Here is a 144179-nt window from a genome sequence, read left to right on the forward strand (position 1 = left end):
AGAAACACATGGAGTGGTGAGGCCGGTACAACCTCCACCTCCTGGGTTTCAGTCGAAAGAAAGAAGGTATGAAATGGACGAAAGGACATTGCCATTCATTGCAAATAGCGGCTTATTCAGGTCAAAGCTTGCTTATCGCCAAGAGGAAATGCTAAAAGAATCTCCTCAACCAGAGACAGATTGTCACAAAAGTCGTGACAACCACTTGGTCAAACAATGTCCTCATGGAGATCACTGAAGTAAATTCCTATTGTCTTGAGTGTGGCATCACTCACTTGATCCCTGATTGCCCAAAAAAACCAAACCAAATCAGGAAAATCATGACAAATGTATCAGGGATTGTTCAGCTCCCTAATAGCTCAGAAAATGAAAATGTTGTACCCGTTCAAGTGGTTACGAGAGCACAAGCTCAAAAGAAAGCTGATAAGAATCCAGAGACAAAGAACATGGAAAGTGACACGAGTCCAAAGACAGATGATGGACCAAAGACAGACGCACCTAGTCAGAAAACCAAGAGCAAACGAAATAGTTGGAAAGCTAGAAAGACTAGGATGAAAGTACGCAGGGAACGAGAGAAAAAATCCCTGGCTGAGAAGCTTACCGAAGCTGAGGAGAAGATAAAACAACATGAGGAAAAGGAGGCACCTTCTCTTACAAAGATGGTTAAACCTCTAGAAGAACCATCCACGGATGAGAAACCGAGAAGTGCTAGTTCAGGAGGATCTGTGTTGGCAGAGAAGGTTAATGAGGCATTCGATGCCCTCTTGAAAGCCTATGACGCGAAGCTCAAAAACAACCAAACCCAAGAACAAAGGTGGATGGCATATCCCTATGCGGAACTAGAAAAGCAAAGGTTTGAAATGTGCCAAAAAATGATTCAAACAGCCCAAGCTTTACTAGAACCACCAGTTGCAAAACCTGAGGATGTGATCCGTGTCATGCCTACACAAGTAATCCCACCAAACCAGGAACTAAAAGAACCAGATTCTAGTCATGAGCACAGACCAAACCTCAAAGACCCAGCATTAGAACCAAGCATAGTACTGAATACCACGGATAACTCTTCTGAGGGATTTCACCAAGCTATACTTGAGGATTGTAAATAGATAGATGGTCTTGACGAATTGTGGAAACAAGTCAGAGAGGCCAATGAAGCCGATGACCTAAGAAGACGAGTAGACAAAACTAGTGATGAATGAGGAGTGTTTCTACCACCAATAGAGGAATTTGAGATTGGATCTCAAATGAATCTAGACGTGCAATTGTATTGGGGCGACAAAGGATTTGTACAATCTATGGATAGTCAATCCCATTCGCTAAGAACACTACCGTCTTACATGGGAGAGTACGAGACCAAGTCAGATGTGGTTGCAGTCCCATCATAGAGATTGTCTCCCAACAAGGCCATCGATTCAAAGGGGCTAGTAGATATTCTATCTACCCCAGTCACCTGTACAATAATGCTAGCCGAGTTGCTCAGAATAAGACCAAACATGTGGGCTAATGTGGGTAAATGTCTAGAGAAATTTGGTGTAAAAACCCCAATGACTCGAATCGAGGAAGGCATCAAAGAGCTTGAAATGCCTCAACTAAATACTAGGCCAGTGCCATTAATCAAGCTAGGCGAGTATTACGAGGGAGAAGATGGAAACACCACCCTTCCTATGGAATTCAATAATGTAAAAACCATGGCAATCCTTGACAGTGGAGCTGGTGTGGCCATTGCAACCAAAGAGGTTTGGAAAAAATGGGGACAACCTACCTTGATATCCACACGAATGACCCTGCAGCTTGCAGACTGACACAAGGAAAAGCCCCTAGGACTGCTAGAAAAAGTACTTGTTACTTCTTGTGGCATTGAATATGAACACACTTTTGCTGTTGTTGACTTTGGTAAGAAGAACAACTATGACATCATTCTAGGAAGACCATTCATGCGACAATTGAAAATGGTCCAAGATTGGGGTTATGACCATATATACCTGAGACATATGGAAACCATAACAAAGATAAACTTGAGTGACCATAGCTATAGGGATGTGATGAGAACACCGGTTGAGGAGTTTGATTCCGCCACAATAGCAGGATCGGAACTTCCAGCTTGGCTAGGTAAGCCTAAAGAACTGTGGATGTGTGGAGCTTCACAATGTGGTAGCTTGAAACGTGAGGAATATATCCTAGAGCGGGTTATAGAGGATAAGGACTATATCCCATAACCATTTCCTGAAGAAGAGTTAGAGCCTTTTGGATGGGAACACATCTTGGCTACTCTGGACGTGTGCGTCATGGAGGATGCTCCCACAACAAAGTTTTGTGATGAAAATGGCTATGATGTCGTTCCTTATTTTGCAGTGAGTGTAATCCAAGAAAACGAAGAGAACCAGACATCAACAAGCTCTCGACATAAGGAGCAAACAAAGAAATGTGGAGAATCAAAAGATGAAGAAGACAACGAGTTCTATGACTCTGTAGAACACTTCGAACTTCAAGAAGATCAACGACCCGGGAATCAATGTCATCGCTACACAAATAAAGTGCATCAAAAGTGGATTCCAAAGTCCTCGGTGAAGACACAGCCACCACAATCATCCTCATACATGGCTCCTAATAAGGATGCAAAGACTGAGCTAGGAGGAATACGACGAGAGCAACGAGCTAACAATGCTCTAATCAATGGGATAGAAAAGTCCTCCAAGAAACTATCACCCACGAGCAAACAGACAGTAACTTTCCACTACCAGCCAAAAAATCAAGGGAAAGTACAAGAAGTCAACCTTGCTGAGGATAGTAGCGATACTGATGAATCTTACGACATCCCCTATCATCAACTCAGGCCATCACTATCACCAACCCCTTCAGCAACAACCATGACAGGTCAAAATAACAGGACAACAAGTCAAAGCCAAAAAGCTCAACAAATCTGGATACCAAAAAGCCAGATCGGCCAAAAACAGATATGGATCAAGAAGACAAAGATCTCTAATGACAAATCACAAGATCCAACACCAAAACAAAAACAAGGAAAGCGTACACGAACGGGTAAGAATATCACAAAGTCGCAAGCTTTCACAACTCAGGTTTGGGCTCCAAAGAAGTTGATTCAAGCACAAAAAAGTCAGGAATTCATTTGGATTCCAAAACAACCACAGTATCAACTTTCAAAGCCTGAATCCCATCACCAACCAAGCATAAAAGGGCTGAAGCAAAGACCACTGTCAACTCACACAAGAAAAAGGTGGATCCCAAAGAAGTCTCTTCAAACACAAATGAAGCCTAGGCAAGTATGGGTTCCCAAACGAGCGTCAGCAACAAAACAGCCAATCATCGCAAAGAAATGGGTCCCAAAGAAGATCAACAAAACTGCTGTCAGTGCATCGCCGCTTGAATTCTTACAATTCTTCCTACGATTACAGTACAGTTAGAAGAGAGCAAGTCGCTTCAATCGAGCAACGATACAGGAGCTTCAAAGACCATTACATTGCTTAGAATAGGAAGTCTCGCCAACAAATGCCAATAAGCAAATTGCTTATACCAACATCTTGCACAACATAAATCTTTTCCATGCATTGACTGTGTATGCATAATAGGGCTACATTACAAGGCGTGCATAGGCACAACTTTTAATTGCCCAAGCACAACACATACCCTTTGCGATACCCTGTCGTAAAGGATGACTCCAAATAGGAAGGGGGGAGGCATTTTGAATGCAGACCTAACATTATGACTATTAGAGGGAAATGTTTTGTGAGATGCATTGAATTTTTGCGTTTTATTGTGATAATTTTTTGACGAAATTTAGAGTATATGCCCTCATAGTAGTGTTACAGAGGAGTATGGGGACAAAATCCATATATGAGCCCCTAGGGACATGTGTATAGTGTACATAGCATTTAGATTTCTATTTGAATGATTTTTCTTTTGTTAAGTTCGTTTTAAGATTTTCTTTGTTTATTATTAAGAAAAAAATAAAAAAATCCATAATCCACATGAAGAAAAGACTGACAAGAGGCCTGAGCACTACAAAGAGAAGAAGGTACAGGAAACGATGAAACTTCACGAAGTATGTCTCAGAAGCCACTACAATAGCCGAAGAACTTGTCACAAAGCAGTGTCAACAGGCAACTGACAAGTCATACAAGTCTGAGTCGAGTAGCTAAGCCACCAAATGAGTGAGGTGTTAGTCCCAAAGCTTCAAGTAATATTCTCTATGGTCTAAGCGTCTTAGCTATTCTAGGTACTGCTCAAGCTGGAAGAGTTGAGCATATTTACGTTGTGTCGCTCATGCTGGTATAGGTGAGCAAAAGAGTCGAAGTCTAAGTACTTACGTCTGGTGAAGTGAAGGAGAAGGTCCAAAAGACACTCACGTACTGAGCACAGTGAGATACGAGTGGAGAAACTTCTACATCGAAAACCCTTCTTGGAAAGGTGGAAGCTATTGAGACATCTTTTGATGTCACATGTGCTACATTTATTCCTCGAAACACCCATCATCTCCTTCTTTCACATTGCATGCTTTTGGTGACAAATTTCTCATATGCATATAGAGTGTCCCATAATTGGCACTTGCATCAGGCACTCTTTCCGTGTTTCACCCAAGCACTCACCTTTCATGAACATGTACTTCACGTTCAACTGCTCAATTCCAATAAGAGCGTATACCAAAGGCATTTTTTCCCACCGGGTTTTTTTCCCCTTTGGTCATCCAGGTTTTAGACCCTAATCTAAAGACACCTATCCCCATCCTCTTGTACATATTCCTTCTACATCAACAATAAGGAAATGCTACTCAAATCAATTGACAAATGAATTGGAGCACCAATTTCAGATCATAGCATACTTCTCCTCAATGGCGAGTCGAAGAATGGCCTACAATGACAAAGCTGGGTCAACAACACAACTTAACTCAAGAACAAAGAAGTCCTCAATGACAAAGAGCAGACATAAGGGTAATCAAAGGATCTCAAAAGCTTGTCCTTGATAATGCGCATCGAATGCTTGGCAGGGTTTTGAACCTCGAATTAGAATAATTAAGTCCTGGATTCGGCCTGACAGACAGACTTTGCATTGGAGTGCAACTCGGCCTGAAGAAGTTAAGGGTTGAGCCATACAATTTCTACAAAATCCTTACAAAGTTGTCATTGGCTCACAAGATCATAAAGCCAATCACTCAATTCTACAGATTGTAGAAGTTGTTTATGAGAATCACAAATACTCAGAATTCACAGATTTGCTGGAGCAAATGATGGATGGAGCTTTCTCTATCCATGATGATAAGAGTCAAGTTAAACCACATTGGGTTCTTTTTGAATTTAGATCTTGCAGTAGACCTATAATGACAGAAACAGATGCTGCAGCTCGGAGCGTGGAGGTGAAAGACATCAAGTTCGTCATCAATTATGATTTTCCTGAATCATGTGAAGACTATGTACATCGAATTGGATGAACAAGACAAGCTACTCCAAAGGCTATAGTCTCTACTTTCTTTACAACAACAAAACGACAGCAAAGACCACATCGCCATCGACAATAAGGTCATGTCGGGGACGACATGAACGCGGAAGGGGGGAATGTTGACCGCTGGGTCAACAACACAACATAACTCAAGTTTCGTACCAAAGTCTTATCTTTTGCGAGTTATGAAATGCTGCGGATTATGGCTATAAACGTCATTTGTAATGAGTAGTTATTCTAATTTCAGAAGTCGGGGTGCAATGGCACTTCCAGATTGTAAATACAAAGCCATTTGACCCTTTCAACCCCATTTTTGGTTAAACCTAAGGTAGCCTTAGTATATAAGGTACCTAGGTCATTTTGTAAAGGAAGACTTTAATCATAATCAAAACTTAGCGCTGCCGTCTACTGTGTGTGAGAGAGAAAGAGAGTGAGCGTGAGCTTCATCCTCTCGCTACGCCCGGCTCGCTCAACACATTGGAGATCCGACTACACCATTGTTGTAGGCTCGAGGAGAGCTACGCGACAATGCCAAGCATTCCACGCAAGATGAAGCGCACACGTCGACGCATCTACGAGCTATTTGTGGCCGTAAGTGTATCAAACGATGTTTGTTTTCTGTGTGCTAGTAGTCTATAGAATCGTGGCGACATAAGCTACGCATAGGTACTCATAAATTTCAATTTCGGGCACTTTCAAAATCCTGTTCTATCATCCTACGCGTTTTCTGCAGATGGGTTTAGAGTGAGGGTTTTGAGTGTAGAAGCTTAGGGACAGGTGTATCCTAGTGAGGGGATGGTGTTCCTTAAGTTTCGTACGAATATGGCATGATTAGGTGAGTTACCTTCCGCATGTGTGTATGTGGCTAGGTGGTGTAGTTGAGAGCAGTGAGGTTTTTGATTGTGGTTTAGTTGGCCTTCGAGAGTGTTGTATGTGTAGGATGGTCTTAGCCTGACAAGCTAAAGAGATTTCCTCCGTGTGCCTATCGTGTCATCTGTATCCTCGATTGACATTATGTTGATCTTGGTAGTGTTTGCATGCACTTCATGGGTGTGTGAGTCTCTCTCGTCCAACAGTTTCCTTCTTTGTATGCACCATAGCATATCTTTTTGATAAAGAGGCATCAAGAATGTAATGATGATGGCCCTCCATATCAAAGTGAGATGGTGTTTCAACAAGGGTGACTTCAAATCCAAACTGTATTAGTGCATTCAATGTTTGAAATTGTCTATGAGGTGGTAGTAGGCTTTGCAAGAAATATGCACTAAGGAGGAGCTTTCCATCTTTAAGTTGAACCTCTCGTTCAAGTTCTTTAAGTTGAACCTCTCGTTCAAGTTCTTGATCACCAATTGTCCAGGTGATGATGGATGCTCTGCCATCCATGCTAGCGAGGTGGAGAAGCCAGAGAGACAGGGGGTGTTAACCCTCACGGCACACGGACACCCTATGATCTATAAACGTTGTATTATTTAGAGTCAAGTACCGGGCTTGTCGGTCCAATAGGAAAAGGGTAGGAGTGATCGCCGATGAGAGGCGCACTTTAACTTGGACATTCAAGGGATTAGTTGGCTAAGCATGGGCGCCCAAGTGTGAATGGGGTGAGCTCCTATAAAAGCCAACTAAACCTAATTTTTACTCATTCTCTCATTTGTGCAATAGAAGAGTGCTCTTGCTCCATCTCCATCTTCTTCTTCTTCACCTCCTCGTGTGTGTGTGTGTGTGAGAGAGAGAGAGAGGGAGAGTGTGTGTGCGATCGAGCATTACGAAGGCACGACGGCGGCGAAGCAGTTGAGCGCGGCACGACTGCAGCTTCTTCTTCATCGCGGCGAGGAATCCACCACGAAGGCGAGCGTAGAGCGGTGAGTGACACACCCTTTGCTCTCTTGAGCTTGCTAGTTTAAGCTTGTTGTGTGCTTGGAGCCGTTTGTGGCTCGCACACGGTGTATTGGAAAGTCCCTTGCTTCGACAGTGTGGCAAGGAGCGCACATTTTTGGCGCCGCTGCCGGGGATATGCCCTACACTAAGCTCGGTTAGCACTTTACGCTTCCTTGTGGTGGATATTCTATCATAGGAAAGGCAGGGAAGGAGTGTGTGGAGATTTCTGTTTTTTGCGTTTTCTGCATTTGCTGTCAAGTTTCAATTTCTGCTATTTTCTGCGTTTTTTCAATTTCTGCAATTTCTGCATTTTCAAGTTCGGCGTTTTCAATTTCTGCAATTTTCTGCATTTCTGCGTTTTTTCAATTTTTTGCAATTTCTGCATTTTCAAGTTCGGCGTTTTCAATTTCTGCAATTTTCTGCATTTCTGTGTTTTTTCAATTTTCTGCATTTCTGCATTTTCAATTTCTGCGTTTTCAATTTCTGTATTTTCTGCGTTTTCAATTTCTGTATTTTTTGCGGCGCCAAAAATGTGCGCTCCTTGCCGCACTGTCGAAGCAAGGGACTTGCCAATACACCGTGTGCGAGCCACAAATGGCTCCAAGCACACAACAAGCATAAACTAGCAAGCTCAAGAGAGCAAAGGGTGTGTCACTCACCGCTCTATGCTCGCCTTCGTGGTGGATTCCTCGCCGCGATGAAGAAGAAGCTGCAGTCGTGCCGCGCTCAACCGCTTCGCCGCCGTTGTGCCTTCGTAATGCTCGATTGCACACACACTCTCCCTCTCTCTCTCTCTCACACACACACACACACACGAGGAGGTGAAGAAGAAGAAGATGGAGATGGAGCAAGAGCACTCTTCCATTGCACAAATGAGAGAATGAATAAAAATTAGGTTTAGTTGGCTTTTATAGGAGCTCACCCCATTCACACTTGGGCGCCCATGCTTAGCCAACTAATCCCTTGAATGTCCAAGTTAAAGTGCGCCTCTCATCGGCGATCACTCCTACCCTTTTTCTATTGGACCGACAAGTCCGATACTTGACTCTAAATAATACAACGTTTATAGATCATAGGGTGTCCGTGTGCCGTGAGGGTTAACAGGGGGTCAATATATGGCGGAGAATGTGGACAAATGGTTTTTAAGTAAATGAATATATACATTAGGATATGTATAGATGTATACCATTTAACTCTGAGTGTAAATATACAAATTTTTATGCAAGTGGCATAATTGTTCATCATTATCATCATTGTAAAAAAATTTTAAGATTACAAGGTATTTTTCCTCTTATAAGTGGGCATAAGAAGGCGATGGTTATAGAGTTTACCTACTTATGAGTGGTCAATAGAGAAATCACAATTTTCGATAATATTTGGCTCAAATCTCAAAATGTCTAGATAATGAGTTCACCTTCTTATGAGTGGGTATTTTAAGCGACTTAAATTGTAAAAATGAGTCTAGATAATGTTAAAAAGAGTGGGTATTATAAGCGACTTAAATTTTAAGATGTATAGATACTGAGTTCATTTTCTTAGATTTTGAGCTTTTATTTAAGACACAATTTTTAACCTGATTATAAACAAAAGCTTTGAATTTTGACCCAAAAACCAAGAGAATATCAAGTTTTCCCTTAATTGAAGTTTTTTTGACCTAGAGCGTGGAGCTCCTGCTTGTTCCATCTCTTGCGTGAAGCCTCTGTGAAGCAAGGTACCATCCATGTGTCTACTCTTCCTCCCCCGCACCCATGCTCCCACAGCTCGATAATCGTCAACCTGCGCGTTGACGATTCCCGAGCTGAGGGGGCATGGGTGCGGGGAGCAGGGAGAGGTTTTTTTTGCCTTTTTACCAAGTGTTCAATAGTGCGGGGGAGGAGGGAGAGCTCGTTTTTGTCTCGAGACTTAAACTAAGATAAATTTTGAGTTACCTATTGCAGCTTCCCAATCGTAAGCGTGCGTGCTGACAGTTGAGGAGCTCTACTTGCAGGTTTGTAACCATCACGGTAGAGCAATTCAAACCAGCAACAATAGGAGACTCTGCGTAGCTCTACATAGGAGACTCAGTCGCAGCTCTGTTTAGGCAGCAGATCTGGACTGAGCGCAGCTCTATTCCAGCAGCAGATATGGACGCAGCAGTTTAGGCAGTTCTGTTCAGCGGAGTTCAGGCAATTCTGTTCAGTGCAGTTCAGGCAGCGCAGCAGTTCAGCGCAGCTCTGTTCAGGAAGTTCAGCGGAGCAGCTCTGTTTAGGCAGTTCAATGCAGCTCTGTTCCGAGGCAGCAAAGTCGGAATCAGCGTAACAATTCAGGTTGCAACTCAACGCAAATTTAGACTGCAAATTTGGACACGACAACGCAAACCCGGACAGTAAATTTGGATTGGAAATCCATAGTTTAGGCACAAATCCAAACCGTAAATCGGCAAGTTCAGACCGCAAACCTCTAGAGCGCAAATCTGACAGCAACTCGGCAACAAATCAAGCAAATTCTTATACATTGTTGTTTGGCATGAAATGGGTACATGGATGTTTGCATGAAATGAGTTAAACTATGTATATGCGTGTTTGGCATGAAATGCAGCCGCATTAACAAGTGGTTAAGTGGCACATTGTCATGGGATAGCTTTGTTTTTAGCTGTAGATATTTCAACTCACTTTTTTGACGGCCATGTTAATCTTGTTGTGCTTTTTGTATGATGATGTAGAAATTCATGGCTCCCAAAAGACGAGGTTGCAAGTCAATCAAGAGAACATTTGATTCTCCATGCATGACCTTGAGATCTGGTCCTTCCAAGAGAAGGCATCCAATCGATCAAGAGGCATCTTCTCATGCAGTTGCTACTCATAGTCCTTATTTCAAACGAGGGGGAAAGAGACGTAGAAAATGCATCTTTGTTGATGACGAAGCTGTCGTGGAGGAAGGTTCTAGCCATCTGGAGAGCGAGGATGTTGTAAGAGGGGATGAGTCTCGAGAGTTGACAGTGGAGGTTGAAATAGGTGAGGATGCTGAAGATGAAGATTTAAGAGAGTCTGATGGGATTGGTGAAGAGGATGTGGCTCAACATTCCCGACACTTGGGGAAGAAAATCCCGTTGGGGATTATGAAGGATGTGTTAAGTCAATTTTACTTAAAACGAAGAAGCAACCCTCCACTTATACCTTTATGTTATTTAGTGGCTCATGAAGCTATACGAGTGGCTACAAATTTTGCATCTTGGTTGATTCCTAGTTTTGACAATGTTGCTTACTTAGATACAATGGGATCTCTTTTGGTATCGATGAAAGATTCTTTCGGCTCTTATATGCCTGTCACTCCTCTTGTGGAAGGTAGTTGGGATCCTATTTGGCAAGTAAAGAGTGCTGCATTTGATAATCAGCTCAATAAGGAGTTGCAAGAGCTTTGAGGGCGTCAGTTTTTGGTATGGGATGGAAACCATCGGCTTAAAACATGGATGCGACACATAAAAGAAGGTAAGAAGTAATCTCGATGCACTAATTGTTTGCTAGATTTAGCTGTATCTTCTTCTTTGGCTAATTTGGTGTTCTTTTGTGAAGTATGGCATGATAATGAGGAATATCATGTGAGTGTGAGATGCCAATTTTTGGAAGTAGAAAAAAAAGAGGCCGAACTATTGCTTGCTCTTGACACCACTAATGTGTAAGTTGTAAATTTGTGGTCTTTTTGTTTTTCTAAATTAATCTCGCTTTTGAATTATTATTTTTCATTTGCTTGTATATTTATTGTAGCATTTCACGATCAACAGTGAAACCAAATCTTGGGCATGAGATATACATGTTCCAAAAATTTGGTATTGCCAATAAAGAGAGCATTCTTGCATGTCTCACTCAAGAGGACAAAAAGTGGGCTGAAATAGAGATGGCAGTTGCGGAGTTCCTCCCTGGTATAATTCTCCTTGTGTGTTGATTTCTCAACTGGTTTGAAAGGTGAATTGTTGAATTAAGTATTAACTATATTTTTTTTCCAGATTGTGGTTATGTAGGATGATTTTAATGCATTTATTTCAAAGGAAACTGCAAAATTGAAATCTCTTGGATTGGATAATGTGGAGTTTGAAGGCGATTGCAAAAGGCAACTAGACAAGAAGAAGCTCGATTGAAGGATAGAGGTTATAAGTTTTTGACAATCGCCAATCCAGATCATGGCGATGAATTTTTTGAGTTGCTCTTTGATGTGAAGTGGGATGATCCATCCATGGTAAAAATCATACGAGATAAGTTAAAGGCTTTGTGCTCCTCAAAACTAACTTCTGAAAGGTATCAATACTTTTTATAGTGTTTTGTTTATGTTTTTAAATTCTAATGAAAATAGTGACATGAAAAGAGAGTTAAATTCTACTTGAGCATAGAATTTTTACACGAACGGTATATAAATATACTTATATAAGATGGTGTTTAAGTTTTTGATATATTTTTGGTTTATAATGAAGGAAAAAATATATATTGGAGATGATGAGTTTTACAAAGGCCAAAGATCCAGTCTTTCCTCACTTTGGTGATGTGAAGCACTTTAGGGCCTACATCAGAACAGAAGTTTATTGGGCTCACATGCATGATGAAGCTTTGTTGATAATAAGAAGGTTGGAGGTTGAAGAGTTCAAATTGCCAGATGGATTTGAAGCTTTTTTCAAGGTTGTTTTCTAAACTGGTCACTTTTCCCTAGTAAATGTAGATTTTGTTGCATTGTTTTATGATTTGAATAACTACCATAGGTGCAATTAAGAAATCATGGCTTCCAAGCTTTTCCTCAACTTATACGAGATGGTAAAAGTGCCGGGGACTCTTCCAAAATGCCAGAGCTACAAGAGTCTTGTAAAAGGATTTTGTACAGGTGAAATCACATGAACCAACAATGTCTTTGGCTCTTATTGAAATTATTTTGTTCAAGAGATTTAATGTTGTTATGGTGTAGATGGATGTGTGAATGTGTTTTAAACGGTACACTTGCTTCTATGCCTATGGTTACTGAAGATTGGTCAAAGCTAGAGGATGAAAATACCATGTATCCCAATTCTATGGTAGAGAAGGGTATTTCTATGTGGGAGTGCAGAATTTGCCCATGGTGGTTGGACTACCCTTTGGAGGTGATCCCAAAGCAAGAACTAGACTTGCATGCAAGTAAGTATAACACTTCTTTTTAAACATCAAGTTAATTCTAAGAAAAGTTGAGTTTGCTATTCTCATATTCAATTTCTTTATTCTCATATTATTATATTCTTCTATAATAATATACAATTTCTCTATTATCGTTCAAGTCCACTAGCTTTGAACTTGTTAGCATTTGATCTCTCTCTCTCTCTCTCTCTCTCTCTCTCTCTCTCTCATGATGAAAAAATGCACAAGAAAGTATGTTCTAGTTTTTTATAAATGACTCGAGTTTTTATAAAAGAAAAAGATAAAAACCAATCTGCTTCTTTAGAGCACTTAGAAGACATGGATCACAATCATGACTTGACTGTGGATGAGGGCTCACAAAGAACACAAGAAAGAAATCATTCACTACCTCCTCAAAGAGAGCATCAAAATCATGCGAGTGGGTCAAACATGGGTGACGACAACAAAAAAACCTATGCATTAGGAGAGCTAAAGATTGACATGCCTAAAGAAAGCAATGAAAAAAGCGTTTCAGTAGTGGTTGAGTCAGTCCTGGAGCGACCAACTTCATCAAGGCGACCAACCTCATGGAATACCGGTAAGTTTCTACTTGTTTTTTTTTTTTTTTTTGATAGTGCAAAACAATTCTATGTTGCTTGTAATTAAGATAAATTTTTAATGAAAATTTGTAGGTTTTCAATTTTTGACTGTGGTAGATGCTCTTCTAAAAAGAAAGGCTTTGTGGCTTGTGTTATCAACATCAATTGAATGTTCAAGGTGGATGGTGTACTAAGCAACAAACATTTTGTGTGTAGCATTAAATTTTTTTTGAGCACTGAAAGTGTTGGCTTGTATCACCATTGTGGAGCACCTTGTTGAGAGGTGTTTTGTCTTATCTTTGCAGATTTCCCTACTTCTTTGTTGGTGGATGGTTTAGGCCCAATTCGAGCAGGTTACTTAAAGTTTTTGTTTATGCTTTTTGTTTTGATCCATATTACTTGAAAAACTCATTCTAAACATCTTTTCATAGGTGGATTAAGCAAAAAAATTCCACTATGGAATATATTTTTGCCTTCTCTTGTGCAAGGTGTGATGGATGTAGCAGAACCTTTCTTGGTAGATGAAGGCTTTTTCGTGACTCTATGTCTTGCACAACATATTGAAGAGATTATTACCCATGCTATAAAGGCTGGGTTATGACTTCATCGCACATGGACTCTCATGTGTAATGGGGGATATAGACACCCTGATACGCTAGAGGAGGTGAATCAAAATACCATGTTGTTGTGAAAGATTGCACTATGAACTTGATTTTGATTTAAGTGTGTAAAATGTATGCTTATATGTAGGTAATTGACCTCACGGTGGGAGTTTTTTGTCGAGCGGATGTTGCTATTCCCACATACAATAGGGAGGCAGGGGATAAAGTCTCTCCTTGTATGTTTCCTGCATCACGAAGCTTTTTAATGGAGGAGCATCAAGAACACACCATTGTTCTTGATATACCTATCAGAGGTGGAGCAGAGAGGTCACCGGACTTCTACAGGTGAGAAGATAATCATTTTAATGTGAATTAAGCTTTAACTTATAATGAAAAAATGACTTACGTATTTTAAAATTTCATGTGTAGATGGCTCCTGGTAACCTTCACAGGTGACTCAGATTATGTGCTAGATGTGTTTTCAGGATGTGGAGGTCTTGGCAAGGCATGTGGTGAGGTTTATCGATATTGTTTGTGCTTGGAGGGGATGACATAGTCTATGAGGAGTGTCTCAAAAAGGTGGTTTGTGGTCCATATGTGGAAAAGAGAGTTTAGTGTCACATCCTTAGTTTTTTGAAACAATTATTGAACACACTCTCTATTTTTTGTTTCTAAAACGTTGACATAGGACATGTAGGGTTTTATTGTGCATGTTCTTGAAGTGATCTTAATTGCATTTCTTTTGTGAACTATCTACTCTCTCTAACATCCATATCAAACACTAATGCAGACACCTTATTAAGCTTTGTTTTGGATACGTATTTCTTTGAATGCTCTCTCTCTCTCTCTCTCTCTCTCTCTCTCTCTCTCTCCCCTTTGTATAGCCTAGCATATTAAAAGAGAGTAAGTTTGAATACGGATTTCTCTAAATGTTTTCTCTCTCTCTCTCTCTCTCTCTCTCTCTCTAGCCTAGCATATTAAAGAGAGTAAGTTTGAGGTGTTTAGTTATTCATTGTGAGATGATATTGTCCTATTGAATATTTCTTTGTGAATTGCAAGAATGTAAAAGATGTTGAAATAAAATTGAACACACTCTCTACTTTTCGTTTCAAGAATATATGTTGACATAGGACATCTAGGGTTTCATTGTGCATGTTCCTGAAGTGATCTTAATTGCATTGCTTTTGCAAACTATCTACTCTCTCTAAAATCCATATCAAACATTAATGCAGACACCTTATTAAGCTTTGTTTTGGATACGGATTTCTTTGAATGCTCTCTCTCTCTCTCTAGACTAGAATATTTAAAGAGAGTAAGTCTGAATAAGTATTTCTTTGAATGATCTCTCTCTCTCTCTCTCTCTCTCTATCCTAGCATATTAAAGAGAGTAAGTTTTAGGTGTTTAGTTATTCATTGTGAGATGATATTGTCCTATTGAATATTTCTTTGTGAATTGAAAGAATGTAAAAGATGTGAAAATTCTTGGGCTTCAACCAAAAGAGCACATGGTCATTCATTAGCCTGCACCAACTCCCACAGACCTTGCAATTGTATTAGGGCAAACCCGCAAGATAAATCATGCGGTGTAGTGAACCTAAACCTTAGAGAATGTTGTGTAGAGGTATGTTTTTCCTCACCTTTTTAAAGTTTTTTTAATACCTTTTAGTTATAGAAGCATGCTTTGTGGTATCTATCTAAACGATTGTACAAGCTCCAAACTAGGGCTTTTGGAAACTTGCCACATGTTTTTGGTGTGTATCCTATGAGTAATGTCTCTTTTTGTGAACATTTTTTGCGTCGTTAAAAGAGACTCTAAATCTAAAGCCAAGTTGTTGCAAGATGATAGATGTTTTCTGGTGTGTATCATATAATGATGTCTTTGTTTTGGATTAATTTTTTTGTGTCGTTAGAAAAGGTTCTAAAACTAAAATAAAAAATCTCGCAAAATTACTTTTGATTGCAAAAGCTCGCAAATAAAACACACTCGTAGAAAAGAGTGGTCTATACATATGCCTTGTGAGGAGGCCTAAAGATTTTTAGGGGGTTGTGACTCTCATTGTAAAATTAAACCCTATGTAATGTTATTTGATGATGGAAATTAATAATATTTTCAACAGTTGCCTCCCACTATTCCATTTTTGGGTGAACGCATGGAATGGTGGCTCAAATAGCTGTGTCCATGGACACCTACTATCAAAAACTTTGGCCTACAATTAGACATGAATTCACATAAAATTTCTATCATGATATATGTCAATGGATAGCTCTTAAAGAATAAAATGTAGAAGTGCAATCACTTATAAATTTTATTTAGTTTGTATTCTTTTTTCCACAAGATTGTTTTTGTGATATGCTATCTAATAGCTTAAATATCATTCCACCTATTCATGCTTTCACCCTTTTATGTGTTACAGAATTATGTCTTGGGTTTTTTGTTAGGTAGCACACACTATAAAGTAGCAAGTAAGTATACAGTTAACATATACTATTGTAGTTAGCATACACTATATGCTAGTTATCATAATATTGTATGCTAGTTAGTACACCATATAGTAGCTAGTTAGTATACAATTAGCATGTACTTTGCTAGTTATTATACATTATATGCTAGTTAGCATAATACTGTATGCTAGTTAGCCTACCATATAGCAGCTAGTTAGTATACAACTAGCATATATTGTGCTAGTTAGCATACACTATATGCTAGGTAGCATATACTATATACGCTAGTTAGCATATAATGCTCGCCAGTTAGCAAACAGTATGTAGAATCTTGTTAGCAAACAATTAGCATACACTATGATAATTAGCATACACTATGATAATTAGCATACACTATATGCTAGTTAGCATATACTATATGGTAGTGAGCATCCAATTAGCATATATTGTGCTATTTAGCATACACTATATGCTAGTTAGCATATATTGTATGCTAGTTACAATTGATACACTATAGATACTATACAATTAACATATATCGTGCGAGTTAGCATACAATATATGCGAGTTAGCATATATTGTATGCTAGTTCACTTTATGATAGCTAGCACACACTTTGTAGAAGCTTGTTAGTATACAATTATCATATATTGTGCTAGTTAGCATATACTGTATACACTAGTCAACATATACTGTTTGCTAGGTAGCACACACTATGTAGAAGCTTGTTAGCAAACAATTAGCATATACTATGATAGTTAGCATACACTATATGCTAGTTTGCATATGTTGTATGGTAGTGAGTACCCAGATAGCATACACTATATGCTAGTTAGCATATATTGTATGCTAGTTGCAATTGATACAGTTGATACACTATAGATAGTATATAGTTAACATATACTGTGCAAGTGAGCATACAATATATGCAGTTAGCATATATTGTATGCTAGTTTGCTTTATGCTAGCTAGCACACACTTTGTAGAAGCTTGTTAGTATACAATTAGCATATACTGTGGTAGTAATAAGCATACATAAGATACAAAATAGAATAGAAGACCATGATGCTCATGTCAAAAACCAAATGGCATGCTGTTATAGATTGCTTCATTATCTTCGGGGGTGATTGTGTACATTTTCATTTGCCTTTGCATGTGTTCCATGGGTATCTTGATACAACGCACAAGATTTGAAAGTATGTGAACAACAGGTTGATTGTAGTCTAGTTTGAAGGTGTATGCATCCACTTGCTTGTAATATAGTCCTTGCACGACATAAGAGCCTTTGTCAATTACATTGTTCCACTCATCAATGAAACCCTGTTTTGCCTTTTCTTTTACTGCAATGCACTTTACCAAGTAAAAGTCTACATTCTCATCATTGGTTGTAGCATTTGGATTCATTGCAAAAGTGTCACCAACACACAAAGCACTATGTAATGCATCATAGTGGCCTTCATACACGAATTTTTCATATCCAATGATCTATCCTTCAAGGGCATCATTAGTCGGAGTGTCTTCTTCATCCTCAACTTCATCCAACAATGGCATTAGAATGTGATAATCCCAAGGCTGCACATGAGATTTGTTAGTGCAATGATTCCAACTGTGGTTCATACATGCATCACAAAAGCATGTCGATGGTCTTGTGCAATGTTAGTTGCATCCTGCCAGTTGTGACCCCAAAAAACATGCAAGGTGCAAGACTTCTCAACCGTGGCACAATTCCATTTAACCTCCTATTTACATCACCTAGTTTTATATTGCAAAACACACGGGTACATTCTGTTTCTTTTAGAGGATATGATGCTCTTGCTCCCTTTGATAGGTTCGCTTGGCAATAGGCAACCACACCTGCAACACACTTTAAAGTGGTCCCATTGGACTTCAGTTGTTCATGTGTCAACGTTCTTTTAACAACTGCGCCTGTATAGTCATGATCTCCCTTACCATGTCCTGATCCAAAGAAGAACTAGCTCATATCCATTCCTGTCAGTCCAGCATACCTTGCAACAAAATAGAAAGGCCTAGCAGCCTTAAACTGTGAGGCAACACTATCTGATTTGACCTAGTGTCATTTTGGAGTGACACCTTCTCTCTGTAACCAGCCACAATGAAGCATAAAACAATGTTGGACAAACAATGTGTCATGCACTTTGTCATATGATATGAAGAAGTGGATTGTCTTGACTACTTCCCCTACCCTGCAGTAGTATGTTATGTGCACAAAAATGGTTACTTGACTTGAGTGCCAATGCATGGATTGAATCTCATTTTGCTCCTTGAATGCATAGTTTTCTACAAAGTCTACAACTGACACAACCACATTGTTGGGAAATCTAAGAATAAAATCCTTGAAAGTTTGTGCTTGCCATCAAGCGATATAGTTATGTTTGATAAAAACCTTCAGCTTGGTCTATAAGAATTGAAGAAAATCCTAGCACTGCATTTATTTAGTCACAAGATCTTTTCTCTTTTTTTTTTTGTCTGTGTGCTTATTTGTTGCCTCCACATATGCAAATGATTTTACCAAGATATTATTACCTGGGCTTTGTGTCTCTAAGCAGCATGTTTCCAGCTTTTTCACACCACATTTCTTACATTCGCACATCAAACACTCATTGTTGTGGTAACCAACATCTATGTGCTTTGGGCATAGAACTGACTCCCACATATGTGTGACACCTTTGAAAGTTTTACATAAAGCCATGCAACCCATGCTAGTTTCATCACCTCTGACGCAAATGCTGCATGTACATCTGCATTGTACATCTGCATTGGGCTCCACGCAGCCCGAATGATTGAGACCACCTATGGTTAAATGTGTCCTTTAAAAAGGACATCTGCACATGATATTCGCGGCAACATGTGTATCTATCTTTCAACCACCGTATAAAAAATGGTTTCATCATATCAAACATTCTCATACCTATTTTGCAATCAAGATGCTTTTCTTTGAACCTGTAGAAGAGCTCAATTATGAGAGTTAGAAGGCAGTTATTACGTTAGTTATGGCAATTAGTATACAAGCCATGCACGGAAGCATACCGTATGCAACTAGCCCTTACAGTATGCTAACTAGCACTTACAATATGCTTCCATGCATGTGTAGTATGCTAACTAACACATTCAATAGCTAAAAAATACTTTTAGTATACTAAGTAGCACATTCAGTAAGCTAATTGTTACATTCAGTGTGCTAATTAGCATATTCACTATGCTAACTAGCACAAACAGTATGCTAACAAGCACATTCATTATGGTAACTAGCACATTTAGTATGCTAAGTAGCACTTAAAGTATGCTAATTAGCACTCACAATATGCTAATAAGCACATACACAATGCTAAATAGCATTAATCATATCCTAATTATGACTTATAGTATGCTAAGATGCTCTTAAATTATGCTAACTAGAACCTTGAGTATGCTAACTAGCACTTAGAGTATGCTAACTAGCACTGACAGTATGCTAACTAACACATTCAATAGGGTAATTGGTACATTTAGTATGCTAAGTAGAAAATTTAGTTATCTAATTGGTACATTCAATGTGTTAATTAGCACATACAGTGCTAACTAGCACAAATTATGCTAACAAGCACATTCATTATGCTAACTAGTACATTCAGTATACTAAGTAGCACTTACAATATGCTCACCAGCACTAAAAGTATGATAATTAGCACTCATAGTATGCTAGTAAGCACATACAAAGTGCTAACTAGCATTACAATATGCTAAGATGCACTTACATTATGCTAACTAGCACCTTGTGTGCACTTATAGTATGCTAAGATGCACTTACATTATGCTAACTAGCACCTTGAGTACAAAGGAGATTGAAACTTAGAATATGCTAACTAGCACTTACAGTATGCTAAGATGCACTTACAAATGCTAGTAAGCACATATAGATTGCTAACTAGCATTACAATATGCTAAGATGCACTTACAGTATGCTAATCAACACCTACCATATGGTGACTAGCACTGATCGCATGCTAACTAGCATTTATAGTGTGCCTCCAGGTACGACTTGTATACTAATTAGCAATACTAATATGATAAATAACATACTCTATCAGGTGATCAACATATTGAAGATTTGAACTAGCATATACAATATAGCATGTTCTAGCTAGAATAAACCATAAACAACCACAGTGTAAATAACAATCAGTATGCTAACTGTAAAGTTTCACATGCTTTTTAGTGTACTTGAATAATGGTGCTTTGGTTAGAGAAATTACCTAAGGTTCATCAAGGAGGTGTACAGGGTTCTTTATCTAATTTTTTCTCCCCATCCTCTTTCGACAAACATCTTTTTTGTTGGGGGATACACGGGTCCCTTCTCTCTAAAATGTTTAAACCAACTCTTTCATTTCATATGTGATTGTGCTATGACAAGCATTTTTTTGATATGCAGACAATGAAACCATTCCACTGCCAGCATTCGATGTCACACACAATTTAGCCTTGTACAAGGATCGACGTGGAACTTTAACAAGTCTTGAGACTTTTGACATATGCATATTCTCTGAATTCAACATCATGGAAAATGATGTATGCTTCAAATACAACTCCTCATTATAGCTTGGCTGCTTCACAAGCGCCAAGATGTTACAAAAATTGCACATGATTGCACTTTGAATAGTAGACTCCTCTGGACACATTGCTTGCACGATAGGATGATGAGATACTAGATTCCAAATTTCTTGCTTGTATCCTGTACTAATTCCTTCAATCCTCCTCTTGAATAGTGCCACAATCTCATACAAAATTTTCTCTTATTTTCCTCCTCAAAGGCAAGCTCGCGAACTTGAACCTGCTTAAATTTTATCTTATCTCATTGTTTCCTCTCTCTTTGCCTCTCATAGTCCCTAATGACAGTAGAAGTTGGGTCCTTCAAGTTTGGATTCATTCTCTGTAAAGGATCCCATTTGCTACCTTCATCTGCTTCCGTTGAACACACAAGTAAACCTACCAAATCAGATTGCAAGGTATAGTTCTCCATAGCTGTATGAGATGGGGAGGAAGTGGGCTACACGGAGAGAATGTGAGGCAAAGGGAGAGGGTGAGACTGTTTGAGAGAGAGAGAGAGAGAGAGAGAGAGAGAGAGAGAGAGAGAGAGAGAGAGAGAGAGAGGTCATCCACTACACCATGACTTTAGTAACTGAAAAAGATACCACGCTTGAACTTGGCGTCGAGTAAATTTAACATTAATCTTGGCTTTCGAATGTATGCTAACAAGGACTACTTACTAGCATTGTCCAAGACAACATTTTTTGTGCACGTTAACATGCTTCTACCCTATATTAAAAAATAAGAAGGATCTCATTTGGATTGGAAGGGGTGATGGACTTCTGATCACAACTTAAACTATTTAAGATATATGTATTTTTTTCAAAAATATATATACGAGGTATCTCTAGAAAACACACCTTAATACTTTCCACTTGATTGAGAGGGATAATGGCCTTCTAACCCCAAAAATTGTTGTAACATCATACCATTTCTATTGAGTATTGATACTTGCTCCGATTCTCACATTGTATGGATTGTAGGTAGAAGTTGAAAAGTTTTTATGTAGAACATGGATAACAACTAATAGGGTATGTTGACACCTGTAAAACATATTCAAGGCTAACAAATCTGTTGTTTTGTTTATGTGGATGCAGGGATTCTATCTTTACTTAGTATCTTTTTGGCTTGATGGGCGTGAGTATGCATTGAAGGGGGGAGTCCCCTAGTATGTGGTGAGCTTGATCTTTGCACAGTTCCCTACATCCATGTTAGGTGACATTATTCACAATTACACAGCAAGTGAGTTTTTTCTATGTTATTTGAGAGGTTTCATGTTCATTATAGATTGCACATAGGTCATGATGCACCTTGTTCATTTTAACTTGAGTGTGCAGATAATGTAAAAGGTGATCCTTATGAAGCAACCAAGTAGTAAAGCATTTGAGAGAATCAATATTAAACCACGGTGTACACCTAAATGATACTTAAAGAAGTGTGAAAAGATGTACAAATTTATGAAATTTTGGCCAAACAGGACCATTGAGAAGGATCACAAATTGCTCAATCAATCTCATGGCATCATCTACTATAAAGATGTTAAAACGAGCATAATCTGGTTTGGCATAGCCTTCAAATATAATATAGGCAACCAAAATAAACAGCGAAACAACAATTTGGACCATATTTCAGATAGATTAATGTATGTTCATACTCAACCTAATTACTCTAATGCCACATTCCATAAACCCTTAGTGAATCAACATCATGACAACCAGTCATGGCAAAAACAAAGAATAGACATAGGTTAAATATATATTTTTATCATCAATAGTTTGGCACCAACCTAAGAGGTGGTGCTTTGTTTGACGAGATCCATAATGTAAAGCCTTAGGATAGGAAACTCAACAACACCCCACCCACACAAACTTGCAGTGAACTAGTGTAATTGGCAGACACACAAGCACTCTACTCACTTTCCTAGACACACACCAGTGCAAAGAAAAGCTAAGCGAGGGACAAGATCATCCCTCACCTGTAAGTAGAGGACCCTCGAGAAGAAGTCGGACAGAAACTCTCGCAAGATTAGCTTATAGAATCAGCATAGAGTCCAAGTATGCATACACCGTAGATACCATATCAAGCAAATATGAGTCATTAGTGATGGTGTCGGGGAGAGAGAGAGAGAGAAGGGAGACACAAGAACATCAGAGCTAAGCAATAGGCATGGAGAATGCTAGCAAATAACCTCACATCATGCTTGGGAGGAGAGATTCCATTCAAGAATGTGTACATAATTATGCCAGGGTATTAAACCCTTTAAAATTAATTTTTAGGGGAGTGTTTAAGAAAAAAAAAAAGAAACTCAACACAAGTGTGTTTAGGGGTGAGTAACATCCAACGAATTCCAACCATAGAGCTTTAAATACTTAAGTTGGGATAGTGCAAGAAGGGGTTTGGCCCCATAGGAGGAGAGATTCAAATTTTAATCATCAAGTGGAAGGCCCTTCAGTGGATAAGGCCAAGTCATAATTGGCATTGTAATTAAAAGTTTGAGAAAGGAGTTTCCAAGTATAGGATAGGCCACTAATAAGGCACATATAAAAGCGACGTGTGTGTGTGTGTGTGTGTGTGTGTGTGAGAGAGAGAGAGAGAGAGAGAGAGAGAGAGAGAGAGAGAGAGAGAGAGAGAGAGAGAGAGAGATCTCAACTTATGCGTGTCACCTCTGTATCATTCCAATTTTATCACATGCTTCAAGTATTTGAAATAATTTGTGAGTTTTCCTATGATGTTAGAATATTCTATAACTTCTTTATTGACATGAAAAGTTTCCTTCTGACCTCTCCATATGTAACCGTCCCCTTCTTCCCTACATTGCATCAACAAGAGAAGATGCTCACAACCCAGTGTATCAACAAATAGTGGTGACCCCATGTGTGTCTCCCTTGACTAACCATAACCATAACCAAATTCTCAAACCACAACCAAAATTGAACATACATGAATATATCTAGAACCATGGCTACCGTCTAAAAGTATATATGAACCAAAAAATAACGAGCTATACATCAAAATGTACAAATGGAAAAATATACATCAACCATATTGATCAAGGCAAGGCCTCCCAGTCGACGGCATCTCCCTCATCTTGAAGTGTAGAAGAAGAGTTGATAGTCCATGCTTGAATCCATATTTCTCCTCTCTATCCGTTGGGGAGGATGTTTCATGGCAAGCTCCTATAATATAAACACTTAACCATAAGATAAACATTAGAAAAACATATGTACATATGCTATTTATATATTGTATAAAATTAAAGACTCATGTTAAAAAGTCTCGTAGTCTCCACTCCCAAGATAAGAAGATCCTACAGACTCTAGGCATGCTATGGACGCACCTTGTTGTATCTGCTAAAACCTGTCCAGACGCTCATGTGACTCTCGCACAATCCTTGCCCACTCCTCTACATCCAGCCATGCTAGCTTTGGCTCATGACAAATTTCTCTTGTGTGTCCTCTCTGTACCTATTTGATCCAATTTGGGACATTGTTCCAAATACGCGTACTCATTTTAAAAGAGTACACAATCATTAGGACATATATGGATTTTATTATAATCCATCCCTAAGTACGTAAGCAGCGCAACAAGTTGGGTAGGAGAATGTGATTGCCTTCTAGCAAAAATTGCTCGTTGAGCAATTTGTCAAAACCATGTAAACAATTTAAACAAGAAATTAGCATTTTCAGATAAATTAGTATAAAATATATATATATTTACTTGAAAATATCTATAACACTCATGTCACACCACCCATAAATAGAAGATAAATAGATTCTAGGTTAAGCATTACCAAAGTTGTACAGAGAAATTTTTTTTTGTCACCGTTGTAAAGCGACATGTGGGCAAGCATTTTCATCATCTCTCCTTCTTCTTTGGAATTCTCATGCCGTCACTGTGGATGAGGTTATTTAGGTTGAGAGGTAGTGTTTCCTTGAATGCTAGCACTTTCTCTTGGATTTGAATGATGGGATCCATGTCAAAGAATACATCTTTGTTCCATCTCATCTTCTTGAAAAGTATCATCGAGTAGAGTCCACCAGTAGTGTTTCATTTGATATTATCCTCCTTTGTTGAGTCTGTGTTGAGATTGGAGCAATATTGATATCCAAGATTTTGACATATTCTCTCTTGACCATGAAATTGATAACGTAGATCTTATAGTTGCTCTATGGGAAAAAGGTCATTGTTGTGTATATGCTGATCAAAGATCTTTTGTTTTTGAAAGATTTGATGCTTACATAACATACAAGGGAATGTCATCCTATTGTCCATAATTAATCTAGAGATTGCAAAAAAATTTAATAAGTAATAGTGAGTACACATGGCTTGACTGTTATTAGAGCATATAACATGAGCTAACACATAAGTTTGAACAAACGGCTATAAAGCCCCAAGCAAACCAATGGCCAACCATAAAAATCTTTGCACATCTAACCATAATGGTCAAACCAAAATCCACTAGGCCTAATCGTCCAAACCGTAAGTGTCTTCACATAGCTAACCCTAATTGGCCAAACCACTAGTATCTTTGCATGACTAGCCCTAATTATCCAAAACAAAAATAGACAACAATGTAACTAAACTAGCTCAAATTCTCTAGACATGCTTGATCCCTGCACACCTTGGTATAGAGGTGCAAGGAGATTAGGACCATCGGGATACTTTCGTCTTTATTGGTCAATGACTATATTCATAGGTGGACCGTAAGTACACAGCCATGTCTACATGACAATGCATGTAGATTGAGCACAAATCCTAATATGTAACACTCCAAAAACGTCCATTTATTAGCAACCAAACCAAAATCCACTAACCCTAAGCGGCTAGCCCCAAGAAGATTAAAATGGTCAAATAGTACACTAGACAAACCAAAAGTTGCTAATCCTAAGCTGCTCACTCTTAGCGACTAGCCCTAAGCAGATTGAAAGGGCCAAACATTGTCCTAATCCAATTCAGAGTGGCAAACATAAGTGACTTTACATAGCCATATCCTAGCAAACAAATTATAAGCAACCAGCCCTAAGAAGACAGCTAGCCAAATGCTGCCCTAACATGATTTGGAGAGGCCAAACCTAAGCGGCTTTACACAACGTGAACACGGCTATATATTAGCGACCAAACCAAAAGTGGCTAACCCTAAGCAGCTAGCCCTAAGAAGATTTAAATGGCCAAATGCAACACTAATCCAATTTGGAGTGGCCAAACCTAAGAGGCCTTACATGGCCTACCCTAATGCTCTAAATACGGCCATCTATTAGCGATCAAACCAAAATTCGTTAAGCCTAAGCTGCTAAGTTTTAGCTACTATCCCTAACCAGATTGAAATGGCCAAATGCTATCCTAATTTGATTTAGAGCGGCCAAACATAAGAGACTTTAAACAACCACATCCTAGCAACCAAACCATAAAACACCATATTAGAGAGTTTGAGACTGTAGAGCCAATTTGGGAATCACTAATGTATTAAAGATTTTTCCATATGGACAAATCTAAAAGAAAAATCAAGACCAAAGACTTCCACAAGGTAGTAATTGAAAATGTCTTCCAAGCCATGCTCTCAAAACTTTGGATAAGATTTTTCCATGTGGTCAAATCTTAAGCTCATTTGGAAGTAAAATTTGGGAGATCCCCAAATTCATCAATATGGTATTAGAAGCAGCTACCTCTAAGCGGCTAGCCCTCAGTAGGCAACTAGTCAAACGCTTCCCTAACCGAATTTGGAGCGACCAAACCTAAGAGGATTTACACAGCCAACACATCTAAGCTACCTACTTAAAAGATAAAAAGAAAAAGAAAATAATAGAAAGGCAAAAGAAATATTCGAGAAAAATTCGGGTTCAATTTAAACAACAAAGTATACTCACAAGACACTTCCGGCTTATGCCATGGGAACATGAACATAACCAATGCATAGGAAATTAGCTTTTCATTTTGAGAAAATTAGCATAAAGGAAAAGATAAGATAAGGGAAAAGGAAAAATAAAAAGATAGAGGAGAAAAGGAGAAGATAAGAATAAGGTGAGTAAGTAACTTGTTAAGAAAGTTTTGATAAGTAAGATAAGTTATCAAGATAAGCAAATTTAACTATCAAGATAAGTGAAAACACTTATAAAAAATGTGTTTTTTTCTCATTTTTCACTTTTGTCCTTCATTTTCTCAAGGTGAAAACTTGATAGTAAGTTTAAGAAATCCATAGAAAAACCTCTTTCACACACAGACACACCTCCTACACACATACACACACACACACACACACACACACACACACACACACACATCTCTAAGAAAAGCCATGTCCAAAACCCTAATCAAATTTGTCAAAAACTTGATCTTCTTCTTCACACTACCCTCTCCCTCTCCTCTCTCCTAATTCTCAAGATTTCCATAGCTTGAATCCCCTTTGCCTCTTAGCATTCTGTCATTTCAAGTAGCCAAATTGGGGGCCTTCAAGCAAAGTGAAGAGACGACTACATCCAAAGCAAGGAGAAGATTAGATTATACACACACTAAGGTATTGTTTTTTTATTATTTTTATGCTCTTTCACTTGCTTGAAAGTGATTTACTTTCATGCTTACATAAATTTATGCTTAAGCTCTCATTTTTCCATAAGCAAGCCTTTTGCTTGGAAAGAAGAAATAACTACTTAATTTTGTTGTTTCCCTCTAATTATGGCTCATTACTAATCATAACTAGCAATGTTGCTAACAACTAACCTAGATATTATTTCAAGTTCCGTTGTTTCAACTTCTCTAGATTACCAAACTAATATGGCATAGAGAGAGTAAAAAACACTCTCTTTAACCATAGGTGACTAGAGATCATACTTATATTTCAAGTTCCATTCTCTAGATTACCAGACTAATATGGTATAGAGAGAGTAGAAAGTACTCTCTTTAACCATAGGTGACTGGAGATCATACATATATTTCAACTTCCGTTCTCTAGATTGTCAGACTAATCTGGCATAGAGAAAGTAGAAAGCACTCTCTTTAACCATAGATCACTGGAGATCATACTTATATTTCAAGTTTCATTCTCTAGATTACCACACTAACATGACATAGAGAAAGTAGAACGCACTCTCTTTAATCATAGATGACTGGAGATCATACTTATATTTCAAGTTTTGTTCTCTAGATTATCAAACTAATATGGCATACAGATAGTAGAAAGTACTCTCTTTAACCATAGGTGATTGGAGATCATACTAAAAAAGCATGCATGTTGGATGATCATTAATATCTATGCGTACCCTTAAACCCCGCGAAAAATATATTTTTTAACTTTTTAAAATGCACGAGGTAGTTGCCACACATAATCACAAAAAATTAAGTATTGGAATTAGCCATTCTATTGAAAGTGACATTATAATTTACTCTAAAAAGAAAGCTCTTATGAAAGGTTCACAAGTTTTTCTTTAAATTTAAGAAATATGATTTTTCTTCTTTCAAAGAGAAAAGAGCATGTGTGTAAGATTTGTTTAGTGATACCAATAAAGGTTAATACTAATTCACTCAAGGAGAGTTAAGTTTTGAAGCGTAGCCCTATCTTAATCAAAGAAGTTTTTCTTTGGAAGTGGAAATTTCCTTTAAGGTATCCCCCCCTCTTATCAATTGGAAAATCACAAAACCATAAGCCTCTTCTAGCTATATAATTAATCCTCTCCATGATAGCAAAGGCATGCCTAAATTCCTTCTTAAAGAAGAATTTGTTAATCATTCATACACTATTGCATGAACCATTTTTCACTATACTAGAATGTCCACTCTTAGGAACTTCGTATTCTTTTATGCTTACGCTACCATGCATGGAAGGGTTTCACTCTTGCATAAGCACTCAAAGGAAGTTCCATGATTATTTGTCTCAAGATTGCAAGTTGGTGCATTCCAAAGTTTTGTGTTTACCACGCATAGATCACACCAAAGAAAAAATTCATTGTAGAAAGCATATGCATTGTTCAATTCAAGTTTGTCTACTTTCAAGTTTTTTTTTGCAAATTTGAAGGGGGGAGTAAGGGGATAGCTTCACGGATGTTGTGAGCGTGTTGCGTGAACATGAAACTCCCATCACTTCCACGGAGATTCCCCATAGATGGAAAATGATGCAAAGGGACAAAAATGGGATTCGTGAAAGTCAGTATTAACTTGAAACTTACGTTGTCGAGAAATTTGCGGTCTTTCCAGGAAAGCACCGGGCTTATGGATGTGAGAGTTTGTGAGAGACCTCCAAAAAACTATATGAAGGAGTTAAACCATAGATGCCATGAAAAGTAGGGTTTGGAAAGAAGTGCAATCAAAGAAGTCCCACTTTTTCTCTCTTGCACTCACACACACAAAGAAAGAACACAAAAGAGAATATTAAACCAACACAAAGATGAAAACATCAAGGCTATGGTCATATCCTATCATGGATAATATGAAAGGGTTAATAGATGAGGTAATGGCATTCAATCTTGGCTGACCGAATAGGCTACAAATTGTTCTTTGGAATTGTAGTTTTGTGAGACCATAATATATATACTTTGTCTAGTGATTGGTATTAATTGTGTGTACAAATCCTCTTGGTTCATAGCAAGATAACTACGCTTATATCAAAAGAAAAGTTATAGTATATGAGAGGTAGTATGATGGGATCCGGTGATAAAAGTATTTCATTGAGCCTTTCTGGGCCAAAGAGAAACACTATACGTTGTTGAAAGTGTATTTACGGCTAATCCATACATTAATTCTAATAGATCGTATAGAGTGAAAGCGATAGAAATTATCATCATGTGGATTATTCATCTAGGATAACTCTAGTATGTGAAAAATGTTGATATGAGAGAAGAGAAGGGAAGAGAAGAGAAGAGAGTTTCCCTCCCAAGCCCTATTCTTGCCCGTAGGCAATAAGGATACTGCGGGGAGAGATGTACCTGTAGCAAGGAGAACCTAAAATTTGTAGAGAGGATGAATTACTAAGAGTGAGAGAGATAGGTTTTGTTAAGGAGATGAGATTATATATATATATATATATATATATATATATATATATATATATATATATATATATATATATATGTGTGTGTGTGTGTGTGTGTGTGTTGGATCAGAGATGAAAAAGAAGACAACAAGAAATCAAGAAAACATCAATGTCGAACACATCTTACTTGACAAACCCTTCGGCACCATTATTGATGGAGAGAGAAGAAGAGGGGAGAATTCAACGTTGATTGATACGCCAAGTCCAAGACCTTCTTTGATTAGATTTGATCTTCCAAGGATAGTGTGCAAGAATGGCTAGTCTTCCTCTAGGAGAAAGTATAGGTTTAGGCTTATGTTAATGGCTAAGTACAATTTGACATTACTACTCACTCCCTCATGAATTCCTCTCATCAATGTCTTGAATGCTTGAGTTGTTTTCAAGGAAGAAGAGGTCTCCTTTTATAGGTGAAGAGAACCCCCAAGGGTTAACACAAGAAGAGAAGAGCTAGTGTGAACAAAAACTGGAAAAGTTGGAAATGAGCTGTCCCTGCATGATGTGGGCAGACTGGGGTCCAGTATTTTGATCATATCTCCTCAACCGTAGCTCCAAATAAAAAAGAAAAAATATGGGCAAAAACTTCAGCTCATTACCTACGACATATTTTTATATGCATTTCCAATTCGGATTAGAACCTTGTGTAAAAAAATCATCAAAAAAGGGTCCATTTTTGGCAGCAAAAGTCTTCCTGTGGTCCCCTGAGCCTAGACTTTCATTTGATTCCAAAGGTCACCTCATGCCATATGAAAGCATGACATTGCTCCTTGACAAAGTTTTGTAATCATGCTTGCAATAATGCATTAAAATAAGTGTATCTTTGAAATCATGCCACCTAGTGTCCCACTAGGATTTGATTCCCTCCTAGTAGCTATTTAAAAAGAAATATAAGAAAAATACATAGAATATATATATATATATTGGAGTTACCCTAGATATAGGATCTAGATATGGTGTGAGATGATAATGAGATAGTAGAAATAAAGAATCAATTCCTTTTTGCCCCAAGTTAAAGAGGCGGAGCTAATGACGCTTTTCCCATAGTATTTTCTGATGGTAAAGTAAGAATAGGTTACCCTTGAGATAAATAATAGGATGAGATAGAAAGCTTATTGTTATAGCTACATATGCATATGTACATTATAGGAAATATAATTATGTATCTAAAAAGTTACAAGATAGATCTTGTAGTATGCGTTCCCACTATGTACGTGTCACAGCACGACATCCACCCCCTCTAGACCTGCACATCTTCTGGTATCGACATTGTCTCTTTGTAAGATTAGTCCTCTTGTACATCTTCCTTGCTTTCTTATTCACTGGATAATTCCAAAGCTTCATCTTCACTTTGATCGTCACCTGTGTTTTGCTCTTCTTCCTCATCGACATCTTATGGATCATTGTCTCTTCTTCTCTTAAACATTTTGATCCTTTTTCCTACAATGGGAATCTTTACTTCTGTACCATCTAGTTCAGACAAGCTGTAAGTAGCATTTTCATTCACATGCTTTGCAACAAATGGTCCAAACCATCTTTTTGAGAACTTACGCATGACTGTGTGATGGTTATCAAGGCTACTATTATACACTAAAGCCCATTCACCTTTGTCAATTGCTTTGCTCTTGAGTCGATGTTTCTTATCAAAGTTGTCCTTGTTTTTCAACCTTGCATTTTTGAGTCATTCTTTTGCAACCTCAATGTCTCCAGGTCTTCTCTCTAGTTGCCTTATGCACAATGCAAGGAGATATTCTCTGTTGAGCCCCTCTTTCCAAGGTAGTACATTCCATGTGGGAATTGTATCTTCAATCGGAATCACTGGCTTTTGACCATACATTAGCTCCGCAGGCATGTAGCCAGTTACTGAGCGATGTGTTGTATGATCAGCCCATAAAGCATATGGTAACAGTTTTGGCCACTCACCAACTCTTCCTTTACAAGCCTTGGCCAATGCTTTGATGATAGGAGGATGCCCTCTTTCACTCTTTCCATTGCCTTCAGGGTTGTAAGATGTAGTAAGAGAAAGCTTGATTCCTAATCTAAAAAAGAACTCCCTTGCTTCTTCGGCATCCAGTTCACCTCTGTCTGCAGTGATCTTTCCCACACAACCATAACGGAAAATCACCTCATCAAGAAGGAATTTTCACACAGCTTCTGTGGTTTTAGCTCTTAATGCTCTTCCTTCAACCTGATTAGTTAGGTCCTCTCATGCAAGAACCAAGTACCTCATCTGCCAAAGTCCTAAAGGCATTGTGACTAGATCCACAACCCATTTTTAGTGCATGGCTAGTGGATATGTAGGGTGCAATCCATCACGATGTCGGGCATTTGAATACATTTTACAAGTTATACATGACTCTAAAAATTGAGATACATCTTTATACATACCCTTCCACCAGTATTTTTCTTTCAACTTGGAGAAGGTTGCCCACACACCCCTGTGTCCAGCCCATAGACTCTCATGAAACTCTTGCATGAGCTTTACTTGAGTCTCTTTTTTTACATATAACCCTTTGTGGTGTAGCACCCTTTTGTTTAGGATGCTTCCACAAGTAACCATCCCTTAAAAAGTACCCATATGCTTTCCTGCGTATCCTCTTGAATTCTTGTTCAGACCAATCATCCTATTTTGTTAGAGTACTCAAGTAGCTTCCAATAGAAAGCCAATCAAATTCATAAAGATCTTTCAAGAACAATTCAAGCGAATTAGTCATGCAGACATTGTTACCTTTGATATGAGAGATAGAATAGAACTTTGTGCCTTCATCATCTCCGTCATCAATCATTTGTGACTCATCTTCATACCTTGCCCTTGATAGCATACCTGCCACTGTATTGTCTTTACCTGCAATGTGCTTAAACTCGGGATTTAAGGACTTAATGTAGGCAATCCATCGCAACATAGCAATGTCAGGCGTTGAGCAGCTTGTAATCATCCGAAGAAGTGGTAGACAATCTGTTTCTACAACCACACATGCACCAATTAGGTACTCTTTCCCACTTTTCAAGGTTGTAACCATACCCCATAACTCTCTCCTTATCTGTGGATAGTTTCTTTGGCAAGCACTTAGTACCTTTGCTCCAAATCTTACCACATACATGTGTCCTTCTTTGTCATCTTGCCCTATTGCCCATCCAATCCCTGTAGGCTGGTGTCTACTGTCACAATTACTGGCCTTTGACACTCATAGTCTACCTTTCTCAAAGTCGTTGTTGACTGGAGGAACTCCTTTAGCTTTTCCATGGATTTTACATGTGCTTCTGTCCATTTAAACTTTTGATTCTTTCTAAGAAGCTGATAAAGAGGATCAGCTACATGTGCATAATGTGGAATCCAAATAACATAGAAGACACATGCTCCCAGAAACCTTCTAACCTCAGTGATGCTAGTGCATGTTTCTTTCATTCTTTGGATGGCATCTACCTTTGCTGGACAAGGTTTCCTACCATATGGCCCACACATGTGCCCCACAATGAGCACTTCATTGACACCAAACATAGAATTTTTCCCTGACAAAGTAAGATTCCCTTCCTCCAACCTAGACAAAATTTTATCACAATCATTTATGTGATTTACCACAAACCTGCGACATCGCCTAAGATCCAAAGCTTCATCTTTGTCAGTTTCTTCACATCCTTTGATAGGCAAATCATCAATAAAAGGCATTGTGATTTGAGGAATAAAGTCACGTAAGACCTTATTCATCCCATTCATCATATGTGCAACCGAGTTGATTGCTCCCGCTCCCTGTGGCAAGGTACACATCCTTACCAAAAAACCCAAAGGTGTCATCATGGTTGTCAAGTCTCTGCTTTCGATTGCAAGCTGAAATTGATCATACCCTAAGTAGAGATCCCCCATTGAGTAGATTGCCCTCCCTGCAAATGCCTCTGCAAACTCATCGACAATTGGACATGTACCTACGTTTCTAATTGTCACCTTGTTCACTGGTTTCATATCTTGGATGAAGCGTAGAGAACCATTCTTCTTTGGAACCATGAACCACCTGTTTGAGTATGGAGCACAAGAAGGCTTCAAAATTCCCATTTTGATCTTCTCATTCAGTAGCTCTACTAACTTTGGCAAATGAGCCTTTGGAACTGGAATAGGCCGGAGATTCCCAGGCACATGAGGTATTGTGAAAATTACTATAGGAGCTACAATAGAAGGATCAACACATCCTATCTCATGTGGCTCAAATGCAAAAGCCTTACCATGCTTTGAAAGCATTTCTTTGAATCACTTTGTCTCCTCCTATGTTAGAAACTCCTCGCAACCAATCTGCAACTCTTGAAAAGACTCCTTTGTGAAGGTATGCCCGATCTTTTTAGGATTCCTTAAACCTGGTTGCAAAGAAGCTTGCTCAATCTTTTCCCTGTTGTTGGGTGGTAAGGGTAAAGCTATTGGTTTTACCTTCTTTGATACACTCTTGTATTTAGTTTCAACATGGACTTCTGAGCCAACTATTTGTTTTTCTTTAAAGGCTTCTATTACTTCATACATTTCCATAGAGCATACTTCCACAATTTCATTTTCAAGATGCAAACTAGACTCCATTATAGCATCAAGCTCACCCATAGTATCTACAAAAGAAACTTGATCACACAAACCCAAAACATTTTCAGTAGGCTTTAGCAACCCACTCTTTTTCATGCCTATTTGTACATTATGCACATATTGCCTCTCACATCTCTTCAAATCTTCAAGTTTTCTAAAACATACTGTTCCATTCCTTGTTACCAAGGAGCTCGTTGAGAAAGTTTCACCTATTTTTGTATCATGCGAGACCCTTTTTCTTTCTGTATCACTGCAATCCCGCTTTACAATGGTACTTGGCCAAAACCATCATTTCTCTATGATCATGAAACTCTTTGCTCACCTTTGGTAGAGGATGTTCTCTGAGGTTGTCACGGTTTCTTTCATGGTTTACACAAACTGTGAGAAATTGGACAGCTTGTTTACTATCTTTGCTAGGTATCCTAGCATATGCTGAACCATCATCCATTACCTTTGTTTCCATTCAAACTCCCACAATGGAGGGCTGTCCAAGGATGAGATGATATGAAGATGTATCCTGTAAAAAGAAGTTTTGGTCAATCTTTACATCACCTATTGTCACCTTCACACCTGGACATGTTGCATACAATTCACCGGATGAATTGTTTGCCACTTTTACCATCCAGCCATGATCTGTGTCCATCGGCCATTTTCACTTGTTGTAGAGACTCTTTGACATTATGTTTATTTATGAACCATGGTCAATCAAGGCAACAAATGGCTCTTCAAGATCACCTACCTTGACCAAAGTTTTTGTAGTAGCCCTTGTCCAATGACTTCGTGAATAGTAACTCCTAGGAATATCTTCAAATTCTTCATCATCATCTGAGAAATGCACTTGCTTCACTCTCCCACTAGATTGGTAGCATCCTACCACAACTCCATCATTCTCGTTATTTTGCAGTTGCATCCCTTGTGTCTTCGAGGTTTCCCATTCAACCTGTGGACGAGAAACTTCAGCAAGGGTTTGCCTCTTCCTCTTGATGATGCCAATGATCTTCTCATGGAATTCACGCTTTGCAATGCCAAGAACTTCTCCCAGAGTAAACTCAATCTTGCTATTCAAGATCCTTTCCTCCAAGAATTTCTTCAAATCTGTAGGAACCTCAATATCAGATTGTAGTTTATAAGTTGGGCCTTTTGTCTTACCTTTTGTTGGCTCTTTCTTCTTTCCTGTCGTGGACTCCTCCATGAGTACTTCAGGTGGAGATGCTCCTTGTGTTGAGGGTGTTTGAGAAGGCATTGAGTCGCTTCTTCCCCCACTTCTAGAAGATCTTTTTGATGGTCCTTCATTAGCATTATCACGTCTGCGCTTCTCTTCTACAATTGCCTCATTTGGCATTTTGTAATGTAGGCATGCACTGACAATGAGTCCACTGGATCATCCACTCCTGTTTCTAGACGTATGCAATCACCTGCTTCATGTAGAATCTCTTTTGTAGGATTTATCTTTTTAGCTAATTGCATGACATTTGGCTAAATTTAACCATGATGGTCACTCACCTCTGCATCACAAAAATGATCAATTTTTACTCCATAAGTAGCTGCCTCAACTGAAGAGCTGGCACGATTAGTTGCCATATCTTCAACTAAGGTTTGCATTCCCCCCTTCCCAAAGTTAGTTCTCAAGGGTAGACCTGTCTCTCTTAAGTGGATTTTACCATCCTTAAAAAAGAAAACATCTTTTGAAAAAGCATCACTAAAATCATCACAATTCCTTCTTACATGGTTTGTACTATCACACCAAATACATCTATTAACAAACCCTTCTTTGGGCTGTTGTCTTTGCCTATGAAGTGGCCCTGATGGTTGGCCTTTTTCTTCAAGCTTTGCAAGCTTCACCTTCAAGTCACGCATTCCCTTCACAAGCTCATCAAACTTAGGAGCGATAAAAGTAGGCTTTACCATTTTGTCAGAAGTTGAGGTGGAAGGACTTGTAGTGTTTACTACCATCTTGTCCCTTATTCTTTCTCATTTGGCAAGCAGTGAGACAGCACCTTCAACTCATTCCGGTCGGTCTTTAGTCCTTGCTCAGCGTCTTTATCTTCAAGAAGAAGCTCCAAATTTTCTTGAAACTCTTTACCTGCAGCTTGTAAGAAAAGATCTGTCTTCTCTGCATCTAGTGTGGCCCTTTCTTTCCTTGTGAGTTGTGCATAGCGCCGCTCAAATTCCATAAGTAGCTTTGTTATTGATAGTCCTTGCTTTGACTTGACTACCCATTCTAAGAATGTCCTTTTGGTCACTCTCTCAGAGTCCTCCATGAAATATTCCTCCTTTAAAGCTACTTTGAGTTCTTCCCAATTTCTCCCATGCCCATCTTTAATTCCCCTAACATGTTCTCTAATTTTTGGAGCAACAACTAGCTCAAAGCTTTGAATCATCTCACCTTCTGACACGCGATGCAGCTCCATCTCCTTCACATACTCGCGTAAGTACTTGGTTACATCTTTTCCATTGAACTGATTCATTCTATTGACGACCGCTTGTATGGCCTTTGTTGCTGAAATCTCCCTTCTTTCAGTAGCATGTTGTTGTTGCATGAACATTGCAAATGCTTGAAACATTTGCATTGTTGCTGGGCCGAAATGCATACCCTGTTGCTCAACATGATCACCGATGGTTACCCACAAACTCTCACCCTGGCAGTTACGCGTCGGGTTCACCTAAAAATATATCGAGAAATTTGCGATCTTGCCAGGAAAGCACCGGGATTATGGCCGTGAGAGTTTGTGAGAGAACTCCAAAAAACTATAACCATAGATGTCATGAAGACTAGGATTTGGAAGAAAGTGCAATCAAAGAAGTCCCACTTTTTCTCTCTTGCACTCACACACACAAAGAAAGGACACAAAAGAGAATATCAAAACAACACAAAGATGAAAACATCAAGCCTATGGTCATATCGTATCATGGGTAATATGAAAGGGTTAATAGATGAGGTGATGGCATTCAATCTTGGCTGGCCGAATAGGCTACGAATTGTTCTTTGGAATTGTAGTTTTGTGCTTACCATAATATATATACTTTGTATAGTGATTGGGATTAATTGTGTGTACAAATCCTCTTGGTTCATAGCAAGATAACTACGCTTACATCAAAAGAAAAGTTATAGTATATGAGAGGTAGTATGATGGGATCCAGTGATAGAAGTATTTCATTGAGCCTTTCTAGGCCAAAGAGAAACACTATACGTTGTTGAAAGTGTATTTTACGGCTAATCCATACGTTAATTCTAATATATCGTACAAAGTGAAAGCGATAGAAATTATCATCATGTGGATTATTCATCTAGGATAACTCTAGTATGTGAAAAATGTTGATATGAGAGAAGAGAAGGGAAGAGAAGAGAAGAGAGTTTCCCTCCCAAGCCCTATTCTTGCCCGTAGGCAATAAGGATACTGGAGGGAGAGATGTACCTATAGCAAGGAGAACCTAAAATTTGTAGAAAGGATGAATTACTAAGAGTGAGAGAGATATGTTTGATTAAGGAGATGAGATTAGATATATATATATATATATATGTTGGATTAGAGATGAAAAAGAAAACAACAAGAAATCAAGAAAACATCAATGTCGAACACATCTTACTTGACAAACCCTTCGGCACCATTATTGATGGAGAGAGAAGAAGAGGGGAGAATTCAACGTTGATTGATATGCCAAGTCCAAGACCTTCTTTGATTAGATTTGATCTTCCAAGGATAGTGTGCAAGAATGGCTAGTGTTCCTCTAGGAGAAAGTATAGGTTTAGGCTTATGTTAATGGCTTAAGTACAATTTGACATTACTACTCACTCCCTCATGAATTCCTCTCATCAATGGCTTGAATGCTTGAGTTGTTTTCAAGGAAGAAGAGGTCCCCTTTTATAGGTGAAGAGAACCCCCAAGGGTTAACACAAGAAGAGAAGAGCCAGTGTGAACAAAAATTGGAAAAGTTGGAAATGAGCTGTCCTTGCATGATGTGGGCAGACAGGGGTCCAATATTTTGATCATATCTCCTTAACCGTGGCTCCAAATAATAATAATAAAAAATGAACAGAAACTTCAGCTCATTACCTACGACTTCCTTTTTATATGCATTTTCCAATTCAGATTGGAACCTTGTGTAACAAAATCATCAAAATAGGGTCCATTTCTGGCAGCAAAGTCTTCCTGTGGTTCCCTTAGCGTAGACTTTCATTTGATTCCAAAGGACACCTCATGCCATATGAAAGCATGGCATTGCTCCTTGAGAAAGTTTTGTAATCATGCTTGCAATAATGCATTAAAATAAGTGTATCTTTGAAATCATGCCACCTAGTGTCCCACTAGGATTTGATTCCCTCCTAGTAGCTATTTAAAAAGAAATATAAGAAAAATATGAAAAATACATAGAATATATATATATTCGAGTTTACCCTAGATATAGGATCTAGCTATGGTGTGAGATGATAATAAGATAGTAGAAATAAAGAATCAATGCTTTTGTGCCGCAAGTTAAAGAGGTGGAGCTATTGACGCTTTTCCGATAGTATTTTTTGATGGTAAAGTAAGAATAGGTTACCCTTGAGATAAATAATAGGATGAGATAGAAAGCTTATTGTTATACTTACATATGCATATGTACATTATAGGAAATATAATTATGTATCTAAAAAGTTACAAGATAGATCTTGTAGCATGCGTTCCCACTATGTACGTGTCACAGAACGACAACGTTGAGACAAAAATTTAAACTTTCAAGAAACTCATTGTATTTCTTAAGGTCTTGTTTGATTAAAGATTGAAATGAACTAGGAAATAAGAGATTATAACTCAAAGAACTCAATCTAAATTTAAACTAAGATGAAAACTTTATCGAGAAGATTTGACATGGATAGCCCTAGCATAACATAGAAGATTTAAGTGTGAACTTTGACTTGCATGCTTGGAAAAGGCCGGTGTAGATGTTTACCTGTGGGATACAACGAGGGATGTTCCTTTTTGGCTAGGACTGATAACCGTTGGTCTATGTTTTGAGCTTGGGTTCATTCATTGCCCTGGAAATGGGATTGAATGGGAGTGTGTGCCGACCGACTGATAGTAGTTAGAGACCCGCGGATGCATCTGAAAATTGGCCTAGTCGGGGTAGAGCTAATGCCGAAGGAAAATGGATCCATGAAGGGATCAGGATAAGGGAGGAGATCTGATTTAATTAAGAAACTCTTCTAATTGTTTGGTAAAAAGGAACCTTGGAAAGGCTTTGAACCTAAGTGGGCTATTCTGCAATTGTCCTCATCAATCGGCCCTTTGCTCTACTTCTCAGGTTATTGATTTAAAAGGAATCTAGAGTATGTTATTTTTATAAGCCTTTCCCACATAAGATAAAGAAAATAAAAATTGGAAATTGTGTCAAGGTGCCACCTCTACATGTGGCGAAGGAGACACGATAACCAAGTCCTAGGACAAGGATAGGAATATGCCTGGAGGAGTATATGTGATTGCTTGAAAGATAACTAATTTTTTTTACTAATATTAAAGAAAAAAAGAAGTAAAATGTTATAAAAAGGAAAAAGGTGGGATCGACCTGATAAATGCACACTTGCAAGGATATGCAGCAGTTTGCATGCTGCTTTTTAATGCTTGAAATGTATTTTTGGTTTGACATGATTGGAATAATGCTTTCTAGTATCATAGTACTACCTTGGGAAGGTGCATTTATCAAAAGGTTCGATGGGTGGGTGGATTTTGGAGGCTTAATTTGTTGGCCAAAAAGTTGAGCCCAATATTATGTTGTCCATTAAGTTAAGATCTGGGGAAAAGGATCCCGATCTATGGAGCCGGAATAAAACTTGGGAATGAGGGCTTTGTGTATCTATTACATACACTCATCTTAGGGAACAATTTGACGGTTGGGCTCGGTCAGAGCCGGGGAAAAAGTGTCAGTAACCTTGAACCACGGATGAAGTAGAGGACTCCCACCAGTTGACCCTGGAAGGTTTTCACATTTAGTATGATGACTTTGACTGAAAATTTCAAATAAGTAAGGAAATATATTTTGAGCTTAAGGGTTTTGTATAGAAAAAGTGAATGTTATCACCCCCTTTAGTTGGCATCAAAGAGCGGGAGGAGTCCTGTCTTGGTGTCGGCCTCAAGCGGGAGGGATGCCAGGAATTGTGGTGTATCCATTAGGAGATGGTGCAATCGACGGTCCCAGGCATGGCCCTCACAAGTGGTATCAGAGTGTAGTTTCTATCCTTGGCTAGACAAAGATTTTTAGTATGACTTTTGTAGGAAGAGAGTGGGGTATTGACAAAAATGACATGGGAATATTAAGAAGAGAAAGATCTTCACTTGTGTAAGAATAAATGGAGATAGCAACTATAGAAAAGAAACAAGAAAAGAAATAGGACATAGAAAAAAAAAGTTAAAGAAGAGCTTCCCTTGACCGTTAATTATTTCCCAAATGTAAATTTTGGATAAGATAGAGAGAATCCACCTTTTGAAATGTCTGAGTTTTAATAAACCTACCCCTTGAGTATTTGTGAATCTATCACTAAGAAAAAGTAGTTCTGTTCGCCACAGCTATAAAATATGCCACCTAAACTCCTAAGAGATAGAGCTGCTTGGGACTCGCCTCTAGCTAACACTTCAAATTTGGCTCTTCTTGATACACAAGCATCACAAGCACCCCAAGTTGTCCCTGTACCAAATCAGATGTCGCTTGTTACAACACTTGTAGAAGATTTTGGGTGTGACAAGGATCTGAAGTCCTGCTCAAATATAGGCAACCACGTTCATTTTTAGGGACGGGTGATGATGTGCCTACTCAACTAGAAGAATGGATAATTCAGATGGATGGCTACTTTTCTCTTGCTAGCTACAATGCAGTTGCTCAGGGAATAATGGAGAGAGCTAAGCTAGAAGGACCAACAAAAACATGGTGGAAGCTCAACTACCAATCTCGCCAAGTATCAGAGGTGACTTGCATAGACTATTCCAGCACTAAGATGAATGAGTTTCTTTCTTGCAAGTTTTGGAATAGATCTATTGAAACTTACTATGATGAGTTTGTCTGAATAGTAAGTTTCAATAGATCTATTGAAACTTACTATGATGAGTTTGTCTGACTTTCACAATATGCTCCTTTCATGAGAGAGGAACAAAAGCTAAGTCGCTTCATCCTTGGGCTTGGAGAATATTTGGCTCCCGAAGTAGAGTCCCTTCGACCTACCTCATTGGCGAATGCTCTAATTTGGGCCAAGTCAAAACCCAAGAGTACTTTTAAGGGAGGTACTACAACAAGTAGGAAGCATGATCTCTCTTCCTATCCCAATCAGCCCTCTTGAGCACCCAAAGTGCCATTTATACCAAAGCCAGTTGCCCAACCCCAATCATCACCTCACTTTGTTCATGTGAATGCCCTTCCTGTCACTTAGAGTGGAAAGAAAATTCAGTGTTATGAATGCCTAGAATTCGGTCATAAGGAGGCCCAGTGTCCTAAAGAAAATGACCCTAGTAATTCAAGCCTTCATGTTAATTTTCAAAATCCACCCAATCTAGGGAGACAATTCAAAAACCTTGGAGCAGGAGGAAGAAATTCAACCCAAGTAATAACCCCCCCTACCACTCATTTTCATTCTCAAAGGCCAACCGTCAATCCACCTAGATCAGCAAAACAATAAATTTTGTCTCAGTAAAGGATGAGATAGATGAACAAGCCAATGTCTATACTTCCTTGAATGATAATGACCCGAATCAGCAATCTCCCATTCTCGAGGCTAAGGAAGAGTATGAGGAAGGAGCTAGGGAAGATTTTAGATAGGAAGGAGCCAAAGATGCTATATAGAGCATGGTTTAGGAGGTTTTTGGTACACTAGGAGGACTATTTCACTGAAGATACTTACTTGGAGGACTAGGAATTCCTTATTTCTTAGTTTTCTCATCTTCTTTTATGAGACTTTCCTCTATTTGTGCTCAAATTGGACCCTCCTAGCCCATGTAATTACCACAACAAGCTCTATCTTACTAAACGTTTGTGTCACCCAAGCAATGTAACCTAACTATCTTGCTACATAATAACAAGATTAGTGTGAGGTCCCCAACCCCGAGAAGATTGGGGCTACTTGATAGATGGCCTTCCTTTATTCTCATTTTCTGTGACGACACCCTACTCTGTTTCCACAAAGTCGAGATACGAGCAATAGAAGAGAGGAAGTCCTCTATCCATTATTTACGTGGTTATAAGGGTCATAAGGTTGATAAATCTAGGATTCTAATGAAAGCTGTTCCTAGCGTAAAGACAAAATCCCATTGACATATTTAGAATATATAAACAACACCTTTTTCTCCACGTTTAAGAGGCACGGCTGCCATCCATAAACCATAAATATGATATGAGATTTAGTCTAAACTAACTAGTAATCTTGTGAAAAGTACCTGACTAAATGGGTCCATAGCTTTCAGGGACACATAGATTTGGGACATCTCAACTCTTGACGCAATGAGTCTCTAATTTCACTTCTCTTAATAAGAGGGAGTGGAGAGTTTCTCGACTAATCAAGACCACCCATCCTTGACTGGCAACCTGAGCCCGCCCCCACTTTCCACCCCACACTCACACTTTTCTTCTTGTTTACTAATTACTACAACACTGTTTCACATACACAATCAATATTCTTTCTTAATTCCAGGCACAAGTTCTTTCATCCAGCCCTTCAAACATAACCAAGACATTTCTTTCTCAAACATGGTCTAATGAAGATAGTCCTATAATTAAACAAAAATGAATCTTTCAATTATTCTTAAGAGTTTTTCGCTACCCGTGGAATTTCTCTGTCTAACCAACACAGCCTTTGCAAATGATTTACTTATTGGCTAATTGCGAAATGTGCATACTTTCCCAGTATCTAAACGCAAGGGAACATCTTGCTAACCGCAAGGCATCCTGTTGACGGCAAGGTATCTTGCTAATCGCAAGAGACAAAAAGAGAGCTGATAACCTCAGCTTAATGTTCGCTAACCGCGGAATCACCTCGCTAACCGCGAGTTCCATCTGGAAACAAGATATTGTTTTAGCAATTGTTTTATTTATGTGACTTCTCAAACAAGATTAACTAACTTTTATTATCAAACAGAGACAGATTATCAAACAGTAATCATAAATCAAACAATTACTTCTCTACTCTATGAAATTACATGCTTGTTTCTTGTGATATAATGACGTTTTTTGGACAGTTTAAGGGAATTCTTAGGCTTGACTTACCGTTCATCACGTATAAAAATGCAGAATTATAAATTCATCTTACGGATTAGCAACACATTCGACTATCTCTCGTGGTTGAGGCTGGATGGCTTCGACTTCTTCCGCAACCAATACCTCCACTTGAGCATTATTTGGAGTGGTTGATGCCTTCCTCTGCATCTTTCTCGGAGGTGGAGTGACATGAGCATCCTTTGAGCTTGGAGTCACTCGCTTTGGGGCCATCGTATCGCGAAAGAGAAGAGAGAAGGTGAGAAAGAGAACTCAATAATTTGAGGGACAACACAATGATGGTAGAGAAAGAAGTTGGAGATGGAGATGGCATGAGGGTAAGAGGTTGAGGGAGAGAAGGTAACTCCAATGTCAAGGCAAGAGAGCTTCCGCTTCTGAGAGTGTGTGTCTCCAAAGTGAAGGGAGAGGGGTCTTTATATAGGCTCTCAAGGCCAGCTAGGAATAGAGGGAAGCAAGGAGAGATAAGCTCGCGCACGTTCGTGGTTGTTTTTGTTTTGTTTTGCGGACAAGGATTTTTTTATGCGATTTGGAACCTCTTAGATGAAACTTGGCTTCCAAGAAAAGAGCTCTAACTAAGATCCTCCTCTTTTTCTTTCCTAAAAGTACTCCTCCTACTCCTTCTCCTCTAAAATTACTCCTCCTTTCCTAAAATTGCTCTCCCTTCTCTAAAATTACTCTCTCTTTTCAAAAGAGTCAACTCTTATCTTTAGATACAATCTTGAGGCTTAAGTTTCCCATCAACCTTATTGTTTTCAAGTGAATAAGGGTCATAATTAATAGTTCTAAAGTCCGATTTTTGATCTGATTGTTCCATTAGAATGATCTTTGACTTAATAAAATGCAAACCTCAAATATTTGCAAAGTAAATGAAATACTTTTAGTGAAAAATGCTAGGTACATTAAAATATCCCCAGCTTAGGGATTCAAGATGCCCTCATCTCGAGAAAAAGTGAGGATAGTCCTTCTTTAGGGTGGCTTCATCTTCCCATGTTGCATCTTCTTCAGTATAGTCTTGCTACTGAACAAGTTGTTCTCTGAGAACTCTATTTTGAAGGATCTTCTCTTGAGACTCTAAAATTCTAGAAGGTTGGAGTTCCAAGATGTTTTGAGAAGGCATGAAAATTTGTTCATCATTGAGGAGTTGATCATCTCTAGGAATATAGGGTTTTAATAAGCTTACAGGAAATACATCATGGACTTTGATGTGAGTCGCAACTTCAACTTGTAAGCTTGGGTTCGTATACACTTGATCACTTCATAAGGGCCACAATAACATGGACTAAGCTTGTTGTACTTTACAACTGATAAGGTACTTCTCCTTGGATGAATCTAAAGAAAAACCTTGTCACCTTCTTTAAATCTTCTTTCGGATCTCTTACTATCCGCATATCGCTTTTGACGATCCTGAGCTGCCTGAATATCCTTTCAGATGGCTTTTGTTTGATTTTCCATTTCTTCCAGCATCTCCTTAGACACTTCAACTCTGATGGTAGGGTCAAAAAAATTGAGTGAAGAGACACATTCTTGACCATAGAAGGCACAAAATGGGGTCATACCAATGCTTTGATGATGAGAAGCATTGTAAGCATACTCCACTAGAGGTAAAAATTGAATCCATAGCTTAGGTTCTCTACTACAATAATCTCTAAGAATATCTTCGATGACTTGGTTAACTCGTTCTATTTGACCATCTGATTGAGGATGGTATGCGGTACTAAAGTTTAACTCTGTTCCAATTTTCTTGAAGAGTGAGGTCCAAAAGTTTGAAGTAAACTTCACATCTTGATTTCTTACAATTTGTTTGGGCAATCCATGCAATCCAAAAATCTCTTTAACAAACAGTCGTGCAATATCAGAGGCGGTAAAGGTTGTTTTGATCGGTATGAGATGCGCAACCTTCGTGAGTAATTCAACAACTACTATAAGTGAATTATATCCTCCTTGTACCGTAGATAATCCAATGACAAAGTCCATGCCTATACACTCCCACTCCATTTGGGGAATGTCCAATGGTTGAAGTTACTAGGATGTTTAACTCTCTCAGCTTTAATCCTTTGGCATGTCAAGCATTGACAAACATAGCGTAGAACATCTGCCTTTTTCCCAGTCCAATAGAAACTTTTTTCGTACGGCATTGAGAGTCTTTGCATATCCTGGGTGTCCTAAAGTAGGGCTATCATGGGCCTCAAATAAGATAGCCTTCTTTAAGTTAGGGTCCTTTGGTACACATAGCCTATCTCTATAGTAGAGACAAGGTCCATCATGTGAGAAGTTTAACATTGAAGGTATATTCTTTGAATAACCCAGATCGAACAAGGTTAAGCTGCCTTTGATAATCTTGAACAGATGATGCAACTTCCTTAATTTTTTCAATGAGTGGGTTGTTGGGTATAGATATGAGGCTCAAAAAAGGTTTTTGACTGAGTAAATCTGCAACCGTGTTTTCTTTTCCGAGACAATAGATAATGTCAAAGTCAAATTCTTGAAAAAGTTCTACCCATCATCTTTGTCACATATTCAAGGTTGCTTGGGTGGAAATCCTTTTTAAGCTCTTATGGTTGGTTATAAGTCGAAACTTCCATCCCAATAAGTAGTGTCTCCACAACTTTAGAGCGTGAATGACTGCCAATAGTTCAAGGTCATGGGTGGGGTAGTTCCTTTCATGAACCTTAAGCTTACGTGAGGTGAAAGCTATTGGTCTGTCTTCTTGAACTAATACTCCTCCAACTGCTATTCCACTAGCATCTTCAAAGGCCTGATTGAAATCTGGTAGCTTTAGGCACGGTGCCGTAGTCACATACTGCTTAAGTTGGTCAAATCTTTCTTGTTGTAGTGGTCCCCAGCTTATCTTCACTCCTTTCTTCAAAAGATCGGTCAAGGGTGAAGCAATCACTGCATAATCCTTTATAAATATTCTATACCATCCTATGATTCCTAAGAATCCTTTAAGCTCCCTTGCATTTGATGGCTGAGGCCATTCAACAATGTCTTGAACTTTAGCAGGGTCCACTGAGATTCCTTCATGCGAAACAATAAATCCCAAATACTCAATCCTTGGAGTAAAAAATGAACACTTGCTCATCTTTGCATATAGATTGTGTTCTCAAAGAATATCCAACACCTTTCTCGGGTGGTCTTCATGTTCTTCTTCATCCTTTGAGTAGATAGAATATCATCAAAGAAGACAAGAACAAAGTCATCTAGGTACGGCATGAAAATATCCTGCATCAATCTATTGAATGTAGCTGGAGCATTAGTAAGACCAAATGGCATTACTATAAACTCAAAATGTCCATATCGGGTGTTGAAAGCTGTCTTTGGAATATCAGATTCCTTTATTTTGATTTGATAATAACCAGATCTTAGATCTATCTTTGAGAAGACCTTGGAACCATGTGGTCTGTCCAGCAATTCATTGATTCATGGGATATGATAGTTGTTTTTAACTGTTTTCTAGTTTAGTCCTCTGTAATCAATGCAGAGTCATAAAGTCCCATCTTTCTTCTTTTGAAAAAGTACTGGTGCTCCCCAACATGACTTACTCGGTCTAATAAATCCTTGTTCTATAAGTTGACGAAGTTGCTCGTTCAATTCAATGGCCTCTGGTAGTGCCATTTTATAAGGTCTCTTTGACACTGGCTCACTTCCTAGAAGAATCTCTATCTCATGATCAATCTCTTGATTTGGAGGAAGAGATGTGAGATCTTCAGGGAAGGCATCTAAATATTTATGAAGCCAAGAAGATTTCGTAATGCTTGATTTTGAATCCATCTTGCTCAACTTGACCACAAATATTTGTTGTCCGGTCCTCATACCTCTGAGTAGATGGTTGGCTTTAACTAATTGAATCTTTGGAATCCCATTCTTTCCCTGAACTTCGACTTGATTTGCTTGACTATCTCTAAAGCTCATACTACCTAGGCCATAGTGAATGCTAGAGTGATTCTTAGATAACCACTCCATCCCAAGAATTCCATCATACATTCCAACTGGTAAGGTTCTAAAGAAGTCTAAAGTAGCATGTCCTCCTAGTTCAAAGTCAAGGGTTCCCACAGAATATCGTGATACCACGGTTTTTCCATTAGCCAATTCTATTGTCATGGGTATAGCTTGTTTTTTATTCAGATTCAACTCTTGTAAGCATTTTGGGGATAGAAAAGAATGAGTACTGCCACAATCGATGAGGAGGTTAAAAGGTTTACCTTGATGGGTTGCTGGTGTTTGAATAACAACAAATTGTCTTGGGCTCCAAGGTTGTCAATAGCTATATAAATTCTTGCTCTCTCTTCTTCTTCACCAAGGGTAGGCTCTCCTAAGACTGCATGTACATGGACATTCCTACCTTGACCTCTTCCAAAGGATCTTTTTGCTCTTCCTCGTCCTCTACCTCGTCCACCACCTCGTCCATTGTTATGTCCAAAAGGGGTGGTGTCTTTGATCTACTTCACTTGTTGCTGCTACTCTATTTTTTAGACGTGGACATCTGTTCTGATAATGTCCCAACTCTTCACATTCAAAGCATCAAACATTCGAGCGTGAAGGGTTTTGAGCATTAGCAGTATAATCTCTTTGTGGTTGTCCATTATTATTGGGAAGCCTTATTGGTTGTCTCGCTCCATTGAAACTTTGATCTTGTTCAACTCTCCTTCTAGTCCTTGCTCCTTCATTAAGGGCTTCACTCCTAGTAAAGAATCTTGCAGAGTAGTAGCGTTCATGGCTTCTAATCCTGAGCTGATTGGTTCTCTTAAACCTTGACAGAAACGGGCTACCTGCTGCTCTATGGTCATTGGCAGATCATAACACCTAAGACTTACAAACTTTGAGTAGTACTCTTCCAAGGTTAAACTGTATTGATTCAAGCTAAAGAACTCATTCATCTTCAACGCTTCATGTGCAAGAGGTAAGTATCTTTCCTTCACTGCTTGTTTAATTTCCCTCCAACTCTAGGAGTTCTCCAATACTCCCATGTCACGACAATGTTGTTTCCACCATAATTTTGCTTCACCAAAGAGGCAAAACATCCTTAGCATCGCTTGATTTGCAGGTGCAGTCTTTGCATCCAAGAAGTAGTCATCCATAGTTTCAATCCATACTTGTGCATCCTTCTCAATATCAACACCCTTTGCTTTAAAAGAAGGTGGTTGCATTTGTTTCTAACAATAACTTCTTCTCCTAAATCTCCGTATAGATAGCATCGTTTTGAGGGTTTTCCATTATAGGAGTGATTTGAGGGTTCTACTGACTATACACATATATTAACGTTAATATTCATAACAACCGAAAGCATTAGGGTATTTTCTAGACTTAGACTTATCCAGTCTACTAAAGGTTCAACCACATAACTTAACAAATTTTGACTTACCTAGTGTATTAAAACTTAACCATATGACAACCAATTCTGACTTATTTAGTCCATCCAAAACTCAGTCACATGACTTAACCAGTCATAACTTACCCAACCCATCAGAACTTGGTCACATGACTTAACGAGTCATGACTTACCCAGCCCATCAGTACTTGGTCACATGACTTAACCAATCATGACTCTTGTCAATCACACAACTTAACCAGTCAACTCAGTCAAATGACTTAACTAGTCAACAATCTTTTGGAGCAAAACATTACTATTCATAAACTCATCAAAAAGCCATAGAGGGGTCTACAAGAGATCTCTCTATGAGAATATACAATAGAGGTTTCAACTATAGTTGTAATACACATTAGCTGACATGTCGTAAAAGATTGGTGGTTGGTGATGTGTATGTAAGAAGCAAAACACAAGAGGAAGCTCGGGGTAGCCAATCAAATATTTTTCCTTGAAGGTTGGTCAAGTGTGATTGTCAATAAAATCTCAATTGGCAGGGATAACTGATGTCACTTTGTCATAAACCCATCGATTACGAATTGTGACTCCATCCGGGGCCATGACAGTTAGTGGTGCTTCGTAAAATTGAAAGTATGAAATCAACTTCAATTCTTCAGTCCACTTGATTCGGTGTAGGTCAATCTTCAAGTATTCAATGTGACATGCTCAGATAACAAAGGTTGTTCCACAAACCCAATGACTTGTATATAACCATGTATTCGGTGGGTTGAAATTGATGTGAGGTGCAAAAACCTTGTCAAGGATGCGGAATACATTCTCACGAAATTCAAATATTGGTGATTGGCAAGCAGTGTGGTATATTGTCTTTAAGATAGTTAAATAGTCGGTGTCCATAAAATCGTGCTAAAAAACAGATAGGGTAACAGTGTCACAATAAGCAAGTATTCATGCAATCAAGCCTAAGAATAGTACAGACAGTTAAGAAACCAAACTTAAAACCTTAGGCTCTGATACCAATTGTGAGGCTCCCAACCCCGAGAAGATTGGGGCGACTTGATAGATGGCCTTCCTTTATTCTCATTTTCCATTGACGACACCCTACTCTATTTCCACAAAGTAGAGAGACAAGAAACAGAAGAGAGGATGTCCTCTATCCATTGTTTACGTTGTTATAAGGGTCATACACTACAAGCCAGGTCGATGAATTTAGGATTCTAATGAAAGTTGTTTCTAACGTAAAGAAGAATTCAATTGACATATTTAGAATCTATAAACAACGCCTTTTTTCCCAATTTAAGAGACACGGTGTCGAGAAATTTGCGGTCTTGCCAGGAAAGCACCGGGCTTATGGCTGTGAGAGTTTGTGAGAGAACTCAACAAAAACTATATGAAGGAGTTAAACCATAGATGCCATGAAGACTAGGGTTTGGAAAGAAGTTCAACCAAAGAAGACTCACTCTTTCTCTCTTGCATTCACACACACAAAGGAAGAACGCAAAAGAGAATGTCAAAACAATACGAAGATGAAAACATCAAGCCTATGGTCATAGCGTATCATGGGTAATATGAAAGGGTTAATGGATGAGTTAATGGCATTCAATCTTGGCTGACCAAATAGGCTACGAATTGTTCTTTGGAATTGTAGTTTTGTGCGTACCATAATATATATATTTTGTCTAGTGATTGGGATTAATTGTGTGTACAAATCCTCTTGGTTCATAGCAAGATAACTACGCTTACGTCAAAAGAAAAGTTATAGTCTATGAGAGGTAGTATGATGGGATCCGGTGATAGAAGTATTTTATTGAGCCTTTCTGGGCCAAAGAGAAACACTATACGTTGTTGAAAGTGTATTTTACGGCTAATCCATACGTTAATTCTAATAGATCGTACAGAGTGAAAGCGATAGAAATTATCATCATGTGGGTTATTCATATAGGATAGTATGTGAGAAATGTAGATATGAGAGAAGTGAAGAGATGAGAAGTTTCCCTCCCAAGCCCTATTCTTGCCCGTAAGCAATGAGGATACTGCGGGGAGAGATGTACATGTAGCAAAGAGAACCTAGAGAGGATGAATTACTAAGAATGAGAGAGATAGGTTTGGTTAAGGAGATGAGATTAGATACATATATATATGTTGGATTAGAGATGAAAATGAAAACAACAAGAAATCAAGAAAACATCAATGTAGAACACATCTTACTTGAAACCCTTCGGCACCATTATTGATGGGAGAGAGAAGAAGAGTGGATAATTCCACTTTGATTGATACACCAAGTGCAAGACCTTCTTTGATTAGAGTTGATCTTCCAAGGTTAGCTTGTTGCAAGAATGGCTAGTCTCCCTCTAGGAGAAAGTGTAGGCTTGGGCTTATGTTAATGGCTAAGTACAATTAGGCATTACTACTCACTCCCTCGAGAATTCCTCTCATCAATGGCTTGAATGCTTAAGTTCCTTCCAAGGAAGAAGAGGTCCCCCTTTTATAGGTGAAGGGAACCCACAAGGGTTTACACAAGAAGAGAGGAGCCAGTGTGAACAGGAATTGGAAAAGTTGGAAATGAGCTGTCCCTGCATGATGTGGGCAGACTGGGGTCCAGTATTTTGATCATATCTCCTCAACCGTAGCTCCAAATAAAAAAATAAAAATTTGGGCAGAAACTTCAGCTCATTAGCTACGATTTTCATTTTAAAATCATTCTCCAATTCGGATTGGAACCTTGTGTAAAAAATTCATCAAAATAGGGTCCATTTATGGCAGCAAAAGTCTTCATGTGGTCTCCTTAGCCTTGACTTTCATTTAATTCCCAAGGACACCTCATGCCATATGAAAGCATGACATTTCTCCTTGACAAAGTTTTGTAACCATGCTTGCAATAATGCATTAAAATAAGTGTATCTTTGAAATCATGCCACCTAGTGTCCCACTAGGATTTGATTCTCTCCTAGTAGCTATTTAAAAAGAAATATAAGAAAAGTATAAAAAATACATAGAATATATATATATTGGAGTTTACCCTAGATATAGGATTTAGCTAGGGTGTGAGATGATAATGAAATAGTAGAAATAAAGAATCAATGCTTTTTGCCCCAAGTTAAAGAGGCGGAGCTATTGACACTTTTCCCATAGTATTTTTTGATGGTAAAGTAAGAATACATTACCCTTGAGATAAATAATAAGATGAGATAGAAAGCTTATTTTTATACTTACATATGCATATGTACATTATAGGAAATATAATTATGTATCTAAAAAGTTACAAGATATCTCTTGTAGCATGTGTTCCCACTATGTCCATGTCACAGCACGACAACGGATGCCATCCATAAACCATAAATATGATATGAGATTTAGTCTAAACTAACTAGTAATCTTGTGAAAAGTACCTGACTAATTGGGTCCATAGCTTTCAGGGACACGTAGATTTGGGACATCTCAACTCTTGACGCAATGAGTCTCTAATTTCACTTCTCTTAATAAGAGGGAGTGGAGAGTTTCTTGACTAATCAAGAACACCCATCCTTGACTGGCAACCTGCGCCAGCCCTCACTTTCCACCCCACTTCACACTTTTTTGCTTGTTTACTAATTACTACCACACCGTTTCACATACACAAACAATATTCTTTCTTAATTCTAGGCACATGTTCTTTCATCCAGCCCTTCAAACATCACCAAGACATTTCTTTTTCAAACATGGTCTAATGAAGATAGTCCTATAATTCAACAAAAATAATTCTTTTAATTATTTTTAAGAGTTTGTCGCTACCCGCGAACTTTCTCTATCTAACCAACAGAGCCTTTGCAAAGAATTTACTTATTCGCTAACCACAAAATACGCATACTTTTCCAGTCACTATAACCACAAGGGAACATCTCGCTAGCCGCAAGGCATCCTGTTGACCACAAGGTATCTTGGTAGACGCAAGAGACAAAAAGAGAGCTGATAACCTCAGCTTAATCTCTGTTAGCCACGGAATCACCTCGCTAACCGCGAGTTCCATCTGGAAACAAGATATTCTTTCAGCAATTGTTTTCTTTATGTGATTTCTCAAACAAGATTAACTAACTTCTAATATCAAACAGAGACAAATTATCAAACAATAATCATAAATCAAACAATTCCTTCTCTACTCTATGAATTCATATGCTTGTTTCTTGTGATATAATCACGTTTTTTGGATAGTTTAAGAGAATTCTTAGGCTTGACTTACCGATCATCATCTATAATGATGCAAAATTTTCAACTCATTTTATTGGATTAGCAACACGTTCGACTACCTCTCCTGGTTGAGGCTGGATGGCTTCGACTTCTTTTGCAACCAATACCTTCGCTTGAGCAATGTTTGGAGTGGTTGATGCCTTCCTCTGCATCTTTCTTGGAGGTGGAGCGACATGAGCGTCCTTCGAGCTTCAAGTCACTCGCTTTGGGGCCATCGTATTGCGAAAGACAAGAGAGAAGGTGGGAAAGATAACTCAAGGATTTGAGGGACATCACAATGATGGTAGAGAAAGAAGTTGGAGATGGATATGGCTTGAGGGTAAGAGATTGAGGGAGAGAGGTTGAGGGAGAGAAGGTAACTCCAACGTCAAGGCAAGAGAGCTTCCGCTTCTGAGAGTGTGTGTCCCCAAAGTGAAGGGAGAGGGTTCTTTATATAGGCTCTCAAGGCCAGCTAAGAATAGAGGGAAGCAAGGAGAGATAAGCTCATGCACGTTCGCCGCTATTTTTTTTTTCCGCGACACAATTTTTGATGTGCAATTTCTAACCTCTTAGATGAAACTTGGCTTCCAAGAAAAGAGCTCTAAACTAAGCTCCTCCTCTCTTGCTTTCCTAAAAGTACTCCTACGTCTTCTCCTCTAAAATTACCCCTCCTTTTCTAAACTTGCTCTCCCTTTTCTAAAATTACTCTCTCTTTCCAAAAGAGTCAACTCTTATCTTTAGATACAAACTTGAAGCTTAAGTTTCCCATCAACCTTATTGTTTTCAAGTGAATAAGGGTCATAATTAATAGTTTTAAAGTTTGATTTTTGATCCGTTCGTTCCATTAGAATGCTCTTTGACTTAATAAAATGCAAACCTCAAATATTTGCAAAGAAAATGAGATAATTTTATTGAAAAATGTTGGGTACATTACAATTAGTGTTATCCTTTTTGTAACTGATCTAGCTACATTTGTATTTCTCCCTACAAAATACTAGACATAGAAGCCAAAAACAAATTTAATTGCATTTGTAAAGAGAAATTAGAGAAAGAAGGAGTTAAGACAAGAACCAAGATCTTACTAAACGACAAACTTGTTAAGAGATACAACGAACATGGATTTTTACAAGTCAATAAGCCCATCCATCACATGGTCACAAAAGCAATTATCACAAGCGGGACACATATTAGGCCTTTCAGCCACCCATAGGAAGAAGTTGTAATGAAATTGTTTTACGGATCTCTCGAGTATGAGGTGAGAAGTTAAAGGGCCCTCTAAGAGGTAAACCAAAGTGAGGATAAAGAAACTGTGCAAGCAAAAAGACTCTCTCACAGAACCCACAATACATCGACCTCATCACACAGTAGTATCAAGGACCCAAACCCAATGCTTCAATTACCATAGCCAAGCAAACATTGTTGCAAAAGTGATCCCAGAACATTTTTTTTGAGCTACTGAATTTCCCAAGTGAGGGAAAAGCAAACATTCATACCGCTTCACAAAATCCCTCATGGTTGATTCACTTGTTTGTTGCAGATGAGGAATGGCCACATATAAGATTAGCTCTTGCCACACTGATCCATAAAGCAAGGTAATAAGCAAAGAGACAGCGGAAAGGGTAAAAAGAGACAATCCTAAGAAGTTTTTGACAAGGAGATGGAAAGAAAAGAGAAAGAGGAAGGTAAGAACACTGTAAGAGATAATGATAGATTGTGCCTTATAGATGAACCAGCTAGAGAAGAACGAATTAGCGCCATCTAGAAGTTAAAGGTATAACTTGAGGTTGAAGATTTACCACCTTTCTTTATTGTTCTAAGCTAAGGACAACTCTTTCTTTTTGTTGGGGAGTTTGTAAGGGCCTTCTCCTAGCCCTTACGCAAGGTCAACACATCTAAGCTACCGATTTAAAAGATGAAAAAGGAAAAGAAAATAATAGAAAGAAAATAAAATATTCGAGAAAAAATTGGGTTCAATTTAAGCACCAAAGTATACTCATGAGACACTTCCGGCTTATGCCATGGAAACATGGACATAACCAATACATAGGAAATTAGCTTTTCGTTTTGAGAAAAATAGTATAAAGGAAAAGATAAGATAAGGAAAAAGGAAAAAGAAAAAGATAGAGGAGAAAAGGAGAAGATAAGGATAAGGTGAGTAAGTAACTTGTTGAGAAAGTTTTGATAAGTAAGATAAGTTATCAAAACAAGGAAGATAAGCTATCAAGATAAGTGAAAGCACTTATGAAAAATGTGCATAAAAAGAGGGCTTCTCTTTTGATTTTTCAATTCTCTCCTTCATTTTCTCAAGGGGCAAACTTGAGAGTAAGCTTGAGAAAGCCATAGCCAATCTCTTTCACATACATACCTCCTACACACACACACACACACACACACACACACACACACACACACAAACACTCACATCTCTCCAAGAGAAGCCATGGCCACGATCCTAATCAAGTTTGTCAAAAACATGATCTCCTTCTTCATACTACCCTCTCCCTATCCTCTCTCCTAATTCTCAATATTTCCATAGCTTGAATCCCCTTTGCCTCTTACAATTTTGTCATTCAAAGTAGCCAAATTGGGGGTCTTCAAGCAAAGTGAAAAGCCGACTACATCTAAAATACTAGACCATACACACACTAAGGTAACGTTTTTCTGTTCTTTTTATGCTATTGCACTTTCTTGAATGAAATTTACTTTCATGCTTACGTAAATTTATGCTTAAGCTCTCATTTTTCCATAAGCAAGCCTTTTGCTTGGGAAGAAGAAATAACTACTTAATTTTGTTGTTTCCCTCTAATTATGGCTCATTACTAATCATAACTAACCATGTTGCTAACAACTAACCCTGATGTTATTTCAAGTTCCGTTGTTTCAAGTTCTCTAAATTACCAGACTAATATGGCATAGAGAGAGAGTAGAAAGCACTCTCTTTAACCATAGGTCACTGGAGATCATACTTATATTTCAAGTTCCATTCTCTAGATTACCAGACTAATATGGTATAGGGAGAGTAGAAAGCACTCTCTTTAACCATGGGTGACTGGAGATCATACTTATATTTGAGCTTCCATTCTCTAATTCACCAGACTAATATGGCATAGAAAGAGTAGAAAGCACTCTCTTTAACCAGAGGTGACTGGAGATCATAGTTATATTTCAAGTTTCGCTCTCTAGATTACCACACTAACTGGTAACCGTTGGTCTATGTTTTGAGCTTGGGTTTATTCACTGCCCTAGAAATTGGATTGAATGGGAGTCTGTCCCGGTCGGGTGATAGGGACCCACGGGTGCATCTGGAAATTGGCTTAGTCCAAGTAGACTTGATGTTGACAGGAAAAGGAGGAAGGAAAATGGATCCACGAAGCGATTGGGATAAGGGAGGAGGATATGATTTAACTAAGGAACTCTTCTAATTGTTTGGTAAAAACGAACCTTGGAAAGGTTAGGAACCTAAGTGGGCTATTCCGCAATTGTCCTCATATGTCAGACCTTTGCTCTGCTTCTCGGATTATCAATTAAAAAAGAATCTAGAGTATATTATTTCTTTAAGCCTTCCCCACATAAGATAAATAAAAATAAAAATTTAAAATTGTGTCAAGGCTCCGCCTCTCCACGTGGCGGAGGAGACAGGATACCCAAGTCTTGGGATGATGATAGGGATATACTTGGAGGAGTATATGTGATTTCTTGAAAGATAATTAGATAATTTTACTTATACTAAAGAAAAAAACAAATAAAATATTCTAAAAAGAAAAAAGGTGGGACTCATAAATGCACACTTGCAAGGTATGCAACAGTTTGCATGCTGCTTTCAAATGCTTGAAATGTATTCTTGGTTTGACATGATTGGAATACTTCTCATAGTACTACCTTGGGAAGGTGCATTTATCAAACAGTTTGGTGCGGGGTGGATTCCGAAGGATTAATTTGTTGGTCGGAAAGTTGAACCCAATTTTATGTTGTCCCATTAAGTTGAGATCTGGGGAAAAGGATCACAATCTATGGAGCAGGAAGCAAACTTGGGAACGAGGGCTTTGTGTAGCTATTAAATACACTCATCTTACTGAACGCTCTAATGGTTGTGCTCGGTCATAGCCAGGGAAAAAGCGTCAATGGCCTTGAACCACGGATGAATTAGAGGACTCCCACCAGTGGACTCTAGAAGGTTGAGTTCACATTTAGTATGATGACTTCGATTGGAAATTTCAAAGCAATAAGGAAAGATATTTCAAGGTTAAGGGTTTTGTAAGGGAAAAGTAAATGTTATCATCCCCTTGAGTTGGAATCAAAGAGCGGGAGAAGTCTTGTCTTGGTGTCGGCCTCAAGCAGGAGGGATGTCCGGAATCATGGTGTATCCATTTGGAGATGGTGCACTCGACGGTCCCTGGCATGGCCCTCACACAAATAGCCTAACGATGTCCTAACCCAACTTGGATGGGCTAAACCTAAGTGGTTGTATACGTGTGTGTGTGGGTGTGTTGGGGGGGGCATTTCTTTGAATCCACAATTCGTCTTCAAAGGTGATGGAGGAGTGTAGATGGCTGGATAATCACCATGCGGGAACGTGTTCTTAGAAGATGGGCAACGAATTACTTAGTAATTACTAGAGCAATTAATACAGTAAAACCGAAGTGTATAAATAGGGCCCATTACATTATTATCGGGTTGGCAATTGTTATCACTTGTATTAGCGCTTTGAGCTACAATTGTACTTGAGCATCAGTGGTAGTATTGTCGGCTATACTTTCTCTCTATAATCATATTCACTAAAATCTCAATCATGGTATATATTTCAGTGATACTTACTTCTTGACCAGTCTTCTGAAGCTGAATCTGAATCTTATTCCAGTCTATAAGTTTGATTCTTATTTCAGTATCCACATGTCCGTTTAGTCTTTGATTTCTGTCTAGTCTGCTGTCTGAAATCTTCCCACACTAGTAGTTGAAATCCTTAAACACTGGAATTAGCTATCTCAAGAGATCAGCTCCAATTCCATTTTGGCGATCACGGTGGCTAGAGCTGAAGCTCGTTGACTAAAAGACTCTTCTCCCAGTTGAAGTTTTCCGCAATGGCACCAAAGTCCAATCGTGGCCTGAAATCTACCAATCATGTGGAACCCATTCCTGAGGAGTCAGGAAGAGAGTCTGACCCCAAGCAAGAGAAAATGACTGACACTGAGGCTGAGGAGGAGCATAGTCAGGCTGAGGAGGCGCAGGACTCACAATAGTCCAGTCATTCTAGACGCAGACGGGCAGAACGGGAAGCACGAAAGGCAAAGAGTTCCAAGAGTTCTCAGTCTCGCCAAAGAGATGAGCATATCAACGATAGAAAGGGAAGTCACCGTACTTCTAGCAGACAAAATAGAGAAGATACTGATACTGAGACTGAGACAGAGATTGATTGGGATGCTGACACTGACAATTGAAAGAAGGCTCCCAGGCGGCATTCTGAAGCCAAGAACCGAAGTGGTGGGATTAGCAGTAATCGAAATGATTTCCTAAAGATTTCCTTTCCCATATTCAAAGGAGGGAAAAAGGATGATCCAGATGTTCACATACAAGCTTTCGAGCAGTATGTTGAACTAAAGAACATGATTGGGGGGAATATTTTCCACAAACCTTGAAAGAAGTAGCGAGGAAGTGGTATTACCATTACCCTGCATGCCAGCTGAGATCATATAACAAATTACTTAAGGCCTTCAGGTTGGAATATTCCGACAATCGAGGGGACGAGGATATTCTATGTGAATTGGATCAGATCAAACAGAGGAATTTGTCAGTCTGCAGCTATGTTGAAAAGATAAAAGAATTGACCAGGCAGCTGCAAGAACTGTCGTCTGAGAAAAGATTGAGGGCATGGTTTCTGAATGGGTTCAGAAGCAAAAAGCTTAGAGAACAAGAAGTACCAGGCCCTACAAAGAAATTCAATGATCTAGTCCAGCGAGCATTAAAACTAAAACAGCAGGCTAAGAAAGAAAAGAGCCACAAGAAGCGAAGGACCAGTAGCAGTAGTTCGACTACTGAAGCTTCTGATTCAAGTATAACATCCAGCAGCTCTGAGAGTAGCTCCAATGAACGGACAAAGGAGAAATCAAAGAATGGATCATGGACCAAGAAAATTGAAGAAATGGCCAGGCAGATTGCAGAAATGAGCCACACAAGACATCCGGTCCGGAAGATGGAGACTTGGTGTTCCAGATGAAAATCCAAGGACCACATCTCCACTGAATGTGCACAATGTATCTACTGCAAGGCCTTTGGTCACCTATGGAATAATTGTGGCATCAGAATTCACCATTTCAAGAAAGGAAAGGATCTATTAGTGGTTGCCTACACTGAACCAGTGAAGGCAGAACCAATCAAAGTAGCTCAAGAAGAGAGACCAGGTACTAGTGGTACTGGTCAAGGACGTGGCATATACCAACCAGGAATGAGTAGAGGAAGAGGAAGAGGCAAATTCCAGACCAGGAGCATGAATTGCTATACCTGTGGGAAGTATGGTCATTTTGCAGCCCAATATCCAGATGCATCGGTAACGACTGCTACTGAGGCTAAGGCACAAGAGCCAGTCCCAATGTAGTTACCAGGAGCAAGGGAGTGATCATTGAAGAAATCCCAGATATTTCAGAAGTACCAGTCAATTCTAACAGCAGTAAGTGGGCCCAACAAAGGGAAGTTTGGAAGGCCAAAGGTAAAGAAAAGGTGGTAGATGAGTGGAACGAGCAGCGGGAACTAGCAGCTAAAATCACAGAGGATTTAGCTAAGAAGCTGCCAGAGAATCCAGAAAGTTTCGAAGCTAGAGTCATTCAGAGGATACTAGCCCAATCGACTGATAAAGATCATTCAGTACCGGCCATGACAGAGACCATGCTGGCTGTAGTACATGGACTAGCTGATGAAATGGGAGTGGAAGGAAAGAGTAGAAGTACTGTTGAAGAAGAATGGTAGTGTGAAGACACTAGTTCTTCAGGCTCTGACAATCAGTCTGACCAGGAGCGAGAGGAAATTCAGGTGAAAATTTGTGATAGAATCCAGAAGCTGACTGTAGAGCTCGAGGATATAAGAAAGACCTTACCTGAGGTGGCCAACTTTATCAGACAATGTAGGAAGACTGAGGCAGAGGCTAGAACAGTGGACCTGACGGCTATCCGGGATGATGAAGTTCCACTTATTCAGGTAGACTACAAGGTCAGGAAGCAGTGGGAACCTCTCTCAAGCGTCATACTCGATGGAGGAGCAGGAGTCAACATAATGGGAGCCCATATTCAGCAAAGAATGGGTATCACTGACATGAAACCAACACCATTCAAAGTAAGAATGGAAGATCATTGAGTCGTACAAGCGACGGGTATGATTGAAAACATGCAGATAAGAGTTGGGAAGGAGAAATTCAAAACCAGTTTCCTAGTCTTGGATGTGCAGGGAGCATATGGAATGCTACTAGGCCTCGCATGGTTAAGAACAACACATGTTGTTCATGACTACGCAAACCAGACTTTAACCATAGAAGGGGCCAGTGGCAAAATCAAAATCCAGACCAACAACACCAGGAGCTGGAAAAAGGAACTCAGGCCGAAGGAGTTGTGTCAGAAATATCGAGCTAAGAAAATTGAGAGAATGCTAGCAGCTATGAACATATTTCCTTTGGCAGAAATTTATTTGAATGCAGTCCTGCTGAACAAAGAGCAAGCTGACAAGCAGAAGAGACAATTCCCTGATCAGTTTACTGAAGTCAATACATGGGAAAGAACAATTCAGCTAACTGGAAGAATGGAGGAACCAACTGATACTGGTATAATGGAAGAACCAATATGTTCTAAAGAGTACCCACGGGAGAAGCATAATGATTAAGAAATGAATGGAACTTCTTGGGATTACGCTGAAGAATCGACCAAACGAAAAGGAGGCGGACCAAACTGGTTGCTTCCAGATGATCAGGAAGTGGAGGAGTGGAACTTGGGATCAGAGGAGAATCCAAGAATGATCAAAGTTAACAAACACCTGAAACTGGCAATGAAGAAAAAAGCACGGAAAATGTTCCGGAATTATAAAGATGTATTTGCCTGGTAACATATAGATTTGAAGGGAGTAGATCCTGAAGTCTGTCAGCACCGAATACCACTGAAACTGGATGCTAGGCCAGTCAGATTGCAAAGATACCGGATGAACCCCAACTATGCAAAGAAGGTCAAGGAGGAGATTGATAATCTTCTCAAGGCTGGGTTCATTACGAAAGTATCAAGCAGTGATTGGTTATTTCCCATAGTCGTCGTTCCTAAGAAGAATGGGAAATTAAGAGTGTGTGTTGACTATAGGAAACTAAATGCCCAGACCATTAAGGATCCATTTCCCTTACCTTTTACTGATATGTTGCTTGATGAGATCGCACGATATTAGATGTATAACTTCATGGATGGTTATAGCGGCTATAACCAGTTACAGATTGCTCCTGAAGATAGGGCTAAGACCACTTTCATCACTGAGTGGGGAGCATTCATGTATCTGGTGATGCCTTTTGGCCTGTGCAATGCACCAGCTACTTTTCAGCGGTGTATGATGGAGATGTTTAATGAATTTCTTCATCGGTTCCTCGCCATTTTCATGGATGAATTCACTGTCTATTCAGATGAGGAACAACACCTTCTATTCCTAGAGATGGTTTTTAAACGCTGTCAGGAGAAAAGGATTTGTTTGAATCCATTCAAATCTGTATTTGTGGTTTGGAAGGGACAGCTATTGGGACATGTGGTTTCCCGCAATGGAATAGAAATGGCCAATGACAAAATACAGTGTGTCCAGCAAGCTAAAGCACCCAGAACTGCTTCTGAGTTGAGTTCTTTCTTGGGGTATGTGAATTTCTATAGAAGATTTATACACAAGTTTTCTTCTCAAGCAGTACCACTATATGAGCTTACAAAGAAGACTAGTAAGTTTAATTGGATTGCTGAGTGTGAGGGGAGTTTTGAGAATTTGAAAAAATCCATTACCAGTAAACCAGTCCTCAAGCAGCCGAATTGGGATATTATTTTCCATGTACATGTAGATGCTTCAAGATTGGCAATGGGGGCAATATTAGCTCAGCCAGATGGCAGAACAGACTATCCGGTCTATTTTGCTAGTCGCAGATTCAGTCAGGCTGAACAATGCTATACGACTACTGAAAGAGAGGCCCTCGGAATGGTTTTTAGTGCTACAAAGTTCAGGCAGTACCTATTGGGGAAGTTATTCCATTTTTATGTGGATCATCAAGCTCTTCTGTTTCTGATTAACAAAGTTATTATTCAAGGCAGGCTAATAAGATGGATGATGTTCCTTATGGAATTTGAATTCAGAATTTTCCATAAGCCTGGCCGAAACCACTGTGGAGCTGACTTTCTCTCCAGAAGTACAGAAGGATATTCAGAATCACCTCTGAGAGATGAGCCAGTGGATATTGATTTATTTCAGTTAGAAGCAGAAGAATCAGTGGATCCTTAATGGTATGATATTTATCAATTCCTTGCCCAAGGTGCCTTTCTAGAGGATTGGAAATAGAATCAGAAGAAAGCTCTGATCATAAAAAGACTAAAATTTACCATCATCTGAGGAGTACTTTATCGATTAGGTGTGGATGGTATACTTCGGAGGTGTGTCCCTATGGAAGGAAGAATGCAGGTTATTTCAGCAGCGCATAATGGCGAGTCTGGTGGACACTTCTCCAACGAAGTGACCTACAAGAAAATTCTGCAAACAGGCCTGTGGTGGCAAACAATGATTGCTGATGTCAGAAGCTTTTGTAAAACCTGTGACATATGCCAAAGAATGGGCCGACCAACAGCTGCAGACATGACTCCCTTAATGCCGATACAACCATTGAAAGTATTCATGAAATGGGGACTGGATTTTATGGGACCTTTTAAGAAGGTGACTTTCAAGAAGAACAAGTACATTGTGATGGATACTTGTTATGTTACCAAGTGGGTTGAAGCTAAGGCTCTTCCTGACAACACAGCCAAGTCAACTGCAAGGTTTCTGTTTGAGAATATTGTTTGCCGATATGGATGTCCAATAGAAGTTGTGACCGATCAAGGGACACATTTTATCAACGATACTATGGAAATCCTATTGGATATGCTTTTAGTCAAGCATCGGAAATCTACTCCTTACTATCCCAGATGCAATGGACAGGCTGAAAGTTGCAATAAGACAATTAAGACTATTCTTACAAAGGTGGTGCAAAAGAAACCAGACCAGTGGGATTTGAAGCTTCATACTGCTCTATGGGCTTATAGGAGAGCTTATAAGGTGACTACTGGAATGACACCATTCAGAATGGTGTATAGTACTGAAGCTGTGGTTCCTATGGAGTTCATAATTCCCACTCTAAGAATGGCTGTGAAGTATGGATTAGACTTCAACCATAATCTTAAGAAAAGAGTGAATGAACTAATGCAGTTAGATGAACTCAGGCAAAGAGCTATATTGGAACAGGAGATTATTCAACAAAGAAGGAAGCACTGGCATGATCGCCGAATTAAAGTCCGAGAATTCCAGAAAGGAGACTTAGTGCTTCTATATCAGTCTAAATTGGGTCCAAAGAAGCCAATTGAGGTCGATTGGGTCTTCTCCAATGGCACAGTCAGATTGAAAGATTTATCTGGAGTGATGTTGCCGGGAGTATATAATGGAGCAAAGATCAAACTTTATTATTCAGAGACCAGAGAAACTAGGTTGGAACAAGGTACTAAGGAACTGGAGGTTGTTGATCAAGAGATACCGGAATAAGAAATTTTTGGTCTTTTCCATGTGCAACCAGTTCCAGCTTCAGAACCAGTACCAGAAGAACCAGATCAGGCTGACCTGAGAACCAGTACCAGTATGGTCCAGCCAGAGTGGGAATCAGTTCAGAACCAGTATGGACACACTTTCCAAATTTTAAGTGGCCAACGGTCAAGTGATATGCCAGTGGTAATTATTACAAGGATGGGTTGCAGTCTTGTCCAATGCATGTTTGCCACGACAGCAACGGTGCACACAAGTCTAGGAGCGGCGAGTGGTAGAGCTTTTATGGCGCGAACACATATAACAGTAAGGAGAGTTAGCATTTTTCCTCATAAATCTCTTGTGCAACGCTTTCCTCCTGTCAACCATTCGCCATCGCCGAGCTCCGAGGTTTCTTCACTACAGCCTCAAACTTCGACTTCTGACGAGACAGCTGACGGTCAGACAACCTTACCAGCGACACCAGGGAACGGCTTTGACACAAGTAAGTCATATTCACCTTCGCCTGTTTCATCATCGTCGACCTCACAGTGTATGGGTAGAAGGAAACGCTCAGAGAAGATGCAGGAAACTCTTGAAGAAACCCAGGCTCTAGTTGCTGAGGAAAAGGTAAGCGTTCCTGTTCTTCCATACAGTAAAATCCAATGCTATGTCTTTACTGATCACGCAATGACTATGCTACAATTCTGGGATCTGCGAGTTGTGTTGCAAGCTACAAGGATTGATTTTGATGCAGATATCATTAAGCAAGTTCTCGATTGCTTTGATACTGACACTAGCAGTGCTATGATAAATAATAGAAAGGTGTGAGTGACACCAGAAGCCATTGCATTTGCATTTCAGATGCCTAATGAGCCCAAACCGTCTGTGGCGACTGCGCATCAAATAAGTATTGCTCTAAAGGAGGATGAAACAGCTAGAAATAAGCGCAAGGCAAGTGCTCAAGGAGTTCCAGTAGCAGGACTGGAAGCCTCCGCTGCTTATAGGTTTGTAGCTGAAGCAGTCAATCTTAAGAATAACCAAACATATGTGTCAGAGAAATTATTTTCTATGCTGTTGGCCAAGATACTGGATCCACAAGTCCATATCAACCTTTGTCAAATACTCTCGCATAATGTACTTCAACAGACTACCAAGCTGAAATCTCAAACTGTTTTCAAGGCATGGTATGTCTGGCAATTCTTGTATTGGGCTACTGCTGCAGATGTTAATGAGCAGGTAAAGCAGACTTGGAGTGAGCAGCCCATTTCTAAACCAAAGAAGATTGAATTGTCCTCAGATGAAGAAGACACAGACAGCCAAACGATTTCCAATGACCTGAAAAGGAAAGCCACTGCAGAGGAAGCTGGCAGTTCAAAGAAGCCAAGAATTACATTGACAAAAAGTAGTGAGTTCTTGAAGCAAATAGAAAACCAGGTTAAGGCAGTGAGCACTAGAAAGCTGAGAAAAGTAAAACTAAGCAGCAATTTATTGAGAAAACTGTGCCTGATCAATCACTTGTCAAACATACAGTTGCTACTGGCTTTGGGAAAGATCAGGTAAAGCCAATCACTGAGGAGAAGGTACCAGACCAGTCAGTGGACAAAGCCAAGAGTCAACTGGACAAAGGGAAAGGTCCAACGTCCTCAAATTTATCTGGAGAAGTTCTTTCCATTTCTGGGAACCCTCTGCAACTGGTAAAAAAGGATAAGTTGTAGCAAATGCAAACTCAAAAATTGAGAGGGCATCTTTTGCTCAGCACAACTGATTATGCTACTCTACCCTACGTGGCTCCTATGGCAATATATGAACCTGTTGATTCTGATCCAAACACGATCAAAGACAGATGTTCAGTACTGATACAGTCTTCTTGGAATACCATTGTGTTAAGGCGGTTACGCCGCTAGCGGAAGCTAAATAGCAAGAACTCAACCAACAACAGAATTTGTCAGACGAGGACGGAGCTTGACCCACAGGCACATGGAAACAACTAGGTGGGTGTCAAATCACCTACTCGACCTTCTAATGACAATCACTACTAAGGAAATCAAATCTAAGTTCTAAAATACGCAAGTGACTGAAATCCGTACTACGAACGAATGCTATATGAAACAGGATCTAGAATCATTGAATCGATCTCAAACTCAAGGGGAAGTCTATACACTAGGTAAGAACAACACCCTAAAGACTTGAACTGCAAAATCAACCTATAATCACTCCGTGCGGTAAACGCGTATGAAGATAGGCCGAAAAATACAGGTGACCGAAACTTGACCCCGATGGTACTAATGCGTAGCTCTACTCGTTGTGGTTCTATAGATATGCTGCACGCTCCATTCCGACACACGAGTTGGAAGAAAACTCACACCGAATCTTGTAGGAACTTACCACACATAGAAGCCGATAGTGCGCACTTTTGGTATATCTGTGCGTAGCTCTCGCCGTTGCTAACACAATGGCGGTGTCGCTTCTCCAATGGCGGCTCCGTAGCTCGCGTAGCAAGTAGATAAGACTCTCTCTCTCTCTCTCTCTCTCTCTCTCTTAGACACAGTCACGAAGCTCCAAAAACTCACTTTGATTAAATAAAACTCTACCTTTAGGTTACAAAACTTTGACTTATATACCTCAACCTTGGAGGTGAGAATATCTCTAACTAATTACATCAGCAAGTGAAATTACTTCGGAATTACAAGCTGGAAACTCAATTGAGTCCCGTTACTTAATGAATGGCTCCAATCAAAATCAATGTCGGAAAGACATTTATTACAATCAATGGTTACAAAAATGATGAGTGTGAGCAAAAATGTGGGTGTGATCCTCTGCTGGCTCAACACTCCCCCCCTCCGCGTTCATGTCGTCCCTGACATGACTTTTATGCTTGGTCAATAAAGTCCTGTCGTCTTGAGCATCTACAAATGTGATTCGTATCGTAGGTTGCTGATGGTCAAGGTTGGGCCGAATATTTTGCTTTCGTGGGTGAAAAAGTCGGTGTAGAAAGCTTCTTTGAATGTTTGCATGTGGAAGCTAGGCAAAAACATAATCCTTTGGTATAGAAGGTGCAACACTTTTGGAGAAGGCTGCAATGAAAGATCATATATCATATCAGTCACTGTGTCGGCCGTCGATAGTAGACTCGAGGTCGTGGATTTATCTGGCGCGAACACTTCAATGCAAGCTAAGAGAGTCCTGCAGATTTTCTTGAGCATCTGACACGAAAGGTCAGGAGAGCCAGTAAAGAGCTTGATGGTGCCCGTTAGGGTTTTCACCATGTAGGCTTTACCTATTCTCTCTCCTGCCTTTGGTCCTGGCATCCTGGGATAATTAAGCCAATTTGGCTTCTTTTCTGCAATCTTGCCATGCTCTTTCCAGTTTCTGACTCTTGGCACCGGGCAGAAGGTTACATTCTCCCGAATCTCCTTTGGTGCCTCCACCAAGTAGATGAGGTAGGCTGGGCATTTGTTCAGCCAACCTTTCCTCCATCTAGGTTGTGAATCTACTATCTTCTTTGACTGTTCCTCCTTTGTGATGTCGCCTTCGTAAAGAGCGACATACTGCTCCTCCTCTATTCTCTTTTTCGTCTTTAGCACTTCAAATTTCATCAAAGGGAAAGGCAGGCTGGGTTGCATCCACTCTTCATGGAGCACTTTTGTGTCTAATCCCTGAAGTCTAATGGAGATGAGGAGTCTCCTCTCCCATTCCATTTCCGCCTTGGCACTCTCCTCTGCTGACTTTTCTATTTGGTCATGGAGCCTTTGTTCTTCTTCTTTAGAGATTCCTGAAGTTGAGGCCACCTCATGAGCTGGGGCTGGATCTTCAATTGTGGTTGCCTCTCCAGTTTTTGGTAGCTCTATGGCTGCTCCACCTGATTCTTCTTGTGGTGTCTCTGTCTCTCTTCTTTGTTGCTCTTGTAGATCTTGGAGCTGTTTGCGGAGGGCCTCATTCTCTGTCCATAGTTTTTGATTTTCTAATGTGAGCCTCTCCTCTGCGGCCAATGATCCCTCTGCAATGTGCAACCTTTGCACTTTCTCTAATCTTAGCTCTCTTTGTAAGCTTCGGATCTGGTCTTCTAAAGCTGGTACGAGAGTTCCTTCTTGTTCGGTTCCTGCTCTGCTAGCTCTAGGGGTAGTCCTAAGTCTAGTGATTGTTCTTTCTTGGAGCTCGACTCTTTTCCTTAGCTCAATGAGCTCATCCTTGGCTGCCTCCAACTCATCTTCTATCCGCTCCTTTGCTTCCTGTGCACTTGTTACCTCTCTTGAAGCCTCGGCTAGCTGGAGTATCAAGCCGTCTCTCTCGTTTTCCGCATCATAGAGTGATGCTTTATGACTTTCAGATTCAGTCATAGCATTCTCTAATTTCCTCTGCAACTCTGCTTCCCTTTGTTTGGCTGTCTCAATCTCTACTTCCTTTGCCCTGGATCTTTCTTTGATCTTGCCTAGCAGTTCATGCACCATGTGCATGTCTTTTTCATCTTCATCTGTCAACTCTAAAGCTCTTTCTGCCTCCACCTCCACTGGCTTCGGCTCTTCTAGTATTTTCTGTTCGTCCAGTTTCTCTTCACTTTCTTTTGTACTCTTTGTTTTTTCCTCCGTCCCTCTCCGATCATCTTGTTTTTGTAGGGTGATCCCATAAACTGCCTCAAGGGCCTCTGCTTCAGTGTATCCTATCGCTACCAGATCCTCATAATCATTTCTCTTTTTCTGAACTGGATCTATCTCCTTTTCTTTGGTCTCGGCCTTTGGCTTTTCCAAATCATCTGTGTCCATCTCTATTGTGGTCTCTTCCACGATATTTTTCGTCTTCTTCGGGCTTGGTACATCAGTCATAGAGGGGTATCTGTCCTCAGCTTCCTTGGCTTTCCCCTTGTCGGCTTGCCCGTCTTTCTCTTGAGATTTAGTAGACTCATCTACTTTCCCTTTCCCCTTGTCGTCCTTTTTCAGCTCAGCTTTTAAAAGCTGTACCTCCTCTTCAGTGTATGGCTCGACAGGTTGCTGCTCCAGTATAGCCTCTGACTCCTCATAAGCTTTAATACATTGATCGTATTGATCAACATGCGGCCTGACTGAGCTAGTTCCGACTTTGGTGGGGTCTGGCACCCACTTTTCTTCAAAGTCACCCTTTAGAGATCTTTCTGCTCTAAACTGCTCCACTAGTCTTTCCATTCTTGCCACTTTCTGACTTTTGGTTTGCTTGGGAGCAACCTTCTTCTTTACTTTCTTCATAAGCGGCTCGTCCACCTCCTGTTCAGGTTCTGAAACTATTTCTAGTTTCCGGCGTGCTCTTGTGGACGTCCTCTTGGATACTTCGGGCTGTTCTTCCTCCTCGTCGGCTTCTCTAAGCCACTCATTTTGGGAGGGAGCCTTTGGCCACTGATCTCTAGCTCCAATAGCTTCATAAGCTATTCTTGTCAGAATTCCCGCTCCTCCTATGTACTTTGGCTTCTCGTTGTGCATGGCAATTACTTGCTCGTGGATGTGTTGAGCGTAATTCATCTCTTTTGGCATATTGCTCTTTAATGCCCATGTGATGGTGGTCGCAATGGCATGGGGCGGTGTCGTATACTTTTGCGATCTTTTACTGCAAACATGGAGAAACTGGTTGTACAGTCGGCAAAGGGTTTCCGCTCTTTGGTCCGCCATATCTCCATAGGTTGCATTCTGTTTCTTGGATCCATAGACCTCTATGGCCTCCCTTCTTTCCCTTACAGAGCTCCCTTTGTTGTGCAGCTTCAATGCGTCTGCAATGAGCTGTGGAGTGATCTGTACTTCTACTTTCTCTCCATCCATGGCTGTCAATGTGGCTTTCCCATCCTTCTGAATGGATATTTCCAACTCGTACACTCTTCTTGTATCCACACCTGATGGTCTCGAGGTGAAGAAACTGTGCAAGTCTGCCCTTTCCAGGTACCTGCTGATGTCTTCTGACCTGCTATAATCTACCAATTCCTGTGGGATCATCGATACATCCACCGCTTGCCCTTGAGGATCTCTGAAAGTCCCCTAGTAGATCTTTATTCCCTCTTTCTCCAATACTGCTTCCTCCACCCAAGTTTTGGTTGGCTTGAGGGTTTCTGCTGGAATGTCAAAGGGTTCCTGTTGGAATTAGGGTTGCAGAGAAACACACACAGCTTGGAGAAGACGAAGGAAGCTCAAGGCACACAATAGAGAGTGTGTTACTTAGTGTGCAATGGAAAGATAGATAGCCCTAGAGTGATGGGCGTATATACAATGCACGGGGGAAAAAACCTCCTAAAGAGGGAAAAAATGCCCTGGCGGTCCTAGTGTGTTCACACACATCACTACCACATGTATATGGTAACAAATCCCCCCTGGAGTGATGCGGTGAACGAGAGCTGGCACATGAGTAAAGGGAAGTGCCATGCCCTGAGGACAGGATCAGTCCACAAAGGGGAGTAAGCCCAAAGCTTTGCGGAAAGCTTCAAGCTTCTCACGAGACAATGCCTTTGTGAAAAGATCTGCAAGGTTGTCCTGTGTTGGCACATAAGCCAAGCTGATCTCTCCTGTTGATAGCCTCTCCCTGACATAGTGGTAATGCACCTCAATGTGCTTTGTGCGAGCATGAAAAACTGGGTTCCTCGCAACTGCCAATGCGCTCTGACTGTCAGTGTAGATAGTGTTGGCAGTGTCCTGTCCAACACCCAAGTCAGCCATAAGGCGTCTGAGCCATACACACTCAACCGTAGCTGTGAAGACTGCCCTGTACTCAGCCTCACAACTCGAAGTGGCCATAGTAGGTTGCTTCTTGCTCAACCATGATATACATGAACTCCCAAGCATGAAACAAAAACCACTTGTGGATACTCGCGTGTCAAAACAACCAGCCCAATCTGAGTCCCAAAAAGCATGTAAGTCTGGCGGCAATGATCCCCCCTTGGGATAAAACAAGCCAAGATGTAAAGTGCCACTAAGGTAGCGGAAAATCCTCTTGACAGCCTGCCAATGCTTAGACCCTGGGCTATGCATAAATCTGCTGACCTGCGAGACTGCAGACTAAATATCTGGCCTCGTGTTGCATACATAAATGAGGCAGCCAACAGCAGTTTGGTAAAGAGTGACATCAGCAGGATCGCCAGCATCATGTAGACTCAACTTCAAACCTGTTTCCATGGGAGTGGCAATAGGTTTGCAATCCTCAAGTCCAAACTTACATAGCAATGTCTCTATGTAACTTTTCTGACACAAGGCAATACCACCATCACACTGCTTAAACTGTATACCCAAGTAATGATGCAACAGCCCCAAATCTTTCATCTTGAAAGTAGCATTCAAATCAGCCTTAAATTCAGCAATATGTCTCTCATTTGGTCCAGTGATCAGCAAATCATCAACATAAAGAACCACAATGAGAAATACATCATCCTCACGCTTTACATACAATGTGCTTTCTGTTGGACTGTTACGAAAGCCTCGTTTAACCAAATGAGTGTCAGCTTTCTCATACCAAGTACGAGGAGATTGCTTCAACCCATACAAAGCCTTCTTACATTTGCACACTTTGTCCTCTTGTCCTTTTATGACAAAACCGCGAGGCTGCGTTACATAAACTTCCTCAAATATGTCACCATTCAAGAAAGCAGTAACAATGTCTGATTGATGTACATCCCAACCAAAATGAGCTGCCAATGCACATAGAAAACGCACAGTAGTCATATGACAAGTGGGAGCAAAAGTCTCTTCATAATCTATGCCTTTTTGTTGTGCATAACCCTTTGCAACAAGTCGAGCCTTATGGCGATCGATCTCACCATCCGGCTTGCGTTTCAACTTGTAAACCCACTTCATACCAATGGCCTTTTTGCCAGGAGGCAAATCACATAAAGTCCATGTGTCATTCTCTATAAGTGCATCATATTCTGATTTCATGGCAGCAATCCAATTTTCTGAATTTTGTGCTTCATCAAAAGACGGAGGCTCCTCAACATCATGTAAACTAGACACAGCCAAAGCATAACAATCTGATGCATAAGATGCATGGCGAGAGCCTGAACGAGTACGACTAGATAAAGGTGCATCCAATTTACTGTCACGCAAAGTGTGCACCAGCCATTTTGGCATACCTCTAGCCTGCTCATTTTCAGCCCTTTCCTCATCAAGTACATCATGTACATCTGCATCAGTGATAGGCTGTTCTAAAACATTTTCAGAAACCCCCATAGGCTGTACATTTGGCTCATTGGAACTTACATTCGTATTTCCACCACTGAAAAGAGGCAACAAAGTGTCATAAATGTCCTGTGAGCTTACATTACTGTCTCTAGTACATGACAGCAAGGGCTGAACAGAATCTTCCACAAACACTACATCCCGTGAAACCAGAATACGTTTTGTTTGTGGATGATACAACCTGTAACCTTTGCTTTCAGCACTATAACCAACAAAAATACATTTGACAGCCTTATCATCCAATTTTCTGCGCTGCACTTGTGGCACCAAAGCATATGCCAAACAGACAAAAACACGCATGTGCTCAATAGAAGGCTTTCTATCATGCCATGCTTCATATGGAGTAATAGACTGCAAAGCTTTCGTAGGACACCTGTTAAGTACATAAGTGGCACACATGATGGCCTCAAGCCAAAAAGAATGCGGCAAAGCTTGATTTTTGACCATACATCGTGCCATTTTTGTTAGTGACCTGTTTTTCCTCTCAGCAACACCATTTTGCTGAGGTGTATAAGGCACTGTACATTGGTGTTTTATCCCACGACTAGCCAGAAATGCATTAAATTCATGAGACATATACTCCCCCCCTCGATCGGAACGTAGGGTGCCCATAGTACATTTTGAGACATTTTCAGCCATAGCCAAAAATTGTTTGAAGCACATAAAAACTTCGGACTTCGCTTTAAGCGGAAATACCCATGCATGCCTGGAATAATCATCAATGAAAGTCACGAAGTACAGGTAATTGCCCAAGGACGGAGTTTGCATGGGCCCACAAACATCACTATGCACAAGCTGCAACCTGCATGTGGCCCTAACTGAACCATCCTTTGGAAACTTAGAACGCTGCATTTTACCCAGAATACAGCCTTCACAAACATGTTTGATAGGTGCTTCAAGAGGCGGCAAAGAAGCAACCATATCAGATTTATGCAAACGCAGCAAACTGGCAAAATTCAGATGACCAAAACGTGCATGCCAAAGTTTTGCATCTGAAATAGCCCTTGAATCTGCAACAACACTTGAAAAATTTTGTCCATACTTGTCATACAAAGTGAGCTTATACAGCCCAGATGCAACAATTTCATCACCAAAACTGAGATCATGAACTGTACATCTGTCATCCACAAATTTGACTACAAGTCCAAGTCTAGCAAGTGCGGATACAGACAAGAGATTCTTCTTGATCCCAGGTACATAAAGTGCATCAACAAGTGTGAAGGAACTGCCATTAGCAGCAGTGAGCACAATCTTTCCAACTCCCTGAACTGGATAAGAGGCGTTGTTGGCACAAGTGACTGAATTCCCATGAGGGACAGACTCGAGAGAGGTAAACAATTCACGATGTGAGGTAATGTGCTTTGTAGCACCACTATCGAAATACCACACATGTGAATCTGCAGCAACTGACAAGCATGCATCATGGACAGTAGGATTGTAAGTGCACTCTACGCTAAAAGCCCATTCTGCATCAACATCAGCATCACAATCTCCTTTCACAGAAGACTCAACAATGGCTGCATTTGTAGTGGAACCAGCATTTGTAGTGGAACCACCCTCTTTCTTCTTAGCCTCTTTGGCCTTCAACTTAGGACACGACTTGATCAAGTGATCATTGGCTTTACAATAATGGCAACGCATCTTCTTTTTGCCCTTATCACCAGAATTGCCAGACGAAGTGCTGCCACCAGAAGCATTAGGAACAGAATTTTTGCCACTCGCAGTAGAACCATAAGAAGTGGCTGCATTACTGTTACCACCCTTTCTTTGAGAAGCAATAAAATCCTGTTCAACTGCACGCTGCCTAGTCCTGTTTTTTCTAGAAAGTGACTCTTGCAACAGCAATGTGCATAATGCATCAAACTTGACAACTTCAGGATTTCCTTGGGTCATGAGTCTCCAAGTACTAGCAAAAGTCTGGTAGGAATCTGGTAAGGCATCAAGAACAGTCTGCACAAGGGAACTGTCCGAAATGACTTCACCTGCATAAATGAGTTGCTCATTGATATCCTTGACACTAGCAAGGAAAGTGTCCATATCATCTTCCTCATGCATAATCTTCGACTCTAGCTCTTTACGCAGCAAAGCAATTTTAGCCTCATTGCGGCTTGCATAAAGACCTGCTAGAGTATCCCAAGCCTGTTTTGCAGATTTTGCTGAACGGATGTGAGAAACAATGGTGCGCTTCACAGACAACGCAATCAATGCATGAGCCTGCGCATCCTTAACATCCCAACGAGCTTGTTCTGCCATAGGCAAAACAACTCTAACAGCTGCAATCCTTGTAGTAAGACCTGCAACATCCTAAACATCGCCTACATCTTCAGAACTAGGACATACATCAATGCCCTGCACAATGTTCCAGACACCTTTTGACACAAGAACATGTTGCATCATATAAGCCCACATAGGGTAGTTGTCCCCATCCAACCTGTCCTCAGCAGCAAACATCTTGAACACATCTGTGTTGTTGTTGTCAGCCATGGTAAATGCTGCACCTGATGTGAAAACTGCCCGAAAACAGGAGAAATGGAGCAGGAACAACTTGTGCTATATAGCACAAACCGTAGAAGACTATAAGGCACCTGTTATGCAGAAAACGGCACTGACAGAAAATCTGCACAAAATGACGAAATAGCTTGTGCAGTACTGCCCGTAGTGGGAAAGGAGGCCGAAATGAGCCCAAATCAAAATTCTGAGCAGACCGAGCTCTTTGAGCCTACCCAAAATATTTGTCGACCTGCGAACGCTCGCCAAAGCTCACTGAAATCGGAGAAAGTGAGCAGGCGTGTGCTGGAGCAGCTGGCGACTAAGCCCGGGAGGACGTGACCTGCTCTGATACCAATTGTTGGAATTAGGGTTGCAGAGAAACACACACAGCTTGGAGAAGACGAAGGAAGCTCAAGGAACACAATAGAGAGTGTGTTACTTAGTGTGCAATGGAAAGATAGATAGCCCTAGAGTGATGGGCGTATATACAATGCACGGGGGAAAAAACCTCCTAAAGAGGGAAAAAATGCCCCGGCGGTCCTAGTGTGTTCACACACATCACTACCACATGTATATGGTAACAGTTCCGCTTCTGCAAGAGCATCTTTGATTGTCGGTCTTTTTCTCTTCGTTGCCGATAACTTGGCGGAATCCATGGATCCTGTAACTCCAATTTCAGAAGTTAGCGTCTTTTTAGTACTGAAAGCCGAAATGAAGCTTTTAACTATCCAAATGACTTGAAAATTGAAACATGAGCTATTCAGGGCCTAAGGATGCAAGGTAGGTGAAAAAATATGCAAAATGGGCTCAAAATCATGCTGGAGACATCATACGCGTATGATGTCTTTTGTGTCAAAATGACTTCATATTGGTTGTGCTTGTAGCTGATAGTGTATACATGAGTATCATATGCTTGGATTTGAGTTTGGATCCCATTTGGTCAAGTTTTGGCCAGTTTAGTCCAGTTCCGGCTCTTGGCAAAATTTTGAAAGGGATTTGGATTTTATGATCCAAATTGGATAAAACTTGGTGGTTCACTTTCAAATGGCATGTAGATCACTTCTGTTTGGTGGTTGAAGCCCTGAGGTGGAAAAATCACATAGTGAGACATCATACGCGTATGATGTCTTTAGTGTATTTTTGGACCAAATTTCTCTATAAGCTTGGATTTGGCTTTAGATAGGCTTATTCAGTGGATTTATGAAGTTTGGATAGATTTTGGGCTAAAAATGGCTCTGGAGACATCATACACGTATGATGTCTTTTTCATCAATTTTGCATGGGATTGGTTCTGTGGACTCCCCATGTACTAGTGAAGGACTATATCTACTCAAATCTTGGTTTGGACTTGAGTATGTTGGATTTGGGCCAAAAATAGGCTTTAGGTGAAAGATTTTCCCTCAATTGGGCTAATGGGGTGATCCTCTTGACCAAATGGTTCCAAATTTCATATGTAGCATGTATTAGATATATATAATGGATGTATGATGACAAATGAGCAGTTTTGGCTCTGTAAGTGCAAATAGACATCATACGCGTATGATGTCTTTTGTGTCAAAATGGTGCTTTTTGGTTCCAGATAGCTTGTAGATGTGTTAATCAACAATCCTACAAAGTTTCAATGAGTTTGGAGTTATTTTGACAAAATTAGGACCAAAAATCAATTTTATGGCCTACTTTGCGTCTTTTTGGTTTTCCTTGGGTTTTCTAACTCCAATTCTCATGATACTTGGTTCATAGGATGTGATTAACATGTGGAATGAGGCTATGCACTCAAATGTTGAAATGGATGTGAAATTCATGCTGTGAGACAGCATACGTGTATGATGTCTTTTCTTGAAATGTTGGTCTTTTTGTGCAAAGAATGCTTTGTGCTAGTGCCCTAAGCCCTGCTAACTAGTTTTCAACTTAAAAAGTCATTAGTTTAGCTAAAAAGCCCCCTTATAGGCATTTCTGTCTCCGAAGTCGTCTTTTTGCCTTGGAGTTGAATTTCTTCAACTTTTCTTCTCGAGAGTTGCATTTCCAGCTCATTGGATATATTGTGAAGCCATCTATTTGGTTGAACTTGACTTTGGCTTCCCGTTCTCCATCTTTCTCCTTTTGGTTGCCCGAAAGCGTCTTTTTCACCATCGGTAAGTGAATCAGCTTTCTTTTGGGTTTTGCTTGCAAACATAAGTTATCCATGTATATTTGAAGCTGCTTGTGAAGTTTCATTTCATTCGGTCGTCAATTTCAGCCGTTATGCCAAAATGACGCTTTGTGTGTCCGCAGCCGAATCGGTTGTTCCGACCTACTTTTGGTGGTCCAAACCTGGAGATACTCCATGGTTGCATTGCCCTCGATGTTGTTAAGCTTCCTGAGAAGTTTTGTGTCGTTTCGACAACTTTTTCCTGTTTGCCTCTTGCAGGCTCTGTTGACCTAGGGTTTTTCCAGTCGTTCTTTCTCGAGCTTTGAGTGTTAGAAACCCATCTTCTATACTAGGGTAACCCACCTATAAGTTCTTGCAAGGTTTGATTAGGCGGTTGTGCCACTACCTAGCATTCTACCGCATTCCTCGTCTGCTCTTGTTTCTTGGTTTTGGTCAGTTTTCGCGACAAAAGTTAATGATAAGCATCAAAAGCTTATGGCAACGAGTCTACCTCTCATGTCTGGTGTCCTCTGAGCTCTCGTAGCAGTCGTAGAAGGCTGGATGCTCCTGTGTGCTCTTTGCTCTCTCCAAGAAGGTAATAGTGGAAATGAGCTTGAAAGTGAAGTGAAAAATACTTAACTTCGGACTTCCCGGATCACTTGTTACCAAATTTGACATGTGCTCCTATCTCGTCATGAAATACACTTTAGGATTTGAAATTTCTCAATTTGGACTCCGTTTGACCTGTTTCTGAGAAATCTGTCCACTTTGCCAAAATTCTGTCATTTCGGGCTTTCCGCAACTTTTCCCGAATTGTACTCAATTTTTACCATGGGTTGCCCTTGTCATTAGGATCATCACCATCTATTCTTTTCTTTTTTCTGATCTCGTTTCACCTGCTTTTTTATTTTTCTTTTACTTTTATCAAGAAAATCATAAAAAATAAAGAAAAATAGCAAATTGAAGCCAAAAAGTTCCAAACATACACAATAAATAGCTGGTAACTCTGTGTATATGAATATACAATTATTTGTGATTTTTGGACTTGGATTACCACTTTTTTCCACTTTTTAGCTCCAAAAACACTCTTATTTAGTGATATTTACACGTCTAGAGACCCAAATTCATCATTTGATCTCTTCTTGTTGCAAAACAAGGTATATAAGGGCATAAATATTATCAATATCCGCAATCAAACATAAAAATTGCAAAATCATGTAAGACACTGCCCTTGTAATATAATTTTTGTTTTTCTTTGTTTTTGGCGCTTGTAGCTGCTTTGTAACTCCTGTATACCTGTATACCTCCCCCCCTCCTAGTCTGAGTCCTCCCGGACGACTATGAAGTGTCTGTGGGCGAAGCATTGTAGTTGTTTTGGTCATAAGTTCCCAATGCAATTGTAGAGCGATGATACAACAGTCTTTCCAATAAAGCTGCTCTTTGTTTGATTGAAGGATTGGTGGTCAGGTTTTGGCACTTCGGTAGTAGAATCAGTAGATGGATTCTTCTTTACTTTGTTGTTCTTTTTTACAATCCAAATCTGCTTCCGCTTCACTTGTGCTTGCCACAAACTCTTTGCGACCCAAACCTGCTTTGTTCTTTGTGTTGATTTCCTCGACTTGAAATACCTAGGAGTTTCCGTTGATTGTACTGAAGGGAGTTCCTGTTTACAAATCTTTGGGATCCAAATTTGCTTGCTATAGCTTTGTGCCGTCATGAACTTCTTTGGAATCCAGATCTGTTTCACTGTCCTTGATTGTCTGGAATCACTCTGTTGTCTGGTATTGAAGACTCTGTTTTCCACCTTTGTGTTCTCTGGCACAACCTTTTTTGGTCTCCATACCAACTTTGACTCCGTTTTTTCCCAAGGTTGAGCTGTTATATTATTGCTTGTCTTCCTTATCCACTGTTGAGAATTCCTCGTCAAAGAGTAATCCGGTTGTATAGAAACTTTTGGTTGCCATTGCTTCTTCTTTTTCTCTGGTTGTTGTTTACCTTTGTCTTTGGATTCGTCCTTTGGAGTTGGCTCTTCTCCTTTGGTGAACTTAACTGATTGACTTTCACCTTCGTATTTGATAAGCACTGATTTAGAACTCTAGTCAATCATTGCATTGTATTGCTTCTGCCATGGTTGTCCTAGCAATAATGGATGTTGTGTAGCTTGGTCTTCAACCACGTAAAACATATGAGGATACACATACTGGTTAATCTGTATATGTAAAACTGTGCATCCGACAGTTTTGATTGAATTCTCAGAGTAACTCTTTAACTCTTGCTTGGCAGTTTGTAGTTTAGTGTCATTTGTCAATTGTCTATACAAACTGAGTGAAAGTAGGTTAGTTTGAGCTTCTGAATCCAATAGTGCTCTGGCTTTGATTTGGTTGGTTCCTACTTTGCATTCAATGATGGGTTCTTCTTTGTCATTATCCATTTCTGTTATACTGACTGCGTTTATTCGTATTGCTCCTTCATTGCGCTGTTTCTGACGTAGTAGTCTTCTTTTCTCCCTTCTTTCCTTCGCCTCGGCTTGCGCTTCCTCCAAAATCATTTTCTTTTTCTGGACACGCAGCTTTTCTTGATGTATTTTGAGAAGCATGTCTTGGGTTAGCGGCAAAAGATACTTTCTCACTCTGCATCCACTAATCCAATTGGGCATTTCTTCTCCGTCTAATGTAGCAAGCTTGACGGCTCCACTTGGTGATAGATCTTTAATCACCAGAGGTCCCATCCCTCGCTTTTTAAGCTTCTTAGCATGCTGTTTCAGAGTGTAAACTAGGACATAGTCCCCAACCTTAAACTCTTTAGTCCGCACATGCTTATCAAAAAATTCTTTTTGTCGCCTTTTTTGAGCGTAGATAGAAGCTACTGCTTTTAGGCGAAGCTGGTCTAGCTTTTCCAGGTCATCTATTCTATCAGAAAGCTCGTGCCCTGTCCACTCTAGATCCTTAGCCACCCTTAAGGTTGAAATCAAGAATTCTATTGGTAAGATAGCATTTAGCCCAAAAACCATGTTATATGGGGTCGTTCCTATTGATGTTTTATATGCTACCCTATATGCCCATAATGCTGAATGCAACTTCTGGTCCCAGTCAGTTCTCGACTCAGATACAATCTTCGTGAGGACCGTGCATATGGTTTTGTTTGTTGCTTCAGCTTGTCCATTTGCTTGTGGATGATACGGGGCTGATTTCCTATGGATTACCATGAATTCATCTAGAAGGATCTCTATCACTTCATTTATAAAATGTGTGCCTCGATCACTCACAATTTCTATTGGCAATCCATATCGTACAAAGACGTATTCATATAGAAATTGTGTCGTGGTCCTGGCATCCGCTTTTTGAGTTGCCTTTGCTTTGACCCACTTTGTTAGATAGTCTGTAGCCACAACGATGTATTGTGCATGAGTCTTATATGCAGGAGGTGAAATGGGTCCGACATAATTAATCCCCCATTTTGCAAAAGCTCTTGCCCCCATCATTGGTCTAAGCGGCATATCATCTCTTTTAAGTGGTACTTTGGTCCGCTGACAATCATCGCACCGTTTAACGTATTGCTCAGCGTCCATATGTAATGTTGGCCACCATATTCCTGCGGCTAAGACAAGTTTTGCTGTCTTATCACCTGAGAAATGGCCTCCACCTACTCCTCCATGAGCTTGCTCTAGTATTATCACATACTCAGTCTCTAATGCGCAAATCCTAAGCTGGTTGTCTTTACCTCTCTTATAGAGTTGATCTCCTATTAAAGCGTAATCTCTAGCTTCTGTCTCTACAGATTTCTGACGAGCTTTTGACGTTCCTTCTGGGAAAGTTCTATTTGTGAGATATTCAACAATATATTGACTCCATTCTGGAGCGATCATTATCTGATATAATGTCCAATACTCTGCTGGCGGTTTTGATGAACATACAATACATACAGTGACATATTCATGTACGCTTTCTTTTATTCTTGGCCAATAGACTCCCAATTGTAACAAATTCCTATATGTGTTCCTTCTTGAACAATGAAATGCACATTCCTGAACATGTGCTTCGCGCAGATATATATTATATTCCTCAGGATTGATGCATAGTCGTAAAACATGATCATTTCCCAATTGATACAACCTTCCTGCAACCAATTGAAGATTCTTGGATTGCTGAATAGCAATATGTTTCTGGTTGTATTCTCTTCTATCGAACTCTCCTCCATAGGTTAATAGGTTAACGACATTTTGAGACCACTTCGGTATCATTTCTATGTTGAACAAGTACGCGTCTGGCATGTCGTCATCTACTCCTATAGGGTCTTCTCCATTCGTCAATCGCGAAAGATGATCAGCTCTAAGATGTGTTTTTCCTTTCTTTACTACTACCGTGAAGTCGAATTCCAGTAAGATAATGAACCATCTCACTATTCTCCCGGTATTGCATGGTTTATTCACTAGGTAGAGCAAGGCTTGGTGATCCGTAAAAAACACAAACTTGTTGGCTAGAAGATAATACCGAAATTTCTTCACAACATATATCATTCCTAATCCTTCTTGCTCTGTTGTGGTGTAATTCTTCTCTGCATTGTTGAGCTGTCGACTGGCGTAACAGATAGGAAAATCCATGTTTCCTTCTTCTGGCTGAGCCAGAATGCATCCTATTGCATATGCCGAAGCATCTATATGCACATGGAATATCTTCTCCCAATCTGGTGATTTCAAGACTGGAGCAGTAATGAGTGCCTCTTTCAATTTCTTGAACGATTCCTCACACTCCTCTTTCCATTCAAAGTTCACTATTAGCCTGTAAAGTGGTTGGCCTATTATAGCGTACATGTAAATGAATCGTCTATAATATCCGCAATGTCCCATAAAGCTATGTACTTGTTTCGCATTGGTTGGTCTAGGCATATCCACTATAACTTTTATCTTCTCTAAATCCGTGGATATTCCGTTTTGTGAGACAATAGGTCCCAGAATTCTGCCCTGTCGGACCATAAACACACATTTCTCAGGATTGAGACAAATGCGATATGTCCTACATTTCTCAAATACTTTTCTTAGGTGTTCTAGATGCTCATCTCTTAGAAGAGAATGTACACATAAGTCATCCATGTATATTTCTAGAAACAACCTTAAGTATTCTTTGAAAGCATGCGTCATCAGCCTCTGGAAGGTTGCGGGAGCATTGGTTAGACCAAAAGGCATAACCCGATAAGCATAAATTCCCCACTCCGTTGCAAAAGCTGTTTTATGTTGATCTTCCAGTGCTATGGCTAGCTGGTTATATCCTAAAAAACCATCAAGAAAAGAGTATGCTGTTTTCCCTGATACACGCTCTAGAACATGATCAGTTATCGGCAGGGGATAATTTTCCCTGATTGTTGCAGCATTCACTTTCTTTAAGTTGACACACACTCAAAGTTTTCCGTTCTTCTTGGGTACTACCACAATCGGAGATACCCAATCGGTGTGTTCAATCTCGTATATGAATTCAGCTTCCATTAGCTTATCTATCTCTTATTTGATTCGCTTAGCAAATGTATCATTATATGTGTATGGTCTCTGTCTGCTAGGCTTTGCGTCTTGTTTCAGTGGGATTGTGTGTTGGCATATCGATGGGTCAACTCCCTTTAAGTCCTTATAAGACCATGAAAACACATCCCTATACTCTCTGAGAAGACTCAAAAGTCTCTCTTCCTCGCCTGGAGACAAATCTGTGGCTATGTACACCAGTCTACGTGTCTCACCTGGAGCTGCTAAATCAACTTTTTTTGCATCCTCCGGTCCGTCATAAGATTCGTTCTCCCTTCTCTCTCGAATAGGTTGGGTTAATACCACCTTCCTATCCTCTATTGTGAATTTCCTATAGTGAGAGGGAACATCCATGTTTTCCTTGATTTTGGCGTTTTCGTCCTCTCCACTCTCAAATTCTGTCGTCCAAACTTCTTTCAGAGTTTTCTTGAGCTCTCTGTACTTGTTTCTACGTTCTAACTTGGACTCCGTGTGTTCTCTGTTGCGCTTGTTCTTTTCTGATTTTTCTGTTTCTGTTTTCGTTCCATTCCTTTGAACTTGATTTCTTGAGCCTCTTTTGTCTTTTCGTAAGCTCTTTTGATCATTGCCTCTCATTCTTCCAGAAATCTTGTCCTTAACACAATCTTCCGCCTTTACTAGCATTAGGAATTGATTTTTTCCTCTTATTCTAGGCATCGGATTGGTTCTAACCCCCTTTGTTTTTCTCTTTGCTCTATAGCGTTTCTGGCGTTGTTTAGTTTGGTTCGGAAAATCATAAAATCGTACATCCATTATAGTTTCTTCGTTTCCGCTTGAATTGTCCGTTGACTCATTGTCTGCTTCATTTCCCCACTCAGGATGATCGGGAATGTCGTGAAACACCTCCTCTTCATCTTCCTTTTCCAGTGTATCGTTCTTTTCAGTTTCTTTTTCTAGTACAGTTCTCAACATGAAGTACGGAACCATGTCGTACTCGTCCTGTCGCAAAATTTCGTTGTGGGACCATCCGGAATTGCACAAACATCTAGGGTTGCTAGAATGTGTGTCCATTCTAATGGTTCAAGTGTGTCCTCTGGAAAGGGTTCTCCTATATAAGTTTCGTCTTCGATAGCCCTTTCTAAAACATATTCTTCTCGCCTCAGACTTCCACATTTCGAGGCTCCACACATCCATAACTCCTTGGGCTTACCTAACCAAGCTGGAAATTTGGATCCCACCAAAGTAGCTGAATCAAACTCCTCTACCGGTGTTCGGTTCACATCTTTGTAGCTATGGTCTCTCAGGTTCACACGTGTAGTGGTTTCCATATTTCTCAGGTATATGTGATCGTAGCCCCAATCTTGGACCATTTTCAACTGTCTCATGAATGGTCTTCCCAATATGATATCATAGTTATTCTCCTTGCCATAATCGACAATAGCAAAAGTATGTTCGTATTCAATGCCGCAAGAAGTCACTACGACTTTCTCTAATAACCCCATAGGTTTCTCCATGTGTCCATCTGCTAATTGGAGTTTCAACCTAGTCTTCCTTATTGCTGGTTTCCCCCATTTTTTCCAGATTTCTTTTGTAGCAATGGCTACCCCAGCTCCGCTGTCTAGTATTGCCATTGTGTTCACTCCTTGGAATTCAATTGGTAAGGTTGTATTCCCCTCTTCACCTTCGCAATACTCTCCGACCTTGTTTAAGGGTACAGGCTTAGCGTTCTTTTGTGGTTTACTCAGCTCTTGTATACCCTCTTGCAGTCTCGATGTTGGGTCTTTTATCCCAAATTTCTCCAAGCATTTTCCTACAGTGGTCCACATATGTGGTCTTAGCCTCAAAAGCTCAGCTAGAGTGATAGTGCATGTCACTGGTGTTGACAAGATCTCTATCAATCCTTGCGAGTCCATGACTTTTTCTGATGAGATTCTTCGTGAGGGAAGTGCTCTAGTCTCTGATTTTGCTTCATACTCTCCTAAGTATGAAGGTAAGGTATTCAGTGAGTGAGGTTTGCTCTCCATTGTTCTAACAGAGCCCCCATCTCCCCAGTAAGATTGCAGATCCAAGTCCACTTGAGATCCTGCCTCAAATTCCACTATGGGAGGATTCCTGATGTCCTTTTTCCAATTTGTCTGATTAGCTTGGCAACTTAGCTCGTTTGCAAAGTTTGCCTCTCTCACTTGTTTCCAAAATTCATTGTAATCCTCATCTCTTCCGTAAGACCTCTGTATGACTGGATGAAAACTCTCTATCTCTTGATCGGTTGTGTTCAATACTATGCGGTCATCCTTGTGTGTATTTTCAGGCTTTTGTACACTGGGAGTCTTTTCAGCTACCCGTGAAACGATAGTCTCTTGTTGAATTGGGTTTTCTGTTCCACAATTCATTGTTTCTTTTGGTGGTTCTAATAAGTCTTGTGCAGTCTCGATCATTCTCTGGCACATTTCAAGTCTCTGCTTTTCCAATTCCGCGTTTGGGTATGTCATCCACCTCTGTTCTTGTGTTTGGTTGTTCTTTAACCTAGCTTCGTAAGCTCTCATCAATGCGTCCAATGGTTTGTTTACTTTGTCGACTAGCACTGATCCCCCTGAGCTTAAGCTCGTTGTTTCTTTGATACTCTTTTGTTTCGTTCTTTCCGGGCTCATCTCTCGTTTCCCGTTTTGACTCTCAAGTTTTTCTAATCTATCTTTAGTTCGCTTTAGTTCCTCAGGTAGAATAGCGTCTTCACGTTCTTTTCTCAACTTCATGCGTGCTTTTCTAGCTTTCCATGTGTTTCTCTGACTCCGCGGTCCTTGACTAACCACTTCAGTCGCTAACTTTCCATTCTCAGGTTCTCTAGTGGTTTTCTTAGCTTGAGCTCTAGTAACAACTTGCGTTGGTATCAGAGTTTCATTTTCAGACCCATTGCTGGTAGGATTAGTTTCTAGCATATTCAATGTCGTCTTTTGCACTTTGTTTGGATTCTTTGAACAATCCTCAATGAAGTGAGTAACCCCACACTCAGTGCAATAAGCGTTAATTCGAATGAATTCCGTATGTGGACAAACATTCATCAGATGGTCACCTCCACACTTGTAACAGGGTCCTAGTGCTGGTCTTGGTCCCATTTGATTCGTCCTTTGTGGATAGGATGGTCTTTGTCCTGTTAAACCTCCATGAGCTATGAACATCAATGTTCTTGCGTCCAAATTGTGTCTCTCTTCATCAGAAGCACTTATAATTGTTGGTATTCCAACATTCCCAATCATGCCCCATGGTTTTGGTTGTTTGGGTTCTTCTGGTGGGTAATACACAGTTGGAGACATGTGTGCACTAGATTCTTCATAATAGGCTTGAACAGGCACTAAGGCTTGTTCTTCCTGATTCTCTAAGGTTGGTGCATATCTAATGCCTACTGGTCTTGCTCCTGGTAAAGGTGGTTGTTGTCCCAATATCGGTTGCGGTCTTTCTATCCCCATAGGTCCTGGTACATTTCCCGTTGGGTATCGAGGTACTGGATGTACTTGAGGTGGTGCTAATTGAGCAGGAGGTGCATACTGACGCTCCCTTACATACCCTTTGTTGTAATAGCACTCCTCTGTTAGATGGTTTGTCCATTTTTGTTCAATAGCACACCATTTCAGTGTTTTTGGCAATGGTTTTTGGTATGGTGCCATCCTTTTTAGAGCATCTTCTATCATTTGCTCTACATTTGGCATGGTTGTTGTTTGAACATTATTTTTAGTGGTAGTCTCGCTCGCTACGGAGGAGAAGCTACTGGATGAAAAATCTATATCCGCTGACACCTCTCCATAAACCGTACAGTTATCCACTAAGTACAATGCCTCTCTCGTTACTTGCTCGAAACTTGTACAAGCTTTCAAGTGCAAGTCCTTCTTGAGAGTGTCGTTTCTTAGTCCCTCAATAAAGAGAACAGATAGTCTGTCATCTTGTGGTCGTTCACGTACTGGACATCTCTCAATGTATTGTTTGAAGCGAAGTGAAGCTTCCTTCACTTTTTCGTGTTCTCTCTGTTTAAAAGCATATATTTGTGAGACCGTATTGTGCTTAATCCCTCGTTTTGAGAATTCCTAAGCAAACTCTCTTAGCAAATGGTCAATGTCATGGAATCCCCCTATGTTCAGTGGTTGAAACCATGTCAATGCCGTACCTTCTAGAGTAAGACCAAATCCCTCGTATTGTGTATGGAAATCTGTTATCTGCTCAGCTCTTAAGACTTGCTTAAAGAGTGACACATGTGCATACGGATCTCTTGAACCACCATACTTCTTTGGCATACACTTCGCTACTTGAGATGGTCTCATACCTCTGTGGTCTGCTACCAATCTCATTGCTCCTGTGTCCCGGCTAAATCTTTCTCTAGCATCATGGACTTCATGGGTTACACTTGTCGATTCCCCTGCCCTGAATCTACTACTAGGAGGTAAATGTGATGGTTCCGCTTCGAACCTTGGACCTGGAGTGGTATATGTGGGGATTGGAACTGCACTACCTCGATTCGTATCCATTGACTCTCTGGAATGTAATGATCCCATTGGTCCGGGCTTCGAGTACTGAGGTTGACTCAAAGAGTCAGCAGCCTGAGTTCTTTGTCCTCCTGTCGTCATTGGGTTTTGCCCTCCATTTGTTGGTGCTGGTCTTTGTGAGCTAGAAGTAACATAATACTGATGTAGTGGTCCCCCAAAGTATGTATATCCTTCTAATTCTTTCTTGCCCATTGTTGAGTATTGCCTCCCATACTTGTCGTAAGCAACAATTTTCACTTCCGATCCCTCTGTGTAGGTAAAGACATAAAGTCTTTTTTGGTCTGTCAACTCTCCGGTGTAGGGTTCTTCACATCTATAATAGAGATCTTGCTCCCCATTATTATATTTGTATAGCCCCACATAGATGTTATCAGTGTTGATCCTTGTAGTTTCATTCTCTCTTCTTAACCTCGCATTAGGGAAGTTCATTATTGGTGCTTTCTCCTCAAGTTCTTCATCTACTTTGGCTTTGGTGCCCATCAATCCCCACTTGTCCACAATGTTAGGGTTTAGGACTACCAAGTACATGGTACCCTCGTCATCTAGATATCTATCTCCGCTATAGCTCACAGGCACTAAGTCCTTGAACTCACTAGGTCTCTCCTCTATCTTTACACAATAGCGGTCCATTCCATCTTTGTAGATCTTGGCACCTTGCTCATTGTCGTACTGGTATTTTATGAACAATAGCTTCATTGTGGCGGAAGGGTTTGATGATCCTGCTGCCATATTTTCTCTGTTGTTCAGGTTCAAGTGTTCCAAGTGTTCGGTGAAAATCTCGTAAGATCTCTCCGAAGAAGTATCAGAAACACTTCCTTCAAAGATCGGCTCTAATGGTTGCACCCAACTTTGGTTTACACTTCCCTCGGTTGATATGACACTTGCTTGTTCCCCTTGTTTTGGTTAGTTATTCTGGAGATTCCTGTCCGATCTCAAATTCATCAATTCCCCTAAAGGACTTTAACTTCTCCGTCTCGGCAATTTGTTTTCCCAAGTTTTTGTGGTCAGAATTGATCCAAACTGATTGATACTTGGTCAATTGTTTAATCTTGTCAGTTGGACAACTTTTGTTTCATCAAGTGAGAATTTTGTTGCAGTTATGCTGAAAAAGACATTATACGCGTATGATGTCTTTTTTCACAGATTTAGACTATTTTGGTTATGCTCACTCTCAATAGTCCCCTTATGCTCTTTCCACTCACAAAATTCAGTTTGAACTCTGTTTGAGCAAGTTATGGCTAATTTAGGCTTTTCTTGGCAATTTTCCGCTTTTGACTTGTTTTGGGTCAATTATGATCCAAATGGGATGAAACTTGAAATATAACCTCTAGACAGCTATTACAATGGATCTGTGTTGGCAAAGTATCAAAATATGTCCAAAATTAGGTAAAAGACATAATACGCGTATGATGTCTTTTTCCTCAATTTGGGTCAAGACTTGATATTTATGCTTTCTACAGTGTTTGTAACAATCTTGTCAGGTCAGATATCAAAATTAAGCAGTGGATGTGCTAAAAGACATTATACGCGTATGATGTCTTTTGTCCCAGATTTTGACTATTTTTGGTTTTAAGCCTTCTCCAATGTTTATAATTGAGTTTCAAGTATTTTTGTCAGGTTTGAATGTAAAAACAAGATCTGAATCCAAAATTTCCTATTCTTTGCGTTTATTGGACTCCGACTTGTCTTTTTGGGTTTCTTTGAGTGTTAATGCTCTTGTTTTAAGTTGAAATTAGGGTATAACCCCCCCTTTTGAACACTTTGGTAAAGTCAAAATTTTTGTTTTGGTCTCTGTTTGGTCATTTAGACATCATACGCGTATGATGTCTAAAGTTGCAGATTTCCAGTTTTTTGGCACAGAATCCTTCCTAAAGCTTTCTCTAGTGCTCAGCAACTCCCAGATACACAGAAAATTTCTCTGACTTTTGTTTATTGCAAGTTTCACTACTAACTCGACGGTTTAGTGATCTAACATGCAATCAACCATATCAAGCAAATACTCCAATGATTACTAGCTCTAGATCAGGATCAAATGAAGTCCTACCTAAGCTATTCCTAATCATAAAATGGGTTTGGTAATTGTGATTTTAAAGAGATCCACTGCCACTCACGGACTAGCAAATTCTTCTTCTATCAATAACTACTCAACACCAACAAAACAACAAACAAATCTAAGCTAATCTAAAAATACTGTCAACACGGAAGACCCAGGAATACCCCACTTCCTAGTATCTCTCGAGATCTTCGGAGTCCACCACTCCTAGATCTTTTCTAACTAAAGTATACAAAGTAGTTTATATGACTCACCTCGTAGGATTAGTCTAAGGTCACCTACTTAGGGCTCTCGTCCCCGGCAGCGGCGCCAAATGTTAAGGCGGTTACAGCACTAGCGGAAGCTAAATAGCGAGAACTCAACCAACAACAGAATTTGTCAGACGAGGACGGAGCTTGACCCGCAGGCGCATGGAAACAACTAGGTGGGTGTCAAATCACCTACTCGACCTTCTAATGACAATCACTACTAAGGAAATCAAATCTAAGTTCTAAAATACGCAAGTGACTGAAATCCGTACTACTATCTGTGCGTAGCTCTCGCCGTTGCTAACACAATGGCGGTGTCGCTTCTCCAATGGCGGCTCTGTAGCTCGCGTAGCAAGTAGATAAGACTCTCTCTCTCTCTCTCTCTCTCTCTCTCTCTCTCTCTCTCTCTCTCTCTCTCTCAGAGTCACGGCGCTCCAAAAACTCACTTTGATTAAATAAAACTCTACCTTTAGGTTACAAAACTTTGGCTTATATACCTCAACCTTGGAGGTGAGAACATCTCTAACTAATTACATCAGCAAGTGAAATTACTTCGGAATTACAAGCTGGAAACTCAATTGAGTCCCGTTACTTAATGAATGGCTCCAATCAAAATCAATGTCGGAAAGACATTTATTACAATCAATGGTTACAAAAATGATGAGTGTGAGCAAAAATGTAGGTGTGATCCTCTGCTGGCTCAACACATTGTCAGTTGTATGGGACAATTGGTGGAGGTTGCTGGATCAGAAGATGAAGTCAAAAAGCTTAAAGCTGACTTGGCAGAAGCACATCATCAGATTGAAACACTCCAGAAAGCCCAGGAAGTACAGAACATACACCACAGGGTACTGGAAGCTCAATCAGAAAGGGCTCAGGAGTTGTTGAATAAAAAGTTAGCTAAAGATGAGTCTGAAATTATGATCATGAAAATCCAAAAGAATGAAGCACTGAGAGCTCCCGAGCGAGCTGAAATGATGCTCAGAATGAAGCGGCGAGAATTCAAAAAGCTGCTATTACACTATACAGCTCTGAAGCATTCGCTGACTGACAGATACATCTACAATAGCTTGTCTGAAATTTTAAACCCCGCAGGAAATGCTGTTTTTGACTTAGAAAATTTAAAGTCCTTGATGGAAAGTTTGCAGAGCGATTTGTAGGACAAGATGGGTGAGTTCAATAATGCTATGATGAACCAAGCTATAATGGATTATATTGAGCAACAGACCTCCCCGGATGAGGATGGAGAAGATGAAGAAGATGAAGCTAATCAGGAGGAGGATGATCAAGAAACTGGGCATACAAAGGATGATGATGATGCCCCACCACCATCTCCACCTCCAAGACCTGGTACTGGTGGGACATGGCCAGATGAAGGAGGCCAGTCACACAGCCAGACCAGACTGCGGGTCAGCAGGAAGGATAGGCTAAAGAGCACCAGTCGGGTCATCAGCAAACTGAAGAGCAGCAACCCAGTAACACTGGGAATCATTCAACTAATCAGTCTCATCACAGCAGAGAGGATAAAGGGAAAATGAAGGTTCAGGATGAGGGACCGGTGACTGATCATCAACATTCACTGCAGCTCATTACTTTGAATAAGCAGCTGAGACATCAACAAGCCTCCATCACCAGACAGTATCTGGAAGATGATGCTCTCTGGACTGATTTAGAAAGATTTCAAAGACTATATGTGGGAGCCAGGGAAATGGTAGACCATTGGAAATCCGCTGCTTTCCATGATAAAGAAGTTTGTAGACTACCTGCACATCCCAGTACAGTTCAGTTGTTCGAACGAGTTCCGAAATGGATACTCAATGCTGATGATTAAGTGGCAAACCCACACTGGCAAAGACAATCTACTGCAGATTGTCGGTCTTTAGCTCTAGAACTGGAACTTCTGCTGGGTAACAACCAACTTACCGCTGCATGAAGGATGTTAGGGTCCAACTCAAGGAAGTTCTGGTACAACTGCAAGCTGCCAGAGGTGTTTTGGATCAGAGAGTGAAAGCCATTCTTGAGGACCAGACAACCACTAGTAGAGGACCTCAAAAGAGAATGTCAGTAGGAGCAGAGGCAACTGCTCTCCGAACCTTATTCCAGCTAGCGAGAATCACTCGGAAGATGATGCAACAGGAGAACCAGGCTGTTCTCAATTTCCTGGAATTTGTGCCTGATTCTCCAGTTCTCTTGTATGCTGTTTCAGCAAGAGAAACTGAGCTGCCAAGATTCTTTCTAGCGTTGTATCCTCAACATCAAGAACCAGTTGATCGACTCACATATTTCAAAATAATTGATGAGCTTCAGGATTGGTATGAGCGATCAACTGTGGAATGGAAGACTTGGCAGACATTGCTCAATGATGCTCTTCAAATCAATGACATTCACGCAATGAAAGAAGAGCTACATAGGATTCAGCTGTGTATGGGCCAATGGAAGATTCAGGTCAGAGGATTGACTAGGATTACTAATCAATTGCTACAGCTTACGATCGAATCTTCCAAACTTCCTGAGAAAGACATTGCAGCAAAGCCGGGTCTAGCACCACAGTACAGAGAGATGGCTGAGATTCTTTTCGAAGCTCACGTCAAAACAAATCAGCCTCTTCTAGAAGGATGGATCCATACTACTTCACATTGTCATAAGCTGGCCAAAACAAGACTGACCAAGGGCAGGCGTACACTCTAGGATCCTGACACCAAAACCTATCATTCTCTCACACCTTATGAGATAGAGATGACCACAGACCGGCGGGATCAGCTTGAGCAGGAGGCCATTTACCGACTGATTCAGAAGGAGAATGCTGGTGCTGAGACTTCTCAGGCACCATCCCGGTCAAAGAGCAAAGGCAAAAGAAGACGGTCCAATGGAAGGATACTGGGTAGTTCCATCTCAGAATTTAGTGGCGACTTTTCTTCTCAACAGGCAGGGAGAGATGACAGTTCTACCTTAGCCTGGTGAGAGCTCCACCTTGGCCTTTTCCGCTGCCTCCCACAATCCTTGGTCCTTCTTGAACTCCTGCATCCCAACACCAGAACTAGACAATGGATTTTTCAGTTCCACACCAAAACCAGACGATGGATTTTTCAGTCTCACATCAGCATCAGACGGGCATTTTTCAGAAATTTTGGAATCTTGCCAAAATTCAAGAAAGAAGGGAAGGATGTAGACGGCTGGATAATCACCATGCGAGAACGTGTTCTTAGAAGATGGGCACCGAATTACTTAGTAATTACTAGAGCAATTACTACAGTAAAACCGAAGTGTATAAATAGGGCCCATTACATTATTATCGGGTTGGCAATTGTTATCACTTGTATTAGCGCTTTGAGCTACAATTGTACTTGAGCATCAGTAGAAGTATTGTCGGCTATACTTTCTCTCTTTAATCATATTCACTGTAATCTCAATCATGGTATATATTTCAGTGATACTTACTTCTCGACCAGTCTTCTGAATCTGAATCTAAATCTGAATCTTATTCCACTCTATAAGTATGATTCTTATTTCAGTATCCACATGTCAGTTTAGTCTCTGATTTCTGTCTAGTCTGCTGTCTGAAATCTTCCCACACTAGTAGCTGAAATCCTTCAACACTGGAATTAGCTGTCTCAAGAGATCAGCTCCAATTCCACGGAGACCAAATTGGCCGTTAGGCCATGATATGGAACCACTAAGTTGGTCTTTATTATACCTTAAAATTAGGGGATCACAAATTCTCTCAATGAGGTAGAAACTCCTTGGTATAACAACAATAGGTTAAAATTAGCTTCATAGTATAATAAATTTTTTTCCTTATAATTTATAATTTATATTTTTAATAAAAATAAGGAAGAAACTCCTTGGCATAACAATAGGTTAAACTTAGCTTCATAGTATAATCGAAATTTATCCTTATAACTTATAATTTATAGTATATTTTATATTCAAAATGAGGTAGAAACTCCTTGGCATAACAGCAATAGGTTAAACTTAGCTTCAAAATTTGTCCTTATATTTTATATTCGGATGAGTCTTAAAGAGAATCTTTTTTAAAAAAAACATGAACTCTCAAAATTGTGAGTGAAAATTGTATTAGAAAAGTAAACCAAAAGAGTGTTAACTATAACAGAAGCTACTAAAGACCAAAGCCTTGCAAAGAAATATCAAAGATAGATGCGAAGAAGCAGTAAAGATTGGAGTTACACAATTTTTACATTCTCTAAAATGGCCATGTATTGTAAATTCCCAATTTATTTCAAACCATTGTAGTATTTATAACGGGTTACGGGCTCAATGGGAGTTCCAAGCCATAAAGGATAGGTTAGATAGTGTGTGTAGGTTGCAGATTCAGTAAGCTATGAACCCCTAAAGTCCTCGAGCATCCAAACATTGCATATTTTTATCCTAGATATATTAAGGCACTGTGTAAGTAAAATTAGGGTTATGAGCCTCATTTGTTGAGACCACTCTTTGGTGAGAGATCATGAGGTGTGTGGCTATGGAGTCCTTGAGCTTCTCCTTGCTCATGTGACTTGATTAACACTAATTAATATTTATCTCTCTTTCAGTATGCCTCTCTCATACTTCTTATGGTTGTTAATGATGCTTTGTTTAGCTAGATCATAACGAATTAGTGGTTAATCCCGCTCTAATCTTATGTGATTTCCCTCTAATGTTTGTGTGTACATGTAGGTTTGATTGGATTGTGGATTCTCAATAGATATGTGTGTGTGCTTGTGATTAGTGTGTTGCATGATAGGATTAGTGATGGGTGTATCTTGCAATCATTAGTGTGTGTGATTGGGTTGATTTGAGGTGAAGAGAAGTGGATGTGGAGATTTCCATACATTGTGGCTTAGCTCTCCATAGGTTGAGAATCTCACCTCGTAGAGTTGTCATTCGTGTTGCCATGATTAGCTCACTAATAGGTGAGTGTTTCCATCCCCTAGCCGGATAGCTCATCCCTCCAGATTGACAATTATGGTACCCTCAACATTTGGCGCCGTTGTCGGGGAGTGATGACCTACGCTAGTGTAATTATGGCATAAAAGTTGAATGATGTCCTCACTAATTTCACTTGTCTTTATGGTTTTGTGGATTTTGGACGCATGTGCATGGAGCAATGTGTTCAATTTTCCCTAATTTGTTACCATATCTTTCTAATTGTGTGCATATAGACTCTAATTTCACACTAACCCCTTGCTAATTTCACTAATTTTTGTTAGTTTACATACTAATTTTCTACTAATTGCACTAACATTTTGTGCTTATTCTTTGATATTTGCTTAATTAGAGGTTTGGATTGCATTCTAACAATGCCGGTTTGTGCTAATCGCTTGACAATTTGTTGATTTTGGAATGCAAGATTAGGGCTTTGGAGCATCCACGAAATCAGTGTACACATTGTGTAACTGGTGGTTGGATGGTGCCATTGGACTCAAATCTTGTGCAGTATGCTTTGCTGTTATGAATTTGTCAATTGGACTAGCTTCTGATTTTGCACGTTTGCATGCCGTCATAATGCAAAAATTTTCATTAAATCGAATGTGAAAATTGATTGTTTCATGGCTAAGGTGCAATGTTAATTTGTCTAATTGCATGCTTGGATGGTCAATTGCAAGTGTGAGTACTAATTTCAAGTGTGTGTGCATTCTAATTGAGTGTGTGTATGGCTAAGTTTAGGCATGTGTGCACCTAAAAATCAATGTGTGCATAAATTTTTTGTCAATTTGATGGTTTGATGTGATCATGCCCAATTAGACATTTGTGTGTTCAATTTGCAAATTTGACATGATTAACCATGTGTGTTTGCACCTAAAAGCTGGTAAAACTGTCAATTATTAGTGTGTGTGTGTGTGTGTGTGTGCGCGCGCGCACGCGCCTAAAAAGTGCTTCATATGCATGATTAATTCAATTTTTGATTACAAATTTGAAGTGTGTAATGGTTAATTGATGCGTTTTCGAGCTCAAAACAGGGATGTACACACTCCAAATGCATCAATTTTTAATCTAAAATTACCGGTTTAATTGCCTAGTTTTGGATTTTATTGGATAAATTAATTGGCAATTGCATCGATGTTATTATTGTAATTTGATTTGGCTGCACTAATTTGATTTGGCTGCACTAATCCCCTATGTGTGAAGAATTTGGATTTTATTGGATAAATTAATTGGCAATTGCATCGATGTTATTATTGTAATTTGATTTGGCTGCACTAATCCCCTATGTGTGAAGAATTTTCACAAAAAATGGGTATTTTTTGGATATTTTTATACATTTTGGGCTATTTTTTTATTAACTTCTTATTAATTCTCTCTCTCTCTCTCTCTCTCTCTCTCTCTCTCTCTCTCTCTCTCTCTCTCTCTCTCTCTCTCTCTCTCTCTCTCCCCCTCCTTCGTGCGCTCAGCTGCCTTGCCATTTACGACAGATCTGCTCGTCCCCTCACACCCCGCAGGTCTCGCCACACCCCTCTACTCCCTGCTGCCACTGTGTGCCAGACTCCAGACCCTAGCCTTTTTTCACTCTTGTTGCTTGCAAGCTGTCACCGTCCACGTCGCCATTGTCGTCATCCCAAGTGCGCATGGGTAAGGTTTGTTTTATTATTTGTATTTTTTTAAATTTTATTTTAAGAATTTGTCTAAAAAAAACAAAAATCAACAAAAAAGCATTAAAAAACTTTTTAAATAAAATTTTAAAAAACATACATATAATAAAAAATACAAAAACAATAAAAACCTAGATATTTAAAAAATAAAAAAATAGTTCTAAAAATCACAAAAAACAATTAAAAAGTCAAAAAATTTCATAATTTAAAAAGGTTTAAAAAATTTAAACGAAAAAAAATTCAACCAAAATTGATTAAAAAACTAATACAAAAACGTCAAAAATTCACAAAAAATAAAAAACTTCATAGAAAACTTATCAAAAAATTAAAAACTAGTCACATAAATCACAAAAAAATTTAGAAATTTTATAATGCCCTTAAAATATTTCAAAAAATTACAAAATTCACAAAAAATTTCTTAGAAAGCAAAAGAAATTCAAAAAAATTATAAAAAATCACAAAAATACCAAAAAATAGAAATATTAAGAACTTTACAAAAAATAATAAAAATAAGAGGACAAGAGTAAAAAAAAAAGAGCAAAAAGCGACAACAAAAGAGTCACGGATCGCAAGTAAGAGAGACGAGACGAGCAGAGAAAGTCACATAGAAAGAAAACGCAAAAAGTTGAGACGAAGCAGACGAGTCATGTAGAAAACACAAGAAGAGTCGAAAAAAATCGAGCTGTGCAAACAGTTGAATCGAGCCAAGATAGACTAAAATCTCAAAATTTGTCAAAATCGAGCAAAAAACAAAATTGCACGGAACCTTGAGAAATTGAATCGTCGAAAAGCGTTGAAACCCAACCGACCCACTAAGAAACTGAATTTTAAATAAAATTGAAATTCAGCCATTAGGGCATTCTTGACGTGCCAAAATTGCGATTCGGGGCTGAGAATAGCGAATTTTGGGTGAAAATTGGCAAGTCCAAGTTGCAAAACTCGTGAGGTTTTCAAATTTGGGTCTAGAAATAGGGGATTCATCAACAGTTGATTGGTAACCATTTCGGCCAAGAACATCACTGTTCTAGCCCAGTTTTGGACCACAGTTCAGTCAAAGAACACCGGAAGCTAGTAGTTATCATGTCATCCACAAATCGACAAGTGCAAGTAGTTGCATTGCAAATTGGGTCGAGAATTAGATGACCAGGGACACTAGTCACATATGATTTCTGATTAGGCTATCAGAGCCCATATTTTCATCATTTCAACGATTGCAGTCCAGTCTGACACATTCGAGATAGAGTTAGCTAACTCTTTTGAGATTGCAGAGCAGTTGACTGCCAAGATAGCTTTGGCACAAGCAGTCTTGTCAATCGGAGCAGAATAAATTCTTCTTAGCAATATTGAAATTTGCTAGGAGATAATTTTTACAAAATAAGCCAGCATGGACTCAAATCGAGTGGAGAGTTTAATCACATCAAAGCTTGCCAGTAGCAGCAACAATAAAAGCACAAGTGCAACAAATAAGATTTTATTGCTTTATGGCTACACTGGAGACAAGGTTTTATATGCAGATTCCTAAGGCCATAGGTACCTAATGAGCAGTAAATGCAACATAGGAGCCAATATCCTATTGGTCAGAGTAAAGGCAGATCTAGAGAACTTTAAAATGTTTACAGATTTTAGTGGAGCCAGGTATTGCAAGCTCAAAGATGAAGTGCAAAAAATTGACCCAAGTGTTTAGACCGACATCTACACACGTTAGCAAACCATAGTTCATGCGTATGAAATCAGGGTCATTGTACATGGATTATAGTGGTTAGATCTACAGTTGAGACACAGAATTATGAGATCCAATAGATCAACCATTAGAAGAAAGCCTAGTTGGATAACCGAGTCAAAGACTATACAAAGGTCAAGATGAAGCAATCTACAACTTGATGCTCAGTGTTTTGAAAGAGGATGTCGACAACTTAGCAAGTACAAAAGCAGAAACTTCTCAGCAAGAGCTAGGGATGGAAGAACCGATTGACATACAACCAATCATGGTGTATTGCTCAAATTGTGGAAGAAAAGGTGGAAATTTTTTGGGAATTGTCCAAGAAACTCGGACAACAGGGACACAACACTTGCGAATCAAAACACATAGCAAATTGGAAATGTAGATCCCAATGTAAGTGCATCTAGCTCGTCATTTTTGGTGCAATTAGATGTTGATGCGTTACCATTAGAAGCACCAATTGAGTACAGTGTGGTAGACACTCCTACTTCTACAAGCTCACCTAGGCATGCATAGACTTTGTCTCATGATTGGCAACTGGATAGTAGTGCTTTATGCCATGTTACTCCTTGTAGGGAGTGGTTTAGCACGTTTTTGCTCTGAGACTAGATGGTGTTCATGCTGTGGGTGGCATTCATTTTCATTTTTCCAGTGGGAGTATGCTTGTGCTCCATGATGTTCAATATTTGCCTAATTCTCAGAGGAGTTTGATCTCCATCTCACATCTTAGAGATCATGGGTGTCATGTTCAGTTGGCTGATGAGTCTTACTTGATGAGGCAAGGTTTGCTTGTGATAGTGTGAGGCTATCATGGTGCTCGTTCAACTTTTCTCTACGCTTTTGGTGTCATAGCTACCATAGTCTCTATGAGTCCGCTGCCATGCGGTCATTTATAGTCTAGGTGAGGACACTTTGCTGATGAGCAACGTGACAGAATGCTTATTGTGCATGCAGGGTCTGATTACATACTTGTAGAGCAAGAAAACTCTTTAAGAGCACAACTAGAGGAATCACCAATGGTGGTGACGGATTTTGATGCTTTGCTAGTCGAGAGAAGAGCAGTGAGTCACATGTGCAAGAAAGTACTGTATTAGTGACTTTGCATACATGTACTTTTGCAGATGAGCTCTAGAGTGCTATGCACGACATTCCTATAGTTATAGAGTTAGAGCATCCATGCTCTAGTGAGACACAACAGATTGATCCTCTTAGGACAGAGATGCCTCCTACCATGGAGATGAGAGATATGGAGTTATTTGACATGCTCATGCTAGAGGCTGACATGGCGATGCCAGAACATGAGGATATAGTCCCTATGGATGATGAGGGAGTGAGTACTACCCTGGAGTCACGATTGATGTGTGCGTATGCTACTAGTTCTGGTGGTGATACAGTGAGGGTTGAGATATCTATTGTGGATAGGTTGGTAGAGGTCACTACACATGGCATTGATGCGATTGGCATGGATATGCTGGCAGAGAGTACATATTTTTCATCAGCCTTTAGGACTCTCATGTACGACCTCTTAGTGTTGAGACCCAAGATAGCAAATGTAGTGGGAGCGTTTGGAATCGGGGTTGTCAATCGTGCAATGACTGACACTAGCATGGTGTATCATGCTAGTACCATGGAGTGGTGCAGGTCATTACAGGATACCTATAGGATATGCATGTTGATTCTAGTAGGGATATATGCTTTTGCACACCGCTAGAGCCTACACGGCGGCATGCATTGGCTTTGAGAAATCTAGTGGACATAGGCTGAGACGAGTTTCCTCCCTTGCCACTTGTACACACCTTATTCTTTACTAGATAGAAGAATAAGGGGCTCTCTCACACGCATTATGTTGAGCTGCTTCACCCACATCCCGTGTTCTCTATTTGTCCTTCTCGTTCTCTGCACACGCACCGCATTTGTGCACTCACAAATACAACAAAAGGGGTTATTGATTTTTGTTTTTTCTCACATTTTTATAAAGCGGGAGGGTATCATAAATTAAAATTGAAAAAAAATCATAAATTGAATAAAAAGTATTTATTTTATTCATCCAAAATTCATAGAAAAGGAGTTTTCAAAATAATCCTCGAACGCACGTGATATACATAACCTATACATAGTGACCCTCTGAGCATGAAACTTCACCTTGTTTCTTAAAAATTGTATCATGATAGAGTGTTTGTAGAACCCTTTGTAAATTCTATTTCATTAGGGAAACCACTTACAATTTCTTGCCACTTTTTCCCGTTAGTGCTTGCTCTTGGTAAAATCTCAAATTTATTTATTTTTCTCTTATAGATTTATTAAACCTAAAGTTGGCAAGCAAAAATATCTTGTAATATGAATCCAGTTCACTAGCATACAATGCTTATTATGAAAATAGGAATTAAATAATGATTTGGTATTTTTAATCCATCTCCAATATTTTTTTGGTGAGAAAATAAGGGCTAATTTTCTATAAAGTCATAAAAATATATTATCAAATAAATTGAAAAAGTCCCAAGGAATATATATAATTTACTATATTGATATTTTCAGCTATGACATGAGCATGCAAGAATAAAGATAGCTCATCAAGAATGACTAAGACACATGTTAATAATGCTAAAGGAGTTTTGTGGAATATTCAAAAGCGCAAAAATAATTTACTAGGAGTTTTGACAAGTTATTATGGTACAAGAATGTCCCAAAAAAGGCACAACAATGTGACTTAATCTTTGTAGAAGTGGTGCTATGGTAATCTTGAGATTAAATTAAAGCCAACAAACACAAAATGGAAATTTCATTTGAGTTTCAAAGGGTTTTCTTGGGATCAAAATGCTTTAAAATATCCCGAAAACCAGTATTTTTGCTCTCTAGCCCCATTCAAAAGCGGAGGAATAGGGGCTAGTGAGTGGATATGGGTGGTGCTAAGCATGGCTATCCATTAATGGATAGTAAATGCCATACATTATGCTAATCAACTTTGTAAGTGGGAGAAGAAGGAACTCGAGAAGGAAAAACGTTGAACTATAATGGCTATCCATTTACTATCCATTAATGGATAGTAAATGCCATACATTATGCTAATCAACTTTGTAAGTGGGAGAAGAAGGAACTCAAGAAGGAAAAATGTTGAACTATAATGGGAAAAATGGACACTTGCTCCACTTTCCCCCTTCCTTACCACCTCACCCTCAGTCTCTGCCATAGGATTTCATCTCTCAGGTTAGGGGAGTGTGTGGATTGAGTAGCCGTCACCTAGTCTTTTAGATCATGTTAACACTAGTTCTGTAATCGGACACTCAAATGTCCTAAGACACTAAAGTGTCCTATTTTTCTAGCAACTTGTCATAATTATTTGGTGAATCTAGAAAAACAATCCATAGGTCACGTTCATATCTTAGGTCAGCTATAAGGTGAAGAACATAGGAAAATTTTACTTTTGCCAAAATTAATACCAAATGAAGATTATATGATAAGTTTGAAGATGAAAAATCATAGAAATTTAGTGCAGTTTTAACAAAATTTTCATAAATTGAATATAACTTCTCATCAAAATAAGATTTTGCATAGATTTCTAGGTGTATGGATAGTAAAATACTTATTATAGCAAGAAATTGATCTTCATAACCTAGTTATGGGGCTAGATTTTTGTTATAATCAAAAGACCAAAATCTTGAAAATGTTGACAAAGAGGAAAATTTTGGTCTTTCAAGGCCTCTTTCATTAACATGATGAGGTTATGGGACAAAACCTAAGGTGTATAATGTATCTATAGGTCAACACCCATCAACTAAGCATTTTTCAAGGGTTCAAACTCATAGGCATCTTGTAATTTAACCTCATTTAGAAACAAACATTAGTGCGTAATTTCTTGCAAAAAAAAACATTGCTATGAAAAACTAATGAAAGTTTGTATATAAATCTCCCAATTGTGTCCATATGAGGCATTTGTATACAAATAAGTGAGATGAACGGAAAAATCTAAAAGTGGACTTTATTTTAAGGCTTATCCTTGAAAAATAAAAAATCATAATTTCAACATACGTAGTTTTTTGCATATGCCATAAATCACCATATGTGGCTTGCATAACGATTAAAAGTTATCACCTTATGTAATAGAGTCATAGATCTAGTATATATGCATCATAAGAAATTGTAAATTTAGATGAACTAAATGTTTTTTATGATCGTTAATTGAATTTGTGAACGTTGCATATTTGACCCACAGGACTTTCTATATTTAATTCTAGTCACAAAGGATTTTTTTTTCACATTCCAATTGCAAAAATATCAAACACATATATAAGTAGTTACCATGGATTATTGCATGCACCCTGGTCAGTTTTTTCTTAGGCTAGAGTACGAGTTTTAATGAAACATTGATTGCTGTTTTGCGTAGGTTCTTTTCATGAGTGTAGTTACTATTGAGGTTATGATCCAAAGTGAGGGATTATAATTTCTATGATTAATTTAATAAGTTTTTATAATTTTGCAAAACCATTTCTTGAGATGTGTTCTAGATTTCATGTACCATTCTATTTAAATTTGCAAAAAAAAGACATTAAATTGTCCTTTTGGGTACCAAACTAGTGTTAAGACTTATACAAAATCTATTCTACTTCTGTGTGTGTGTGTGTGTGTGTGTGTGTGTGTGTGTGTGTGTGTGTGTGTGAGAGAGAGAGAGAGAGAGAGATAGATTGTCTACCATACCTTTGTTACAATGTAAACATGATGATTAGTAATACCATAAGGATTACAATAGACATTATTAAGGATGTGATTATCTAATTATGATTCTCTTGCATGCTCTTTGAGGTACTTAAGGCTCATGTAGACAGTATTCCTCTAGGGAAAAAGATTTTTTTTTTGTCTATGCTATTTACATGACTAAGGAGCTAAATACCATTTGGTTTGTGAATATCTTAGCCTTCACAATCTGTCTTGACCCAAAGAATAGATCAAATCAAGTTGTGCATATACTTCTACTCCCTGCAAACTGATGGTGGTTTTTTTTTTGTTGTTCGGGTTTTTGTTTTTTTGTTTTTTTTGTTTTTTTTTTGGGGGGGTGGGGGGTGGGGGGGCAAGGCTCTAGCAACTTTGATCCTCAAAAAGTCTCCTCTTATACTTTCTTAGTACTAATGAGGTGAAGGAGGCGTGCCTTGCTGATGTTGTTGCATGCTACAGAGTGGTCAAACCAAAAAAAAAAAAGCTTACTTTTGATTCAAATGTATAATGAGGACATTGGTATTACAACATTATCAAACCTTATCTTCTCTCAAGGAGAGATTGACCCTATGAAACCTATTAAAATTGAAGCCTTCTAATCAATAAAGCTTAAATAGAGCTTAATCAAACCTTCTCTTCTTTCTCAAGGAGAGATTGACCCTAGGAAACCTGTTAAAATTGAACCATGCTAATTAATAGAGCTTAAATAAATATAGTCCAAATCTTAAATAAACTTAATTTTTGCAACTAAAAGGCATTAATGTCATTAACTAGTTATGCTTACAAAAAATAAAGAGAACGTGTGAATTCTATTAAAAGTTCATTCAAATAAACAAAAGCATGATCCTATTTATAGGGTGCTACCATTTGGCAAGCCTTGAAAAATGAGTTGGAGATATCTTCTAGCTGAGATCCTAGGAATACACGAATAGCTTGACTTTATTTTTATCCCATGTTCATATACTAACTATGCATGCTCCATTATCAATTTCTATTTATTTCTCAACATCATGTAGGGCATTCATTGAGCATTTTTAATTCTAGATTATAGTTATCACAACTCTCTCCTTTAGTACTTACCACACACTTTTTAAAGAATTGATTAGGTCAAAGAGAGTGTTACTAATGTGACTAGAAACCAAAGAATTTATAAAATTTATCATTAGTAAAATGGCCACAGTCATTTGGAGGCCAACCCAGCAACTACCTATATACCTGCACAACAATCGTGACATGTTTGCCGCTAGCTAAAGTCATAAACATCCAAGAATTCTTTGTCACTAAATCCATAGACATAAAGTTGTTTGACATAAGGAAGACTACAGTTACAATCTTCTACAGAGACTACAACTACAATCTTCTACAGAGACACACAAATAATCTTTGGTGAGTTAGCTTCTCCACTTGACCAATCTACCATCCCTCTTTTGTGGTCGTACTGCACTTGCAGTAGGTTGAGTCCAAAATCTTTCTGCAACTATACCTTCTTGAGAACCATCATCCAAAACAAAGCCTGACTTTCGCAATAAACTTACCTATTCTGAAGATAATAATGTTCCCATTGAGATGGGCCACACTCCAGGTGCAGGGCCTCGTGGAAGAATAACAAATCCATGCACATTTCAAGCATGTTGCACATTGTTATTGCAAAACCAAACCACTCGATCATGTGTGTCACCTAGGTATTTTCTTCTTTCCTTGAAGCAAGGTGCAGCAGGAACAAGCTAGTCGTGATCATGACTACGTATGAGAAGTAGTTAGGTATACCATTACGTATGGGTTGTAGTTAGTTAGGTATACCATTATATAAGGACATGCGACAAACGAATCTCCTCGTGCTCAATTTCACAAAAAAACACCATGTTAACCATCTTCATCACTCTACAACACTCTTTTAGATAAAATGGGAATTTGTTTTCAACATCTTTGTGACTGATTTCAATGCCTATGGATTCCTATTTCCCATTTGATTTGGAAAAATTTCAATTATTTTGGGACTTGTCTTGAGGACTTGTTTTACATTAGACAAAGAGATAGATTCTCAAGAAAATGGTGGTGTTGAGAAACACCTTTTTTTGTCCCATCCAAAATTTTATTTTCATGTTGGTGTTAACTGATACTTTATAAAACATACAATATAGACACGGATAGCAAGAAAAACAATATATGAAAATGAAATGCTATTTAGTTTCTCCTATTAAGCTAGCTTGTGCTTTCTCCACAACACTGGATGGGATTTTAATTGCTTCTGCAAGTCTTCCACCCCTTGGAGTCCATGACCACACAACTACATCAACACACTCCCAACACTTTGGGTCAACAAGATTGCAACACCAATTATTTTTCCAGCAATCCTCATATTGTTCTTGGATTGTGGGGTTTTTTTTCCCATGTTTTGGTGCCCAGTATTGAATGAAAACTTTCTTGTAGTTAGGAGATGAGCTGTCTACATCAACATCTGACTCTGCAACTCCTAGCCATATTGGATATTCTAGATCTGCGGGTCTCAATAGAACAAAATCCCCTTTTCTTACATCAATTTGAGGCCTAAAAGCTTCCTATGGCCTTGCACTTTGAGGACCAACATAGTGATCATTTAATCCTTCATATACTTAAAAATCATCTGTGTTTCCTCTATCTGTTGCATTTGATGACTCCTTGTAGTCTTTGGCCAAAATGATGTATATTCACCAATTTGTTTATTGGTTGGTTGTTCAAGCTCACTAATTATTTTTTGCCAATAAATAATAACTGGCTCCATGTATTTTGTAGAATCGTGCTCCTTTCCCTTTAGTAGAGTCCATCTTTTCCAGAATTCAAGATATGTCTTAATCCCTTGAATAAAAAGCGGGCTATCCTCACATAGTCTGCTATAGGAACCACATCTGGACAGCCTACTGGAAATTTTGGTTTCCATTGATCATGTTTTTTCCACAACTCAATTCCTGACTCCCTCGGCATCCAATCAGGTGATTTGGGGTGAATTTTTTACTACATTACTGGGGTTTCACCTTGCATAAAGAAACAAAATTGAAGTGGATTAGAGTGTCCAACAATAGCATCTTGTCCATCACACATGTACCCTTTAACAAAGGATTTGTAGTCAGGAACGAGATCATCAAAAATGGTGTTGGAGCTAAACTTTCACATTTTTGAAAATGTTCCATCAAATGTGGAAAAGTGTAGGTCATTCATGTTCGTAATCTCTCTAAGAACCTGCTAAACATTGCATCTATGTCCTCACGTGTATGACTCACCATTAAGAATCCCAAATGCACGGTTTTGAAAACACCTTTTGCTATGAGCAAGGATAAGTATGCAAATAAATATTGATTCTTATTCTCTCCTACACAATTATCTAGCTGTAGCAAAAGATTCTCAGGTAATTTTTGAAAAAGGGGGGTGGACATGGTGTCCACAACACATTGAGAGGAGGCTGATCGCAAGTTAGAAATCTCTGCATTACATCCTTCAATAGCCAACAGTGGTGTTACTCCTGTTGATGCATTCCTTTCACGGTCTTTCATCATTCTGTTTTGGTGGTCTAGAGCTGTCCTTGAATTCAATGCATTGAACAATGTTACATTTCTGCATGGCATACCATCATGGCATAAATCTCCTAGCCCATGGTTTTTTGTTCTTTCCAAATTCTGTAAGCATAATGCAAGGGAACCAATTGTAGCATTCGGATATGAAGGCCATAGACCATTCAACAAGAAATGACCATACATCCCATGCCCATGCCCATGTGTTATCATACCTGTTAATGATACTTGCAACTGATATGCATTCGCATAGTCTTTTGAGCTCACTCGCAATCTAGGTATTGCTGTCTTTTTTTGGTCCATTTTATCATGTATAATGCATAAGTACTTATCCTTTTGCATTTGCGAGAACTTATTCTAGGTGTAGTACACATTTCTACAGCTTTGTTGTTGCATCATGTGAATTTTACGTTCATCCTTCAAACGTGAAATTAGCTCATCATCCTTTGTTGACTCTAGTTGAGACTTTATCCGACTACACACAACACATTTCGAGAACTTGCTTGTTTTTTACAAGGTCACATTAGCAAACTCTATATTCCAAACCCTATTGAATGTAGTGCTAGACATTGGCTTGAGACTCATACTCTCGAGTGTTTTATTGACATCATGTAAGATGTCTATTTGCTTGTACGTGTTTGGTATTGCAAGCAAGGTTTCTCTGGTACCATCTTCCATAGTTCTACTATGATGTGGCATTTTATCTGAGTTTTCATCTACAAAAGCAATGCCCTTCCCATTTCTGTATGTTCTCTTCCTTTTCTTATGACACCATCATTACCATGCACTGAGCGTCAAACCCCATTTTCAAATTGTTCACGGTAACGATAAAATGAAGTTTTTGGAATGCCATGAATTTCATACCAAGCTCTACTACAGACCTCATTGCCATTAAAAGAAACTACATAGCAAGTCTTTGCAGTTGTTTTGTTCTCATGCCAAGCAGTCAACATTGTATCATACATATAGTTGGTTCTATTTTGCAAACTTTGTCTCCAAAATTCATTGCGCATAGCCATGACCTTATCTCTATTGGCATATTGACAACACCTCATAAAACAACAATATATGGTTAAACAAGCTAGACAGATGATAGGGATGCTTGATTGGATCTCTTAGAAGATTTCACAAACATTTTTGGCTCCTATTCATAAAGCAATATTTTTGTTTTTTTGAAATATGCTCTACCAAACAAGATGATTCAATGCATGTATCTTGTAATGTGTCACTAGCATGTAAATCCTCATATTGTAACAACACGTTTCTATCCATAGTTGTCACTCTCTTGATAGGCCAACAAACCAGATTGATGTTGCATACATCAAATTGTGCAGAAATAGTAGCCTCACAAGCATAGGATTTTTCAATGCCAATACCGATGTTATCTTCACCTAGCTCACCAAAGTTCACGGAATAATATGACACACATACATGACAACCCCTTCGGCTACTACATGTGTTTTTCTTTCATCCCAAAGTTGAACCCTCTTATCCTTCCATACCTCCCTATCGCTCATTCCATCAGATTGTGCCTCGAATGCTCCTATTCCTTTGTGAGTCTCAGACATAGAAACCCCTTCATAGTGTATCTCATTCATATGTTGTAGCAACCCAATACTCCATTTCACAATACTAAGAAAAGCATCTCCCACTGTCAATGCATCCATTGTTGGAAATGGAATAAGTTCTTTCTTTTGAAAACACAAATCAATTGACACTGATACATTCCCTTCACCAATAAGCATGCTTGAGCAATATACGTTTGGGTTTGTCTCACAGACACTCCCAAGGGAAACCTTTTGTGTGGCTACAAACATGCATACTCTATCACCTTGATTAAAATCCATACATGCAAGAAGGTTTCAATAAATATTTGTTAAGAAAACCATCACAAAGCCATTTCATTGTGAGTATATATGTAGGTGTTTCATGATGATTATATACAAAGAGGGCACTATATGTGGTTGTTTCATGATGGATATACAGAATCCTATGGACTTAGGGCCATGGGATGCTATATGTAGGTGGTTCATACTGAGTATGTATAAATCATAAGGCCTTTAGTCCATATGATTTTTTTTGCAGGTGTTTTGTGTTGAACAAATATACATCCTATGGCTTGATTGCCAAAGGGCATTATATGTAGTTGTCTCATGTCCAGAGGTTGCCAAAAAACCCTCATGAAGGGTTTCTTCAAAACATAGAGGGCAACTTGTGGCCTTGGGGTCATAGGCTGTGTAGAGCATAGAGAGGTTCTTACTAGCATACATGGGACCCTATGGTCTTCAGGCCATAGGGTGTCAATAAAGAGCATAGATCGGTTCTTACTAGCATAGAGAGACCAAATATTGCTTTATACCTGGGGCCATAGGGTGCCAAAACAATGAGGGTTTTTTCAAAACAATGAGGTCACCTTGTGGCCTTGGGGCCATAGGATGTCAATATATGCATAGAGCATAGAGCATAGAGAGCTTCTTACTAGCATAGAGGGAACCCTATGGCCTTCAGGCCACACGGTTTCAATGTAGAGAAAACCGAGGCTCTTACTGGCATAGAGGGGACCCTATGGCCTTCAGCCCACAAGGTCTCCTCAATATAGAGAAAATAGTGTTTTTACTAGCATGGAGAGCACCCTATGTCCCTGGGTCCATAGGTTGCCAAAAACCCCTCATGAAGGGTTTCTTCAAAACATAGAAGGGAACTTGTGCCCTGGGGGTCATAGGATGTGTAGAGCATAGAGAGGTTCTTACTAGCATACAGGGGACCCTATGGCCTTCAAGCCATAGGGTGCCAATATAGAGCATAGATTGGTTCTTACTAACAAAGAGCGGACCCTATGGCCTTCAGGCCAAAGGGTGCTAATATAGATCATAGATCGGTTCTTACTCGCATAGAGAGACCAAATAGTGCTTTATACCTGGGGCCATAGGGTGCCAAAATAATGAGGGTTTTTCAATGGCATAGAGAGCATCCTATGGCCCTGGGTCCATAGGTTGCCAAAAAACCCTCATGAAGGGTTTCTTCAAAACATAGATGGCAACTTGTGGCCTTGAGGTCATCTGATGTATAGAGAATAGAGAGGTTCTTACTAGCATACAGGGGACCCTATGGCCTTCAGGCCATAGGGTGGCAAAATAGAGCATACATCGGTTCTTACTAGTGAGGCGGTCCGGGGAGGGCAATAAGAGGAGTGGCCTCTAAGCACTCTTCTAGGCTCCCGTGCTGCTCAATTGGGTTGGGGTTGGAAAAAAAAAACAATACACACACAAACCAGCAACCTAACCCTACAAAAATTTGGGGCACCACCTAGTTTTGGATGCGAACTAGGACGCGTAGAGAGAGAGAGAGAGAGAGAGAGAGAGAGAGAGAGAGAGAGAGAGAGAGAGAGAGAGAGAGAGAGAGAGAGAGAGAGAGAGAGAGAGAGAGAGAGAGAGGGCTTCTTTGAAATGTATCGGCAGTGATCAAGTCAACACAATTATATATGTGAGAAAGAGAGAGAAGGGGGAGGGGGTGCTTGTTGCATTAATATCTTCTTACAAATCTGTCATGACCAATCAAAGTGAGATTAGTATTTGTTCAACATAGCTTGAGTAAATTACACCAGAACACATCACAAGAAAATCCACCCCAATCACTGTCTTAAGGCCAGGGGAGTCCTCTCCACCCTGTCACCCTCTTACAATATGTGGGATTTATGGATAAATTGATGACAACACCCAGAGACAAGCTATCAAGAACTTAAAGAAAACACCAAGACACTTACACATCATTGTTGTCCATTACTTTATGTTGGAAGACAGACAAAGTATCCAAGCTCAGTCCAAATCCACCCTTCTTGATTCAGCAAATGTTGGGCTTACACTAGTAGGAGAAATGATAGATTTCCTACTATCAATTGAATGATCACTCTCTCTTACAATGTCATAGATCTCTCTTGCTAATCACCCCTAATACAATACATGCATATGCATAGGACAATGAGCTTCCACTCAAGAGCTCCTTCTAGAGAGGTTGAGCTTGGCTTCTCAAGCTATAGCATAGTGATCTTGCTTATGGCTCCCCCCCTTTTGTGCTAGCTACACCCTCTTTTTCTAGCAATTTTGGGGGATAGGGTTACTCCTCTAACCATGGTTGGGTTAGATTTTCAGAACTTATCTAATTTCTTTTGCTTGGAATTATCAAGAAGTTGGTGGGGATAGATGAAGAAGATAGAGAGGAGAGAAGTGGAGGTGATATGACTTTTCAGAGTAGGTTAGTGTTAGTAAACTAGTAGAGTTAGTATTTTTATTCATTTACAAATGGAATTGGATATTTACAATGGGAGTATCCATGTAGGGTGCAAATAAGGAAGAAAAAAATCTTAATAGATAAGAAATTATGGAGTTCTTACAATGTTGATGCTCCAAGTGTTTTGAGTAGGGTCAATTTTGATGCTTGTTGACGGTCCACTAGCTTTGACGGTATGTTTTTTCTCCACTCTTGACCTTCCTTGAGATCCAAGGTGATTGAATATGAGTAATCAATCAACATGGTGCTATATTTCAAGAGAAGAGGCTGAATTTTGTGGTTTTCTTGATAGATATGGGTAATATGGAAGAGGAAAAATGAGACTATGTGGTCAATTTTGGAATGGAAGTGTGTGTAGGAGACATGAGTTCACCATGATTTCTCTTATTCTTGAAGGTTGAGAAGAAGGTGAGTAATGATGAGTGGAGAAGTGTGTGTGAAAGAGGAAAATGATAAAGTGGAAGAGGGAGTGTGGCTGCATAGCATGGGCAAACTGAGGTCCACTAATAAAATCATAGCTCACAGCTCGTAGCTCAAAAAAATATGAAACAATTTGAGGTAAAAATTCAGCCCACTAGCTACAAATTTGTTTGTATCATCTTTTCAAATTCGGAGAGCATGAGATCTTTAAAAATTCAGCAAAACCGACTGTTTTTTCCACTGCACAAAGTCCTTGTGAGGTCCTTCTTTGGATGATTATTTTGAATACCTCCAAGAGTGAGCCCCCCATAGTGCATGCATACATGCCACATACCCTTGACCTTATTTGGTAGGTCTATAATGGAAGATACTGTTGAGATCATGATATAAGTAAATAGTACAACTAAGAAAATCAAATATTGAGGGGTCTAAAAAAATATGTACATGTCAAATATAAATAATATAGGTGAAAAAAATATAAAGGGGTCAAAATAAATCTCTTTCATTATAAGTCTACCATAAAAATATGAATATTTTTTGTTGTCTAATTTATGAGAGTAATAGAGAATAGATGTAAGAAGGAAAAAATCACAATAGTGAAAAAATATACACATAAATAGAACTAGTTTTTTTGGATTTTTGTTGAGATGGAGTTACACCAAAAATAAGAGAAGCTTGAATGAAATTAATTTTATATGGAATAAAGAGTATGCAAAATGGTAAGACAAAATATGGTAATGGTGAGTCAATCTACATAGCATAAATAACACACCATAGGTAGAAATATTTAAATAAATACCAAAATAATTATGAAAAATCCTTTTATTTAGGTCCTATATACAATGAAATATTTACACACAAATGGACCATAATATACTTATAATTTTTTTTAATGTTTTTATTTGGCTCAACTAGCCGAGTGACTAGCTAATTGAGGGTTTTTAAGAAAATATAGGGAAAGTCTCCTAACTCACACACGCCTATATACAGTGAAATGGTAGAGATAACCAAAATGTTTGAGTGATTTGATAGGGTGAGGTAGCTTACTATGGCAATTATGGAAAGCCAAAAAACGGCTATCATTAGCCCCCCCTTAGATAATGGTACATTCATGTACCATTTATCCGACCGTACAACATGTAGATTGTGTAACGTCTGTTTTTGTCTATTCTCATCTTTGAAGAACCTTTGTTGTATGATTAAAAAAACTTGTGTGATATGAAAGGTTCTCAGAGCCAATAGCAGGATGTAATGAAGTGACTGAGTAAACTTCCTCCATTGAGAAAGTTTCCATAAGCACCCCCCAGGATCAAAGATCTTGAAATATCTTTCCCAAAGAGAGATGTATGGTATGGAATCACTTATTGATTTCGGTTGAAGAAACTTGTAGATTTTATTTTTGTCCATCATTGCATCTATCACTATGAATGTGATATAAAATATTGGTTGCTCTTTCTCCTGTGTAAAGTTGATGTATCTGCTACGATCTTCAAGAGCTTGTATGAGCAAATTCCTGAACTATAGCTCATAAAATTCATTCAACGAGGGTAGGCTCATCAAGTCAAAAATTCTATGACCTTCATGATTTAGGAAATCTTGATCCATGCTTCCAGCTGCTATTGGAAGATATTGCAAATAGTTTACCACGTAAGTAGATAATAGATGAAGGTTTCTATTGCTTCCAACACATTGGAAGAGAATAGATTTTGGTACTTATTGATGAAAGATCCACATGTAGCAATAAAAAAGTTTTTCATCTATGATGAAGACCAAAAGCATCACAATGTGTGACCTCCATACACCAATGAACCAAATGTAGAAGGTTTGGAAACATCTGTTCATCACCAAGTATTCATGTCCTCTTCCACTTAAGAAGGTATGGTGTCCCCGATGAAAGGTATATGTGAAGAGAGGAGAAGTTGACTTTGAAGAGGTGAAACCCAATGTGAAGATGATTGGGGCTTCAAAAGTTTGGATTTTCTTGCTAAGAGATTGTCCCATGAATGAAGAGCCACCCACTAAAACACCATTGGAGAGAATGATACCCTTCTGACAGTTTCCTTTTATGATTTTATTTTTTACTAATCTCCCATGTTCTTCATCCCCTTCTAAGCCCCACCTTTGGCAAGGTTGTAACTCCTCACATTATACCACCTCAAAGGTTGATGGATTATTGTTTGATTTTGTGATAACTTTGGCTTCCTGCATGATAGGTTCCTCCATGCTTAACATACATGGGTCATACCAATGATTTTCAACATCCTCAAACACTTCTTGAAGATTATCCTCACATGGATTCAACTCACACTCTTCTACTTTGTTTTGGAGTTGGCATCCCATGTACACAATCATCTCATTATGATCAATGTGGTCCATGATCTCCCCACCTATGATTTCATCTTCTTCTTCACTCTCTTCTTTTAGACAAGATACACTCTCAGAACATTCCATAAGATCAAGGTTACCTTCAAGGTCTTCATTCTCCATAGAGTCATGTTGCACAAAAGCTTCGTCTGCTCGGACTAGAAATTGATCCTCCGCCAAAAGGTTGGATGTATCCATTATTGAATCATCAATGCCATTTGAGATATCTTGTGTCGATTTTTGCATGCTTGTGATAAAGGTAGAAGAAAGAGATTCCACATTTGAATCTTGGCCACACACTTTAGCACTTGAATAATCAGTTGGCATGTAAGTAACTTCTTCAACATTTTTCAGAGTAGAAGGAGACAGGTATGGCAAAGGAGATGACTCCTTGATAGAAACACTTTCATGATGGTTGGTTCTTCCAGCATGATGGAAACCATTTTTGATGTAGAAGTATTTGTGAAACTTGCTTCAGGCAATAGTGATCACTTCTTCAAAGGTAGAGGGTCCACTGCAAGTAACCTTAGTCTTTAGGAAAGGAGACAAACCCGAAACAAATTTCTTCATTTTTACATAATCTGGAAATGAAGAACTAAACCCACGTCCTCCCCATTGACGAGAAAAAATATCCTCATAAGCATAGTAGTCTTCACCATGTTGTTAAGGTCTCCCTAATGAAGCCCATGCTTTTTGCGTTGTTGGAAATTTAGAGAATCTGGTCTTCAAAGCTTTGGAAATTTGGGTATACCCATATTCAATCTAAGAAGACATACTCCAAAACCATTGCTCAGTGTTGCCTCTAAGGCATAGCAATAGAAAATCCCCTTTTTCAATGTCATCCCTTTTACCAAGGATATGACAAACCATTCTAAAATCAACAAGAAAATCATCAACATCTTCTTCTAGATTTCCGAAGAAGATTGGGATATCATCAAAGGTATAGTGTGTCATAGTCTCTCAATGCTAGAACCACACAAATATTAGTTCCAAACAATCATTTTCTCTCATGACATCAACTAACTACACAAAGTTTTGAAACTTTCAACATGAATTCTAGACTCTTATGTGAAAATGTTTTTTTCCTTTCTTATGTTATGCTAATCCAAACCATATTCTAAATCAATTTTTGTTGCCTTGAAATTAAACTCGGTCATACAAGTTTTCATGATTCATATAATCTACTTGATTATGCTAAAATTCAAGCATTCATGCAATACAACAACAATAAGCACAAGGTCATTCCTCCGTGGGGGCACCAATTTGAGGCGGTCCGCGGGCAACAAGAGGAGTGGCCTCTAAGCACTCTTCTAGGCTCCCGTGCTGCTCAATTGGGTTGGGGTTGGAAAAAAACAACAACACACACACAAACCCGCAACCTAACCCTACACAAATTTGGGGTACCACCTAGTTTTGGATGCGAACTAGGACGCGTAGAGAGAGAGAGAGAGAGAGAGAGAGAGAGAGAGAGAGAGAGAGAGAGAGAGAGAGAGAGAGAGAGAGAGAGAGAGAGAGAGAGATGTGCTCGGGCTGCTTTGAAATGTATCGGCAATGATCAAGCCAACACAATTATATATGTGAGAAAGAGAGAGAAGGGGGAGGGGGTGCTTGTTGCATTAATACATTCTTACAAATATGTCATGACCAATCAAAGTGAGATTAGTATTTGTTCAACATAGCTTGAGTAAATTACACCAGAACACATCACAAGAAAATCCACCCCAATCACTGTCTTAAGGCCAGGGGAGTCCTCTCCACCCTGTCACCCTCTTACAATATGTGGGATTTATGGATAAATTGATGACAACACCCAGAGACAAGCTATCAAGAACTTAAAGAAAACACCAAGACACTTACACATCATTGTTGTCCATTACTTCACGTTAGAAGAGAGACAAAGTATCCAAGCTCAGTCCAAATCCACCCTCCTTGATTCAGCAAATATTGGGCTTACACTAGTAGGAGAAATGATAGATTTCCTACTCTCAATTGAATGATCACTCTCTCTTACAATGTCATAGATCTCTCTTGCTAATCACCCCTAATACAATACATGCATATGCATAAGACAATGAGTTTCCACTCAAGAGCTCCTTGTAGAGAGGTTGAGCTTGGATTCTCAAGCTATAGCATAGTGCTCTTGCTTATGGCTCCCCCCCTTTTGTGCTAGCTACACCCTCTTTTTATAGCAATTTTGGGGGCTAGGGTTACTCCTCTAACCATGGTTGGGTTAGATTTTCAGCACATATCTAATTTCTTTTGCTTGGAATTATCAAGAAGTTGGTGGGGATACATGAATAAGAGAGAGAGAGGAGAGAAGTGGAGGTGATAGGACTTTTCATAGTAAGTTAGTGTTAGTAAACTAGTAGAGTTAGTATTTTTATTGATTTACAAATGGAATTGGATATTTACAATGGGAGTATCCATGTAGGGTACAAATAAGGAAGAAAAAAATCTTAATAGGTAAGAAATTATGGATTTCTTACAATGTTGATGCTCCAAGTGTCTTGAGTAGGGTCAATTTTGATGCTTGTTGACGGTCCGCTTGCTTTGACGGTATGTTTTTTCTCCACTCTTGACCTTCCTTGAGAGCCAAGGTGATTGAATATGAGTAATCAATCAACATGGTGCTATATTTCAAGAGAAGAGGCTGAATTTTGTGGTTTTTTTTATAGATATGGGTAATATGGAAGAGGAAAAATGAGACTAGGTGGTCAATTTTGGAATGAAAGTGTGCGTAGGAGACATGAGTTCACCATGGTTTCTCTTATTCTTGAAGGTTGAGAAGATGGTGAGTAGGGTGGAGAGAGGAGTGGTGAGAGAGGTGGGGATGATGAGTGGAGAAGTGTGTGTGAAAGAGAAAAATGATAAAGTGGAAGAGGGAGTGTGGCTGCATAGCATGGGCAAACTGGGGTCCACCAATAAAATCATAGCTCACAGCTCGTGGCTCAAAAAAATATGAAACAATTTGAGGTAAAAATTCAGCCCACGAGCTACAACTTTTGTTTGTATCACCTTTTCCAATTCAGGGAGCATGTGATCTTTAAAAATTCAAAAAAACCGACTGTTTTTTTCCACTGCACAAAGTCCTTGTGAGGTCCTTCTTTGGATGATTATTTTGAATACCTCCAAGAGTGAGCCCCCCATAGTGCATGCATGCATGCCACATACCCTTGACCTTATTTGGTAGGTCTATAATTGAAGATATTGTTGAGATCATGATATAAGTGAATAGTACAACTAAGAAAATTAAATATTGAGGGTTCTAAAAAAATATGTACATGTCAAATATAAATAATATAGGAGGAAAAAATATAAAGTGGTCAAAATAAATCTCTCTCATTATAAATCTACCATAAAAAGATGAATATTTTTGGTGGTCTAATTTATGAGAGTAATAGAGAATAGATGTAGGAAAGAAGGAGAGAGACTACCCTTTTACCCACTCCACACAGAGACACACACACACACACACAAAACTCAGCTCAAAAGAGGAGAAATTCTGATATTTAGATACAATAGAGCTTGGTCCAACACCAATGGGGCAAATAGCTCACACAATATGGGTAAAAGATGCCAGATACAATCACAAATTGGAGCAGAAGCTTCGCTCATAGGAGAAACTTACATAGTCAAAAAAATAGAAAAAATAGTGAATAATTTGGCAAAATGGACAGTGCCATCGCGTCCGGAACGGCCCAAAACCCCACTCCACATTGTCAAAGTGCTCAAATCCGACCTCGGATGAGCAGTTTACGGCCAAAACAGACTCCAAAATGAGCAAAAACACAGTTGCAGTTGTTCCTCCTCTCTTATCCACGTTTTTTCTAGTCTTCTCTCTGTTTTTTCAGTTCCCACACTTAGATTTTTTACTTGGTCACCCTTGGCCTTTTAGATGACCTCAACGGACCCCGAACAGGCCAAAAACTGACCTCGCAATGCATAGTTGTCACCTTTTTGCATCCATCCGCACACTTGGCACTCAACTTTTTTCAATAATGCATCCCTCAACCACGTGAAGTGGCCCTAAAATATGGTCCTCATGATGACCTTTCTGCATAATTATCACAAGAAAACACCCACGTTGTGTCCGTACTTCTCCACGTGCAAGTATTGACCCTATTCGGCCGCCTAACGCCACTAGATGCCATCTGACGCACCTGCTTACCTCATGTCATTGGCCCACGGATAGATTCCTTGAGAAGTTTTACACGCGAGAAACTCCTCATTATTGTAGAAAAAACACACTGGTACTGGTGATAGTGAAAATCAATGCACTATGTACACCCTGTCCTACCTGTACACATGTGGGCCCCACATAACCACCTGGCTCTAGAAAATGGGCAATCCTTTACTTGATGCACCATGCATGGGTATGTACATATGCGCAATCCCTTGCTCCAAAAAACTCCTGACATAATTTTCCCATCCCCTAGTCTGCTAGATCATTCATGATCAGCAACAGCAAAAAGCGATATGAGACTCGCTGCCTGGATTCCACACAAAAACACTTGGCATTCCTTGCATCAAAATCTTAATCAAGGTTCCACCTGGTTCCCAAGGAAAACCTGTAGAGATGCCATATATCATCTTTGCATCAAGAAAACCATCAATTACTTTGGCATAGACCTGCATGTGTAAATTTATCTCCTTCTCCATAGCTGAGAGGTCTCCAGTGATCATTTGTTTCATCAATTCCTGCTTCTTTGACAACTCAACCTTGGTTTTCATCAGGCCTTGAATCACTTCATAAGGCCCTTCACTTTCATCTTCAACCTCATTTGCAAATGCAACTAAACCATCCTCCTGGATTTCTTTGTCCATCAAAAGAGATGCAACCTCAGCATCCTCATCACTGCTAGTAGTACTATCACTATCCTCATCAGACATTGTGGAATAGCCTTAATCACTAGACTCATCCTCATCCTCATAAAGCTCCTCCAATCGTCTCCTTGTGTCCATATTATAAAGATTCTTATTCTTGGGACCTGTCTTTCCATAGAGGCTAATCGTACCACATCGCCAATCTTGAACAGCTCCTACTGCACGTAACCATGGTCTTCCCAGTATAATAGGATATGCTCCCAACCCTGCTGGCATCACATGAAAATCAACCACTGCCTTTGCATCATATGCCTCCACTTCTAAGATCTTTACAACACCCAAACATTTTACTTTTTGATGTTTTGCCAATCTGATCCGGAAGCCTGACACTCCAGTCACTGTGAGACCCATCTTCTCAATGCATGAGTGTGTTATGACACATATTTGGGCTCCACCATCCACATAACCTTGTCCCAAGTTTTTTCTTTTGTGCCACACATCTACTATTGGACAAATGTTTGGTAGCCAACACCTTCACTGAACCTCTCTCTGGCTCTTTCTCCATTGGGTTAACCATCCTCTTCCACTGTCGCTTTAGCTTAGGGACCATCTCTATAAGCTTCCCAAAAGTAACATCGGCTTTCCTGCTTGTCAGATCCTCCTTCAAGTCATAGCTTAATTGCCCATCCCCTAGTGGAAAATCTGAAACATGAAACTTGCGACGAGCCCTCCTTTTTCTCTTGGTCTTGACATCCTCACCTTCATGGCTCTTTCCCTTCTTCTTGCTAGGACCTAGGGCACTTCTTCCTTCCTTTTCCTCTGTGGTCCTCTTCCCAATAGGCATCACTAATGTATCCTCTAGCTTTGATGCCTTCTCTAAGGTGACTACACTTAGCACTTTTTTCTTTCCCTTTTTCTCCTGGGTTAATCCAATGGTTCCTTCATCTCCCTTAATTTCGATGCCATAATCATTTGACCTAGTTAGCACCTGTCTTGGCAATGGATACATGTCTCCCCCCATCCTTGGTGGCTTATCACATTGTGGGCTGATGTGTCCCAACTCTCCACAATTATAACATGTGGGCATCTGCCTCCAGAATCTACCATTACTTTGTCCAACACCATTCCTGGGTCTTTCTTCACCTCCTGGCTGATTTGCAAACCTTCCTTGACCTCGATTATTTCCCATTTGACCTAGCATGTTTAGGCTGAGATTCTTCATTAAATCTACCACTTGCCTCATGTCTTGCCTTAGCCCACATCTTGCACTGCTGTAGTGACCACTGTTGGCATAACCTGAGGAGTAACAGAAACCACTGGTTCATGATGAACCCGACCTTGCGAAGAATCCATAGGCTGAAATTCAGACCTCATGGGCAAAGACTCCACCCCTAACTGGCTCATTTTCCTCAACTTCCACTCTTTGTTCCTTGCTACCTCTAGTGCATCTTCATAAGTCATAGGCTTCTTTAGCTCCACTCTCCAACGTATATTCTCCCAAAGACCAGCCAAGAACCTGTCCTTCTTCATCATGTCAGGCGGGGGTACCTGTGGTGCTAAGGCCTTGCACATCCTCTCCCATGCCAATGAGAACTTACGTATGTATGCATCTACTAGCTCACCTTTCTTTTGCACTAAAGCCTGTACTACTTGCCACACTTTGTCAGGATCTTCTATTTTCACAAACTCCACTTCCAATCCATGCCTTAGATTGTCCCAACTCAATCTTACAGGTGGATCCATTGCATGCAACTCCTCTTCAAATGCTTTGGACCAAACTCGTGCATCACTCTTCAAACAAATTTGGAGAAGACGTAACATCTGCGTAGGATCATGAATCTGGTTGCTAATGCAGGCAACCTCCATCTTTTCTAAAAAGTCTGCCACATCTTCATCACTTCTTCCATGAAACTCCGGATAAGAGAAAGCCATGGCTACCCAAGTTTTAATGCTTTGAGAACCCCTTCGAACACACGTGCAAGAACCCAAAACTTTTAACTGACTCAATTCCCAAAAACTTAAATGGAGCTCAACTTTAGATAAGGACAAACACATGCACATCAAATGTAATGTACCCAACATTTATCCATATAAGTCATTTCAGTTATTTTGCAAAGTAATTGAGATTCTCAATTTTGTGAGTCATCGTGAGTTTATCAGAGAAATCGGATTGAAAATCGGGTTCAGAATCCATTTATTTATGATCTTTATTTATGTGGAACAATAAGTTTATGTGGGAACCTAATCTATGTGTGAAGAAAAAGCTTAAAGATAGTATTTTTAAGAAAGAAAGAGAGGTGAGTCAAAATTAAGATACTTCTTTCTTTCTCTCTTTCAAATAGAATGGGAGCTTGTAAGTATAGAGATTTTTAAAATCGCGCATAGGATTCACATACCAAAAAAAATAAAATAAAATAAAAAATATATATATATATTTTAGAGCCGCGATGATGCGCGATCTTTTTTCCTCTCCTATTCTTGAAACCTCTCAGTATTCTTAGCACCCCCCTAGGGCCTATATAAAGGACCCTTCTCCTCTCACTTTGAACACACACATCTACAGAAGCGGAAGCTCTCTTGCAACGACGCGTCGGAGGAAGCCTCTCTCCCTTAACCTCTCACCTTCAAACCATCTCCATCTCCAATCTTCGATGTGCCTTCACCTGATTTGTGAACACTCTCTCTCTCTCTCTCTCCCTCTCTCTCTCTCCAACTACGCGCTTTTCTTTTCTCCATTTCGAAGCTATGGCGCCGAAGCATGTAACGCGAAGTTCTAAGGACGCCCATGCCGTTGCACCACCAAGGAAGGTGGGGAGAAAGGTGTCTACTCCAAACATATCTCATGCGGAAGCATCAACCGAAGAAGAAGTCGAAGCCGTCTAACCTCCAACACAGGAGTTAGCTGCACGCGCTCCAAATCCGGTAAGACAAATTTATAATTATGCATTGCTATTCATGTTTGACTTGGGAAGCTAAGCTTAGGGAACCCCTTAAACTGTCCGAGAAACGTGATCTTATCACAAGAAACAAACATATGTTTTCATAGATTAGTGAAAGAGCTGTTTTGATAAATTATAATTGTTTGTTGAATTGTTATGACTTAATAAATTGTTATTGTTTGATAAGTGGTTACCGATTGATATAAGGAATTGTTTGATCATGTTTGATGAATCATTTAATGAGAAGAATTTTTTTGTTCTTACGGGTAGCGAGATGACTCTGCGGTTAGCGGAGATTAAGCTGAGGTTATCGGCTCCCTTTGTTCCTCGCGATTAGCGAGATGCCTCGCGTGTAGCGGTATGCGTGGCGGTTAGCAAGATGCCTCGCGGGTAGCTGGATGCCTGGCGGTTAGCAAGATGCCTCACGGGTAGCGGGATGCCTCACGATTAGCGAGATGAGAAGGTTGCGCAATTCGCGGTTAGCGAATAAATCGTTTGCAAAGGTTCTGTTGGTTAGACAGAGAAAGTCCGCAGGTAGCGGCAAGCTCATGAGAAATTGGAAAATTTATTTTTGTTGAATAATAGGGATGTTATATTAGACCTTGTTTGAATTGTTTGGTATTGTTTGAAGGGCTGTATGAAAGAACCTGTGTTTGGAACTAATTAAGGAACACTGTTTGTGTATGTAAAACAGTGTGGAAAAAAAGTGTGCGTGTGGGGTGGAAAGTGGGGACTGGCTCAGGTTTCCAGTCAAGGATGGGTGGACTCGATTAGTCGAGTACTTTTCACGTTGTCTTAGTTAGTTAGAGATTTATCTCTTGTCATATTTCGGAATTAAGGATAGCGGCCGTGCCTCTTAAACGCGGGGAAAAAGGCGTTGTTTTTGGATCCTTAATATGTGAAAGGGATTTCTTCTCTTATAATGTAAGATCTAGAGTCCATAGAATCTTTAACCTCATCGACCTCGCTGGCTTGTGGTGTAGAGTCTTGCAACTATGAACACAATAGGTGGAAGTCTTCTTCTCTTTCGTTTCTCGTATCCTTGCTTCGCCTTATTGGAGTAGGGTGTCGTCAACGGATTTAGAGGATAAAGAAGGCTATCTTCCATGTCGCCTCGATCTTTTAGGACGGGGACCTTACAGTTGGTATCAGAGCTTAGGTTAAAAAGATTTTGTTGACTACTTCAAGCTTCTTCATGTGTATGGTTTTCTATCCAATTATGAGACTCGCAGGGATATTGCAATATGCCGATTGTGATGTGTATCATAGTTATGGTTGCAACCTCTATTATGTTTGCTCTTGGAGAGATCTTTTGTAGACTCCTATATGACATTTTGATGACTTTATGATTAAAAGATTGAGTTAATTCTACAGAGATATTGTTTGACTGGTTAAGTTATGTAAGTGAGTTTTTGTGTAGATTGAATGAGCCATGACTGGTTAAGTCATGTGATTGGATGACCCATGACTGGTTAAATCATGTGATTGAGATAATCATGACTGGTTAAGTCATATGATTGAGTTTTGACAAATTGGATAACTCATGACTGGTTAAGTCATATGAACAATTTTTGATCGACTGGTTAAGTCAAGATTGGTTAGGTCATGTGATTGGGTTCTAATGAATCGGATAAGCAAGGATTGATTAAGTCATACGATTGAGCTTTTAGTGGACTGGATAAGTTTAAGTTTCGAAAGTACCGTATTGATTTGAGTTATTACAAACATTGATGTACACTCAGGGGAATCCTCAAATCACTTCTACGTTGGAAAACCCTCATAACGATGCTCTCTATAAGGAGATTCAGGAAAAGAAGTTGTTGCTCAAACAAATGCAACCACCTTCTTTTAAAGGAGAGGGTGATGATATTGAGAAAGAAGAAGAAGTATGGATTGAAGCTATGGATGATTACTTCTCTGCTGCAAGAACCACACCTGCAAATCAAGCGATGTCAGGGATGTTTCGCCTCTCAGGGGAAGTGAAATTATGGTGGAAACAACATTGTCGTGACATGGGAGTGTTGGATAACTCTCAGAGTTGGTGGGAGATCAAACAAGCGGTGAGGAAAGATACTTACCTCCTGCCCATGAAGCGATAAAGATGAATGAGTTCTTTAGCTTGAAACAATACAGTTTATCTTTGGAAGAGTACTACTCAAAGTTTGTAAGGCTTAGACGTTATGCACCGTCAATGACCATAGAGCAACATGTAGCTCGCTTTTGTCAAGGATTAAGAGAACCCATTTGCTCACGATTGGAAGCCTTGAAACCTACCACTGTACAAGATGCTTTACTACGAGCCAAACCTTTAATGAAGGAACAAGGGATTACAAGAAGAATTGAACAGAATCAAAGTATCAAAGATAGACAACCACAAAGAGTTCATGCTGCTAATGTGCAAGATTCTCTACGCTTGAATGTTCGATGCTTTGAATGTGGGGAGTTGGGACATTATCGGAACTCTTGCCCACGACTGAGCCCACGACTGAATAACGGAGCAGCGGTAGTAAGTGAAGCAGAATAAGAATATTACCCTTTTAGAGATAATAATGGTCATTACTAATTGGACTAGGAGTATTATCAGTTTTTCTCTAGATGAGGACATCTCGAATCCCTAAGTTGGGGAGATTGTAATGTACCCAATATTTATCCATATAAGTCATTTCAGTTATTTTGCAAAGTAATTGAGATTCTCAATTTTGCGAGTCATCGTGAGTTTATCAGAGAAATCGGATTGAAAATCGGGTTCAGAATCCATTTATTTATGATATTTCTTTATGTGGAACAATAAGTTTGTGTGGGAACGTAATCTATGTGTGAAGAAAAAGCTTAGAGATAGTATTTTTAGGAAAGAAAGAGAGGTGAGTCAAAATTAAGATACTTCTTTCTTTCTCTCTTTCAAAATAGAATGGGAACTTGTAAGTATAGAGCTTTTTAAAATCGCGCATAGGATTCGCGTACCCAAAAAAAAATTTAAAAAAAAAAATTTTAAAAATATATTTCTTATAGAGCCGCGACGACGCGCGAGTTTTTTTCCTCTCCTATTCTTGAAACCTCTCAGTATTCTTAGCACCCCCCTAGGGCCTATATAAAGGACCCTTCTCCTCTCACGTTGAACACACACATCTACAGAAGCGGAAGCTCTCTTGCAACGACGCGTCGGAGAAAGCCTCTCTCCCTTAACCTCTCACCTTCAAACCATCTCCATCTCCAATCTTCGATGTGCCTTCACCCGATTTGTAAACACTCTCTCTCTCTCTCTCTCTCTCTCTCTCTCTCTCTCTCTCTCTCCAACTACGCGCTTTTCTTTTCTCCATTTCGAAGCTATGGCGCCGAAGCATGTAACGCGAAGTTCTAAGGACGCCCATGCCGTTGCACCACCAAGGAAGGTGGGGAGAAAGGTGTCTACTCCGAACATATCTCATGCAGAAGCATCAACCGAAGAAGAAGTCGAAGCCGTCCAACCTCTAGCATAGGAGTTAGTTGCACGCACTCCAAATCCGGTAAGACAAATTTATAATTATGCATTGCTATTCATGTTTGACTTGGGAAGCTAAGTGTAGGAAACCCCTTAAACTGTCCGAGAAACGTGATCTTCTCACAAGAAACAAGCATATGTTTTCATAGATTAGTGAAAGAACTGTTTTGATAAATTATCACTGTTTGTTGAATTGTTATGACTTAATAAACTGTTATTGTTTGATAAGTGGTTACCGATTGATATGAGGAATTGGTTGATCATGTTTGATGAATCATTTAATGAGAATAATTGTTTTGTTCTCGCGGGTAGCGAGATGATTCCGCGGTTAGCGAAGATTAAGCTGAGGTTATCGGCTCTCTTTTGTTCCTCGCGATTAGCGAGATGCCTCGCGGGTAGCGGGATGCCTGGTGGTTAGCAAGATGCCTCGCGGGTAGCGGGATGGGAAGGTTGCGCAATTCGCGGTTAGTGAATAAATCCCTTGCAAAGGTTCTGTTAGTTAGACAGAGAAAGTCCGCGGGTAGCGGCAAACTCATGAGAAATTGGAAAAGTTATTTTTGTTGAATAATAGGGATGTTACATTAGACCTTGTTTGAATTGTTTGGTATTGTTTGAAGGGCTTAATGAAAGAACCTGTGTTTGGAACTAATTAAGGAACACTGTTTGTGTATGTAAAACAGTGTGGAAAAAAAGTGTGCGTGTGGGGTGGAAAGTGGGGGCTGGCTCAGGTTGCCAGTCAAGGATGGGTGGACTCGATTAGTCGAGTACTTTTCACGTTGTCTTAGTTAGTTAGAGATTTATCTCTTGTCATATTTCGGAATTAAGGATAGCGGCCGTGCCTCTTAAACGCGGGGAAAAAGGCGTTGTTTTTGGATCCTTAATATGTGAAAGGGATTTCTTCTCTTATAATGTAAGATCTAGAGTCCATAGAATCTTTAACCTTATCGACTTGGCTGGCTTGTGGCGTAGGGTCTTGCAACTAGGAACATAACAGGTGGAAGTCTTCTTCTCTTTCGTTGCTCGTATCCTTGCTTCGCCTTATCGGAGTAGGGTGTCATCAACAAATCTAGAGGATAAAGAAGGCTATCTTCCATGTCGCCCCGATTTTTTAAGACGGGGACCTTACATCAAATGAGTTTTCATAGTTCATCATCGGAATTACAACAGGCAAAGGATATTCCAGGATCTCTCTTAATCTTCTTGGCCCGAACATAAAGACTATGCGCTGCAGGAAAAAAATCTTCCTGGACACATGAACATTATCTGGATTCTTTGAGTTAAATGAAAAGGAGTGAATTGAGGTCCATTTTGATCATCCATTAAAGCCAACCATGAAGCTCCCAAGAAAGCACACCTGTCTTATCCTCTGATTTTTCCAAAAATTTCAGCAGCATAACAGCATAAATGGCTCAAAAGACCAAAAAACTAGTCATCACAATTTGGAAAAATTTTGGCAGAGTTTTCCCAGAAGTAGAGCAGTAAGAACCCAAAATATAGACTATATATGTATGCATAAACTGTCAACAATAGAACCCGAGCATCAAATAGGACTCACTAGTACATAGCCTATGGCGAGGTCACGAAAAGGGTTCTCCAGCTACCTGTATCACCGAAAGGATCTCCACATTTGAGAATCCCCCAGCTCAATAAAACCTCACGCTATCGACCCTCTCATGAAGGCTAATGCAAATCGCGTATAGTCAAGTCTCAGAAATGACTATCTTCCAGACCAAGTCTCAGAAATGGCTAGGACTGCCAAATACAACCAAGTATGGCTCCACAAAGGCGTACAATTGGCAGTTTCCACAAGTTACGTACAATCCAACAGACAATGCGCTCAAACAGGCGCCAAATGATGCATACCCACAACAGCTGCTGGTATATCACTGTACTCCAGCTACCTGTACCTGTGTGAATCACCTGTACCTATCCCTGTAACTTGTAATCTGTAATCTGTAATCTGCAACCTACAACCTGTAATCCCGAATCTCGAAGCTTGAAGCTCGAAGCAAAAGGTACTCGAAGAAGATCCTCCGTGGGGGCGCCAAAATAATGTGATCCGGATGGAAACACACAGAACGCCTCTATAACGACTCGACTCAAACTCTTGGAATGATACACACACACACTATGGGGCACCACTCGGCTTATACAACCCACCTGGCCGAGACAGGGAACACACCTATGGAGTGAGAGGAGAGAGACTACCCTTTTAACCACTCCACACAGAGACACACACACATACACAAACTCAGCTCAAAAGAGGAGAACTTCTGATATTTAGATACAATAGAGCTTGGGCCAACACCAATGGGGCAAATAGCTCACACAATATGGGTAAAAGATGCCACATACAATCACAAATTGGAGCAGAAGCTTCGCTCATAGGAGAAACTTACACAGTAAAAAAAGTGAAGAATTTGGAAAAATGGATAGCGCCATCGCGTTCGGAAAGGCCCAAAACCCCACTGTACAATGTCAAAGTGCTCAAATCCGACCTCGGATGAGCAGTTTACGGCCAAAAAAGGCTCCAAAATGAGCAAAAACACAGTTGCGGCTGTTCCTCCTCTCTTCTCCACGTTGTTTCTGGTCTTCTCTCCATTTTTTCAGTTCCCACAGTTAGATTTTTTACTTGGGCACCCTTGGCCTTTTAGATGACCTCAAACAGACCCCGAACAGGCCAAAAACTGACCTCGCAGTGCATAGTTGTCACCTTTTTGCATCCATCCGCACACTTGGCACTCAGCTTTTTTCAATAATGCATCCTGAAACCACATGAAGTGTCCCCAAAAGATGGTCCTCATGATGACCTTTCTGCATAATTATCACAAGAAAACACCCACGTTGTGTCCATACTTCTCCACGTGCAAGTATTGACCCCATTCGGCCGCCTGACGCCACTAGATTCCATCTGATGCACCTGCTTACCTCATGTCGTCGGCCCGCGGATAGCTTCCTCAATAAGTTTTACGCGCTAGCAACTCCTCATTATTGTAAAAAAAACACACTGGTACTGGTGATAGTGAGAATCAATGCACTATGTACACCCTGTCCTACCTGTACACATGTGGGCCCCACATAACCACCTGGCTCTGGAAAATGGGCAAACCTTTGTTTGATGCACCATGCATGGGTATGTACATATGCACAATCCCTTGCTCCAAAAAACTCATGACACCGTTTACGTAAGCGGCTACATGGGGACGACAATGTCATTGGCCAACAGATTTTGGTCGATTTTGTTGAACATCCTACCTCACCGCATGAACCTGAACAAATTCTCGACTATCATGATTTACGTAGACGTCGTCATGTACGTCGACAAGCTTTAATCAAGTGGAAAGATCGACCTGAGGAAGGTGCCACTTGGGAAAACATTAGTGTTCTTAAGAAGAAGTTTCCCACTTTTTTTTCGAGGACAAAAACTCTTCCTTAAGGGGGCAGTAATGTCAGAACAAGGGCAAGGCCAGGGAGTCATGGACGGTGGGCCAAGGGCCGGACTAGGCAATACGGAAAGGGAATCCAGCTAGGGCAAAGGGCTAGGAGCTTGGTCTATATAGTGGGGGGTTGGGAGGTGGATTCCAGGCACTAGTCTCCCCTAGGTATTATACTTGCCTTCCAATTGTACATGGCTAGTAGGTATATGCTTCCCAAGCAAAATCCCCTTATGTTAGTCTCTACACCAAAAAAATTGAGAAAGAATTCACTAAGCTCCAACGTGTCTTGTAAATTTGCACATGAAGCTCCATCTTGGAATTTTGGGTTGTATGATCTCATACTCCATTACCAAAATCTATCAAGAAATTGTTGTGATGAGTGGCTCCTTATGCATAAAACTAGACTGAACATTTGACATGCTGCCTGTAATGTTCACAAAAAGTACTTGGAAAGGTTTTTAGCACATCAACTTTGATTTGATTAGTTTGATTTTAGAATGAGAGAGGCATTTGTAAGTTTTTATTGATGTTCACAAGAATGTTTTAGCAATACCTCAACATCATGAGATTTTGCGTTTGGGCATCACATACCTAACTAGGTGCAATTGACACTTGCTGGTATAATCTTCACAAAAATTATTAGGTAAGTCCTTTTAGCTTATCTTGAACTTTGATTCCTTCATTATAATCATGAGAGTGTTCCTAGATTCCTAGTGATGTTTATATAAAGTTTTGAACAAATTCTCATATTATTTTCCATATACTATGACATAGCACAATACCATGAGCTTTTGTGGGGGAGGAGCCACATACCTAACTAGGTCTTACTGGGGCAACTAACCTCAAAGTTGATGGCAAGCCAATGGCCCCTTGGTCTCCAATGCACATTGCTAGTATATGGTTTCTCTCTAGAAGCTCCTAATGTTGATCACCATGTGAAAAAATGTCAGAGGAAGTACCCTCTTTCATATGTAGAAGTGTCTGCTACCTCTGAAACTTTTGTTTGGGTTTTGGGTTGTTTGCTCTTGTAACGAGTGTTCTAGCTAACTCATGTTTCAATGTTTTAGATTTACTAAAACTCAAGTCCCTACACTTAACTATCTAAGGCCCTCCCAGTTTCTTCAAATTCTATTTCTTCTTCTAATATAGGGCAAAGTTGTTCACTTTACAATTCAAAAATTGATGTTTCCCATTCCTTTGTATACTCTGAATCCCCATCTAAACATCAATATTTTTCAAGTTCTCTGTATATTACTGATTCCTAGCACAATGAAACTTTTGCAAGCAGAGCTAGAAACCCAAATCTTGACAACAATGCAACCTAGCAAAGTTGACACCAATGGTTGACAATTATGTAACCTAGCACATTGTGCATTCTACTCTAGAACTTGACACCAATGGTTGACAATGCTTCAACCTACCACAATGCAACCACCACTACTCAAAAACTTGGTTCACAAAAATTTGTCCCAAATCATGCATTTTTGCAAAAATTCCTAAATATGTCTTCTTTTCTTTAACTCTATGTGGTCAAACGGTGGTCACTTTTGTATGTGCCACATTGATGAGCATAGAACCACCATGGACTATGGCATCATGGGCAACTTTGACACAAATGGTGATGAAGTCAAGTACTGTGGAACTATTGAAAGGATACTACGGTTGATTTTAGAACCTTTCATACCTTCACCTTTGAGTGCAAGTGGTTTGGAAATGTGTCTAGACGGCATGCGAATGGCCTCTACATGGTGGACTCTAGTGTGCATCACACAAGGAGGTATGAAAATTTAGTTTTTCCACGCCATTGTGAGCAGGTGAGTGATGCCTTTTTTATTCTTATTTGATTGTAACATTAATTATACCAATGTTACTCACTTTGAGCAGGTGAGTGATGCCTTTTTTATTCTTATTTGATTGTAACATTAATTATACCAATGTTACTCACTTTGAGCTTCTCTTCTATAAGTCATCTATATCCTAGCAATCCACCGACCAAACATTTGGTTTTAATTCCCATAACACCTCGGGGAAGAACCATTTTTGCCAGTAATAAAGTGGAGACCATCTTTGACCCTCTTGCACCTCCTACTTTGAATGAGGGGGAGACAAAGGAGAGGGAGATCGATGATTCAATTCCAGCGGCCACAAGTCTTAGCGGCGAGGATGATTGTCATGATGATGATGATGATGAGACGGAGGATGATGAATTTGAAGATGATGAAGCCAACGTATTTACGAACGACAATTCTATTTCTCCCTTTATTGATTTAGGAGCTAGGGCTTAGAATTGGATGACGCTTCTTGTAGGGATCTTTTGAAAGATGATTCATAAAAATTTTGTATACTTCAAGTTATGAAATTTTTTGGCCGTGTCATCCATTCATCTCTCTCTCTCCACTCTCTTACTCTCTCTAATTTTGTGAAGCATGCTAAATTATGTTAATCAAGTGATAGTGATTAGTTTAGTTGTAATCAAGTGTAATCCCACATAGCTAACTATTGTTCCATGTTTTCATATTTATTTATTTTTTTAATTTGAAAATTTCATATAATGTTCTTTAATTTTTATTAAGGGGGAGGGAAACACCAAAATTTGAGAGGGAAGCCAAAATTTGAATGTTTAAGTACTAAATTGCGCTTCGGGATTAAACGTGGTAATTTTCACGACAATAAAAAAGGTAACTACTATCGCGGTAATAAGCACAAAAATAAACACGACAATATTTGAAATAAAAAAGGCCCCCCCCATCCTCCTCTTTCTTCCCTCTCTAGCTGATTTTGGACCTTCTCTCCACAAAACACGATAAAAGGCTGTGGTAAACAATTAGAGATTTTCATAGTGATTTGAGAGCTAAAATGGCGTAGCAACCTAGTGCGGTGACATAGGACGTAGGAAGTTTTCTAGGTTTGAGAGTGATATATTTGCTACTGAGTTAAAAGGCTTCATTCCATAGATTTACTTCTTGAGGTTGATAGCTTCAAAGAGTCTTCGTGCCCCATCCAAGTCATTTCCCAAAGTATTAACATTATGGTAGTGCAAGATAGCTATGCTATAGAAGTTGAAAGCGGAGCAGCAAACAAGTGCAAAGCTCGGGGACTCGTATTGTGTGATCAAGAACCCACTCACACAACTTCTATTAATGCAAGATGTATTAACCCCCTCTTTGACATCCCCAACTCCCACAATGGCATTAGAAGACTTGAAAGCACTTAAAGAAGAATTAGCTCAAGAGAAATATGATAGACAGGTATTGACAGCAGGGCACGGGGTCATTCAGGGTCAAAAATATGAATAATTCAAGCAGCTTAAGGAGCAATTGGAAAAATAACAAGAAGAGTTAGCTGCTAAGAAAGCATCACATGCCCTAAAGCTACAAAAAAAATACATGGAAGTTAGTGACATCCAAGCCCAGACAGTAGTACTTGCTCACCCAGCACTTGCACACCAGGAAGATAGAAAACAAGGGTAGAAAACCCGAGTAGAGCTGTTAAGCACTTCTACTGAGAGCGGCCTCCATGATTTTGAAGCCGCAAAAGAGAGTACATGAAATTTGAGCTCAAAGTTCTTGAATCAACGACCCTTATGATAATCATGCCAGATGAGGTGGTAAAGACCTATGGCCACCAAATGATTTCTCTTCCTTTGATGAAGCAAGACACTCACCTGTGGAAACAAAAGCTACTTCCCACACTTGATCCAAATCACAAGGGGGACTATATTGTTGTAGCAGTGACAACGGACCAGGTACTAACCATCCTAGAGAATCAAACCCTTTGGATAAATAAGTGGTTTAAAAAGTAGCCACATGATGAGACATTCTACAGGAATTCACCACAGCATCTCTAAATTGATCCTACTTTTTGTCCTATCAATAAAAGGCGATCCTAGGATAGCTTCTACACATGGCAAAGCAAATGGCTGATAGTATTTAATTACCCTAACTTATCCAAGCCGGCCAATAGCTTCCCACCATCAGAAAGATAGTTGAAATTCTCATAGCCTACATCACACTTTATGAAGACATCAAGGTAGTGGACAACCCTTGAAAATTATTCCTGGAAGGCACCAAAGGCTTGTGCTAGAACCTATAAACAGAGATTCTGAACCACAATGTGAACATGGGTTTGTACGCTTGTGTCATGTTTCTGCCTCCCAATACTTGCAATCATTTGAGAAGGTGTTCATGATTGGGTTCTTCAAAATGAACTCTACAATCTTCAACCCCATGACCAAAATTTGTGTGCGTGTCATGTCACTTATCAAAGAAAATTAATGCACAATCCATTCAAAGAATTAGCAGCATAGGTGGTAATCAGAGCAAGGGCAAGGAATTTTCAAGCTTTCACTCAAAAATTGGAGAAGTGCACATTGAATTACGTAAAAATACAACAATCACAATGATAACCAGTAGCTGCAAAAGCGAAGAACAAGGACACAATGGATGATAAACTCAAAGATGAACACCACACTCAAGTTTGCACGAGGGCGTGCAAAGACTAGGATCGGGGGAATGTTGGTAGTGGAATCAGATGCGCGCCCTTTTAGGCGACCCCTTCTTCATGAGCCCTACAATTTTGAATGTCCACCATCATTTGTTTGGAATGCCTTGTAATTATAAGTGAGCCTCTAAGTTTAATCACATAATTTCTGAGTCTATCTATGCAAAATTTGAGTTGTAAAGTCTATACTTGAGTCTGAGCCTTGTAAAGCCGGTCTTTGGCCAAAAAAGCCCTAGGTATAAAGTTCCTTTTTGTAAATTTGAAAAGGGGACTACTCATCATCACAAGGTTTTGATTTGAGTGTACAACTAAGAGCAGCTACTCTCGCATGCTTTGTAATCATCATATCTTGAGCTCTGCTAATCACATTTTGATTCTAAAAATTGCATTGTGTTCCTTGTCTACTACTCTTTCATTTAAGAGTGATCATTTTTAGTTTTGTCAAGGTTTGTTGACTACCTGTTAGTGAGCTACGTCAGCTATTTTGAGTGCGTTAATGGTTGCTTTTGACGTTTCAACCATAAGAAAGTGTTCCTAGACCATAGGGCGTCCTTTCCGGTATGTTTTGTTGCAATTTTCTAGACCTTGATCATGATGGATCGTGATTTTGGTACCTCATTGGAATGCGACCAAACTTGGTTGGATCGTGCCCTTAAGCGTTTTAGACCTCCTCCTAAAGTTTCATATCATTTGGACTTTGTTTGAGTGCTGAAATGGCATGAAAACCTAGTGCAGGGACATAGGACATAGGCAGAGTGCCAGGTTTGAGAGTGATAGATTTTCTAGTGTGCTAGAAGGATTTGTTTCGTAGGTTCACTTCTTGAGGTTGATAGCCTCAAAGAGTCTTCGATGCCCCATTGAGTCACTTCCATGAGTATTTAGATTATGTTTGTGCGAGTTAGCTATGCTACAGAGACGTTGTCGTGACCTGCTTACAATTACAAAAATGAGGCTTAAAATGCACTCCATTGGCTCCCATTCCTTACATGAAAAAGAATAAACATTTGTAAGTGTAGGACCTAAATGTAAGATAAGGATAAACATCTGAAAGTGTAAGAGCTAAATGTAATAGAATAGAAAGGTTTAAATGGAAGAGAACAAAAAGAAGGATAAGGAACCACTTACATTAGCATCGTGGGTGATGTATCATTGAGACATTACCACCATGAGAAATCATATCAGAGTGAGTGAAAACATGTTTAACTAAAATCTCTTTTACATTTTGCTTACCGAACTCCACGTTAAAATCTGTCACTCTAGCTTTCCGTGCAGAACGAAAAATATTTGTTGTACATGACCTTTTCCTCATAGCAGAGTGAGTGAAAACATGTTTAACTAAAATCTCTTTTACATTTTGCTTACCAAACTCCACGTTAAAATCTGTCACTTTAGCTTTCCTTGCACAACGAAAAATATTTGTTGTACATGACCTTTTCCTCCTACTTGGTTGCATGAGAACCCGAGAACCTTTGCATATCCTTTACCCTTGCCATTGATTCTCTATAGTGAGGGAGTTTTGGGATGGAAATATAGCTTATCTATTGTTTGGTCTTCTTGGTAGACTCATGTTAGTTGGGGAGAGAGTAGAGCAACCCCTAGAGCTTTTAGGGTGGGAATAAGAAGAATCCATAGTTCTCTGTGTAAGAAGAAAGATAGCTTGTAATGGAGGGAGAATGAGTTTTCAAAGCTTCTTTAATGAAGGGTTAGATGGGAGAATGATAGATTTTAAGTCAATATTTGTCAATACCTTTATGAATATTAGAGTCTCTTAGCAATGGGTCCATATATTGAGCCGCCAATGTCGTAAAAAGAACATGTTACCTTACAAAAAATTTTAGATTCTCTCCATTTTAGAATGTTTTATTTTATTCTTGATTTATTTCATGTATTTTCTATGCTGCATTGCATTGCTTCTCATTGGATGTGCTTTCTTTTCTCTCTCTTCAATACGGCCCACTCTTTTTTCTCTTCAATATGGCCCTCTAAAAGACCTTCAAAATCTCCTAATGTCTAGGATATAAAGATGAGAGCCAAAAGACCTTTATGGCACCCATACGGCACTTTTGAGTCCACGAGTCCTTTAAGTAAATACTTATGATGGAAAATGCCACTCTGAGAGAAAGTCTATTGATGACCTGTGATAGCTTTAGCAACAAGGATTTCAAAGTCTTGATCTAAAAGCTGTGGGTTGTCAATGATAGAAAGTGAAGCCAAATTGCCATGAAAAAGGGCCAAGAAGAAAAATGGAACATGTCTTTTGAATTTTTTGAGAGTCAAGAATGGCTAATAGAAACTAATTGCTTTACTTCAGTGAAAAACTTTAAAAGGGTCATAATACCTCGGTGCTAACTTGACTACTAGGTTAACTTGACTATTGGTTTTGTCTCTACACTCTAAAGAAATCTCTTTCCAATCATAGCACAACAAAATTCCCCTGTTTAAATTCCATGGGTTGTCTCCTTTGTTGACCTATTTAACATAAGACTCTTGTGCTCTGTTGATTTCTTAGTTTGCTTATTCTAAGAATTGCATGTGTCATTGTGCACATGGAACTTAATTAAAAATAGGGGATAAATGAGTAGTCAAGGAGTATCCATAAACAATTTCAAATGGTGATATGCTTGTGGATGAGTAAGGTGTTTATTATATGAAAAATGAAGAGAAAGAATGTATGTATCCCATGTACCCAATCTCTCACAAACATAAGCTAGTAAAAGACCTAGAATTGTGTTATTGATATCATCTATTTGCTCATTGGATTAAAGGGAAATGGAAATGTGAAATCAATTTGAGTGTGTAAACTAGTAACAAGTGTAGTCCAAAAATTATTCAAAAAAACAAAGATTTAGGCATGCAATCTTGAACCAATTAGGTGTTTAAGATTTAAGAGAGCTGCTTGCTTGGCTAATGAGGTCTTTTTACAAGATGAAAATAGGCATCATAAATTACACTATTCCCATTTTTGCAAGAATCAACTGAATATTTGCATGTGTGATATAACAAATCATGATCTAAATCATGTGTAAATTTGAAACAACCCCACTTAGTCAGCTTTGCAATTGAGATACGTGACCTTCAACTCACACACCGAAACAACAATAGGTAGATTGATGAAACATGATTGGGCATGGTGTTCGTGGCATGTTGATGGCTACTAGGTCTGATATGCTACTCACCTCTCAAAACTTAGATTATGAGTCTCTAGGTGTGATTTAATCAGTTGAAATAGGATATATAGTGACTAAAGTTCATGGTAAACGACAACACTGAATCAAAGATAAGTGAATAAGGTAACTAATGCTAAAATTTTCTTAATAACAACTGGAATGAAAGACTTAAATATATCTATAATTGATATACTACTGCACAGATTGTTGGTTGAGATAGAGAGTGCTACAATAAAATAGAGGCTAGAGTGAGACACAAAATGGATTGAATGATGAGCTTAACTTTAGTAATTGACACTGGCTCCGGCCGAGGTAACAACTAGCTAAAGCTAGCTAACAATCAACTAGTAATGATAGTCGACCCATGAAAATAATAATAAGTGTCGCTTTTATAGGTGAACACTACATCATCTTTTTGTCAAAGTATTCCAGCTATTCATTATTGTTTGCATGTTGTCCCATCAACTACCACTAATAAACTTTATTTTCTTGTTGTCCCATCAACTACCACCGAGAACCCTTAAAGACTGATTTTGCAAAAAATTTAATATCCATTACTTCTCCCCTTTTTTGAATTTTGGTATCTATGAAAATTTAGGTTATTCATAGCATTCCTTATGATTGTGAATGTGAATCCTAAATATTGACGCATTTTTGTTGAAGATTAGTATGATCCTTTAGTATTCTTAATCTTGTTGCCTCTAGAAAAAAGATTAAAACCAATAGCTTTATCACACTCCTCTACAGTTCAATCGTTTCCTTGCAACATCTGCTAACTCTACTGATTACTGATTAGTTGAGTCACATGAATTTAGCTACCTAGTTACTAACCACCATCAATTTTCTAGACCATTATCGCTCAGTAGTTTGATTCACCACCATTGGCTTGAATCTTAACCTCCTTTATGCTTCTTTCTAGGCCATGCTAATGCGCTTCTTCTTTAGAAGTGTTTTGGTAACAATTTGTGATGTGATGGAAGTACTCCACTATTTTCTACATTACCCTTTGTTTTAGTGCTACTCTTTGGAGGAAGTATTCTCACGATTTCACCTTTAGGTTTATAGATTCCCACCACTAATATTATAGCCTTTGAGTACCTTTGACTCAAGAACATCAATTAAAGCTAAAAAATATTTGAATGATGTCCAAGTTTTATCCTTTCTCGGCACTTTAGCTTTTGTTGAGCTATTATTGCAGCCTTCTTTTCTTGAACTTCAAGATGAATAATTCTCTCTATTGCAATTGTTAAAAATCTTGATGTTAGTTAGACACTAGGGATTACTCAAATGGTGTCAATGCAAAACAACAACAATAGTAGCAAGGCAAACCTCCTTCAACTAGTTAGTTTAAGAGAGACTTGATGAGGGACCCCCCTTCCCCTTCTTTTTGGCTAAGACTAAAAGTTTATGTCCACCTTGAATTGATCTATTCTTTAGCTTAACACAAATTTTGAAGGCTAAGATATTCACAAACCAAATGGTATTTAATTCCTTAGTTATGCAATTAATGCAATAAAAAGTTCTCTTGAGACACACCCTCTACATGAGCCTTAAGTACCTTAAAGAGCATGCAATAGAGTCATAATCCGATATTCACGGCCTTAATCATCTCTATTTTAATCCTTATGGGTGATTCCTAATCATCTCACTTACACTAACAAAGGTATGGTGTACACACACACACACACACACACACACAAATAGAAGAGGATAAGAGCTTTTTTATGAGCCTTAACATTCTCTCAAAGACTAGGTGATGCCTCCTCAGCCTACACACTCCCCAAACCTAAAGATGACACCGTATTGCTTGCATAGCATACAAAGACTGAGGGTGAGGTGTTAAGGAAGGGGGAAATTGGACCAAGCATCCATTTTGCCATTGTGGCTCATCATTTTTCCTTCTCTAGTTCCTTCATCTCACACTTAGGGTGTGGACTAGCGGTGTGTATGGAATTGAATATCCATTAATGGATAGCCATACTAAGAACCACCCATATTATCCACTAACTAGCCCCTATTCCTCTGCATTTGAACGTGGCTAGAGATAGAAAATCCCTTTTTTGGGGTCATATTAATGCATTGTGATCAACTAAGAACCCATTGAAGATCAAATGAAATTTCCCAAGGTTTTTTGTTTTTCCAAGGTTTTGCGTTCAATCTAACCTCAACATTACCACATAACCACTTGTATAGATAACCACTTCTATAGAGAGAAAGTCACATTTCATGGCTTTTTGTGGGCCATTTGTGGGCTTTTCTAGTATCATACTTTGCAAGAGTTCCCAGTAAATTCTCTTGTGCTTTTGAATGTTTCACAACCACTTTAGCATTGCCCATTCTTGTCATTCTATCTTGTTTACATATGCTATTATGAATACCCCTTCTAGTTACTATTCCCTTGTATATCCCTTGCAAAAGCCACATTGTAATATCAAATTTCCCAAGCCCAATTTTGATTTGTAATCTATGAATCCATTGCTCATTTTGTGAAGAGGCAACCCATGATAACTATGCCATATTTTAGTAACCTAAGGTATAAAGGACAAAATTTAAAAGTAAGAGGGGTTCTTTTTTAGAATATATCATTTGGTTGAGAAAATCATCAACTTGGTAGGAGCAATTTTTCATCTGCATTAGTTGTAAACTACCTAAGTTGGTTTCATGATATTTTGGTAGTGCATGTCTATCCACAGTAGCTTCCTTGAGTATTGACATAATGTGTATGTTATTTCACGATAGTTGCTTAGACACAAGATCTTGCATAGATGCCGACCAAGAAAACGTTAAATCAGGACACTAGTCACTTTGGGCTTGGGAAAGTTTTCCTTTGGTTCGAGTATACTGAGAACCAAGAGAGTGATTTTGGCAAGATCCCATTAATGAATGAGAGCTTCACTTGCTAACTTGTTACACAAAGTATACTCTTCATGATTGCCAACTTCTTAGAGGGACTATGGTTGTCTAGTCCATGGAAGTTTGAGAAAATAACAAGTCTAAGATGCCCTTATATGTTCTGGCCATGAGAATTCAAACACAATATCTCTATAAGGGCCTTTTTATTTCCACAAATGGGGATCAAATAATTTTCTACATGTGTTTAAAATCCAATCCCAGGGAATTATTAGACTACAAGAACTTGTATGAGTTCACATATTTAAACATTCAAGGAGTATGTATCCTCCTAGCAGAAAAGAATGGGAGGGAATACAAAATTGTAAATCAGAGAGAGGTACATACACATATATAAACACTCCACTCTCTTTCTAGTACATTTTTCAAGTCATGAATCCACCAGGTAGATTCGAGCCTAATCTACAAGGTCTAAAGAGACAAACTATGAGGAGAACTGGGTTCAATGACATATGCATGTTTGCTGGGCTCAACCTAAAAGATCAATGGCATCACATACCTCTATAAATATTGTGCATGAGTTCTAGAATATCCATCACATAAAGTACATCTAGGGATGTGCTGCTCCACAAGCGGCTAGAGATTGAGAGGAGAGAAGTAGATCGTGCAACGGGAAGGACTCCACCAGGATTTTCTCCTAGAACAGAGGAAACAAGGAGAGATTCCCTAATGAGAGATCCAAAAATGATTATACTTATGGCCAAACCATGATAAATAAGACATCACAAGTTGCCAAATGTGTAAGCAAAAACATAGTGGATCAAGGAATCCCCATGTCCATGTATCTCTATTTAAACAAGTCCTAATGGCACAACACGTGCATGACCTACACACAAAATACAAAGGATTTGGATTAACATTGGAAAGAAATTCTTTGGCATGGTTCTAACCATCGAATTGAGAAGGCAGAAAACCTCCTGACTAAATTTCCCCAGGGGTCCACCCTAATATATGGTACTATAGCACTTGAGTTCATCAAGAGGATTTTTCAATTTCAAGAAAGTTATGGGTTTCCTTTGACAAAAAGGGCTTTAAAAACCACTTTTGAAAACAATGCTACCATTATTTAATGAAGAGGCTTATTTAATTCATGAAAATATATGTGTGAAGAGGTGTTATTTAAATGTTTCTTGAACACACGTGATATAGAGGGTTTTATAATAGTGGAGGCCTTGGACTAAATTTGTTCAAGAAATCCCAAAATAAGGAATAAAGAATAACACCATTTCAAAGATATACGCTTTCAAGTACAGAGATAACAAGAAGGTGAAACATACTTCTTCATGATTCAAGAAATATATTGAGAGATGTCCACTAAGAGAGGTCCAACAACAAGGATTGTTGAGTGGATTTTGTATGGTGAGTCAGATTTAGCAGATATTGTTGAGTTAAATTTAGCAAATATGTTGAATCTGATAGTAATGAATTGGAATGCTAAGGGAGATTTGCTAAGCCGGATTTGCTGTGCTGAGTTGGATTTGTTGCTGAGTGATATATTTTGTGAAGAACTTCTTTTGTGTCACGGGATTAGACTACGCCTTGCAGGGGATTATTCGAATTTATGTAGTTATGTTTTGAGATGAATGTATTTTCTTGATGAATCAATCAACGCTATGTTATCTATTGAGTCTGATCTATCTTTGTGTGTATTCTGCTCAATTTGTAGCAGCTTGTGTGAGTTCTACTATGCTTGAAGTATTTCTTGAGTTGATTCTCTTTGAGAAAATGGTGTTTTTGAGTTAGTCTTTCATGTGTTGATGAACCCCAACATATTTAGTGACTATGATCATCCATTTGATGTTGACTTGGGAGGAATCAACCATCTCCAACACATTTGGGGATCGTATTGTGCCTATTTTGTCTTTTGTGCCTGATGAGTTTGTTGGGCTAATTTTTTTTACTGTGTTTATTTATCAATTTGTGTTTCATGAGCAATGATGCTGTGAAAGAACCTATCCCCAAGGAGAAAGTGTTAGACCAAGGACCAAAAATTCATGAGCAATAGAGATGATGGATTTCATCCATCATGTTTATGTTTTTTTAGAAGCGTTGTTGTAGATTCAGAATTCAAAATTTGTTGCAATAAGTGTTGCAAATCCAAGTGCTGTAGATTCAGGTTATGCAGAATGACAAAAATTTGGTCGATTTTGCAGAAACAGAAGAGCAATTTTGTACAAATCAAACAGATAAATCTGATGCTGAGTTTGATGCTGAGTTTCAGATATCTCGAAGCAAGCAAACTTATGAATGGTATCTTTTATTGAATTTTTCCAAACATACAAATGCATTACCAAACTAAATATCCCAATTAGTTAAAGTAGCCAATTAAATAGATTTTGTGGTTCTTGGTAAAACATCAGTGGCTCTGTATTTAGCGAATTTAATGGGTCTCATATTGGTGTGGTGACTAGTCTTGAGGACTGAACATGATTGTTTTATTTTAATTGAAGTGAGAATCATGAGGTGTAAAACTAAGAAGGAGAAATTGAGGTTTGCATGAGTAAGAAGCATGAGGTGGATGATTGTCCGTTTGTAGTTGGTGAGTGCTCAAAGAGAGATGCATGTAGGAAGTGGTGCATGGTTGATTTGTTCAAAAAGTTTCATAAAATCATTTGGAAGCTTCATGCAACATCAACCTATAAGAAGATGAAAAGAGTTTTAGAGAAGCTAGATGATTTTGAAGATCACCTGGAGAATGCATATGAATGGCTAGATGATCATAAAGGGGATATGCAAAAATCATGTTCTAGTAGCTGAAAGAAGGTTTTCAAGTTGTAAGAAGCATGTGAGAAGTTGAGGGATACATATGAGAATGACTTCAAAGATGATTCAAGTGATGATGACAATGATGGATGGAGCATGGAGCCTGTAATCCACCAAGTAGGGATATCAATGATGGAGGTGCAAAAGGAGGTTGGCTAAAAGAGCCTAGAAGAGACCCTAGATACTCCTAAACTACCACTAGAGTATACTCATGGAGTGGAAGAGGAAGATCCATTTATTAAACTTAAGTCATTTGCATATGGAAAATGTTGTTACCCTATTTGTAAGGAGAAACATGTCATACATAACCATGCTTTTGTTCATGTTATTCAAAGCCCACTTGAAGAGACGAATAGTGAGATGAATTCAGAGGAGTTATTGGAAATCAAATTTCTTGAAATCAGATTTTTTGAGGAGAAATTATTGGAAATCAAATTTCTATAAATCAGATTTACTAAGGAGAAATTTTTGGAAACATTTCAAATCAAGAGGAGTCTCCACCAAAAAGATCAGTACAGGAGAAGTTATAGCCAGAAGGTGCTAAAGGAACATTGAAGGAGCTTATAGATGCTGATTCAAATGATTACCAAATTTAGAAAAAAACTTAGACCATTGTGTCAGATGTTGGGGATGATCAAGAGAATCAGAATTTTGGTTTTGAATGTTTTAAATGATAGATTTTGATGTCACAAGTGGATATAGAGAAAGGAGAGAAATTGAACAAACAAACTGATTGTTGTTTCAATCTAAATAGAGATGAGCCAGAAACATGTCTCACAGATCAGATTGAGCATGAGGAATGTCAAGAGAAAGTCTTTGAGGAGTATGAAACATGTCTAGCACGTTTTTTGGATCACGCAATGATGTTTGAAATGCAAAATGATGAAAATTTCAATGGATGTGCACTCTAAAATTAATTTGGGACAACTTGTTCTCAATCCAATATACTTTTCTTAAACGATATGTGTTTTAAAGTTGATGAGACAGTAGAAGTGGATTCTTACAAGATGGATTGTCAGATTTGGATGGTGGATTATCAAAATTTTAATTTTCATGTGTTGCAGATTTTAGAGTTGTAAATTGGGAAATGAAGGATGTATTACATGAATGTTCAAGTGGACTTAATGATTGGATTAGGTGGAATGTGTCTTTCATAGAAGGATGATCTGATTTTGAAAAATATGGAGGATGCTTTGGTTTTGAAAATATGGAATTGGACAAATTTCAATAGAATGACAAAAATTTCATAGTGTGGAAAGGCATTAGTACATCAGATCCATCAACAATGGAAAGTGAAACAGCTGTAGTAGTGGGTATGTCAGAAATCTACAGAAGAGATTTTTGTAAATGGAAAGTCAATGGGGATACTCAAAATTTCAAAGAGGACGTTCTGTTGGAGTTTGTGTGGAATTGTTTCCTATACTTTATCTTTGAAGTAGAGGATTTCTCATTGAATTTTGGTTCCATAAGTTTGTTTTGTATGATCTGTTTTGGATGTCTGCTTGTCAACTCCAATAATGTTAACCCTTTGCACTTCATTATTACTTGGTGGAACATGCAATGCTTGATTTTCAATTGATTGCTTCTCTGTTCGACCATTGAATTGCACTTTCTCTTTGCCTCTACCAAATAGAGGGTACATGTCATATCTTTCCCTCGGTGGACGTGGGAAATCTGGAGCATAATGGACCTCTTTTCAACAATTATAACACTTGCATGGTAGTTGTCTAGCCCTAGCTTTTCTAGCGCTTGGCTGATCTTTGTCCATTACACTTAAGTATAACTCTTGCATCTGCTCAGTGAAATCTTGAACAGTACGTACCCATTGTTGAGGAAATGTTGCTACACCTTGATTAGCCTGTTTCTCCACTTGAACTTCTTCCCTCAAATTTGGAACAGGGTTGGGGGCCATCAGCTCGTACCCTTAGCATGCCTTGCTTGATTTTCTTCTTGTTTTTTTTGCTCTCTGCTCGTGCAATAGCAGCTACTGTGTTGTAATCCTCTAAGTTCTCCAAATCCACTTTTTCTCAAACCTTGGGATGCAAGCCAAGATGCAAACATGCCATAAATTTCCCAATTTGAAGTACTCACCGCCACTAGCCAATTGCTTGCCAACTGCAAAATTCCTCCAACATCAAAGAGGTTGAGAAAAACTCCAAACTCATCGTTCACATCCTACCTTAGATTCTTTAATCTTGTATCCAAATTGATAGGAGATACCTCTTTACAAAAGTTGTGCAAAAAGGGGGCCCACAAAGTTGGACATATGGCCCTTGGTTCTCCTTCCAAAGCATAAAATCATGTCTTTGCTCTCTCTCGCATCAGCAGTGGAATTGTGTGCATCTTGTTGTCCTCATTTGGCATATGTATCAAAAGCATATACAACTCAAATTCAACCATCCACTCTTTTGGGTCTTCTTCTCCAATGAAAACTAGCCCATAGCCTCATGCTACCATCTCTTCTTTATGAAAAACCGCTTCTTTGATAAAAAATGACAAGCAATCACATGCTCCTCCATGGGGGCACCAAAAGATCAAAAGAGGAATGGGGAACACACCTAGCACACAAAAAGACTGCCTCCCTATAGCCCAGGGTATTCACAACACCCCTAACCTCTCCAAAAATACCTTCAAAACAACAAGTTTGCACTAGCAGACCACTCGTTGCACACAAAGCAACACTCACTTTCTCGGCAACACTATCACATGACTCAATTCCACCCCAGCAATTTGTTTCACCACTCCCAACACACCTAATATCTTAATTTGACAACATAGATGCCACATAATGGCTTGCAGGCACACACCTCCAATGACACCAACACACTCTCAGGGCCAGAAAAAAGAGAGAGGGGTAGGGGGAACCGACACAAGAAAGGGGGGATTGACACTATCTTTCTACACACAAATTGATTACAACCAAAGTATCACCAAAATCGTGGGTTGTCACGGCCTCTTAGACTCTGATTGGCTCTTTCCAAAACATTGACTGCAAAAAGTCCCTAAAAATGGGCATAAAAGGTGTTTCTATAGAGCCTCATAGGCTATTTCCAGCAAGTGAACGAGTATTGAACTCTTGTTCACTTGATTTGGTAAGGATGCATCCAAATTTCCTCTTGGTAGGTTTGTGTTGATCATCTCTCTCCCTCATTGCCTCTGTGTATGGAAGGGCCCCCCGAGCACTAGTGCTAGCGCTAGTGCGGGTTCCCCCTTACCTTCAAAAACATTTGCGCTCGGAAGGCTGCGGGATCAACCCCTTACAAAATTCCATGTCATCACTGTGTTCACCATACTGCCAGAAACAGCCAGTAGAAAATCCACCCACATGAGCCACAATTTCTCTCTACATCGCCAAAATCATCTAGAGTGCCCATTGGGCCGCTCGGACATGTGCAAACAGTGCCCCAAGCGAAGACACCATAGCCAAATGAGCCTAGAACTCCTTCTGTCTCCCCTTGTACATCAAATGAGAGGCCATGTTTTGGCTTAAATACCCCATGATCCCTAGTATCACCATTTCCTATGGGATTTTTGCTGACTTGTGGCAGTTCGTGGAGCCTTGCCATCCCAACTCCTCCATGGCCACACAAAAAACTCACTTTAAAACCTTCAAAAAAACCATTTAGAGATAAATTTTTTCCCTTGACTTTAGAGCCCCAATGCTTCTTTCTCATTCATTTGATTGACTTTCCATCAAG

The sequence above is a fragment of the Adiantum capillus-veneris genome, chromosome 22, assembly GCF_014529385.1.
Source record: "Adiantum capillus-veneris isolate H3 chromosome 22, ASM1452938v2, whole genome shotgun sequence".
NCBI classification, from domain to species: Eukaryota; Viridiplantae; Streptophyta; class Polypodiopsida; order Polypodiales; family Pteridaceae; genus Adiantum; species Adiantum capillus-veneris.